The sequence below is a fragment of the Pinus tabuliformis genome, chromosome 9 (genome assembly GCF_031772625.1).
Source record: "Pinus tabuliformis cultivar Carrire ecotype Pingquan chromosome 9, CPIR1, whole genome shotgun sequence".
In the NCBI taxonomy this organism is placed as follows: Eukaryota; Viridiplantae; Streptophyta; class Pinopsida; order Pinales; family Pinaceae; genus Pinus; species Pinus tabuliformis.
Genome location: NC_142307.1, coordinates 350,670,800 through 350,800,268, shown reverse-complemented (window position 1 = coordinate 350,800,268; position 129,469 = coordinate 350,670,800). Strand labels below are relative to the sequence as shown.

Genomic DNA, 129,469 nt, shown 5'->3' with positions numbered 1-129,469 from the left:
TTCAAATTTATCCTGAAATAAATTGACATCTTGTAAACCATCATAATACGGTAAGTTGCGTAACTCAGTGGATATACATCAGAGTGACTTAGTAAGCTTGTTGCATCGCAACGACGATACCTCATGCAACCTATTCTACCAGTGTTCGAGCTCCTCATATGAATCTGAATTGCAGGAGTTGTTCTTCTCCCACGTAATTCGCCCATTTGCCGTATGGTTGATCCAATCTTCATCCCACGCAATAAGCTTATAGATTTGCTCATATCATCCTCCTCATAATAATCGCGGATTGGTTCAGTATAATGCGCACCCTCGGCTGGATCTAGTGGAACAATAAGTTCCTTCTTTTCAAATGTCATACTACGCTTTTTAAGGTTGATGACCACGTTCATATCAAATGCCCGATCAATTCCAAGCAGTGCTGGGTATGGGTTACTGTCGTCCACTATTTCGATCACTTCAAAATCAGCTATGGCGTGCACCTCTTCAATATCCACAGTCACCCCATGTAGGCACCCCATAGGAATAATATTTTGCTGATTCGCCATTCTTAGTTGGATTGGGAACCACTGTAGCGTTGGTCTTCCCATTCTTTCCCAGGTTTGCTTTGGTAGAACATTTGCATTAGATCCCAAATGATTGCCTGGTCCATTTTGAATTCGCCTATCTGGGTAGTCAATCTCATTTCGCGACCAGTCCTTTTCTTACCTTTGTCCACCTTATGTACCACGCGCTGTTCTGGTAGTGGCTTATTCTTGCCAGTGCAGTTATCTATCAACTCTTGTAGTCCCTCTACTGCTTTTTGGTCCCTCAGGAGCTTCATGCAGGTCTGTAAGAAAGATGCCAACACTGATGGATCTGTTTCTTGCATAGTACTGACTCCTTCAGGTTTCTTCGTGCGCGTACTTTGAGTCCTTGATGTGAATGCTTCCGCATTCACGAAGCTCCTTTTTGCCTCCATAAACATTTCCTTTACTTTATTCACATCAAATCCAACCTCCTTGTCAGCAGCCTTGCGAACCCATACATTTTCCTCTAGTTGTTTCCCTTTATCCTCCCCGGTAGCTATGTCGCTTCACATGATGATATTAACACTAGGACTATCTTTGCGTGGCTCGGATCTCATCATCTGGATGTTCTGAGTAGGATGTTGAGTTTGGGTCTTCTTTTCTTGCATCTTCGCAATGAGTACGAGACAATATTCTATGACATGATCAAACTGTTGACAATATTGACATGAGGGTGTGTTGGATTTTGACAATCTCGCGCAAAATGACTTGGTTCTCCACAATTGTAACAAATGATCTGGCCATGACCTCTTCCAGCTCCTCCTCATTCTCTTCCTCGTCTATGAAACCCTTCGCGTGTTGTAGTTGTGCTTTGATCTTGAGGGCGAGCCTCCATTTGTACTGTATATGTTGGTGTTCTGTCCATCATCAACTCATAATTTTGGCAATTGCGCTCGTTATGACCCACAGACTTACAGAAATGACAGAACAACTGCCGGGGAGTCTGCACAAACTTCTGCAGCAAATGATAGTTGTCCATCCTATGTTTTCCTGTAATCTGACAAATAGCTTACCATGGTACCACTCCTGTACTTGGCCCAATGGTGTTTTCTGGCTTCATGGGGACAAGACCTCCCCCAACAAGATAATTTTGATACATCGGGCAATGGTCCTTGTCATGACCATGGCCCTTACATTTCAAACACCATACTGGACTTCTTTTCTGTTTTTGAGGCTCTGCAACTCCATATGTAGGCTAGCCAACTGTGACTGAATATGCTGCACTCCCAGATTCGTATCCTAAATAGGTGAGGCTTCCAATTTCATAGCAATCTCTAGTGCCTTAGCCTGCGTTCCAATCTTCTGCTGCGACAGTGGCAATCTCAAATGTTTTAGTAGCAAAGCAATATACCAGCCCTTGTGTTGGTCATCCATGATCTGCATATTAGGCTGCTGAAGCAGACATTTCACCCTTTGATCAAAGTCCCATGTGGACTCATTCACCTTTTGCTGGAGCTATTTGACCTCTATTAGTGTCTCGGCTTGCAACTTAGGCTTCTTGAATTCATTATTTAGCGCTTCCTTAGTTTCTTCTAGCGTCGCATTTGGATGAAGCAAACAATACTTAATATACCAGCTCAGCGCTCTATCTTGCAATGTTGTGACTAGCTGTGCTTTCTTCATGTCGTCATCTGTAATCTGCTGTGACTTCCACACAACATCTGCTACAAACCAAAATTGTTCAGGGTCTTCTGCCCCAGACCCTTGAATATGGGCATCTTCATATCGTTCGCCATGTTAAATAGTGGAGGTGGAGGCGGAGGTGATGGCGGAGGTGGAGTGGATGGATGTGGTATTCCCACGATACCCTGATTTACCGTCTGCAGTGCACCTTGAGGTGTTTTCAGAATGCTACTTTCTTCGTCACTATGAGATGCTCCCAACAAAGGACTGTACTCAACACCTGTATCTAGATCTCTTCTGAACGTCTTTCCACTTCGTGTAGTTCCCATCAAGTCTCTTCTAAACATTAATTCAATGGCATAACCCTTTTCTCTCACATTAACATTTTAATCCAAGTTTTCAGGGACTTAAGATACTTACCTCTTGGGTCTTTGAAAAACCGGCGTTCAACTTCGCTATAACGGACAGATGTATTGATTGCAAACTCAATTGTGAATCCGCCCAAAATGCTATTGATCCAATAATCGACAACCCTTGCGATCTTGTTTTCTGAAGTTTCTAGGCACCTCACCAACTCTGGAGTCCACATAATAGGGTTATCCAACTTCCATGTACCTTGACACTCAGCCAATTTAGACAACCATTCGTGTAATTTGCACATAAAAGAGTAGAAGAAAATTTCGTGTTCGTCTGTTTATAGGTATCTATTCAACCACTTTTCCTTCGACAAGCGCGGATTCCTATTTTCCTGGGCTGCAAATTTGTGTAGCTTCCGATTTATCCACTTATCGATCTCCTTAGTTGGGAACCATTTATTCGACATCACACATTCCTCAAACAGATCTCGGTCCCAGAAACAGAACCATTCGTTGGCTTGAGGGGGTCTGGATCCAGGTTTATAGTTAGCTGTGCCAACCGACAAAACCCTACACCACCGGTCCTTTTGGCAACAATTCGCGTAGCACAGGCTGTAGACTCACCTGAGGCAGTATTGGGGGATGACAGAATCAGGTTTCTGCATCCAGAGGTCTATGTGATGTGTTTTTGTTACTCCTAGGGCTTTATACCAACCTTTGCGAACCCTAACTCTTGAAACGCGGAATTTATAGTAATTTACAGATAATAGATCTAAACTCTTCGCTAAGTGTTCTAAACATTCATAACATCATGTGATTAACCAGATCTATCACTTTCGTGCATCTATTAAGCATGTTTCATCATAAATTGTAGTAAATAGAGCGATTACATAGTAAATTCAGTAGTAAACATAAACATACAGATGCACAGATATTGCTCCAAATAGTTTTTATTATGTCTATATCTTCTATTACAGACTCCTTCCCTGCGCACAGAGCTGCAGGGGTCCACACACCCAGCTGCGGGCTTACTAAGGTCGCCGCACACACAACTGCCGGGACCTTCCCCTTCGCCTAAGTATAGAAGACAGTCTCTTCTGACTTAGATCACTTGCTCATACAATCTTAGATCTTAGATTACCTATGACTCTCTATGACTCCTTTTTATATCATCTTCTTTTACAATACCATGGTCCACGAGCCATGGGCAGGTCACAAAACTAGTTAACTTCTAACAAACTAAGGGGCTTTGACTTGCCTAAAGCCCCTTTGAATGCTAATGACCTTTGTGCTCTGCTCCTCAAAATGCGGAGACTTTACAAAAACAAAACTATTTGCAAAATTTACCCTAGGGGACCCTGTCCCAACACTCCTGGACTTGTCAGTTTATTTCCTCATTCTCCTGAGGCATCATCCTATATGGTGCCTTATTCGAAAAACTTGAGTCTAGAGTCAAATCCATGCAATGATTGATTTCCCTTATTGGTGGTAGTCCATCTAGCAATTCCTTCTTCATTATCTTTGCATACTCATGGATCAATTCTTGAACCTCTATGAGTAGCTTTTCGTCCTTTTCTGCTGTCATGGTTTGTGCTAGTTGGAAAACCACAACATAACAAATTTGATCTTTCTTTAGATCCTTCAAGAATCTCTTCCTTGAAATCAAACACTCCCTCAAAGTACCCTCTATATCCTCTTCCTTATCTTTCATCGGATTCATAACAAACTCCTGACCATCCTTCTTGATGATGTAGGTGTTTTTTTTTCCATCATGTACAACTTGCAGATCATATTGCTGCGACTTACCTAGCAAGATGTGACATGCATCCATTGGCACTACATCACAAAGTATTTCGTCTTTATAATTACCAATTTGGAAATTGACCAAAAACTGTTTTTTTACCACCATTTGATGCTCCTTATGCAACCAAGATACTTTATATGGGCTGGGGTGTTTTAATCATTTCAATTCCAATTTATTCACCATTTCGTAAGGCACAATATTGTCTGCGCTACCGCTATCTACAATCATCTTGCAACAGTTGCCACCAGGCTTACATCTTGTTCTAAACATATTTCTTCTATGAATTGCTTTAGATTTTGCCTCATTTTCCTTACCTCCACCTTGAATTTGTGGGCATTCAAAAGCTCTATGCACAATTTTTGCACATTGATAACATGTTCCAGTGAAACATTTGCCTCATTCTCTCCCAAAATTGCCTCGTCCTTTGAATGACTCGCCTCTCCCACAAGAATTTCCTCTACCTCCCGCTTCATGAGTCAAAGAACTCGTCTAAGAGGTATCGACTTCATCTTCTTTGGTAGAATTTCCTCTTCCATCATTACTTTGTCATCTACCACATACATTTCTGCCTCTCCCTTTGTTATTAGTCTTTTGCTTCCGATTCAGTTTCTATTCGGCCTTCAAGGCACATTGATAGGCTTACTCTACGCTATGTAATCTGAACAAACTTACTTCATCTTGAATTGGTATATGCAAGCCATTTAAATACCTTGATACTTGCTCTACCCTATCTCTAGTGTGGCCTGCTCATATACTCAATTTATAGACTTCCTCTGTGTATTCCTTAACATCGGTTTTTCTTTGCTTGAAATTCTACAATCTTCGGAACAAGCTTATGTGATGATCGGCTGGCAAAAACTTTGCCTTCAACCTTGTGGCCATTCTATCCCACGATTTTATCTTCTCCTTACCTCTACGCTTTCTGTCAGTTTGCACATGATCCCACCACAGGGACACATGACCTTTCAACTTTGTACATGCATATTTCACTTTTTTGTCTTCTTTTCTATCTTCAAAATCTAAGTATTTCTCTAGCCAGAGATTCAGTCCAACAATTCATCTGGATTCAAGTTACCATTGTAGGTTGGAGGATCAAAGCAAGGTCTGGTATTTACTCTGGTTATGGCTCGAATGAAACTTCTGTCTCCCTGATCTGTTTCAGGTTGGTTTCTTTCTTCTGCTGCTTCAACTTGTTCTTCTTCTTCATCACTAATATCATCAACATGGACGCCTTATGTTGTGCTATCTCAATGCCTACAGGCAAAATTTCCATCATAGTGAGGTCTACTTCTCTCCGTGCCCCTCCTCTTCTACCACATCCACACTAAGCCATTATACACAAGTTCTCTGCAGCTGTAGGTCTTCTCTTCTTTCCTCTTACCCACCACAAAATCTCCCCAGAACTTCGTATCTTCTACCACCCTCAATTTTCAACCTGGATCTGATACTACTTGGAGCAATCGAGCTTAGGGAAAGTCCAAGCACGTAGCGAGTTCACACAAATACTAGCACAATGACCCAATCAACAGAACCAAGGAAATTTTATGAAGCAGATTTCAAGGAGTGATTTACAGTTATAAAAATTTCCAGGCTTACAATATCGAGCACGTGCTCCTTGTCATCCAGGATTTCTAGATTTTCCACGCTCGTTCACCTCTCAAATCTCCCTTCTCGGATCTCCCACAGACTCTCCTATTTTCTTATGCGCGCCAAAGCTTCTTCTTTTGAGGTTGATCAAAATGACCAAACAGTTCCAATTCCCCTTCCATGGCCAACATTTTGACTTCTCCTGTCGGTGTTCTTCCAACACATGTTTAGACTCTTGTTACAACATCCACCAACTCACTCATTCTCCTTTGGGTCGCAGCCACATGATGCCCTAGTGACCAAGCGTGCTCGCTCGAAGTGGGCCACTAAACCGACGGTCACAATCACGATTGAATATCAAATATCAATGACCCTAGGCTCATTAGGTGCCAACGAACCACGATGCCAATCGACTCCCTTTTCACTTGATGTGCGGTGATTGGTTGAGGGGCATGGGTTGGACAGTACTATCAGGTGCGAGCTAAGGGCTCCAACGATCCCACCTTCGGAGCTCGATGACCTATGATTGGTCTTGGCTTGTGGATCCCTCTTGGTTCAACCATCTCAATCTCTTGGTCCTTGCCAACGTGGACCTTTCCAATTGCTGATCAAAGATCAACGGCACTAGTTTCGCCCTCCTGTTTTGAGGTGACCATGTTCGTTGAGGTCATGAACCAAACTGAACCAAATCAACCAAATCAACTTTCATTATCAGACAATTTTGAGGCCTGGAAGGTTGAGAATTTTACTCCATTTATTCCTATCAGAAAATTGTAGTTTGTAAAGATACAATATTCACAATACCAAAACTCGACTCAGAAAGAAAATATGTTCTACTGATGAGGATTGTACATTCACCCAAGATGCTCCTGCATCACATACCCATCACTCGAACAAAATCTGGATTGGCATGTTAAGCCTTTTTATCTTATTTTAATGCTTAGAGGGTGATATTGATGATGAAGATCCCAACATAGTCAATGATTTTGATGATATGTAGCTATTTATTGTAGCATGATTTTCTTGGGCCTTGAGCCTTGTTACTTACTCATTTATTCATGAATTTGAATATGTATTCTAAATTATAATATTAAAACTTAAATGTTTTTTTTTCAAAGTTTTAGTATAATTTTCTGAATACACTCACACAGAGTGGGCCTAATGGTTAAGAGCATGTGTTTCCTTGTAAGAGGTCACAAGTTCAAAGCCAGAGGGGGGTAGAGTATGTATGCCTTTGTAGATTTTAGCAGTTAAATCGCTGCACAGAGGTGGGTCACTTGTCCCACAAACAAGGGGATCTCATACACCAATTTGGTGTCTGACTTGGCCGTGACCTTAAAATTGGATTATTATTATTATCAGGTTTCCCTGTTTCCTGATTTTTGGGGGTGAAGTTTCCAGTGGATCCCATTTTAGATATGCATTTCCATTTCCCCGTGCCATGCAACTTATAGTTAGACTCATTTCTGAATGCTTCACTCTTCTTTCATATATTTAAATACTGGGTTTAAATGTCATGCATCATGGTTATATAAAAAATTGTGGAAGCACTAGCTTCTTTGCTTCTTCTGGGAGGAGCTGAACCTAGAATGATAGGAGAGATTCATCTTCATTTGGAGTAACTTGACTGCTCCCTAGAATTGCACAAGACCCCCCATAGCTGTAAGTACTTCGAGTTATTAGTCAGCTTTTGAGATACTTTATAATGATAGATGGGGAAATTACAGAACTTATTTGTTTAAAGCTTTTTCTATATTCCTTGTAACTTGTAGTTAGCTCAGACATCGTTAAACACTCCTTTCAGGTGATTCGCTTGATAGATTTAGCAGCTCTATTGACTGCATTTCCATCATTATGGACATTAATATCTCCCTTTTTCATGCCAAGTTGAGATGTTTTATGTTTGGCTCAATTCCATCCAGTTGAAGTTCTGTAAGAGTTATGTTGTTCCCTTAAAACTAAGAACATTGTAGTTTGGTTGTGATCATTTTTGTTCTATATGAATGGCTATTTTTTATGGGAGCACTTAATGGATCTGGAAGATGTTATGGCAGATTCTATCCGGGGACTGCAGATGCACTTAGGTTTGCAAGCTCGGAAGTATATATTGTCACAACTAAACAGGTAATCTCTTCCAGATTGTGACAGAAATGTTATAAATTGAAGCTTGTGTGAAGTGTATGGTTTTTTATAATCCAATGTAGACTACTTTTACTTCATGTACGACATTAACAAGGCATGATCTATTTTGTAGATTCTGTCTGAGGTGAATATTTAGAAGGTCAGCCTGCAAATAAGTCCTTGGAAAGTAGTGTCGTCTCAGGTCTGACTCACTGTCATAAGCATGCATGCATGACTTATTGTAGGCTGTACTGTAGGGTAATAGATGTAGTAGTGAAGCTTGTGCGAAGTTTGTAGTTTTTCACAATTCAATGCAAAATCCTTTGACTTACGTATGGCATTCGCAGGGCATGATCTGTTTTTTAGGTTCAGTCTGAGAGATGAATATTTAGGTCAGCTTGCAAATAACTTCTTGGAAGAATATAGTGTCATCTCAGATATGAGTAATTGTCATAAACATGCATGCATGACTTACAGTAGGGTGGTCTGCAGGACAATGGATGTAGCCCAAAGTGAAATTGAAATGCTAGACTCTGATCATTAAATGCTAGATCCTTATAAAGCTAGCTTAGTGAATTTAAAGGATTGTTGTTAACCATATCATTATCAGTATACAAGAGCATTCCCATGTAAGTAAACCATTTGTAAGATACCCGGTTGGAATATCTCAAATTCCCCCCTTAAAATTTCCAAGTTTGCTTGAGTTTTTCACTGAGGTATTTTGTCAAACAGTTTGTATACATGGTTGTAGGTTCATTCTTTATGTGATTTAATTCAAATAAACATACAGTGTGTCAGTGACTAATATATGCCAAGAAGATGCTTCAAAACAACACTGTATGATTTATACTAAGTCTAGAAGCATACAAACTACTGATATACGTCTGCTACAGCAATAAATTTAAGCATAAATAGCCATTTCATTAACTTCACATAAGAGATTACGGTGAGCATTATAATAGAGGAACCTTGTATAGGCTTCAAGAACACAGTCCTTATTACAACAATCACTTCCTTGAGCATCTTTAGCGCTATAGTCTTCAGGTATATGGCCCCCAGAATAACTACGACTTTATCAACAGCTACAGGCTACAGCAGTGAGGAAACAAATGGTAAGGAGCTCGGTTTCTCAACTCGTGGTCTGGTTACCTATGCTACAGCCAACAGTACATTGCTCAACAATTAACTCAGCCGCAGAAATGGAGAGCTAGGACTGTCATGCAACTGTAGGATTCAGCCCCAAATATGTAACAGGACTTGGCCCTTTTGGAGTGAACACAACTCACCAACAGAGAAGATACTTGACCAGCAAAGGGAAGATACTTGACCCCTTCAGAAAGACTGATATCGTCCTTCTTGAAAGCTTCAGGCTTGGCCAACAACAATAAAGATGAACTTGGCCCCCTTTAGAGGTGAAACTCAGCCCCTTTTTATACCAAAACTCGGCCTTCTACAAAATGGCAGAACTCGAACCTCTGGAAGTGATAGAACTTGGCCTCTTGGAATGTGTGAACTCAGCTTGTGAAGATAATATAGTATACCAAAAGTCAGGTTATAAAATCAACTGATAACGCCTCTGAGTTACTCCTTTCTGCTCATGACTTCTTCGTCACCAACAATGTGTAATATCCCCAATTTTGATTTCTCATCCGAGGAGGTCAGCAGAGATCCTTGGGGTGGTGCTAAGCATAGCACAATTTTGCAACCTGGGTGTTGGAGGCAATTTTGTTATGGGAGACATGGGGACTGTTGACCACTACGTGTCAACTACCCATAGCAGTACACCCCCTTTTTCGACAAAAGGGATAGTGCTCGATCGACGTGTCCATGCCATTCAACAGTCATCGTTGACCCGATCATGTTATGTTGTAAACCCATTTTGCATGTGTAAATTGTAAATAATCTTAGCAGATCTGAGTCATGTATATAAATTGCCTAGGTAAACCCAATGTTACTTGGGAGCGGGAGCGGGAGCGGGAGCGACCATTTTCAGAAGCTCCCGGTTTGGGAGCGAATCGGGGAGCGATTTTTTAAAAATATATATATTTTTTATAGTTTTTAATTTTTGATACATATATGTCAACAAAAACATGTAGAATGATGAAATAGACATAAAAAACATAAAAAAACATAAATTGATCATTGAACCATATATCACATCAATCATCTAGAAATTATAATCGTCATCAACCATGTCCACAAGTTAGTAAAATACATATTACAACTGTAACATAACATGAAGTTGATACATTGAAGTTGAAAGCTTTTAGAATTGAAAATTCAATAACATTTATCATCATTGATCACCAAAGTAACAAGTTGTACTTGTAAGCCAAGTTTAACCATTACAAGAAGTAATATCGAAGATATTTCTAAGTCCTAACTTCTAACTGTTAACATGATATGAAATGTTAAAAATTTATAAAATGAAACATGAATAATGAGATGAAATGAAACAACTTTAGTCTTTCACAAAGCATCATATTCATAATTCACAATCATTATCAATGAGTTATAATTGCCAAGGCTCAACTTCAAACTTCAAATTTTCATTGTCACAGTGATATAATGTTTACAAAAAATATCATAATGTCATAATGATATGAAAGAGTCAAGAGTCAAGAGTCAAGGACTCAAAACTCAACAGTTATGAAAACTAAAGTCTAATAGAAACTAAAAAAGACAAGTAAACTGTAAATCTACAAGTGGCCCTTGCCACGAGAGTCCCCAAGAGTATAAGTAGGTCGTGGTGGTCTTCTAGGAGTCTCCCGCACAGACCGACGACCAGAACTAGAGCCTCCACGCGAGGGTGTCGATGGAGGTGGCGACAGCAATGGAACAAGACTCGGGCCCCGAGAACTGCTACTGGATGGTGGAGGTGGAGGTGGCATGGCTGCTGCAGCTGCTTCATGTTCATCCCGTACAAGCTCCTCTTCTAGTTCTTCCATATGTACAATGCCATCCTCCAAATTGTCGTCCTCAGGGTGATTGTCCCAAATTTTGTATGTGGGATCTTCATTAGCCCAATCACAGTAATGGCTCAACAACCTCAAATTGTAGTGCACATAAACCAAGCTTTCTGCTCGGTTTTCGTTGAGCCTGTTTCTTTTCACATTATGTATATAACTGTAGGTGCTCCAACACCTCTCTGCAGAAGAAGAATTTACAACCTGTGAAAGAACTTTTTTTGCCAAATTTGGCAAAAGTCCGTGGCTGCCATATGTTTCCCACCATGTGAGAGAATCAAATTTATCTTTGTCGTCCATTGCATGGAAGTTACCATACAAACCACTGCCACTGAAGTATCTGCCTATTTCAAGGCGCACAGCTGCACATTCCTCCCTGTCAGGCACCAACTTTTCTAATGCTTCCAGATATCCTCTAGTTACCTCTTGATCTAAATGGGGTTTGGTCCTAACACCACCCCCTGCTGCAGGTTTGCCCAACCAAGATTCTGAGTAGTATTTTGGCGTAAGGATATACGCCAAGCAATGTAGTGCAAGGTTAAGCCTATTCCACCGTTCACACACACAATCATGAATCAGTTTGTACAAGTTGGGATCTTTATTATGAACAATGTCTTTTATTTCCCCCAACATGGTATCCATTTGCTCATACACCTCGCCAATCACTGGTTTGTCTGTATCTGCAAACCGAATCATGTTATAAATTGGCTTGGTGAAATCCAATACCTGTCTCACAGTTGTCCAAAACTGCCGATCAAGAGCGGCCTCCTCCACCGTTTCAAAACCTGCCATGTCAGCTACATTTGTAGCCCTTTCCTTTAACACCTGCCAATGTGGACTTGATACCATGCTAGCTAATGCCTCTCTTACCTTCCAAAGGCGCCTGAAGGTGAGGTAATAGCTACCAAATCTAGTCCTCGCAATCTTCAACAACTCCAATCTCGAGTGACTACGGAAAAGGCCATGGGTATTGCTATGATTTGTAATAAATTTTATCATTTTTTTTCCTTTCTTGTACAAATCACCAATCCATTGGTATTGTTCATTTTTGTTTTTGACAATATCATGCAACAGAAGGTTCAATGTGTGAACCAAACATCCAGACCAAAATATGTTCGGGTATTTATCCTCAATAATTTCTCCCGCTGCCTTACAATTAGGAGCATTATCAGTGATGACTTGGATGACATTGTATGGGTCAATATGCACAATTGTTTCAAGCAATGCTTCTGCAATGTTGATAGCGGTCTTGAACTTGTCTGAGTAATCATGTGCAGCTAGAAAGATGGGACCACTTCGGGACACAGCAAGAACACTTATCAATGGCTTGCCTTTTACATTTGTCCATCCATCAGATACAATGGACACCCCATTGTCAGTCCAAGAACTTGTCATTTTATTCAAAGACTGTGATATTTTTGCTTTTTCATGATCAAGGCCAACAGTTCTTGCCTTGTCATACCCAGGGCTCTTGTATCCTTTAGGGGCATCATTTATGGCAGAAACCATTTCGTGCCAATAAGGTGAGCGTAGAACATTGAATGGTATCCCACATGCATAGAGGAACCTGTAAACTTTTGAATCCACATCATTCCTACACTCCTCATCAAGGAAATCTGATATGGTTCTACGCCTTAAAGATGATGACCCTGTGCCTCCATGTCCATATCCACTGCCTTGGGAGGAAGCTGAAGGAGTTCTTTGTGATGGTGAGATTGGTTCAAAGAAACCCCTTGATCTTTTTGTTCTGTATTGGGCGTCCTCCTCTTCCTTTATGTATTTGGCTCTATCTGATGTTGACACCTTGTCACAAGTTTTGATTCCTATTTGTTTCTCTCCATCCCATGGCCTTTTCCCGCAGAGGTGTCTTCTAGCACGGGTGTATGAGCCTGTGTAGTCAGTGTTGCAATGGGGGCAATGAAATTTAGTGGTTCCACCCCCTCTCCTTGTTTCAGCCCTGTGAACATATTTCCACAATGGAGTTTGGTCTTGTTTAGTTTTTTGACCCTCATGTTCACCCTCCTCCACCTCCTCCTCACTGGGGTTTTCACCCATTTGACTTCCTCCGGCTTCTTCATCCACCTCTTCAGTTTGAGGCCCCTCCGTTTCCTACTCTCCACCACCATAATAACCATAAAAGGGACCAGGAAGAGGAAAATGCCAATAAATATCCCCAGGTCCATGGTGTTTGATGTTTGTAGGGTTTGAGTCTTGAATCTGCAAATTAATTTAGTTTATTGGGATTAATTCATTTAATTTATTAATTTAATTTAAATTAATGAGCTTTAAACTCAAACAGGTAAATTAAACTAACCAAATTAACTACCTAACCAGCTAAACTAACTAAATGATTAAGTTACTTACCTCTGCAGGCTTGCTCCTCGCTCCTTGGCACTTGCTCCTCGCTCCTCAGCTCTGGCTCCTTGCTCCTCAGCTCTTGCTCCTTGCTCCTTTGCTCTTGCTCAGCTCTCAATCTCAAGCTCAATGAAGTTGAAATGATTTTTTTTTGGCCCATTGGGCTTATAAACAAAATTTTTTTTTCTAATTTTTTTTTAATTTTCGGGTCCGGCGGATTTTTTTTTTTTTTTTTTTTTTTTTTTTTGTTTTCTTGTTTGTTCTGCCGGACCGCTCCCAGTCCGTTAAAAATCGCTCCCGAGCGGGAGTGATCGCTCCCTCACAGACCAGGGAGCGCAAATTTTTTTACGGGAGCGCGCTCCGAAAATCGCTCCCGTCCGGGAGCGATTTGGGGAGCGCGCTCCCGACCCGCTCCCGCCCGGAGCGCGCTTCGGGAGCGGGTTCGAGGGGGGGGGGCACTCCCCCGCAACACTGGGTAAACCTAATTTTCTAGTGATAATCTACGTTTCAGAAGGTTTTTTGTTTCACCGATCCATGATCGGCAGAGTTTTCCTTCAGCCTAACCCCAAAGCCGGAATGGATTTTGTCATTAGAATCTAAGGGGAATCCTAGTGTGTTTCGAGTCTATGTAAAAGTAATTTGGAAATAATTCTAACTATTTGGTTAGGTTATTACAAATTGCTTGATCTGCTAGATTATATTTGTGTCCCGGGTGGTCTATGATGGTCTATGTCAAATGGATTTTTCCCCTTGAGATGTAAAATTGTAAAAGTCATGATGTAAAGTGTCTTGAAGGTTAGAACATGTTTTAATCCCCTCGTAAGTCGTAAGGCCTAGGTCCTAGGTGATATTTCCAAAGGCTAAGTTTGAGAATCCAAAAAATAAAAAAAATAATAAAATAAAATAAATTTAAAAAAAATAATAAATTAAAAATAAAAATTTGAAAAATAAAATAAAATAATAAAATAATAATAAGTCAAAGTTTTGAGAAACTAATTGCAGAATTTCAATTTTTTAATATCTTAAAATGCATTTAAAAATTCGACAGATGAGATTAAAAGGCATTTTGATCCTCATCGACGGTCGAGATCATTTTGACATGGATCACTCGAACTAACCGTTGGGAATTTTTCCTTTAAATAGGGTGTCAGGGGTCATTTGAGATCAGATTGGATCTTGAGTCTGGTGCTAAAGAAAGCTCTCTTGTAGTCATTTTTTGTGCAATAAAGAAAGACTCTGGAGTAGAAAATCTTGCTGGTGTTACTCTTCTGAAAATGCTGTAAGATGTTTTATTTTTCTGTATAATTTTATTTTCAGAGATTGATAATAGCTTGATGAAGATTGATCTAGGCACAGGTATCTTGTCTGATCTCAGGTGTTTGAATGATAGTTTAGGTTTCTGAAATATAATGGCAGGTATCTCCATTTGATTTGGATTTCACAATTGTTTTCTCCCTCTATGTTAATGGTTGATTTTAAGCTGTGCAGGAAATCCCTTTTTTTTACCAGGCGTTCGGGGAAGTTCTCGGCTGAACCAGCCAACTCCCGAATTGTGTTTTCTGAAAGAGCCCAACTAGTTTTGATCCCGGGCTTATCATTTGAAATTTTTTATGAATGCATGAAGGGTTTTTTGAAGTATCTCACATTAAATTTAAATTCTGAAAATATTACTGTGGATTATTGACAAATCTGGCTGCTTAAGAGTCGAAAATCTGTAAATATTGTAAATTTTTAGCTGGTTTTAGGGTTTTTAGTTTTGTTTCTGGCACATTTTACTTCTCGGTGTTCTGTTTTTGCCATTGCAGGTTGCAAGTATAGATTTTAAAAGTTTTTCAGGGTTTCCATCAGGGAATCTGAAGCGGATTGATTTAAATTTTTTACAATTTTTGAAGAAATTCAAGGGTTTTTTGCTGCTGCCTGGAGGGTTTCTTTTTTGCAGAAGGATTTTGAAATTTTGTTTCATGTGTGCACCGTTCAAACCTCCAGGTCTGCATCCTTCAAGCTACAACACTGCACACCGAAAACCTTCCATTCATGCATTCTCTCCTCATCCCCTGCATCCTCTGCTCTCGTGTCTCCATCTGCTGCTCATTCCTCCTTCACGCAGCTTCATTGTTGTCTCTTCTCCTTTCACCGCAACAGCCTCCTCCACGTCCACTCTGCAAAAAACATAAAAATAAAAACAAAAACTGAAATCCTCAGTTCACCTGCAGCCCCATCTCTACACTGCCATCGAATCCATCCATTGTAGCTCCACGCTGCCCATCTTCATGCAGCCATCTCCACCCATTACCACTGAAACTCCCTTCGCTGCATCCATCCTTCTTTGTAGCTGTTGTGAGTCACTGATCCCGCTGCCATTCACCCTTCAGCTCTCAGCAAATCTACCATCAAAATTTCTCCATGCTGCCGGCTGCTAAACCTGCAAAAAACAATGAAAATCACGTAGTACGCTGCCCTAGTTCAACGCTCTTGCCAGCAAACGCAGCTTCATACTTGCGTCCTTTCACGCTGCTTCAGCACATGCAAAAAAAAAAAAGAAAAGAAAAGAAAAGAAAAGAAAAGAAAAGAAAAGAAACAATGCTGCTCCTCACGCTTTACTGTCCGGCCCTGCATACGCACAATGCAAAAAACAATGAAACGATTCGACGTGGGTAAGACCTAGGGTCACACTCTTAGATTTACGCTTGAATAAGTTTACTTCAATTTCACCATATGATATCACCGTTTTAGCTTAGGCTTAGTGTTTATTTTTCTTTTGATTCCGAATTTCTTTTTAGCTCTAACGTTTGCAGCTAGAGTTAGTTGTATGTATTCATTTGTATGTATAATAAGTTTGATTTTCAGTTAGATTTTAGTTTTATTTAAATTGGGTTCTAGCTTTTATGTCTTCGTTTAGTTTTAGAATTAAGGTTTTGTTTTAGTTTTTTTTATAATTATTTCTTCCTAGTTTTGTTTTATTAAAATTTTGAATTTAGAACTTAAAAAATATAAAAAACTTAAATATGTTTAGATTTATTTCGTTTCATTTTGATTTTCAAAAAATATAAAACAATATAAAAATAAAAAATTCGATTTTTCTACTTTATGTTAGCGTAGTTTGGGTTCAGATTTATTTTTTTCAAGATGCCGGTCCATTTTATGATTATGAGTTAGATTTTAATTTTATATTTAGACTTTATTTTTTGTTGTTGTTAGGTGTTAGCTTTATTTTGATTTCTCTTTTCATTTCTTTATGCATCCACCTGGAAAAACATAATAGGGAGATGGAGATCATGCGAAATCAGCATGCTAAGGAAATTGAGGCCATGAAGACTAATCATGACACATAAATTAGTTTTATGCAAAGCAAGTTATCGGGCTTAGAGGAAAATAGGACAACCATGAAAGCTAATCATGATAGGGAAATTAATTCTATGCAAAACAAGTTATTAACTATGGATGAAGAAATGACTATCATGACATTCGATCATAATAATCAGTTGGCTACCATGCAACCAAATCATAAGAAAGAGATAAAATCTATGCAGCGTCGCTGGATGATCATAAAGGAAAAGAACGATAAAGTAATAAAAGATATGGAAGAAGACCATGCCAGGGAAATGAGTGCTATGAAGGTTGAACACTCTAGTCAGATGGATGCCATTGCAATACAGGTTCAGAACTTTCAACAGCTGTTAGAGGATAAAAGAAACCAGGGAACGTCAATAGATCAGGAACCTCCTTATCTGTTGCAACAAGCTCCATCATTATGAGGTCCTTTGTTCCATTGAAAAGTGGATAATTGAAGGTGACCTGGACAAAAGGGAAATTAATAATCAGATTGATGCTCACACGGTTAATCCACCAGTCATAGAAGATCAAGTTATAACTCATGGCACCTATGAGATTGATCCATCATCCTTGGCAGGGCAGATGCAGAATGAAGAATGACATGTCACGCAAATCTTACATACTTCATTTGAGAGCTTTGAAGCAGAAAGTTCCACGTCATCAGTGATACCGCCTGCCACGAAGAAAAAGCGCTAGAAAGAGAAAATGAGAAAAAGATTTGATGCATCAGACGGCTGCGAGCAGCTTGATTTTCGGATAGGAAAAAGTCCTATCGTATGCAGAATTGGACATGGCACATTCGAGAAGCAGCCGACAGATTTGCCTGAAAGAAGGCAAATGCTCAGTATACACTATATTGAACACATTTGATGCCATGGGGCATCCTTTGTATTTTTAACCTTACTTCTTGTTTTTTCAGCATTTTCATTTCTGTTTTAGGATTAGATTTACTTTTCCAGATAATAAATGAAAAGCTTATATATTTCCTGTGCTTAATGTTATATGATGATTTTTGGATGGACGCTACTTATGTTTTGTTGTGTGTTGAGTGGATGCAAATTTTGGATTCTCACATTCCTACAATGCAGCAACATGTCCCCAAGTAGATCCATATGTTGACCACTACGTGTCAACTACCCATAGCAGTACACCCCCTTTTTTGACAAAAGGGATAACGCTTGATCGACGTGTCCGTGCCATTCGACAGTCATCGTCGACCCGATCATGTTATGTTGTAAACCCAGTTTGCATTTATAAATTGTAAATAATTTGAGCAGATCTGAGTCATGTATGTAAATTGCCTAGGTAAACCTAATTTTATAGTGATAATCTACGTTTCGGAAGGTTTTTTGTCTCATTGATCCATGATCGGCAGAGTTTTCCTTCAGCCTAACCCCAAGCCGGAATGGATTTTGTCATTAGAATCTTAGGGTAACCCTAGTGTGCTTCAAGTCTATGTAAAAGTCATTTGAAAATAATTCTAACTATTTGGTTAGGTTATTACAAATTACTTGATCTGTTAGATTATATTTGTGTCAGAGAACTGGGTGGTCTATGAGGGTCTATGTCAAATGGATTTTTCTCCGTGAGATTTAAAATTGTAAAAGTCATGATGTAAAGTGTTTTGAGGGTTAGAAAATGTTTTAATCCCCTCATAAGTCCTAAGTCCTAGGTCATAGGTGATTTTTCCAAAGGCTAAGTTTGAGGATCCAAAAAAAAAATAATAAAAATAAAAGATATAAATAATAAAAAATAAAATTTAAAAATTTAAAAAAATTAAAAAAAAGTAAAAAATAAAAAAATAAAATAAATTTAAAAACGAATAAATAAAAAATAAAAATTTGAAAAATAAAATAAAATAATAAAATAATAATAAGTCAAAGTTTTGAGAAAATAAACGCAAAATTTCAATTTTTTAATATATTAAAATGCATCTAAAAATTCGACGTATGAGATTAAAAAGGATTTTGATCCTCATCGATGGTCGAGATCATTTTGACATGGATCACTCAAACTCGCCGTTGGGAATTTTTACTTTAAATAGGGTGTCAGGGGTCATTTGAGATCAGATTGGATCTTAGAGTCTGGTGCTAAAGAAAGCTCTCTTGTAGTCATTTTTTGTGCAATAAAGAAAGACTTTAGGGTTGAAAATCTTGTTGGTGTTACTCTTCTGAAAATGCTGTAAGATGTTTTATTTTTCTGCATAATTTTATTTTCAACTATTGATAATAGCTTAATAAAGATCGATCTAGGCACAGGTATCTTGTCTGACTCTGGGGTTTGAATGATAGTTTAGATTTCTGAAATATAATGGCAGGGATCTCCATTTGATTTGGATTTCACTATTGTTTTCTTCCTCTATGTTAATGGTTGATTTTAAGCTGTGCAGGAAATCCCTTTTTTTTACTGGGCGTTCGGGCAGTTTTCGGCTTAACCAACCAACTCCCGGATTGTGTTTTCTGAAAGAGCCCAGCCAGTTTTGATCCCGGGCTTATCATTTGAAATTTTTTATGAATGCATGAAGGGTTTTCTGAAGTATCTCACATTAAATTTAAATTCTGAAAATATTACTGTGGATTATTGACAAATCTAGCTGCTTAAGAGTCGAAAATCTATAAATATTGTAAATTTTTAGCTGGTTTTAGGGTTTTCAGTTTTGTTTCTGGCACATTTTACTTCTCGGTGTTCTGTTTTTGCCATTGTAGGTTGCAGGTATAGATTTTAAAAGTTTTTCAGGGTTTCCATCAGGCAATCTGAAGTGGATTGATTTAAATTTTTCACAATTTCTGAAGAAATTCAAGGTTTTTCTGCTGTTGCCTGGAGGGTTTATTTTTTGCAGAAGGATTTTGAATTTTTTTTCATGTGTGCACTGTTCAAACCTCCAGGTCTGCATTCTTCAAGCTGCAGCACTGCACACCGAAAAACTTCCATTCACGCATTCTCTCCTCATCCCCTGCATCCTCTGCTCCCATGGCTCCATCTGCTGCTCGTTCCTCCGTCACGCAGCTTCATCGTTGTCCCTTCTCCCTTCACTACAACAACCTCCTCCACGTCCACTCTGCAAAAAACATAAAAATAAAAACAAAAACTAAAATCCTCGGTTCACCCGCAGCCCCTTCTCTACACTGCCATCGAACCCATCCATTGTAGCTCCATGCTGCCCATCTTCACGCAGCCATCTCCACCCATTACCACCGAAACTCCCTTAGCTGCATCCATCCTTCTTTGCGGCTGTTGTGAGTCACTCATCCTGCTGCCATTCACCCTTCAGCTCTCAGCGAATCTGCCGTCAAAATTTCTCCACGCTGCCAACTGCTAAACTTGCAAAAAACATTGAAAATCACGCAGTACACTGCCCCAGTCCAGCTCTCTTGCTAGCAAACGCAGCTTCATACTTGCGTCCTTCCACGCTGCTTCAGCACCTGCAAAAAAAAAAAAAAAAAAAAAAAAAAAAACCACGCTGCTCCTCACGCTTTACTGTCCGGACCTGCATACGCACAACGCAAAAAACAGTGAAACGATTCGACGTGGGTAAGACCTGGGGTCACGCTCTCAGATTTATGCTTGGATAAGTTTACTTCGATTTCACCATATGATATCACCGTTTCAGCTTAGGGTTAGCGTTTATTTTTCTTTTGATTTCGAATTTCTTTTTAGCTCTAACGTTTGCAACTAGGGTTAGTTGTATGTATTCATTTGTATGTATAATAAGTTCGTCTTTCAGTTAGATTTTAGTTTTATTTAAATTGTGTTCTAGCTTTTATGTCTTCGTTTAGTTTTAGAATTAAGGTTTTGTTTTAGTTTTTTTTTTAAAATTATTTCTTTCCAGTTTTGTTTTATTAAAATTTTGAATTTAGAACTTAAAAAATATAAAAAACTTAAATATGTTTAGATTTATTTTGTTTCATTTTGATTTTCAAAAAATATAAAACAATATAAAAATAAAAAATTCGATTTTTCTGCTTTATGTTACTTAGCGTAGTTTGGGTTCAGATTTATTTTTTTCAAGATGCTGGTCCATTTTATGATTATGAGTTAGATTTTAATTTTATATTTAGACTTTATTTTTTGTTGTTGTTAAGTGTTAGCTCTTTTTTTATTTTATTTTATTTCTCTTTTCATTTCTTTTAGTTTTAGAATTAGTTTAGTTTAGCTTCATATTCATAAAATCAAAAAATAAAATAAATAAAAAAGAGGCATAAAAAATGTTTTTTTAGAATTTAGATTTTATATATATATATATATATATATATATATATATTTATTTATTTATTTTTTTTTTATTTTATGTACATACGATAAGGTGTTAGATTTAGATTTAGATTTGATTTATTTAGGACTTTAATTTTGTTTATTTTGATTTTTAGCTTAGAATTTTTGTAAAAAAATACAAAAATATGTAAAAATTTTGAAAATTTTGAAAAATTGAAAATGCATTTTTTGGCGTCTTTCGTGGTATCAATGTTCCACTTTTCTATAGTTAAATGCGCTTAATGTTTATTTGAAGTTAGCTATGTGAAAGTGGTAATTGGTTAGCATTTGAATTCTATGATCATTTAAAGCTTTTCATTTTTCTTGAAGTTTAATTGCTGGAACATTGTTAAGCGTTGTGCATTTATTGAACATCTTGCATCGCTTGGGTCATTTGATGATAAATGATTGTTTTACAAGGTTCATATTTCTGCAACATTTAATAAATAATCATTTAATCATTAACTCCATAAGGCATTGGGACATTAATTCCTAAAATCAATCAAGTACTGGTATTGCCTCGCTGTGTTTCCCAACCCAACTGGTCCACAATTGGTCTTCATTCATCCCATAGGGTCCACCCCCCTTAGCCTCGGGAGACTACTTAAACGGAGGGGTTGGGGATTAAGGTGACAGTGCTCGGTTTCGGTGATTAAGGTGAGAGTGCTCGGTCTGAGCGTTGTTGCGGCAATCTGTGCGACAACATTTTTTGGCGCCGTTGGAGGAGACAAAGTTTTTCTGTCCCTATCATTTCAACGACATTCATCTTCTCATTTCTTATCCTTTCATCTCTCATCTCTCATTTGAGCTGGCAGATTCAACATTTTTTGGCATCATTTGGATCTTTTCATCACCTTATCTTTCGTCATATCAGCAACTACTTTTCGATTCGTTTCTTGTTTGGGTGGCGACTCCATTTTATTTCTTTTATTTTTCCCAGACAAAAAGCCTCCCTCATATCAGCTTGTTTGTTGCTTTTTGGATCCTAGAATTAGATTCATTGTTCAAGTGGCGACTCCACTTCTTCATCTATTGATTTTCTTGAGTAGAGATCTCGTTCTATCATCCATTTGGTCCCTCGTTATTCATCATGGATTATTCGTTTAAACCATGTCATTTTACTGATGATCTCCATGATTTTCCGGAAGAGGCCATTTCTAAATTACTTTTGTTCTCAGGTGGTGATTCAATCGCTGTTAGAAAGCATTTAAACAAGTTTACTTGTATAATGATCATATATTGTAGACTTCCTCAATATAATCATGAAGATGTCAAAATGCGTCTATTTGTCCGTTCTTTAGAGGGTGATGCTTTGAATTGGTTTAATAATTGTCCTGAAGATTCTTTCACTTATTTACAAGACATTGTCGATGCTTTTAAAGATAGATATGGTGATCCAGATAGCTCGCCTTGTGCATGAAAGTAATCTTATAAAAGGTCCAGTTGTCGATGAAAGGTTTCAAGACAATTCTTCATATCAGAATGTGCCATCCACCTGTACCATTGCAGATCAAATCCATGATAGTGGAAAAGCAGGGACAAATTATAAAATTAGTGTCGACAATGAAAAGGAAGATCAGAAGCAAATTATACAAGAACTAATGCGGCTGGTAAAAAATATGGAGATCAATCAAGCTAATTACACCAATGATGTGAGAACTTTATGCACCCACCTGGAAAAACGTAATAGGGAGATGGAGATCATGCAAAATCAACATGCTAAGGAAATTGAGGCCATGAAGACTAATCATGACACAAAAATTAGTTTTATGCAAAGCAAGTTATCAGGCTTAGAGGAAAATATGACGACCATGAAAGCTAATCATGATAGGGAAATTAATTCTATGCAAAACAAGTTATTAACTATGGATGAAGAAATGACTATCATGACATTCGATCATAATAATCAGTTGGCTACCATGCAAGCAAATCATAAGAAAGAGATAAACTCTATGCAACATTGCTTGATGATCATAAAGGAAAAGAATGATAAAGTAATAAAATATATGGAAGAAGACCACGCCAGGGAAATTAGTGCTATGAAGGTTAAACACTCTAGTCAGATGGATGCCATTGCAATACAGGGTCAGAACTTTCAACAGCTATTAGAGGATGAAAGAAACCAGGGAACGTCAATAGATCAGGAACATCTTTATCTGTTGCAACAAGCTCCATCTTATTATGAGGTCCTTTGTTCCATTGAAAAGTGGATAATTGAAGGTGACCTGGATAAAAGGGAAATTAATAATCATATTGATGCTCACACGGTTAATCCACCAGTCATAGAAGATCAAGTTATAACTCATGGCACCTATGAGATTGATCCATTATCCTTGGCAGGGCAGATGCAGAATGAAGAAAAACATGTCACGCAGATCTTACATACTTCATCTGAGAGCTTTGAAGCAGAAACTTCCATGTCATCAATGATACAGCCTGCCACGAAGAAAAACGCAAGAAAAAGAAAATGAGAAAAAGATTTGATGGATCAAACGGCTGCGAGCAGCTTGATTTTCGGATAGGAAAAAGTCCTACTGTATGCAAAATTGGACATGGCACATTTGAGAAGTATCCGACAGATTTGCCTGAAAGAAGGCAAATGCTTAGTATACACTATATTGAACACATCTGATGCCATGGGGCATCCTCTGTATTTCTAACCTTACTCCTTGGTTTTTCAACATTTTCATTTCTGTTTTAGGATTAGATTTACTTTTCCAGATAATAAATGAAGAGCTTATATATTTCCTGTGCTTAATGTTATATGATGATTTTTGGATGGACGCTAATTATGTTTTGTTGTGTGTTGAGTGGATGCAGATTCTGGATTCTCACATTCCTATAGTGCAGCAACGTGTCCCCAAGTAGAGCCATATGTTGACCACTACATGTCAACTACACATAGCAGTACACCTCCTTTTTCGACAAAAGGGATAGCGCTTGATCGACGTGTCCGTGCCATTTGACAGTCATCGTCGACCCGATCATGTTATGTTGTAAACCCAGTTTGCATGTGTAAATTGTAAATAATCTGAGCAGATCTGAGTCATTTATGTAAATTGCCTAGGTAAACCTAATTTTCTAGTGATAATCTACGTTTTGGATGGTTTTTTGTCTCATCGATCCATGATCGGCAGAGTTTTCCTTCAGCCTAACCCCAAAGCCGGAATGGATTTTGTCATTAGAATCTTAGGGGAATTCTAGTGTGCTTTGAGTCTATGTAAAAGTAATTTGGAAATAATTCTAACTATTTGGTTAGGTTATTACAAATTGTGTGATCTGCTAGATTATATTTGTGTCGCAGAACTAGGGTCTATGAGGGTCTATGTCAAATGGGTTTTTCCCCTTGATATGTAAAATTGTAAAAGTCATGATGTAAAGTGTTTTGAGGGTTAGAAAATGTTTTAATCCCCTCACAAGTCCTAAGTCCTAGGTGATTTTTTCAAAGGCTAAGTTTGAGGATCCAAAAAAAAAATAAAAAAATAAAAGATATAAATAATAAAAAATAAAATAAAAAAATAAAAAAAAAATAATTAAAAAAATTTAAAAAATTTAAAATAACTAAAAAATAAAAAAATAAAATAAAATTTAAAAAAATAATAAATTAAAAATAAACTTTGAAAAATAAAATAAAATAATAATAAGTCAAAGTTTTGAGAAAATAAATGCACAATTTCAATTTTTTAATATATTAAAATGCATCTAAAAATTTGACGGATGAGATTAAAAGAAATTTTGATCTTCATTGATGGTCGAGATCATTTTGACATGGATCACTCGAACTAGCCGTTGGGAATTTTTCTTTAAATAGGATGTCAGGGGTCATTTGAGATTAGATTGGATCTTAGAGTCTGGTGCTAAAGAAAGCTCTCTTGTAGTCATTTTTTGTGCAATAAAGAAAGACTTTGGTGTTGAAAATCTTGCTGGTGTTACTCTTCTGAAAATGTTGTAAAATGTTTTATTTTTTTCTGCATAATTTTATTTTCAGCCATTGATAATAGCTTGATGAAGATTGATCTAGGCACAAATATCTTGTCCAATGTTGCTTGGGAGTGGGAGCGGGAGCGACCATTTTCAGAAGCTCCCGGTTTGGGAGCGAATCCGGGAGCGATTATTTAAAATATATATATATATTTTATATTTTTTAATTTTTGATACATATATGTCAACAAAAACATGTAGAATGATGAATTAGACATAAAAAACATAAAAAAAACATAGATTGATCATTGAACCATATCACATCAATCATCTAGAAATTATAATCGTCATCGACTATGTCCACAAGTTAGTAAAATACATATTACAACTGCAACATATTGAGTCTTATAAATCACGATTCATCAAATTCAATCTTAAAGTTTCAACTTCAAGCTTTCAGAATTGAAAATTCAATAACATTTATCATCATTGATCACCAAAGTTGTACTTGTAAGCTAAGTTTAACCATTACAAGAAGTAATATCAAAGATATTTCTAAGTCCTAACTTCTAACTGTTAACATGATATGAAATGTTAAAAATTTATAAAATGAAACATGAATAATGAGATGAAATGAAACAACTTTAGTCTTTCACAAAGCATCATATTCATAATTCACAATCATTACCAATGAGTTATAATTGCCAAGGCCCAACTTCAAACTTCAAATTTTCATTGTCACAGTGATATAATGTTTACAAAAAATATTATTATGATATGAAAGAGTCAAGAGTCAAGAGTCAAGAACTCTGTTGTTGCGCAGATTGACACGACAACGCTCAGACCGGGGGCTGTCACTCTGATCCCCGATCCCTCCGTTTAAGCCTGTCTCCCACGGCTAAAGGGGGTAGACCCTTCGAAATGATGAAGAAGACCAACTGTCGATCAGTTGGTTGGGAGACACGATATGAAAAGCACTAAAAGGATTTGATTAATTTAGCAGACCAGTGCCTTAAGATATTGTTGTTAAAAAAGATTACTTGTTAGATGATATAGAAACATAAACCGTGAACAACAATCATTTGTCATCACAAAATATCAGTTAAACTCACAATGCTCTTACAATGACCAACACGATATCCAGCAACTGAAAATTTTGAAAAGATGAATGCTTTAAACCACCACGAGGAATCATAAATCATTAACCAGATATCATATTCGTATCTCGACTTGAAAAATTTTCAACCTCAGCATAAAAGATGAAGCATAGGTAATTCCCGAGCCAAAAAATATTTCCCACAAATTTTTTTTATGCTTTCTTCAAAATTTATTTATTTATTTTTTTTTTTGGCAAAAAATTTAAAACAAAAAAATCTAACTAAAACAAAATTTAAAATTGAAACTTTTTTTTTTTAAAGAAAGTTTTTATAACGAAAAATCAAAATTTAAATCTATTCTAAAACTTAAGCTAAGAAAAATTAAATAAAAATAAAAAGGTTACAAAATCTAATCTAAATCTAAATCTGGGGCTAAAGCTTAAATCTAAAAGTTAAACAAAATATAAAAAAAAACCCTAATTAAAGACTTAATTTTTTTTTTTTTTTTTTTGCTTTTATAATTTTAAAACAAACTTAAAAAAAAATTAAAATTTAAACTAATCTACTCTAAAGTCTAAGACCCTAAATTAAATATGAAATGAAACCTAAATTATATATATATAAAAAGAAAAAAAAAAACTCGATCATATCCCTTTTTTTTTATTATTTCTTTACAAAACCTACGATGTAAAAAAAAAAAAAAAATTTAAATTTCAAACCTAAAAGAAACGTGAGCTAATGATAACAAACGATGACCAAACGCGATGACTGCAAATAAGAAAATGATTTACCTGGCGTGAAGGCCTGCGTAACCCTACCAGCACATTGACGGTGGACGAGTGAAGCTCACGAAGGTTTTCGATAGCCAGAAGGGGCATGCTTTCTTACCTGCGCTATGAAAATGAATCGACTGCTACTCACCATACCACATATCAGATGGATTTCGAGCTCAGAGATACTCGTAATTTCAGTGGAGATCGAAAGTCTAAGACCGTCCTGAAGATTGCGGATGACCCTTCCAGATAACTCGCATACAACCAAGGGAAAACGCTGGGCAAATCGGAAATGCTACACGCTACAGCACTGAGCCACGGACTTTCAAAAAATAATGATGAATGCTACAGTCCTGATAAAATTTCGTGCTACTGTTTGAAAGAATGCAGCCTTCGGTGACCAAAGGGCGATTGAAAGAACGCGTGGGTAGCTTTGAGGCCAGCGCCTGGTGCTCGATGGCGGATGAAGGTCGTTTGAGAGCAGTGTATTTTGCAAGAGACGACAGATCTTTTCCCTTTTATGCACAGGTCGAAGCAGTTGACGTGATGAAAATCAACTGGCCTGCGTGGCAACGATTTCTTTTTAGACGGCAGACAGCGAAATTTCCTGAGTGTTCGCAAAGAGTGGCGTGATCTCTTGCAAGAGACTGAAACCACGCAGATTTGCCTGAAGTGATGAACGGATCTGCTGATTCAGATTTGTTATTCAACGCAAAAACTTGAGACAAGCCTATGTGAGAAAGAGACACGCTCTTGCTATCGGCAGCCCAAAAAATTTTGAAATTTCATGAAGTGCAGGTCGATGAGGAAAACCCCGAAAATTTCTAGACCGACCACATGTACCTGTTATTGCAAAGAGACAAAACCCTAATGAAAACTGCATAAAGCAAAAATATTTGAAACCCTAGATCAGCTTAATTAATTTACAGATTTTGGCCTTTTAACATCCAGATTTAGCAATAAGAACATAAATATTTTAAAAAAAATTTCAGATTTTCACTATGAAGCACTTCAGAAAATCTCTCATGCAAATTAAAGAAAAATAAACTGAATGACAGACCCAGGATGAAATCCAACTGGGCTAAGCAAAAAATGCTTGCGGGAGTTGGTTGGTTTAGCCGAGAACTTCCCCAAACGCCCACCATTTTTCTTCGGTAAGGGTTTTTTGCACAGCTCAGAACAACCATTAGTAAAGAGGGCAAAAATGCTGCTAGATCTCAAAAAGTAATGGAGATACCTGCCATTACTTCAGAAACCCAAACAACACTCAAACCCTAGCAAGTGAACAAGATACCTGTGCTTACAATACTCTACAATAAGCTACTATTAATGGCTGAAAATAAAATATGCAGAAACTAAATCAGCTCACAACACTTCCAGAGAGTAACACCAGCAAGATTTGGACCCCAAAGTCTTCTTTTATTAACCAGAAACAGATTTACAAGAGAGCTTCTTGAGTACCAGACTCACAGATCCCCTCTCTGAAATGACCCCTAGCACCCTATTTAAAGGAAATGATCCCAACGGCTAGTTCGAGTGATCCATGTCGAAATGCTCTCGACCGTCGATGAGGATCAAGACATCCCTTAATCTCATCCGTCGAAATTGTTAACTTATTATTAAAAATAATATTTTGCATGCATTCACTCAAAATATTATTATTTTATTATTTAGGGTTTTTGCTCTATTTTTATAATTTTTTATTATTATTATTTTATTTATTTATTTGATTTTTTAATTTTTTAATTTTTATTTATTTTATTATTTTATTATTTTTATTTATTTTCTCAAATGGATCATCGAACTAGGCCTTAGGAAACATCACCTAGGACCTAGGACTTAGGACTCATGAGGGGATTTAAAACATTTTTCAACCCTCAAGACACATTACATCATGACTTTTACCATTTACATCTTAAGGGGACAAACCCACTTAACATAGACCCTCATAAACCACCCAGTTCTGCGACACAACTATAATCTAACAGATTAACACACTAGGATTCTCCTAAAGTTCTAATAACAAAATCCATCCCGGCTTTGGGGTCAGGCTGAAGGAAAACTCTGCCGATCATAGATCGGTGAGACGAAAAACCTTGCGGGACGTAGATTATCATTAGAAAGTTAGGTCCACCTAGGCAATTTTACATAAACGACTCATATCTGCTAAGATTATTTACAATTTATACATGCAGACTGGGTTTACAATTAAAATGATCAAGCTGCTGATGACTGCAAGATGGCACGGACACGTCGATCAGGTGAAACCCCTTTCTGCCAAGAAAAGAGGGGGTGTACTGCATGGGTAGTTGATCAGTAGTGGTCAACAGACTCAAAACTCAATAGTTATGAAAACTAAAGTCTAATAGAAACTAAAAAAGACAAGTAAACTGTAAATCTACATGTGGCCCTTGCCACGAGAGTCTCCAGGAGTATAAGCAGGTCGTGGTGGTCTTCTAGGAGTCTCCCGCACAGACCGACGACCAGAACTAGAACCTCCATGCGAGGGTGTAGATGGAGGTGGCGACAGCAAAGGAACAAGACTCAGACCTCGAGCACTGCTACTGGATGGTGGAGGTGGAGGTGGAGGTGGCATGGCTGCTGCTTCATTTTCATCCCTTACAAGTTCCTCTTCTAGTTCTTCAATATGTACAATGCTATCCTCCAAAAATTTTATATGTGGGATCCTCATTAGCCCGATCACAGTAATGACTCAACAACCTCAAGTTGTAGTGCACATAAACCAAGCTTTCTACTCGGTTTTCATTGAGTCTGTTTCTTTTCACATTATGTATATAGCTGTAGGTGCTCCAACACCTCTCTGTAGAAGAAGAATTTACAACCTGTGAAAGAACCTTTTTTGCCAATTTTGGCAAAAGTCCGTGGCTGCCATATGTTTCCCACCATTTGAGAGATTCAAATTTATCTTTGTCGTCCATTGCATGGAAGTTACCATACAAACCAGTGCCACTGAAGTATCTGCCTATTTCAAGGTGCACAGCTGCACATTCCTCCCTGTCAGGTACCAACTTTTCTAATGCTTCCAAATATCCTTTAGTTACCTCTGGATCTAAATGGGTTTGGTCCTAACCCCAACCCCTACTGCAGGTTGGCCCAACCAAGATGTAGAGTAGTATTTTGGCGTAAGGATATACACCAAGCAATGTAGTGGAAGGTTAAGCCTATTCCACCGTTCACACACACAATCATGAATCGGTTTGTACAAGTTGGGATCTCTATTATGAACAATTTCTTTTATTTCCCCCAACATGGTATCCATTTGCTCATACACCTCGCCAATCATTGGTTTGTCTGTATCTGCAAACCGAATCATGTGATAAATTGGCTTGGTGAAATCCAATACCTGCCTCACACTTGTCCAAAACTGCCCATCAAGAGCGGCCTCCTCCACCATTTCAAAACCTGCCATGTCAGGTACATTTGTAGCCCTTTCCTTTAACACCTGCCAATGTGGACTTGATACCATGCTAGCTAATGCCTCTCTTACCTTCAAAAGGCGCCTGAAGGTGAGGTAATAGCTACCAAATCTAGTCTTCGCAATCTTCAGCAACTCCAATCTCGAGTGACTGCGGAAAAGGCCATGGGTATTGCTATGATTTGTAATAAATTTTATCATTTGTTTGCCTTTCTTGTACAAATCACCAATCCATTGGTATTGTTTATTTTTGTTTTTGACAATATCATGCAACAGAAGGTTCAATGTGTGAACCAAACATCCAGACCAAAATATGTTGGGGTATTTATCCTCAATAATTGCTCCCGCTGCCTTACAATTAGGAGCATTATCAGTGATGACTTGGGTGACATTGTATGGGCCAATACGCTCAATTGTTTCAAGTAATGCTTCTGCAATGTTGATGGCGGTCTTGAACTTGTCTGAGTAATCATGTGCAGCTAGAAAGATGGGACCACTTCGGGACACAGCAAGAACACTTATCAATGGCTTGCCTTTTACATTTGTCCATCCATTAGATACAATGGACACCCCATGGTCAGTCCAAGAACTTGTCATTTTATTCAAAGAATGTGATATTTTTGCTTTTTCATGATCAAGGCCAACGGTTCTTGCCTTGTCATACCCAGGGCTCTTGTATCCTTTAGGGGCATCATTTATGGCAGAAACCATTTCGTGCCAATAAGGTGAGCGTAGAACATTGAATGGTATCCCACATGCATAGAGAAACCTGTAAACTTTTGAATCCACATCATTCCTACACCCCTCATCAAGGAAATCTGATATGGTTCTACGCCTTAAAGATGATGACCCTGTGCCTCCATGTCCATATCCACTGCCTTGGGAGGATGCTGAAGGAGTTCTTTGTGATTGTGAGCTTGGTTCAAAGAAGCACCTTGATTTTTTTGTTCTGTATTGGGCTTCCTCCTCTTCCCTTATGTATTTGGCTCTATCCGCTGTTGACACCGCTGTACAAGTTTTGATTCCTATTTGTTTCTCTCCATCCCATGGCCTTTTCCCGCAGAGGTGTCTTCTAGCACGGGTGTATGAACCTGTGTAATCAGTGTTGCAATGGGGGCAATGAAATTTAGTGGTTCCACCCCCTCTCCCTGTTTCAGCCCTGTGAACATATTTCCACAATGGAGTTTGGTCTTGTTTAGTTTTTTGAGGGTCATGTTCACCCTCCTCCAGCTCCTCCTCATCGGGGTTTTCACCCATTTGACTTTCTTCGGCTTCTTCATCCCCCTCTTCAGTTTGGGGCCCCCTCCGTTTCCTACTCTCCAGCACCATAATAACCATAAAAGGGACCAGGAAGAGGAAAATGCCAATAAATATAGCCAGGTCCATGGTGTTTGATGTTTGTAGGGTTTTGATTCTTGAATCTGCAAATTAATTTAATTTATTGGGATTAATTAATTTAATTTATTAATTTAATTTAAATACATGATTTTAAACTCAAACAATTAAATTAAATTAACTAAATTACTATCTAACCAGCTAAACTAACTAAATTACTAAGTTACTTACCTCTGCAGGCTTGCTCCTCGCTCCTTGGCACTTGCTCCTCGCTCCTCAGCACTTGCTCCTCGCTCCTTTGCTCTTGCTCCAGCTCCAAACTCAAGCTCAATGAAGTTAGAATGAATTTTTTTTGGCCCATTGGGCTTTTAAAACCCAATTTTTTTTTTAATTTTTATTTTTATTTTTCGGGTCCGCGGATTTTTTTTTTTTCGCCGAACCGCTCCCGGCCCGGCTCGAATCGCTCCCGGAGCGATTTTTAATGCCTGGGAGTGATCCGGGAGCGATCGCTCCCCGATCACTCCCGAGCGTTAAAAATCGCTCCGGGAGCGCCGGAGCGATCGCTCCCTATATCGCTTCCTAACAGACCAGGGAGCGCAATTTTTTTTAAGGGAGCGCGCTCTCGAAAATCGCTCCCATCCGGGAGCGATTTTGGGAGCGCGCTCCCGCCCGGAGCGCGATTCGGGAGCGGGTTCGAGGGGGGGGGGCGCTCCCCCGCAACATAGATCTTGTTTGATCACTGGGGTTTGAATGATAGTTTAGATTTTTGAAATATAATGGAAGGTATCTCCATTTGATCTGGATTTCACTATTGTTTTGTCCCTCTATGTCAATAGTTGATTTTAAGCTGTGCAGGAAATCCCTTTTCTTTATCGAGCGTTCAGGGAAGTTCTCGGCTGAACCAGCCAACTCCTGGATTGTGTTTTCTGAAAGAGCCCAGCCAGTTTTTATCCCGGGCTTATCATTTGAAATTTTTTATGAATGCATGAAGGGTTTTCTGAAGTATCTGTTGGACACAGATTGTCTTTGATGTCAATATGGCAATATTCAAGGAGTAGACAGAGCCAAGAGGAGGAGACAGAGCCACCAGAGGACGCAAACAACCATCGGAGCAACAGAGCAAGTAAAACAGAGCCACCAGAGGAGCAGATGGAGACGAGAGGAGCAGACAGAGCCAAAGAAGAGGAGCACACAGAGCCATAGGAGCAGACAAAGCAACCAAAAGAACTTATATATATATATAAGTTCTTTTGGTTGCTTTGTCTGCTCCTATGGCTCTGTGTGCTCCTCTTCTTTGGCTCTGTATGTATATATATAATATATATATATATATATATATATATATATATATATAGTAGGCGAAATACACCATAACATATGTAGCAAGCGGACAAAATCATATATATGCATGCTTTTACACTATCGAGAGTGGCCTTAACTCTATTGGCGGGCAAACTATGCATCCCCGAAAATACACAATTGGAGGCAGAAAGCGGACGTGAATTCTTATGAGCTGGAGTGTTGAGCTGTGTCGGGTCCGACACACAATATCGCATCAGGACTTCGGGGGGGAAGTCATACAATATGTCAAGTGGACCATTGCGATCGTCGATAGAGATTATCGCATCGGGAATTCGGAGCGGAAGTCATACAGTGGTAAGTGGCCCCTTTGCGATCGCTGATAGCGATGAACGTTGCGGACCCGATGCGACATCACAACTTGGCTTAATATAATATCGCGTCCAGTGGTGAATCGGCCATCGGCCATCGACAATGTCATGAGCTCGACTTATAAAAGACTTCCAGAAGCCGCGATTGCCGATTGTGATAATGTTGTGGAGCTGCGGACCCGACAGGCATATAAAACATGGTTCAATGCATTATCGCTTCCGTCAAAATCGCATATGTTATGAAGCCTTGCCACACCCAAGCGTCGATTGCGATGAACGCTGCGGACCCGATATAGTTTAGATGCATGTGTAATATTGCTTGAAGTCCGCCCCTTCAGTCTTTTCGACTGTTTTTGCTCATATTTCTTGTGTAAATGAATTTTTGGCCTGCGTGGCGTTTAGAGGCAGAAATACACTACGGAATGCTCCCGATAGTTTTAGAAGGCTGAACGTTAGGTAAATGGGGTGATTCATGGCGAAATAGATTGCGATTGGACATGGCTATCCGTTAAATGAAGCTGAACTCTGTGCATGCCCACAATCATTGTTAAAGGAGCGCTATTACAATCGTAACCAGTGAGATGTGCACCCCGTGGATTATTCGGGCCCTCTTCCTCTTGAACGTGTCCCGTGAAGCATTGGTTAATTCGAGTGCAGAGGAAGCTAAAGCGAATGGAGGAGGGAAGCCAGAAGGTCGAGCGAGTGTTGAGGAAGCTGAAGCTCAAGCGAGCGAGGAGGAAGCCAAAGAGCCAGCGAGTAAGCGGGAACGAATGGACAAAGGCATGAGAATGTATAAAACATTAAAAAACAGAGAACGGTTGGTGCTGTTGTTGTGGTGAAGAATCTGAGTGTGAGATAGTGGAAGCAACAGAGGCAAAAGAGGCAGCAGAAAGCAGCAGAGGCGGTAGAGGCAGCAGAGGCAGGAGAGTAGGAGTGAGAGAATCTCAGCTGAATAGAGTGCAGCGGCATACCAGTGTATACCAAGGTTGGGTTGGAGCCTCAGAACTGAACAGGACTAAAGTAATTAGGGGTAGCTGCTCCTAAGTGCAGAACCACTGCTAAACAGAGTTGGTGCTCTGGAGGTTGGAGCCTCACTGGAGTCCAAATTGGAGCTTGGCAACTATTCACAGTCAGATATATATTTATATTTATATTGTATTTATTTCATTGCACTGTCTTGATTTTTAATAAAAGAATTTATTCCAGCTGTTGATTTCTATGTTCTGTGTATACATATACATATCTATATATGCTTTTGGCAATCACTAGAACAATAAAAAAAGGGGTAAGAAACACTGATTCACCCCCCTCCCCCAGTATTTCCAACAGTATCTCACATTAAATTTAAGATCTGAAAATATTACTGTGGATTAATTACAAATCTCGCTGCTTAAGAGTCAAAAATCTGTAAATATTGTAAATTTTTAGCTGGTTTTAGGGTTTTCAGTTTTGTTTCTGGCACACTTTACTTCTCGGTGTTCTGTTTTTGCCATTGCAGGTTGCAGGTATAGATTTTAAAAGTTTTTCAGGGTTTCCATCAAGCAATCTGAAGTGGATTGATATATATTTATATTGTATTTATTTCATTGCACTGTCTTGAGTTTTAATAAAAGCATTTATTCCCGCTGTTGATTTCTGTGTTCTGTGTATACATATACATATCTATATATGCTTTTGGCAATCACTAGAACAATTAAAAAAGGGGTAAGAAATACTGATTCACCCCCCCAGTATTTCCAACAGTATCTCACATTAAATTTGAGATCTGAAAATATTACTGTGGATTAATTACAAATCTGGCTGCTTAAGAGTCAAAAATCTGTAAATATTGTAAATTTTTAGCTGGTTTTAGGGTTTTCAGTTTTGTTTCTGGCACACTTTACTTCTCGATGTTCTGTTTTTGCCATTGCAGGTTGCAGGTATAGATTTTAAAAGTTTTTCAGGGTTTCCATCAAGCAATCCGAAGTGGACGATTTAAATTTTTTACAATTTCTAAAGAAATTCAAGGGTATTCTGCTGCTGCCTGGAGGGTTTCTTTTTGCAGAAGGATTTTGAAATTTTGTTTCATGTGTGCACTGTTCAAACCTCCAGGTCTGCATCCTTCAAGCTGCAGCACTGCACACTGAAAAACTTCCATTCACGCATTCTCTCCTCATCCCCTGAATCCTCTGCTCCCATGGCTCCATCTACTGCTCGTTCCTCCTTCACGCAACTTCATCGTTGTCCCTTCTCGCTTCACTGCAGCAGCCTCCTCCACGTCCATTTTGCAAAAAACATAAATTAAAAACAAAAACTGAAATCCTCGGTTCACCCGCAGCCCCATCTCTACACTGCCATCGAACCCATCCACTGTAGCTCCACGCTGCCCATCTTCACGCAACCATCTCCACCCATTACCACCGAAACTCCCTTCGCTGTATCCATCCTTCTCTGCGGCTGTTGTGAGTCACTCATCCTACTGCCATTCACCCTTAAGCTCTTAGCAAATCTGCCGTCAAAATTTCGCCACGCTGCGAGCTGCTAAACTTGCAAAAAACATTGAAAATCACGCAGTACGCTGCCCCAGTCCAACTCTCTTGCCAGCAAACGCAGCTTCATACTTGCGTCCTTCCACGCTGCTTCAGCACCTGAAAAAAAAAACTACGCTGCTCCTCATGCTTTACTATCCGGACTTGCATACGCACAACGCAAAAAACAGTGAAAACGATTCGACGTGGGTAAGACCTGGGGTCACGCTCTCAGATTTATGCTTGGATAAGTTTACTTCGATATCACCATATGATATCACTGTTTCAGCTTAGGGTTAGCGTTTATTTTTCTTTTGATTTCAAATTTCTTTTTAGCTCTAATGTTTGCAGCTTAGGGTTAGTTGTATGTATTCATTTGTATGTATAATAAGTTCGATTTTCAGTTAGATTTTAGTTTTATTTATATTGGGTTCTAGCTTTTATGTCTTCGTTTAGTTTTAGAATTAAGGTTTAGTTTTAGTTTTTTTTTAGAATTATTTCTTCCCAGTTTTGTTTTATTAAAATTTTGAATTTAGAACTTAAAAAATATAAAAAACTTAAATATGTTTAGATTTATTTTGTTTCATTTTGATTTTCAAAAAATATAAAACAATATAAAAATAAAAAATTCGATTTTTCTGCTTAATGTTAGCGTAGTTTGGGTTCAGATTTATTTTTTTCAAGATGCTGGTCCATTTTATGATTATGAGTTAGATTTTAATTTTATACTTGGACTTTATTTTTTGTTGTTGTTAGGTGTTAGCTTTATTTTGATTTCTTTTAGTTTTAGAATTAGTTTAGTTTAGCTTCATATTCAAAAAACTAAAAAATAAAATAAATAAAAAAGGGGCATAAAAAAGTTTTTTTAGAATTTAGATTTCATAATTTTTTATTTTTTTTATTATGTACATATGATAAGGTGTAAAATTTAGATTTAGATTTTTGTCTTTTTAATTTTAAATAAAAAAAAGTTCCTTTTCATTTTTTGGATCTTAGTTTAAAATTTCATAAAATAAAAAAAGAAAAAGTTAAGGGTTAGTCTTTAGGTTTTATTTAGATTTAGATTTAGATTTATATTTTCCTTGTTTAGGACTTTAATTTTATTTTATTTTGATTAGCTTAGAATTTTTGTAAAAAAATAAAAAAAGATTTAAAAATTTTGAAAATTCATTTTTTGGCGTCTTTCGTGGAATCGATGTTCCACTTTCCTATAGTTAAATGCACTTAATGTTTATATGAAGTTAGCTATGTGAAAGTGGTAACTGGTCAGCATTTAAATTTTATGATCATTTAAAGCATTTGATTTTTCTTGAAGTTTAATTGCTGGAACATTGTTAAGCATTGTGCATTTATTAAACATCTTGCATCGCTTGGGTCATTTGATGATAAATGATTGTTTTACAAGGTTCATATTTCTGCAACATTTAATAAATAATCATTTAATCATTAACTCCATAAGGCATTGGTACATTAATTTCTAAAATCAATCAAGTACTGGTATTGCCTTGCTGTGTCTCCCAACCCAACTAGTCAACAATTGGTCTTCATTTATCCCATAGGATCTACCCCACTTAGCCTCGGGAGACGATTTTAATGGAGGGATCGGGGATCAAGGTGACAACCCTCGGTCTGAGTGTTGTCGCAGCAATCTGTGCGACAACATGGACTTAGGAGAAGAGGAGAAATCACAACCTTGGTGGAATGTGGGGACCACAAAAGGAAGAAATTTGATACCTAGAAATAATTCACACTTGTGGAGAAAGAGAGAGAAAGAAGGGGGGTGCGAGTTAGTGGAAAATGGGGTCTAGCAAGGGAGAGAGGACCAACTTCTATAAATAAGTCAAGGAGGCCTCTATTTGGGAACTTTTGACGATTTTGCTTCTGAACACAAGTTTTCTTGAGCTATTTAGCCAAGTCAACCAATGCTGTTTAGCACAAGAAATTCCATCTCTACCTTCAGTGAACTTTGAGTGTCACCCTAGGAGAGATTTAGAGATTGGTAGGAGACCCTTTTTGAGCCTTTGTGGAGACACGTTGAATCATCTTGCAAATGTAGTGTGCTTCTCCCTGGGTGCAGAGGCAGATCGAACTACTCATTGGGAGGCCAACTACGAAGGGTTCTAGCACTGGAGGATTTACAAGAGATCTTGTCATTTTAACTAGATTTTGTGGTGATTTTGTTGGGCTGTAGAGTTGGGAATTTGAGGAGCCATTTCCCATTCATTTTAGCATTGCGCAGGGGGTCACTGACTGGACCTACGCAAGGGTGGAGGGAAGAGGAGTTTGAAGAAGAAAGGGGGTTGGGAAAGGAGCCATTTTTAGAGGAGATATTTTACAGTGATTGTGGGAGGTTTTTAGTGCCATATTTTGTGCATCCTACAACTGCTCCATTTTGTGTTGCGTTTTTGGCCAAATTGGGCAATTTGCACTTCTTGGGGGTCACTGGAGACAATTAGAACCAACCCAAAACTTTTTTGGGTTTTTGTGGATATGTGGAGAGGAGTCTGTGACTGTGATTTTAGAGCAATTCGGGCTGTATTCAGACCAGAAACCCACTTTCCTTCAGTAGTGCGTTTTACTAGTCAATTGGTAATTCACACAATTTTGTGGGTTTTCGGGAGAGTTGATTTGGAGCCAAAACCTTTTTGGGTTTTGTTGGGAAAATCCACGAGCTAATTTATCAGAATTTTTTGAGCACTCTAGAGGGTTTAAACAACAATTCTTTCCATCCAGCAACAATTAAAAAAACCCAACAGTAGGGCATAGTTTTTGTGGGAGCGATTTGTCAGCATTTGAACCATTTTTGACACCTGAATTTTGCCACCAATTTGCAATAGCAAGCCCAGGTTCCTCTATACTCACTATTGTACTCAGATTCATCACTATTAATACAATGGCTTAGAATTTGTTCATATTTCTTTTTTCTAATATCTATGGTTGTGCTTTTCTGAATTTCATAGCTATAGCTAGTTCATTGCATTCTGTTATTTACTGTATTTTCCTATTAGGAATATTACAGTGGTATCAGAGCATGATCTTGGTCAACTGTGGGAGTAGCGGTAAGATCATGGAGGTGATGGGCATGCATGCATAATAATGGGTGGAATTACCGACAAAATGGCTTAGGGGAGAGTGAGTAGCAGCAGATCAGGGATGGGATCTGTAAAAATGATGAGATGTTGGCCAAGTTGAGAGAGATGATGAACCAATACACTAGGGGTGCGTATGTCACAGGGGTGAAGCCATTTACACTGTGTAGGGAAAGTCGACATAATCAAGGCACCAAAACTCCTCAAAAGGAGTGGACAGGACAGGGGAAATTAGAGGGTGAGACCAGGAGGCGCTTCTGCTAATGGAGACCTGTCTTTAGATAACATGAGCCTGAGGAGGAGGTTGAGCATGAAGTTGAGAGCACACAAGAGCGTGAGTAGCATGTCGATGTACCTAGTGTGACGCAGGAGTCACCCTTGTTGGAGATCCCTTTGCTAGCTCTGGTTGACACCCTAGTGGAGAGAGTAGAGCACACACTCAGAGGGCCATCTGTTGGTGAGGTGCCAGGAGACATGTCCATTAACGAAGTGCCAGCCGGCATAAAGTTATTTAGAGTCGTGACAGAGTTTCCAGAAAATAACCACCTACAGTAGGATGGTGAGGTTGTTATGCATGATGAGCTATTTGTGGAGGGGTAGGGGTAGTTAGTGGCTCATGTTGATCCCATGGTGGAGGAGGATAAGCAACCATCCTTGGAGTTAACCATCGATGAGGAGCATACAGGCGCATCGACAACCAACAGAGCTAATGTACTTTCAGATGGCAACCCTCTTCAGGCATACATCGATGGGGTTTGCATCGTTGTTGGGTTGCCTATGCATAATGGAGAGGGAGAGGTAGAGTTACCTAGACAGATCTTATGCTTTGATCAGGTCAGTGGGACGAGGCAATACGTGTTGTGCAGGGCACAACATCCATGTGATGGAGTTGTTATGTGTATAGGGGTTCTTGAGTTTGATCCCTCTCACGAGGTTGGATGGTGGGAGGTGTTGAGATGGTACCCGATGGAGCGAACTAGGTGTTTGGAGATATCCATGGCCACAGTTCAATAGGGGCTTGGGTTACCAGAGGAGCTCCAAGGCATGACTATTATTGGGATCTAGGTGGGATCCCCCACCACATTAGCTATTTGGTTGGTGATGGATGTAGCTCGGTGTTGGATTCGGCGACTGAGCGTACACTAACCTTCAGATCTCCATCAGAGTTTCGGTCAGCACTAGTGGCAAGTTGGATTGATAGGGGATCAAACAGACTTAGTGAATTGTCCTGGGAGGTTGGTCGTACATGGAGTTGTAGGGTGTTCGATGTACTCATGCAGGAGCTGGTTGGTGGAGTTGGCATTGCCAGGCCACTAGACAAGGCCATGGGTGGGGGTGGTGACTTCTCTCAGACATTTGGGGTACAGGGGTCACTGAGGAGCCAGGATGTAGTGACATCGCCATTGGCATGTAGGGAGATTTGCCTCTTAGTTCTCGCAAGGAGGTTCAGGAGGGGAGGTTCAACCACCCGGGGTTATGGAGTCGTGGTGGTGGAGATGGTGATATTGATGGGAATCTGGGATGTGGGGTGCTGCACATTGACTCAGCCTCAAGTCATGGCATTTTGTGGTGTATAGAGATATGCAGCGACGAGCGCCTCTTGAGTATACCCATAGGGATACTAATCCTCTTAGGCCCCAACCTTTGCAAAACACTTCAAATATAGCTCAACCACTGAAGGTATCTCCAAGAATTGCTTCAAGATGTTGCTCCAAAATCTCTTCAAAGACTGCTCCAAAGGCTCCTCAAGGTCTGCTTCAAAATCACTTCAAAGGCTGCTCCAGAGACTCTTCAAGGTCTGCCCCAAAGTCACTTCAAAGGCTGCTCCAAAGACGCTTAAGATCTGCTTCAACTATAGTCTAAAGACCCTTAAATCTGATTTGATCAAGCTAAAAAGTAATCACTTACCAGGCTGAGATCTGAGTCAATAAGAGGCTGAAAATAAAGGTGAAAGAAGGCCGAAATTTGTGTCAATACAAGTCCAAGTATTGCTCCAAGAACAGGGCTGAATTTTCCCAGGGGGAGGGGGGACGAGTCTTCTCCTTATTACAGGACCGAAATCTGTCACAGGGGAGCCGAGTTCTGCACCTTGCCACAGGCCTGAATTCAGTCACAGTGGGGCCAAGTTCTGCACCTTGCCACAGGCCTGAATTCAGTCACAGAGGGGGCAAGTTCTGTGCCTTGCCATAGGCCCAAATTTAGCCACAGTGGGGCCGAGTTCTGTGCTAAAAAGGTTGAACTCTTGTGCTACAAAGGAGGTCAAAATCTGTGCTACAAGGAGGCTGAAATCTGCTTTAATGATAGGGCAAATTCTGCACCAAAATCTGATCCAAAAGTCCTCCAATAATCCTTACCCATGAACGGAAATAAAAACCAAGAATTTGCTCCTTTAATCTACTTCTAGGTTCACGAGATGTGAAAATTTTCACTCTCTTACACAAGTCTTCTTGCTTGACCGAGTTGATGACTGAATGGAGGAGAAAACTCATGTACTTATACTGGTTGGGTCATCCAAAATAGGACTGACTTGACTGGAGGGCAGATAAGTGGTTTTTTGTCTTAGAAAATTCATTTCTCCTCAATAGAGAGGACTTAGGGGGCATGCTATATCTTGTTGGAAAGGTCTTAAAGTGATCTTTAAGCCTATGTTATTCTCCTCTTTAGCTGGACATCCTTTGACATCAATAACAATTTTTCCTCAACACAACTCCTTTGGGTAACTCCTCCACAAGTTACCATGCCCCCACTTGAAAACCCAGATAACCAGCCAGCAACTGCCCAAGACTGTCTGAACTCCGCATCAGTGAGGAATATGCCCAAGTGACCAGGGCTTGCAGAAAAGTCAGTAAGTTCTGACTCCATCATTCTGCCGAGAAACCTGTAATTTCCTGGACAAACTGCCATCACACCTTTCAATTTTCAGTCTGTTATTGTAGCTTGATAAGAATTTAGATAAATACCTAATGTACTTTCACTGCCCATTTTAATTATTTATACTGATGTATTAATAGGCAGGTATAAAATACACTTTTGGCAGATTCTGATATTATAATCTTTGAAAAACTGCTGTGCAGAGCTTAACAATTTTAGTCATTTCAAATCTCATTGAAAATGAAAAAATGAATTGCTTAATTTCTTATTATATTAGGGGATTCTTCAAGCCTATTTCGTTTTACAATTTCAGAGAATGATTTCCTTTTTATTTTTGTCAGGCCAGGTGGTAACTCCACCAAATCAATTTGTATATTATTCCTTCAGGTTGGTCTTTATTATATACATGAGGGAGAGACTGTTCACTTCATCTCCCGATGACTGTTCATATTCCTTATTATTTATTTACATTAATTACATTCACCCAATCCTGATGATTAGGTGTCAACATTCCCCCCCTTTAATTTGAAGGGATGTTGGTGAGTCCAAGCATCATTCTGAATCGTTCAAGCTTTTCTCTTCCAAGTGCTTTGGTGAAGATGTTTGCAATTTGCTCATTAGTGGAACAATGACGGAGATGGATTGTTTTGGCCTCAACATGATGTCGAATCAGATGATATTTAGTATTGATGTGTTTCGTTCGATCATGGAACTTTGGGTTCTTGGCCAACTTTATTGCAGAGGTATTGTCAATCATGAGTGGAGTTGATTGTACTTGTTTTACCTGCAAATCTTCAAGAATTTTCCTAAGCCGCACAATTTCTTTTGTTGCTTCAGCTGCTGCTACGTATTCTGCTTCTGTTGTGGAATCTACTGGAACTGATTGTTTGTGTGATCTCCAGGAGATAGCTCATGATCCAAGACTCATAGAATACCCTGAAGTAGATCCCCCAGTTTCTTTGTCTCCATCGAAGTCTGAATCAGAGTATCCAATCAAGCTGAAGTCGTCCAATCAACCTGTGTATACTTGATTCCAAAGTCTTGAGTTCCCTTCAAGCACCTTAGAACTCTTTTTGCAGCAGACCAATGTCCCTCACAAGGCTTTTGCATAAACCTAAAGAGGATTCCAGCAACAAACGAAATGTTTGGTTTGGTAGTAGTTAGGTAGTTGAAACTTCCTACAAGCTGTCTATACTTTGTTGCATCCTCAAATTCTTTTCCTTCAATAGATGTGAGCTTTAAGTTTTGTTCCATTGGAGTAGTAAGAGGATTGCATTCTGTCATGCCAAATCTGTTCAACGGATCTCCAATGTACGTCTTTTGAAAAAGAAATATGGACTTTGGATGTTGAGTTACTTCAATGCTAAGATAGTAATGAACATAGCCCAAATCAGTCATTTCAAAACTTTTCCCCAATTCCTTCTTTATGGATGCAATGTAGCTTTCATTGTTCCCTGTCATCAAAATATTATCTACATATACCACAAGATATACAACTGTTTTGCCAACTTTCCTGACAAATAAAGTTGCATCATCAAGATCATAATGTTTGAAATTGAGTTTCAAAAGATGCTCAGTTAGTTTTTCATACCAGGCTCGCGGTGCTTGTTTGGCCATACAAGAACTTCACAAGTTTGCATACTTTATGTTCATGTCCTTTCACAGCAAATCCTTCAGGCTGGGATATAAAAACATTCTCTTTTAGATCTCCATTCAAGAAAGCAGTTTTTACATCCATTTGATGGACTTTTCAATCGTTCTGAGCTGCTAGGGCAAAGAGTGTCCAGATGGTAACCCATTTTGTTGTGGGGGCAAAAGTCTCCTCATAATCGACCCCTTCCTTCTATGCAAAACCTTGTGCCACAAGTCTGGCTTTGTGCTTGTCAAGTGAGCCATCAGCATTATACTTGTTCTTGTAGACCCACTTGTAGCGAATTGGTTTGGTTCCTAATGGAGGATCAACCAGCTTCCAAGTGCCATTCTTTATGAGGGCATCACACTGCTTTTTCATTACTTCTTTCCATTCATCATGAGAAGCAGCTTCTTTGAAGGAAGTTGGTTCAAAATCTATAGACAAATTCAATTCACAATCATAAGAAACATCCATATCAACAGGTGAATTAGAGTCATCTACATCACTTCCATTTTGCCGGTTTGAATTTCTAGTTCCTGTCTTTCCAACCTCATCAGGATGAACACTTTCAAGTGTCTTTGTCAGCCACTTTAAGGGAACTTTCTTAGATGGTCCAGACTGCTCCGTTGATTGAGTTGGGATTGAATCAAGATTGAGTCTCCCAATTCTATCAATCACATCACTTAAAGCATCATCCGTTGTTGGAGTTTCATATGGGGGAGAGAGTTCTTCAGAAGAGGATTCCACATGTTGATCTAGTATAGGAATCCCCCCTTCAAGATGTGGAATCTGATTATCAAATTCTTGAAATGATTTTGCATTTGCGAATTTATCAAATCGATCAAGTTGCCGCTCAACAACATTATTGGTTTTGGATGATTCAAGAAAAATTACATCTGTAGATACAACAAAATTTTTATTGAATTCATCATAGAGACGGTATGCTTTGGAGGTGTTTGAATACCCCAGGAAGATACACTTATGACTTCTTGCACCAAGTTTGTTTCTATGTAACTTTGGTATCAAGACATAACAGGTGGAACCAAAGACCCTGAGATGCTTTACTGAAGGAACATGCCCATACCACATTTCATATGGAGTCTTGTTTCTAATAGCATTTGATTAGGGGCTCATGTCCCAAGTGTCAAAGAATGCTCAAAAATGAAAGTTCTCAAAACTAGTTTGAACCTGAATGACTGGAAAGAGCTCGTCCTCCTGATTCTGACGCCGTGAACGGTTCGGAAAACGGTTTCCATATGAGAAAGTTATGCCAAAAAGAAGAAAAGCCCAATAACACTGAATTTATGAATTTTCAAAAAGAAAAAAATTGAAAAGAAGAATATTCCATAGAATATTCCAAGAATATTCTTGTTTAGAATGGCCAATCACAGGATGCCACGTGGCAAACCCGGAGGCCGCCATGTGGCCCAGAAGACGTCAGCAGACGGGTCGGCAATGGCATGTAAAATTTTGGTTTCATTGAAGTTCGAACACACGACCTCATACATACAATCCCAACGGCTTACCGCTGCACCAGTGCTGCGAGTCTTGTTATAAGGTTGGCAGAAAAGCTTTATTAATTTTGAATTATTATGAGGCGGGGCCCGAAGGGGGCCAGCCCTTAAGGGCTAGCCCCCATACATATGACCACCGCTCGGAACCATGGGCCTAACTCCTAACCGTGTGCCCAAATTCAAACTGTCACTGCTGATGTGTTCACATGTGCAAGAAATCCGAAGGTTAACACTCAGTTTTATTAACCGTTCATTAAAAGGCATGGCGCAGAATCCGATGGAGAACCTAACCACCACCGAACTTCGTTCACATGCATTAAATCAAACGGATCACTGGCGGTTAATGCGCGATTAGACTGGCGGATTTTTGGCGGACCGCCAAATTTGGGTGGTCCTGCCATAATTGGCGGCGCTAATTGAACTTCAACTACAGTTAGCTGGAGTGATTCTAGGCCTAAGTGGGGGAAAACTTCAATGAGCCATAAATTTGGCTAGGGAAGTCCTTTTTGGACGATTTTTTTTTGTTTTGATTTTGACGATTTAGATGATTTTGAAGCCATTGGCATAGGTTAGAGAGCAATCAGAGGTCATTTGCAGGTGTTCTTGCTCTGTGGAAGTTCTAGGAGCCACCAGGGCCCAGTGTTGTGGGAGCTGTATGGGGTTGCAGGTACACATTGGAGGAGAACGAGTAGTCATTCTTAACTGATTTGAGCGTTCTAAATCCACTTTTACAGTCCATTTCACCTGTTAAGGCTTGTATTCAGCTGTAGATTCATTTTGAGCTTTTAATCAAAACGAGGACATTCCCATTTGGGAGCCTTGGAACCAGTAGATGTAGCCCAGGAGGGGTGAACTGCTTCATCAACTTCTTGTGCATATGTGGTTGAGTTGTTTTGCAGAACAAATTCGTTTTAGTGTGTTAAACAGAAAAAGGAAATAATTCTACTATACTTAAATGGGTCATAAACAGCGGAAAATTTTCATTTGTTTTTTTATTGCAAGACAAGTACATCATGTTAACACGTATATCTACTGAATTGAATACCTTGCAAAGCATTTCAAGTAGTTTCATATTCAGATCAAGTTGGTATCAGAGCCAAGTTGTTGTTTCTTTGTATTAAAAGCAGTCAAATAAACTATAGATAGAGCCTGAAACGAGCCAGGAAGCCTTCGAAATTCTCTTGTTATACAATTGCAAAGTAGATAAACGCTCTTTCAGTCAATCTCTGGTGTAGTTGTCTTTTGATTGTTTTTGTGCAAAGATCTTCTAACTGTCTTTGCAAGTATTGATGCTTACCAGGTTGAAACTTAAAAGAGGGGAAGGACAGTTGACTAGAGAACAAGAGAATCCTCAGTCAAGGAAGGCCAGAGAACCATCATCTCCACCTTCAGTTTCACCCTCAAGAGTCTCAGTGGAAGCTTCAAGAATGTCTGAACAGGAAGGAGAAATTCCTGCAGACATGGATCCAAAATAAGAAGAAAGAGTCTTCAGAAAGGCTTTCTTGGACCTCACTGAAATGGTGAGGATATTGTACCAAGAAAGAAATGAGAAACTGGCTGGAGAAGGGTCCAAACATCCACATGAAGGAGAGGGATCTTCAGGAGGTAAGAAGGATGATGATCATTCCAAGAAAGGACATGGAGGAAATGGTGATCCACCACCCCCATCGTCACCTTCTTCCTCTTCATCCTCATCTTCTTCTTCTGTGCATAAGCATAGATCCTCTAGAAAAAGTCCTTTTTTGAAGCTTGATGTAAAATTCGAATTACCCATGTTTAATGGTGAAGTGAATGCAGAAAATCTTGACAACTGGATTAGGCAGTTGGAAGTTTACTTGAGGATCCAGAATATGCATGATGATGCCACAAAGATTCAGTTGGTTTCTTTGAGAATGTATGGAGCAGCATTGGTCTGGTGGGAGGCCAAGACTTAAGAGGAGATCAAGAAATTTGGTAAGGTTACCTTAACATGGATTGAATTTCTGTTAGCCATTAAAAAACAATTTTATCCTCTTGCTCACACGCAGAAAGCCATTATGAACTGGCAAAATTTCAGACAACTTAAGGGTTAGAGTGTCCAAGACTACACCCAATAATTCAGGAGAAGAGCTCTCTTGTTAGGGGTAGATTTACAGACCCAGGAAACCTTGCTGAAATACATTGGTGGCTTGCATAGCTACCTTAGACACACCATCTTGATGTTTAACCCTACTAGCCTAGACGAGGTTTGTGTCCAAGCTACCCATTTAGAAGCAAGCGGAAAAAACACATTTGAAGAGGGTAGAAACAAGCCCCCTAAGGGGAAAAACAAAGAGAAAACCTCCAAGGGAAAGGGCAAAAAGAATGCATTTGTCAAACAGGAGAGTGAGAAAGTGATATGTAAACACTGTTCTAAACCAGGCCATGAGAAAAACTGTCAGAAATTACATTATGAAAAAAGACCTCAATTTAACAAATCCAAAGGGAAACAAAAAACTGCTGCTACTACATCTACACCACAAGATTTAGGGGATGATTCGGGTGATGAAAAAAAATTGCAGCCATGGGTTTGAAAAACTTGAAGGGAAAAAAAATTGAAACTCAAGTCAGCACTAGTACCTCAAACTGTCATGTACAAGCTCCTAATGATGAAGAAAGGATTGAACTGTTTCATGTGAGGGTGATTTCAAAACATACTATGGTTGACACACTTTTTGATGTGGGTCACAAGCAAACCTTATATCAGAAGACTTGGTCAAGCAGCTTAAACTTGAGACCGTTCCACATTTGAAGCCATATCCACTTGGATGGATTTGCAAGGATGCAAATTTACAAGTTTCAAGAAAGTGCACATTGCGCTTTGATGGATTTGCAAGGATGCAAATTTACAAGTTTCAAGAAAGTGCACATTGCGCTTTGCAATTACTGCACATTTTATTGACACAGTTGAACTTGATGTGGCACCTTTTGATATAGCAGGAATTGTTTTGGGAAGTCCTTACTTGTTTGACAGGAAAGCTATCTTTCATCGCCATGAAAACAAATATCATCTTTTCAAAGATGGCAAGGAGTTCATTGTTAGAGCTCATCGCAAGAAGACAAATATAGCGATGGTGAATGCAGGACAGGTAAAAAGGCTGGTCAATTCAAGTAAGAATTTTGTTCTTCTTATGAATTAGCCCAAGGTTGATGTGAATCATGAGTCATTTGACAATTGTGATCCAAAACTTAAATCAGATTTGTATGATGTAGTTGATGCATATCATGAGATGTTTCAGGAGCCAACAGGTTTGCCTCCTAAGAGGGAGATTCAGCATGAAATCCATTTGCATCCAGATTGTCCTCTTCCAAACATAGGCATGTACCGCATGTCTATTATGGAGAATGGTGAAATAAAGAAGCAAATCAAGGACTTGTTGGACAAGGGTTTCATAAGGCCAAGTACTTCGCCATGTGGATCACCAATTGTACTGATTCCAAAGAAAGATGGCACTTGGCGTATGTGTGTTGATTTCAGGGCCTTGAACAAGATAATAGTAAAGAATTGTTACCCACTCCCAAGGATCGATGATTTGCTAGACTAGCTGAAAGATGCTCGATATTTCACTAAGTTAGACTTGCGCAGTGGATATCATCAAGTAAGAATTGAAGAAAGTAACATTTGGAAGACAGCCTTTAAAACCAAACAAGGACTCTTTGAGTGGCTTGTGATGTTGTTTGGTTTGTGCAATGCACCTGCAACTTTCATGCGGGTAATGGATGATGACTTGCGTCCTTTTCATGATGATTTTGTTATTGTCTACTTAGATGACATCTTAATTTTCAGAAAGTCTAGAGAAGATCATGTCATGCATGTTAGGAAAGTACTTAATGTTTTGAAGAAGAATCGGTTATTTCTTAAAATGTCAAAGTGTGAATTTGGAAAGACTTCTTTGGTTTATTTGGGACACATAGTAGGAGGAGGTGCGTTGAGAATTGATCCTGCTAAGATTGAGGCTATTGTGAAGTGGCCTACTCCCAAATCCATTACAGAGGTAAGAAGTTTTTTGGGTGCAACTCAATATTGGAGGATGTTCATCTCTAACTTCTCTTCTATAGCAACTCCTATGCATGCAATGACAAGTGTGAAGTGTGCTTTCCAATGGGGAGGCAAGCAACAAAAAGCTTTCGAATCTTTGAAAGAGAAGATTAGTTCAGCTCTGGTCCTTGCATTACCGGATTTGAGACAACGATTTGAGATACAAACTGATGCTAGTGATTATGCCATGGGTGCAGTTCTTCTACAACATGGTAAGCCTATTGCTTTTCATTCTGAAACTTTTGATGGTGCTGTTGTAAATTATCCTACATATGATAAGGAGTTGTATGCGTTGGTACAAAGCATAAAAAAGTGGAAACACTATTTGATGGGCAAAGAAACTATGATACATACCGACCATCAGTCCTTACAGTACTTGCAATCACAAAGCAAGTTACAACAGTCACGACACTTTAGATGGATGGGCTTCTTGCAACAATTCCATTTGGTAATAAGGTACAAGAAAGGTACTTTGAATAAAGTTGCTGATATGCTTTTAAGGCCTATTATTGGTGTTGTTACTTTACTTAAGAATGATTCCATTGTACATGATAGTTACATAGAACAGTATGCATCTGATGACAACTTTAAATATGTGTATGCTAACTTGAGTAAAGGGAATCATGTAGAGGAAAATGACTATCACATGCATAACAATTTGCTGTTTCATTTGGGCAAGTTGTGTATACCACAGGGGGAGAGAATAAATGTCATAAGAGAAGCTCATTTTTCTCTTATTGCTGGCCATTTTGGTGTAAGCAAAACAGTTGCACATCTACAGAGGTATTGTTATTGGCCTCGCATGGTAGATTCTGTTTCAAGGTTCATAAGAGGTTGTTCATTATGTGCTACAAACAAGCCTAGTAATAGGAAGCTTGGCTTGTATACTCCTTTTCCAGTACCTTCTAGACCATGGGAGAGCATCTCTATGGATTTTGTAGGAGGTTTGCCAAAATCTAGAAAGCAACATGATTATTTATATGTAGTAGTTGATCGTTTCAGCGAAATGTGTATACTCATGCCTTGTAAGAAAACTATAACTGCTGAATTATTTTCTCATCATGTATGGATTCACTTTGGTTTGCCTACTTCCATTATTAGTGACAGGGATTCCAGATTTGTGGGGAATTTTTGGTCCAACCTATGGGAGATGATGGACACAAAGTTGAAGAAAAGCACTGCTTTCCATCCGCAAACGGATGGACAAACTGAAGTTGTGAACAGAACCATTGTGTACCTCTTGAGAGGATATTGTAGCAAGCATCCCAAGCTTTGGGATGAACATTTGCACTACATATAGCATGCTTACAACCGTGCCAAGCACTCTTCCACAAACACCTCACCATTTGAAGCTTGTTTTGGTTATTTGCCAAAGTCACCTCTTGATTTCATTCTTGAGAAGGATGTCGCCATTGAGGGACATAGTGACATTGACAAAGCTCATTCATTCATTGAAAGAATTCAGCTAATACATCAGTAAATTCAAGAATAGCTTGAAAGGAGTCAAGGCAAGGACAAGGAGAAACATGACAAGCATAGAGTCAATCACAAGTTTCAAGAAGGGGATGAGGTATCGCTGTACATTAGTAAGGAAAGGATGCAAGGAGAAGGTAAAAAGTTGAAGCCCATTCATTATGGTCCATTCAAAATCCTCAAGAAGGTTGGAAATAATGCTTTTCAATTAGATTTGCCTTCCTACATGCAAATGTATTCTGTTGTCAATGTGGAGAACTTACGTTTGTATGAACCTCCTTTGATTGCTGATCATGAAAGTGCTGTTCAGCTTCCATCTATAGAAGACTTCTTGCCAAAATTCTTAGATGAGCTGAAAGAAGATACAATCCTTGACAGAAGGACATGCACTTCAAGGAGGGACAATGTAGATTATGTTCGGGTTGGTCTCAAAGGCGGCAAACCGAAGAAGGCAAAGTGGATGAAGGTGGACAGAGTGAGGGAGCTGTACCCTCATCTCTTTAACAGGTAATTGAAGGCTTTTGGGGTCCAAAAGCTTCCCAATGGGGAGGCGTGATCAGGGGCTCATGTCCCACATGTCGAAAAATGCTCAAAAATGAAAGTTCTCAAAACTGGTTTGAACCTGAACGACTGGAAAGAGCTCACCCTCCTGATTCCGTCGCCGCAAATGGTTCAGAAAACGGTCTTCATATGAGAAAGTTATGCCAAAAAGAAGAAAAGCCCAATAACACTAAATTTATGAATTTTCAAAAAGAAAAAAATTGAAAAAAAGAATATTCCATAGAATATTCTTTGGAATATTCTTGTTTGGAATGGCCAATCACAGGATGCCACGTGGCAGACCCAGAGGCCGCCACGTGGCCCAGAAGACGTTAGCAGACGGGTCGGCAATGGCATGTAAAATTTTGGTTTCGTTGAAGTTCGAACACACGACCTCATACATACAATCCCAACGGCTTACCGCTGCACCAGTGCTGCGAGTCTTGTTATAAGGTTGGCGGAAAAGCTTTATTAAGTTTGAATTATTATGAGGCAGGGCCCGAAGGGGGCCAGCCCCCATACATATGAACACCGCCCGGAGCCACGGGCCTAACTCCTAACCGCGCACCCAAATTCAAACGGTCACTGCTGATGTGTTCACATGTGCAAGAAATCCAGAGGTTAACACTCAGTTTTATTAACTGTTCATTAAATTTCTTAGGTATTGTAGGCAAACCAGCAACACCATTTTTTTTCAGCAAGCGGAGGCTGTCATAGTTCAAATGTCCAAATCTAGCATGCCATAATAAACTTGATGGAAGTGTACTTTCTTCCTAATGAGAATTGTATGAGAAATGTTGTGCACGAGCAGAGGTACCTTGCAGCTTGAGAAGCCTTTCTTCTTCTATTCCCCTCATGACAAGTGAGTGGTCAGATGCTTTTCTCACCTCAAGCTTGCCATCAAACATATGAATGGAGTGACCTTGCTGGCAGATGTGGACCAAGGACAACAAGTTTCTCTTGAGCTGTGGGAGATATAGAACGTGATGCAGAAGAAAGTCTGGAAGACCAGGCAATTTAAGCCTGATTGTGCCAAGCCTTGATGGCTTGATTTTTGATTGGTCTGCAAAGTACACTGCTCCATCGACATTGTCAGTAAATTCTTCAAAAAAATCTTTTCTATGAGTCATGTGGCAAGTTGCTTCCGAATCAAGCAACCAATCACTTTTCCAAGAAGCAAGTGAAGCATTAAATACATCTTCATTTACTCCAATATTACATTGTGCCACAACATAGTGACCGGATTCAGATGCTTTACCTTTGTCTGTGTCATTAGTTTTACTTTTTTGTTGGTTTCTTTGCTGCTCAATTTTGTCCCATGGTAACTTGCATGTAGAGGCATCATGTGATCCATTTCTTTTGCAGCGTATGCAGTGCAAATCTGTCTTTTCTCCTTGAGAGTGTCTGTCCCCCATGCCTCTAAAATATCTTCCTCCTCTTCGACCACCTCTTCCTCTGGAAGAATCTTGAGCAGGATTCTTTTCTTTATGAGCAAGGCACACAGCCTCTTCAGAAGATTCAGGGGCTGTCTTCTTTCCAAAAGCTTTCTCTCTTTCAGCAAATTTTTTCACAAGAGAATCAAAGGTAATATCTTTGAGATTTCCATTTGCTTGCAATGACTCAAGATAATTGGAGTAAGTAGGATAAAGTGCCTTGAGAAAAGCGATAAGAGGAATATCCAATTCAACCTTAGTGGATTTGATATCATGCATTATAGATTTTACTTCGGATGCAAGAGCAAGAGGATCATTATTTTGTAATTCAAGAGTGAAGAGTTTAATCATGAGTTGAACAACTTCAAGTGCAGAATGTGAGTCATAGAGTTCTTTCAGCTTTTGTAAGGCTTCGAAAGCAGTTGAAAATGGCGAAATATGGCGACTCACCTCTTCATTTATAGATGCTGCGATTAATGCATAAGATTTGCTGTTCTTATTTTCCCAAATGGCGAGCTCTTTGTCTGAGTTAGGCTGTTCTGGCTCTTTGTCTCCGTCTCCAATGCACACTCCTTTCCACAACTCATTGAAATTGAGGGCATGTTTTATCATCTGGGACCACTCAGGATAGTTCTCCTTGCCAGTGAGAACTATTCCCACAATGGATATGATTGAATGCATACTGTAACAAAAAAAACTTTTGCCTAATATAATTCAGCGTAAATATGTTGTGGAGCAGCTCCAATACACAAAAAAAAAAACTGTACAACGCATTCAACGCTTCATGCCACAATGCTTTGACCCACAACCTTGTTTTAAAAAACACTATTCAACACATGGCATTCAACGATTTTTATATGCCAAAAAAAGTTTCAATGCATACATGAGTGGGGTGGCGTTCAATATATGCTGCGTAGTAAGTCTGATACAAGACTGTGTATTAAGGTAGCGTAAAAGAAACTATCACCGTTCAAGAAACTATTCAAACTTCAATGGAACCAGCGTTCAAGAAACTATCAGCATTCAAGATATATATATATATATATATATATATATATATATATATATATATATATATGGATGGGGCAGCGCATGATACCAGCGTTCAATGGATGGGGCAGTGTATGATACCAGCGTTCAAGAAACTATCAAACTTTGTAGAGTTCAACGACCACATTTCAACGCACAACCATGCACCAGATGCCATGCGCAACATTCCACGCATAGAATGAACTTATGTTTTCTCCAATGACTGAGAGACCGCTTCTGACTGAGCCTTTCTCGAATCGCTTCAAAGACAGGTTAGAATTGAAAGCCAAAGAAGAGAAATCTTCGAAACAGGCATGTAAGGATTCAAAAATGCTCTCGCATAAGCTGCCATCCTCCCTCCACTGCCCAACGAAAATGAATAGTCGAGAGATCAGTCGCTGGTCTCACATTGGAGCAATCCTTCCAATGATGATGGTAGAGAGCCCAGAGAGCCCAGAGGGCGCAGAAAGGAGTGCAGAGGGCGCAGATAATGTCAGAGATTTGCAGCAGTGACTGTGGAGAGGGGGCAGTTGACAGACTCCACAGGGGGCAGTGGATAGACTGCAAGAAACTGGCAGAAGGGAGTTACAAGACTAGAAGGAAATGCCAAAAATGGAACTGGCTCTGATACCATGTCAGGCCAGGCAGGAACTCCACCAAATCAATTCGTATATTATTCCTTCAGGTTGGTCTTTATTATAAACATGAGGGAGAGACTGTCCACTTCATCTCCTGATGACTTTTCATATTCCTTGTTATTTATTTACATTAATTACATTCACCCAATCTTGATGATTAGGTGTCAACAATTTTATCAAATTTTCCCTCAGAGAAATCTGAAGAAACCAATGACATCACTTTTAACTGCATTGTTTAAATGGCAGGGAAATGAGTCAACATAAATGCTTTGTGCTGGGGTGATTTTGAATTCATTGTATTAATTATGAATAAATTACAATAAAAATTCATAAAGAAGAAGCTTACTTTTGCTTTTGTAATAGGGGTTGAGAGCAGACAGTTGAAGACGAAACTCATTTAAATGCATTTGAAAGATTCAACTGTGATTTTTCAGTTACCATTTGATTAGAATTAAACGAAGGGAATGCATTTCAATGAGAGAGGATGGGGTGATTCTCAATGTTTATCTAGTTCGCAGAGCCTTGACTGGTCAAATGTCCCTCAAGATATCGAGAACTAACGTGTTTTGATTGTTTTTGAAATTTAAGTACGACTAAAATGTAACAGTTTTACATTCACAAGGATTTCGTTAATTTCTTACATCTCCATCTTTGTATGACTTCTTTACAGGCTAGGTTCGCAGAGGCCCTTCTGCAGAAACTGGCTGGAGTGAGTATTCTGCCAGAGAGGATCTATGGTCTAGGAACAGGGTGAGTTATTCTTGCACAACATTGCCATGCCCAATGCAATACTTCCTAAGGTTTTTACTTCCTTTAATTTTGCATGGTATTCCTGCAAAAGTGACTTTATTCTGTGAGAAAGAGTTACCACATAAGCCTGAAGTGGTCTATTTTTACAAGTATCAGGCCAAAGGTTGAGGTGCTGAAGCAACTTCAAAGCAAACCTGAACATTCTGGGCTGACACTGCAGTATGATTTTCTATCATCTAATTCTTGTTACCTTGCCTGTTCTGCACCTTTTAGATTATATTTTTAATGGAAGACATTCATCGTACAATACACAAACTATCATTTGTTCGTTAGAGTGAGAAATATGAAAGTTGGCAAATAAGAAAGTCTTAACAAACTAGTTTTTAATGTGGTTGAGATTTCTGTAGTGACGAGTAGTTTTTAACTTACATTGTAATGATTAAGCATGTCAAGCTTCTACTGAAACAGCTTTGTTGAGGATCGGCTTGCAACTCTGAAGAATGTGATTAAGGAACCACAGCTGGATAAATGGAACCTCTATCTTGGTATATATTTTGGATATGCACCATATAGTTTCATTACGTCTTATTTCAAATTGTGCCACTTATACTTCAACGTATAGACTTTAGAGTTGAAGGTTTGCTGAGCTGCTTCGATGATGTCTTTTCTTTTCCATTTCACATGTGCAGGCACTTGGGGTTACAATACTCCAAGTGAACGGGAAGAAGCAAATACATTTTCTCGCATCAATCTTGTTGATCTCCATGATTTCTGTGCAAAACTGAAGTAAAATACGATCACCCAGATTATAAGAAGTTAGAACTACATATTTGTCGGTCTTAAAATCACATGACTTCAAACTATTGAATTATTAAACTCTGTTTAAATAGAAGTCATCTTTAAAATTTTGCTATCTACATATAAATGGCTAGTTCATTACCATGCCTTACTGCTGATCCATTTCCATTTGAGTATCTGTTTATACATTATTTGTAACAATCCTGTTTTGTCCATTTCAAGCTACTGCAAGAAACTGAAGAATGAAATCGAAGGGCAATATTTCAATTATGAGTTGAAACTTTAGAGCGTTCTTTCCCCTCATTAGCCACCAAAGCAATAACAATCACTTGTAGTGCTGCAATTCATTAAAGGACATCAAATACATATATTTTTACCAACCTCATCCTGCTTGTCCATCTGGGTCCATGGCTTATATTGCCTTATGGTGTCATTGTCAGTAGCATTGTGCCTACGCTGCTTCCATTCACATATAAGGAGAGGTTTTTATCATGAGATTTACATAATATTGACATGTTAAAACATTTATTCCTTATGGCTTAGAGAATGCTCCCCGAATTGAGTTTCTGTATGTGCTATGGATACTAGTATAATCACTAACTCTCTGCATAATACCAAGCACATTAACACATTTGTTTTGTTGTTTTGTTTGTTTTCACTTTTGTGCTCTGTCTATTACCATTCATACCTCTCATCCGTGGTACTTATAAAATTACAGGTGCGAACCTCCCAAGTTAGAGGAGAAGAACAGGAGTATTTAATATGGAATAAAATCCCAACATAGGGATATACCAGTGGTAGTAATACTTGCAAGTTGCAATTATTATGGACATCACATAAATAACAACCACATGACAGAGAGAGCTGACAAGGCATGACACCAAAACTATTTGTGATGTTAGTACCAGAGTGAGGGAGATGCTATCACATCAAACCCGGGTCTTGCTTGTCAATGCCAGCTTTTGGACTGGCAATAAGTGTGGAGTTATGTTTGAACTCGGAGTTTCACCAGCTCAAACTTCAGAAAAAAAAGAAAAAAAAAACTGTTTTTTATTATTTACACACCTCTATATAATTTTTTTTATCAGACTGATAGCATATCTTGTTTTACTGAAGGGTGTGTGTTTTTTATTACTTCATACCTCCTACTGCAGTTCAGGTCACGAGTGCCATCTCTCTTTCCTTTGTCAGGCTCCATTTCAAGCTTTTCCTGTGTATCATAAGCTAAGTTTCTGACCTATAAGTTTGAGAGTAAATTTTTAGTACCTTGAGAATCATTGCTTCTCCCTTCGAAGTTGGTGGCTTATTCTTCATCAGCAATGTAGGAGTTTTCTAAGTGTTTCTTTCATTGTTTTTTGTTTAACTAAAATTTTGGAATCTGTACATGCCAGATTATATAGGTGTCAAATACCATGCATATACTTGTGATTTTCTTCCTTTGTCAAGACAAGAACACTTCCGTCAACATCCATGGTGTACATAAAAACATGCTTATGATGGAGAAGAATAATCTCTGCCCGAGGACAATTCTAGCTTTCCTATCGTATGCAAGATTATTCCTTTATATTGGTAAAAGTTCTTCCTTTAGCAGTGAATACTACATATTCTGCCTCTTTTCAAATCAAATATAGACATAAATTACGGTAATTCATATGCTTGAAGCCATGTAGTGTTCTATCAGAATTCAACATGTGGTTTGTAGATGGTAAGCTTTAAACTACATACACCCATTAGTAGTCAGCGATGGTTCTGGGTTGCAATCAAATGCAGTCAAATATCCTAATGTCCTTACTTCCCTTCCTTAGTAGCGGAATTGCAAATATCTTCACTTACTAAACGATGCTTGATTATCTTTGTTGTTCAATGATTAAGATTTTTTCACTTGATAATCATCCTACCAGATATCTGATATATCCATTGTGAAGGAAAAAGTGTCTGTTTTTCTATCACAATCAGCATGCATACGTTAATGGTTACTGTTGTCTTCATTCAGGTGAAAGTTTGATAATCAGGATGAAACTGTTCTTATTTTGGGACTGTTGTTGCAATTGGTGTCTCATACCTGTCATCTCATTAACATTGATGGATACTCCCATCCTATCTCCAAGATATTATTGAAAAATGGTAGCTGCGGTCGGTATTTTCATTGTCAAAATCAAAGGAGAAATTATTTATCTTTCAGCTGTCCAAGTCAGCATAAACTTGACAGGTTGGCTGCACCATTTGAAGGGGCTTGACCCAAGGTCAAAACCCACCTCTTGACACTCATATATATTGGAATTTGTTGGACTCCAATTGGGCATCATTACAACTCATTTATTCAACCAATCACAAGGAGATCTGCTCACACGTGCAAAGAAGAAGAAGAAGATTTATTTCTCGGTTGACTAACTCACTTGACTTTTGCTGACTAACTTTGACTTGATTCGCTTCTCTCTTGTTTGACTGAAATATTGACTGAGATTTGAAGGCTGAATATTCTGTGGTTCATTGACTGTTCTTTGACCGAGTTTCAGCTGCGTTGATTAAAGTTTGACAGCAGGTCAAACTCTGAGGTTTGATCAAACTTTCTGTGAAAATGGCAGGACCAAATTTCGTACCTTTGACTAGTAGCCTCAGGCCAAAATTCGGCCTCTTTGTGCAAACTTTGACTGGGAGCAAACATTGACTTATTCTCTCTCTTTTGACTGGTTTTGACTTCGCATTTATTGAAGTCAAAGGTTGGCATTTTCACTGGAATATTTTGATGTACAATTTGATGAATGGAACTCTCTCATAAGGAAAGATTACCGGGTTCCCCCCCTTGTGGGGTTTTGTCCCAAAAAAATTTGGTGTCTTCTTATTTCATTGTTACTGTGATCTCTATTGTTCTCTTGAGTTAATGGTTGAAATTTTCAAGTATAACTGCTTAATGATTGGAATGCTCTAAAGAAGTCAAATTGTATCATTGGAAGTAGTTATCAGTTTGAAAATTGTTCTAGTTTGCTACAAGAAAATCAACATGGTATCAGAACTTTGGTGAAGGAAAAGAGCATTGAGATCACCTTGAAGAGCATTGATATCACCTTAAAGAGCATTGAGATCCTACGTCTTTTGTCTTGATTAATCATCGTCATCATGAATTCCTTCATGAAGACAAAAAACAAGCTTGAAGGAGCTACAAACTTTAGAGCATGGAAGATTATAATTAACTTTGTTCTTGCCAGACATAAGGTCTTGGGTATTGTGAAAGGAAAGGTTACTAAACCTGTTGATCAAGCAGGAAACGACAAGTTCTAAGAAGATGCCATCATTGCTATGAGCATCATTGTGGAATCTATTGAGATCATCTAATTCCTTATATTGCTGACCTTAAATCTTGCAAGGAAATGTATAATGCTTTCATTGGATTATACACCATCAACAACATTAGTTAATCTACAAGTCTGAGGAATCAACTTCGTGACGTTAAGATGACAAAGAATGATACAGTGGCATCCTACTTTGTAATCAAGAGATCAACTCAGCTATTGATGAAAATGTACCTGATAAGGAACTTGTAGCTACAACATTCAATGGTCTGCTTGACTCCTAGAATTTTTTTGCATCAAGTATTAGTGGTAGAGAAACTACACCTACCTTTGATAAAATATGGGTTGCTTGCACTCAAGAAGAATCTAGGCTCATGTTTAAAGGCAAGATTCCAAATCGAGGTGAAGATACTCAAGCTTTTGCAACCCACACAAAGAATAATAAGGGAAGAAGAAATTTTGGAAGATTTCAAAGAAGTATAGGAAGAAGACCTACTCCAAGACCTGCTCTAGGAAGAGGACTTGCTCCACAAAGAAGACTTCCTCCTCCCTCTCAAGAAAGAAGAGACATGTCGACAATTCACTTTTTTCATTGCCAAGAATATGGTCGCTATCAAAATAGGCGTCCCCAAAGAAATGATGTTCGAAAAAGGAAAGGGAAGCGATATGTTTTTGCAACTGATCTTAATGAACCTTCATTCAGGAGGAGGCTTAGGAAGAAAAATTATGATGATGATGAATATTCCTTCTATTCTGCTTTCATAGGTTCTTTTGTAGGTCATGATGAAATTTGGTTGGTGGACAGTGGTGCCTCTAGCCACATGTCTGGAAGTCATGATAATCTCTCTGAATTAGTTGAAAATAAGATATCTCAAAGGGTAGCTCTTTTGACAATGGCAAGTACGAAGTCAAAGGCATTGGTTCATCATCCTTCCAACTGGAATTAGGTGGTAATGTCTCTATTAATAATATTTTATATGTTGTTGGTTTGAAGAAAAAATTGTTATCCATTTCATCTCTTCAAGACAAAGGATATAAAACTGCGTTTGTTGATGGTCAAGTTCTAGTATGTAAGAAAGACTCCTTTGAATATGCTAAAGTCATTGGTGTACGAATAAGAAGCCTATATCGTCTGATTGGACACTCAATTCAAGCCTTGATACACAACACCTCTGATCTTTGTGAACTATGGCATCGAAGGTACGCTCATGTTCATTATAAAACTTTGACTAGAATGAAGGATTTTGTTAAAGGTGTACCTGGAATCAAGATTGAACTTGGTGGAGTTTGCAAAGGATATGCTCTTGGGAAAAATGTCAAAGGATGATTTACTAGCAATGATGGTAAATCCAAAGGAATCTTGGATCTTGTAGATTCTGATGTTTGTGGACCTATGTCTGACAAATCCTTGGGTGGTCATTTATACTATGTCACTTTCGTTGATGATTACTCTTGTAAAACATGGATTTGTTTCTTAAAGGCCAAATATGAAATGTTTGAAAGGTTTAGGGAATTCAAGGCTCAAGTTGAAAAATGTTATAGGAAGAAGGATCAAAACATTAAGATCTGACAATGGAGGAGACTACATATCCAAGAAACTCATTGCTTTATGCAAGGATGTTGAAAGTAAGAGGGAGTTGATAGTTCCCTACAATCCTCAACAAAATGGAATCACTGAAAGAAAAACAAAACTATTATGGAAGCTTCCAAATCCATGCTTCATGATCAATAACTGCCTATGTTTCTATGGGGAGAAGCTTCAAAGACAACTATTTATGTCCACATTGAATCTTGGAATATAAGACTCCTGAAGAAGTTTTCACAGGTGAGAAGCCCAATGTTGAACATTTGAGAATTTTTGGTTGCCTTGTTTATGTTCATGTGCCCAAGGAGAAAAGAACAAAGTCAGAACCTTTCATGAAGAAGGGGACCTTTGTTGGCTACAATGAAAATTCAAAAGCTTTTAGAATCTATGTTCCGGGACAAATGATCAATTGAAACTTGTAGTGATGCCATTTTTGATGAGGATGTTGCTTTCTGGAAGTCCAAAGGATCACACTTGGACTATGATGATGAGATGTAGGTGGCTGCTAAAAATGTTGAATCAAAACCTAAAGAACCCGAACTTATGAAACAAGATCCTAGGTCAGATGAACCACATGAATTTGTTGATTCACCAAGATTCATTGTACCTAAGAATAAAAAGAGACCAACTTGGCTTGATTTTTTTTAAAAGAAGCAGAAGGACATGCAACGCCTCATGGCACCTTTAAAGAAAGCAAGAGGCCAAAGAAGTATTAAGGTTATGAAACATTGATGTGTGAAATCATTGAGTCTAAGCCATCCGCCTATGAAGAGGCATTTGAACATCAATATTGGAGAGATGCTATGGTTGAAGAGTACCCAACCATATTGAAGAATGATGCATGGGAAATTGTGCCAAGACCTGAAGGAAAAGTTGTTATGTCGTTTAAATGGATATACTAAATCAAACATGTAGTTGATGGAAGCATTGAGAAATACAAAGCAGGGTTTGTGGCTTGTGGATTCATTAGAGAAATTTTGAGGTAAAAAATGGCCTTCAAAACAAAAATGTACAACAAAAATCAACTTTATAAGAATCAACAGGATTCAATATGATGATGTCAACCATGGGGGATGATTCACCATTTTTGGAGTAAAAAGGTAATATATATATATATATATATATATAAGAACTATTTGTTAAACTCGTATTTTCAATTTATCTCCCTACGATTTTACTCAAATTTCGAGTGGGAGCACTTGTTGGATGCTTTACATCCAAGAAGTACCCATGCCACATACTTTCGATGGAACCTACTACACGAAAAATGTGAAATACATGAGAAACATGATATTTGAGTAAAATCATAGGGACATAGTTGAAAATATGAGTTGAAAAAATAAATAAATAAATAAATAAATAAATAAATATATATCTATATATATATATATATATATATATTTTTTTTTTTTTTTCCTTCCAAAAATTGATGAGGTAATATAATCTTATTTTATGATTTCCACTATTATTTTATAATATTTCTTAAGAGGTCCATTTTAGACCTCAAAATTTCTCTAATGCTCCTAGAAAGAGGGAGAAGATTACGAAGTCACATTTTCTCCTGTTGCCAGGTACTCTTCTATTACATCTATTATTTCTCTTGTTTCTATTACAGGTTGGAAACTACATCAAATGGATGTTAAAATTGCTTTTTTTAATGGAGTCATTGAAGAAGAAACATATATTAAACAACCACAAGGCTTTGAGATTCATAATAGAAAGATACATATTTGTAAATTGAAGAAAGCCTTGTATGGGCTTAAGCAGAGTCCTTCTACGTGGTACTCTCGTATTGATGGCTATTTGTTGAGTGTTGATTTCACAAAGAGTGGTGTTGATCCTAATCTATACTTCAAAGTTGAAGGTGAGCCCTTGATTTTGCAATTGTATGTCAATGATCTATATCTGATAGACACCGATAATCTCATTGTCTAGTGTAAGAGGGGGTTGATTTCTGAATTTGAGATGAATGATCTTGGTCTTGTGCATTACTAGTTGGGATTGGAAATTTAGCAAAATTTTGATGGAATGTTAGAGTAATTTCAGATTAATAATGGTTATTTAGGTAGTAGGAATATGCATAAATTCACTTTTATTGTAGATTAGTATAATAGAAAACATAAAGCTAGAGGAATAAGCTAAGTTACTAAGAAACAAATATGTAACAACCCATAAATTAAGCATACGAAAAATAAAACAACCAAGCTATTGACATATCCAATAAAAATGTAAATAGTGCCACGTACCTGAGAATGAATATTTTTTATTGATGTTTACAGTGTTGTGACACTGCTTGAATTCTGTTGGTCTGGGGCCGCTACCTGCAACAAGGTGTTGGGGATGACTCTCCACCCAACCTTAGATAAGCCGCAACTAATCTTTCTTGTAGCTGTCACCTCCAAGCCTTCAACCAACTTACTATTGCCGGTAATCTTCTCCCTCCAAGATTTCCTTCTTCATGATGAGTGACTTAATCCCTCTTCTTCCCCCTTCTTCACCATTAAATAAAACAAACTGTTCTAAAAATCATAAGGAGATTAGAAAGGGATCTGCATGTACACCTTCCATGTGTCCATGCCAACTTTTGTTTTATTTATTTATTATTATATTTTCTTCATTATTTGTTACCTTTATTTATTCATATATTTTTCTTCGTTAATTGTTATTCTATTTACATATATTGATATTATTTTATTTGCATTATTATTATTATTATTATCACGGGCCATTACATACTCCCCCTCTTTAAGGAGCTTTGTCTCAAAGTTAAGTGCATTTATTATTATTATTATTATTTATTGTTACTTATTTATTTATTACCCCAAGATTTCCAAAGGCCCTCTGCTGAACTAGTATATCATTAGGTATTGAAAGTTCCACAACAATGGGAAAGATCCTAAGGAATATCAAGCCTCTTTCCCAACTTTCAGAACCAAACATATAGCGTCATTAGTCTATACCATAGCCCCATGTCTTGCCCCAGGGCTTAGACCTCATTTGCCCCAATGTAGACATCCAGTCCTAGTACTCAATGACTTAGGGCATCTCACAAGGCAAGCCCAACTCCTCCACAACTCACTAAGGTGCATAACCCCAAGCATCGAAATTCTTACGTCCCCTTTGGACTTAGACATCGAAGTCTTTACACTCCCTCTCAACTTCAACATCCCAATCCAAATTAGGCACTCGGTCTCCTCAAGATGGTCCTGTAGCTCTTCAAGAGTTATCAATAAAGAGTTATACAAGGAAATAGATACATCGGCATGTGTAGGGTTGGTTGAGTCTGTCCCCAACCTGTATGATGTTACACATTCTCCCTCATAGGTATTGGCTCCCAAGATATCATCAAATAAACCAATCTTCTCAGCCCATTTGTGGATTCCCTGTCAATCACCACGTCTCAACATGCAACCAATGCATTAGTTGTAACATCATAATATCATAGAAAATAATCCACATGTCAAATCTTGCATGCCATCTTGAGAACATACAACATTCTGAATAATAAAACCACATGCTCGTGCATGTCATAAAATTAGCATGTAATAACCACATGCCTCACATCTTGAAATACCATCATAAGTTGATGTTATTACATGCTTCACATCTTGAAATACCATCATAAGTTACAACATCAACTTATATGTATTGAGGATATATCATGCCACTACATAACCTCATATCATATCATCATAGATATGGGAATTAAATATAGAGCAGTAATATACTATAACAGTAAAAAAGAAATCATAATCAATGAATACCAACAAGATTATTCATCATCCATGTAGGATCTTAGTTATCTCATTAATACTATTAGTGTCATGTCAAGTTACCAATCATTTCATGTTCTTTCTGATAATCATTTCCTCTTATTCAAGAAGTTGCCAATTTATAGGGTAAGTATAGTCCCCTTTTCAATCAAATGCTAAGCCTTCATATATTTCCTCGCTTAAGTACCTTGCTAACTCTCAAGTGGGTCACCATTATCATATATTCTTACCCCATAGTGAAAGTCGGTGAATTTTCTTATTACCATTAAAATTTTATATCCTTAACCTTCAAAGTTTTTGATCATTACCCATGGTTTTTAAATCATTGCTTACCTATTCTAGGACATGTAAACACTTCTTTCAACTAGGAAGTTGACAATTTACATTGTAGGTATAGTCATTTCAAATGAGCCCCATCTTCTTGCTAGTTCCTTGCTATCTTAGGTATATATTCATTACTTCCATGAAACTATACTACTATTTCTTCACATCTTTGCCAAGTAACTCTTGTCTCTTTATTTCCCATATTAATCAAACTAATTTTGCATGTATAACACTTCATGTTTAACAATCTCTTTTCAATGTTCTTATCAAGCTTTTAATTTTGTATTATCAAGCACATAAGATGCATGTTGATTTCTTCATGGACCCATCAATACATGTCCACTATCGTAATTCTAGTATCACCTTTATGAAAATCATCATTCTTTAGGGAGCATATAAAAGGGTGCTAACATCCCATTTTAAACTAATTTAACTTTGCTTCTTTCTTATTACTTTTAGCCCACTGTCCCCTCTCCTCTTTATTTTGGTAATGAACTCTCTTAGTTCGCATATCAATCTTGCTGTCGCCCAAGGAAGATGTAAGCCTGTTAAGATCTATTCGTCCTCGTTCAAGCGGTTCTCTCCCAACTCGCAGTATATTGGGGACATCTTTTCGTCCTCCCTGCCAAAGTCATCAAAATCATGCAGTCAATTGCTGCTAATTTCCTTTGGGGCGGCCATTCTTATCAATCGAAGATTCATCTTGCAAGAATGGACATTATCACTATCTCCAAGAAGAATGGGGGTTGGGGTCTCTTAAATATGAGGCGTTTTGGCAACGCGCTCATCTGCAAGTCCATGCACAGGGGTTTTTTCGGGAACAGCCCATGGTCTGCTCTAATCAAACAGAAGTATTTAAAAGGACGGAACTTAGAACACTGGCTCAGAAGGTCATCTCTCGGGATCTGTCACGGATCTCCCATCTGGTGCAGCTTCCGTAAGAATCAACGGTTCTTCATGAGCAATCTAAAATGGATTTTTTTTACTGGTTCATCAGTTTTTATTGCTCTTGACCCTACCTTATATGACTTAGAATCTCAGATCCCCCCGGCTCTCCTCACCTTCTTTCACTCTAGGGGTATTTTCACCTGGTCCAAGCTCATTGATTCATGGTCCTCTCTGAAGCCCATCTGGAAAACGGACCTTCAACTTCATATCCCTCCTCCCCTCCGTCCCCTTTGGTCTTCCGCCACCCTCTCTTTTTCTCGCCGGAACATCCTTCAACTTGGAACCAAAGACGAACTCATCTGGTCCCCGGACTCTTCCATCCACCCCATCACTGTCCGACGACTTTACTCCGCCCTTTCATCTCACATCCCGCCATCCCCTTCACTTTTTCCTCTCAAATTCTGGAAAGCCATTTGCCCTCTAAAATCCATCCTTTTTGGTTGGCTCCTTTTCTACAACAGGAACCTTGCCTGGGACGTTCTTCAAGCAAAAGGGTGGCACGGTCCGAGTCGATGCTATCTCTGCCGTTCTGAGCAGGAAACGAACATCCACATGTTCTTCCACTGCGCGGTCTCCTCTGCTATCTGGATCGAGCTGTCCTCCTTCTATGGATTTCCCATCCTTTTTTTCTCCACGGTTCAGGAAGCTTTTAACTGGTGGTCCTCTCAACGACCATCGTGGCACGCCTTATTCCTCCTTACCGTCTGGCATATCTGGAAGTGGCGATGCTGCCGAGTTTTTCAGGACTCCCATCTTCCGCTGGAGTCCATCATCTCACTGATCACAGGATCCATGCCTCCTGTCTAAGGTTTTCTTCATCTGGTGATGGTCACTATTACTGCTCATGCTTATCTTCCTTGTCTATTTTTGCTTCTGGCAGCTCATCTCTGCCCCTTTTCTTTTTGCACATGCCGGCTATATGTTTATATAGGTTCTCATTTCTGCTGAACCATCGCCCACTTGCTCTTTTTGAACAATTCTACTATTTTATGGCTCCTCGCTGGAAGATCCTATTAGAAGAGTCGTTTTGATCGACTGATTTTTCGATCCATGTATCTATCAGAAGTTTTATATGATCTCAATATAATCTATACAGATTTTTTTCCTCTGAAAAAAAATATTATGAATGTGAGTATATTTATGTTCTCTTTCTATGCCTACATAAATTATGTATCATTTAATTAGTTGAACAACCATGTCCTTTAGTTTCTTAACTTTTCCTTCAAACTTTCAATCATATCAAACAATATTTCATAACAAAGATTAACCTTGTTTCACTTCTTTGAATATGGGCTAGTGTTTGAGACTAAGTGTCTCCATGTCAATGACCTAAAAACAATTCACATAAAAAAAGTAACCTATAGAAAGCCCTGTAAGCTATTATAATCTAAAGCAATGATAGAGTAAAGTTATCCTATCAATTATCTTAAGAGTGTCCCTTATGGTGGGGATGGCCCCAAAGTCTTCCCACAATGCTATCAACTTTATCCATTACCCAAGGTCTTCCGACAATGCTATCAACTTTATCCATTACCCAAGGTCTTCCGACAATGCTATCAACTTTATCCACCATCATAATTCCCTTATAGTGTTACCTAACTTCTCTATCAACACAAAAGAAGTAAACATGTCGTCTTACCATCACTTAAAATGTTTATCTACTCACTTTCCTAGTAGAACCCACTTGCGACTTTCTATGAGTAAATAAAACCTTAAATTTTTATCAAAGCACCTTCCTTCATCACGGGGACCTCCTTTGTCCATTAACACCCTTTTAAATGTAATAAACTTAAACCACGTTAAAAAAATCAAGTTAAGATTGAGATATTAAATATGTAGATTTGCACATAAAAACTTATATATAACAATAACCATGCCATACAAAAGGTGAGCAACTACACACTGCTATTAATGTTAATTCAATATTTAGTATATCATACTAACGATGAGGTTGTGTTATTAGGTTATGCTCAACTCTATTCACACTAAAACCCAAACAAATCACGTTGATATGTACATAATGCTAATACTCCTTTTATTTTTATTATTATTATAATGTTAATATTCTTTTATTTTAGATTTATATTTAATTATTTTAATTTTTGTGAGTGGTTTTGAGATTTTGAAAGAAATAATTTTTTTCCAAAGGATTCTTCAACATAATATTTTTATTAAATTTGAAACAAATTTTGAGCATATCCAAATTGGTATTAAAGGAAGTATGTCGCTAACCAATTGGTATGTCATTACATTTATGGTGCTTTTTTTGTCTAGTATTATTGGTAGGTATCAATCTCTCTGTTATCTATGGTCTCACCCGTGGAAGAACAATCAAGTGATTGCCCCCTTAGATAATAATTAATGACAATTGCTCTAATTTCATTTGCCTCTTTTCACTCCCGTACATAAGTAAAAGTTTTTCATACCTTATGTCATTCGATCCTAAAACCGATGGAGATCCCAAGTCGTTTTTAAAAATGTTAAAACCTAGAACTCCAACTCCATTTACTATATATGGCATTCCAATTCAGCGAAAGTTTTTTTTTTTTTTAAACTAGTGTCATCGTGCTTCTATTGCAATGGATTTTTTCTTTCTTCAATTTTCTCAATGTCTATGTGGAAAAAGATAAAACATATTTTCACTTTAAAAAATAAAATTGACGTCCATGTTTGTGTCAAAATTAGTGCTCATTTTGTGATTTTCAGACCTTTTCTGATTTTCCCTGTCTGTGGTGATTGTCGTGAATTTGTAAGATTATGATTTCGCATAAGTTTTATCTTTCACTTGAGCTATGTTATGCCATTACACAACCAGAGCTTCCTCTAGAAGAATGGATATCTCATTTAATATATATTTCAATATTAAATTTGCCTCCAGATAAACATAAGTTTTGTAATGTTATAATGGTCAAGAAAATAAATGCATTGGAACCATCGTAAAACAAATGATTCGATTAAAAAATTTGTTTCCCCAACTTAGCACTGTTGATTTTTTCTTCACATGAAAATACAAGAAAGGCAAAAATGATGAAGCCGGTGAAAAATAATTTCTCATATTTCAGAGTTTCAAATTGATGGAATCAAATATTTTGAAATAATCTTAAAAATAAAAATACACTTACTGGAATTTCACAAGCTCTAATCATATCAAAAGTTTCATAAACTGCCACTTTAATTATTTTTATTCGCCAGAAATTGGTATTCGAAATTACCTTGTAATTCGCTAGTAAATACTAGTATCAAGTATTCCAATCGCTCTAGCAACTATACCACTTGTGGATTGTCTCTCAATCACTTTTGCATATTATCAAGTTTTTTTCCTGCAACAATCATTTGGATCTTGCGCTACCAAAGCTCATGGCTCAACGTAATTCCGTAAAATACTTTCCCTCTACTCGAATGCTTCCAAATATTCGGTAAATATCCTCTTTTAAAATTCATGTTGTGATGGAACTAAAACCTACTTATTTGTTATTTGTTTTCCCTGTAAGTAGTAATTGTCCCATAAGAACTTAAGAAAGGTAAATTAGAGAAATCCCAAGCTTCCCATTTTTTTTGACAAGACAGTCCAAATTGTAGATGGAGGCCAATGTAAATATCATCACTAAAATATATAGATTACAAACATATATATCTATTGTCAAAGTACTAACACCTAGATAATAGATTTTTCTCCCAACCAAGAAACTACAATGAAGAAGGTATACATAGGTGGGCCCTTTCTTTTCTCTTGAACAACAAAAAATTCAATGATTCTTTGCAATTGCATTAACATTCACTAATGAAAAGGAATTTCATCATTTCCTCCATTATTTGATCGCTCTTGACTATTAGAATTATCAGACATTCTCAATGGTGTGCAAAGTCTTTACTACTACATCTACAATACATATCTATGAAAGCATTTGCCACAAAATCATTCTGCTACATTTTATAGATTATTTTTAGGCAAAATATATAAAACTTAAAATCCGAATTCATAGAAAAGAACTAGTTCAAGTGCTCAAAATAATAAAAATTTCAAAACTCAGCATTGGATATCCAAAACTCTAAAAAAAATAAAATCCCAACTACAAAAAATCACCATTGATTTCCACTTAAAGATTGTTAGAAATCCGATTTCATTTTTTTGGAGGTTTGAATGATTTAATAGAATAAAGGATATCAATGTCAGCGCGTGGCCAAAGTTGGTTGGCCAGTGGAATGGAAGGATATACAATGAAATGTGAACATTTGGGATGATGAATACATCTCTATGAAAATTTAACAAAAATACAAAATAAGAGGATACAAAAAGAGTTTTGAGATCTCCAAGAAACTAGGTGGAAAGAGAGCTTGTAAAGGATGCATTTCAATATGATGATCATGAAACGTTGTGTTTAAATTTTTGTGAAAGTTCTGTAAAGAAAACCATGACAAGGCTACCTCTAACAATTGGCAGAGGAAATCAAACAATATTTTCAACAAAGATCAAAACTATTTAAATGTGAGAGACATTGTTTAGATTTAATAAAACTTCATTTCATAAAGTATTTCTTTGATTATTTTAAATCAATTATATTGATAAACTTAGATCTACACTATGATTGCAACGTGATCAAAATTTACTATTGCGTAAACATAAATCTAAGTAATTGATTATTCATTTTTTTTTTTCACTCCTAAATTTTAAAATATATTTTCTAAAACTTGTGAAATAATAATGAAGATCTTACATTTAGAATGATAATTCAAAATTTAACAATGTTTTCCAATAATCAACATACCTCTCATATCTACAATATTAGATCTAAACTATATCTACCGAGATTTACTTATCATCATATACCTTATAGGTCAAAGAGTTGGAACCTATGCTCTAATACCATATGTAACATCCCATAAATTAAGCATATGACAAAATGCAACAACCAATCTATTGATATATCTAATAAAAATTTAAATAGTGCCACATAACTAAGGAAAGAAGATTTCTTACTGACGTTTGCAGTGTTGGGACGCTGCTTGAATTCCACTGATCTAAGACCACTACCTGCAACAAGGTGTCGGGGATGACTCTCCACCCAACCTTAGATGAGCTACAACAAATATTTCTTATAGCTTTCACCCACAAGTCCTTGACCAACTTACTATTCCCTGTAATGTCCCCCCTCTAGCATTTTCTTCTTCAAGAATGAGTGAATGAATCTCTCTTCTTCTCCCGTCTCCACATTAAATAGAACAAATTGTTCTAAAATTGTAAGAGGATTGGAAATGCATGTACACCGTCCATGTGTCCATGCCAACTTTTGTTTTATTTATTTATTTATTAGTATATTTTCTTCGTTATTTGTTACTTTATTTATTCATATCTTTTTCTTTGTTAATTGTTTTTTTTTTCTTTTTCGTTAATTGTTATTCTATTTACATATATTAATTTCTATTCATGGGGCATAACAAAATACAGATTCAGATATAGATACAAAACCACAATTTTTTTGAAAAGCTAAGATCCAAATATGGTGGGGAAACACCACGCATACAAAAATGCGATTATATATATATATATATATATATATATATATATATATATATATATATAATCAAAACCATTCATGAATGACAACATTAGAACTGAAATTATTAATTAATTCATAAATTTGAATATTGAAATCATGATGCATAATTCTTTATATAAAAACAAAGTTACCGATCAAACGAGAATTGTGACCTAAAAATGAGAATTATAGCCAAAAGATTTCAAAAAAACATGAAAGCAACAAAAAAATGAAAAGTGTATATGTTGGAATGACATTTTTTTAGGGTATATTTTCAACATTATTTAAAAATGACAGTAAAAACCAAATTTTAAAAGGTCAAAAAACACCGTGAAAATGAAAACTGTTGATGTTGGAACAAAAAAAAAATTCCAAGGTACATATTCAACGCTTTTTAGCAATGATGTTAAAGATAAAATATTAACACACCGAAAACCTTAAAATTCCAACAATTTTTAGGCATGATATTAAAGATAAAATATCACGCCTCTGAAAAGTCCTGAAATTCCACCACTCGGAGTATTATATAATTTGTCTGAATGTGATATTTTATATTTAAACAAATTATATGATTAAAAAAACTTTAAAAATGAACACTTGAATGAAAGAGTTATTATTTCAAGAACAATTTTTATTTAGAGGCTAAAATTATAACTATTTTCAAATCTTAGCATAAGACAACTTTGTAACAAAAGCTTAAAAATCAACCATCAAAATGAAATATCCTCTTTTAATGGGGCATTACAATTGCAACATTTTTTTTGTTTTTTTTTTAACCTTTGGTCCAACAATAACAATAAATAATATCATGACAATATCACTATATAATTTAAAAATTCAACATTAATTCCTATTTTATTTTTTATTTCTTTAATTTTAATCAAAATATCAATATTGGTAGATTGAATGAAACATAAATTATTTCTCAAAGTTATTTTTGCATTGTGGATATTCTAAACAAATAAATTCTTCATAATTAAAAGATATAATCCAACAAACATAGAAATGACTTATAACTTCATGTAAGATCATATGGAAGTTAAATATTTATTTCAAGTTACCATGCAAACATCATTTACATAAAATTTCTTAGACAATGATTCAAAATTACTCAGTTTCTGGTACACTATCAAAATTTACAACATCTTCAGATGAATGACTAGATGCAGATGAAAATGTCCCATATTCTTTTCTTTCATCAACTAGTGCTCCATCTGAGTCAACACGTGTAGAAATTTTGAATAATTTAACACATATTCACAGAGATTATCCTGATCATACAATTATAAGCGGAACATGTATAATACATAATCTCCTCTACGTTGATCATCAATTTACAGAAGCAGAAACATTCACAGGCACACATAGAAGCATCAATCAAACTCATTAACACAGTATGTATCCCGGGGAAAGCATCTCGCTAAAAACCCCAAACTATCTGTATATTATATTGATTGAATCATGTAACATTACACAACATAATACTTCTCACAAGTATCTCCACCTGTTACACACAATACAGCTCAGATTTGATCTCCAAATCTCCCCCGCTGCTTGCCTGCCTCCACTGCTCAATACCTGCTCAAGAACTGATGAGAATAGCTTCCCAAACTCGTTTTTCACCTGCAAAATAGTCACTCACTCTTTGTGGACGTGAGCAAAGGCTAAAATGTGGGCCAAATACGTGAGCAAACTCATTGGCATACTCAATCCCTTGATTGTGCAAGATCTGATGCACAACTATAGTCACAACTGATAACAATATGATTCTCTACCACTTGTCCCTGTTGAACTGAACATGCACTGACATGCAACTGAGTTAACTGATGTATTTTTTAGTTGTATTATGAGTTAATAATTAGTTTAACAACTCATCATTAGTCTATCTGCAGTTAGACTAACTACAACTAGTTTAACTAAGTCAAACTGAACACAACTCCATCAACTGTACCTCCAGTCCACTAAACTCAACTCACTTGAGTTCTAACTGAAGTCATGCATGCAACAACTCAACTGGCTCATAAGAAAAGCGTATTTCCTTCTGACAGCTGCATGTGCCACCTCTGTAGCTCAAACTGAAGTGCTCCAAGAGAATAAGATCAAGTTTATAGTCCAAATATTATTGTGAGATAATAATATTTGACTTTTCTATTTTTGACAGCCAGTCTAAAAATAGACTTTGATCACTCACACTGTGATCACTCACACTTTCATAAAAAATAGAAGTCCATCTATTTTTCCCAACTCAATCAATCATCCATAAACATAGACATGATCCATATGTCTAAAAATAGACATAGTCTAAAAATAGACTTGCGCCAAAAATAGCTTGCGGGCCCACTTAGTGAAGGCGACTCTTTTCACTAAGCTCCATCATCTTGTTGCAATCTCAACAAGAATTTCTTGTTGCACACTTTTCAACACTCCCTCTCAACAAGAAAGGCTTCCTCTCAAACCCGATCCTGTAACTCTGGAATGTTCTCCATGCAACACATCTGGCCGGTCCACTTGCTCTGTCATCAAAGTCTCTGACTGCTATTGCCTCTGTCGACTGAAACTCTACATCTCTGTGCTCTTCAGTATCTGACTGCTCTAGCCTCTGTCACTTTGATCTCTGACTGCATCCGTGCTGCTGCTGGTTCTATCTCCCAACATTGCATCCGCACTGCACCTCCCAACTGACCTCCCTGTTGGGATAGAAACATCCTCTGATGCTGAAGCTCTACCTGCTGCTGACAAGTGCTCCCTCTCTGACATCTGCGCTACTGCAACATCTCCATGCATCTCGCACCATTGCACACCTCTCTGTGCCACTTAGCACTGTGCAAAACACTTGTGCCTCTCGCATTGCTACAGCCTGCTAGCTATGCGTTGTCCTGGGATTCCCTGCACTGTCGCTCTCTCTGCCGCTCCATCCGCATCTGTCTCTACCCAATCAGTCAGTTCCTGCTACTACACATCGGGGCTCCCGTAGCAAGGTCTCATCCAAGAGGTTGGGTACCTCAAGGATCTTGCCCCTCCTCCTTGGGATGATCAATCCATATCACCCCACCTCCTACCTGGAGGTATGGATGCATGCGATCCCTCAGCCCACCTGGCTTGAAGTTTCCCCCTACTGGAGGTCTCTGGATGAGTAGATGTCTCTACTCGATCTCCTCTCAGCTTCCCCTGTTGTGGCTCCTCCACAATCTCCTGAAGCTGCTGCACCAATCGTGGCTCCTCCACAATCGTCTGAGACTTCTTCTGGCTCTGCATGTTGAGAGGTAATATACGCTCCCTCTCAACCACCAAGTCTCCATCAGTTGCTTCACTGCTCAAGGCTTTCCATGCATCTTGAACCTCAAGAGCATACAGGTTCCTGACCCGTGAACCAAGCTCATGACAACGAAAGCATCTCACCTTCGACTTGTCAACCTTCTTCCCATCATTGGAAGAACAAGATTTGGAAAGAGAAACCTTCTCCTTCCCCTTCTTCGCCTTACTCGCTAAGGCACAGTTCTCCTCATCATGCATAGATGAAGAACTGTCTCTGGTGCACCGTCTAATCTCCTCCTGCACAAGATCCGACCAAAGTCTCTCCCATCCTGGCAGTTTCTCCCTTCCATTCACCGAGTCTTGGTAGCTATGCCAACTCTTAGGAAGGTCAAGGAGTGCTAGACTCACCATCCTCATCCGACAGTCACCCCCACACTTCCCAGTTCATCCCGGCATTGGGTGAACTTCGTGAGATACTGGGGCATACTGTCTCCATTCTCACACTGAATGTTTCTGAGTTTTATCTCTTGCTTTGGAATTAAATTCGAATTCCACCAGCACAAAACTCAACTGCTTCCGATCTAGAATTCGTGAGAACAAATTATTTCTTGTACAGAGATCGACTGTATGGGCATTCACCGGATATCTCACCTTCCAAAAGAAGGATGAATCCAGAGGCTACCTGGCCCGATTACAGACTCTCCCTGAAGAAATAAAATGTAAACACTTCCTGAATAATAGACCCGATGATCAATCCTCGCTTGATTTCCTGTAAAAATCTCTTCTACAAATCAAGCAACTCCGATACCATGTAGAAATTTTGAATAATTTAACACATATTCACAGAGATTATCCTGATCATACAATTATAAGCGGAACATGTATAATACATAATCTCCTCTACGTTGATCATCAATTTACAGAAGCAGAAACATTCACAGGCACACATAGAAGCATCGATCAAACTCATTAACACAGTATGTATCCCGGGGAAAGCATCTCGCTAAAAACCCCACACTATCTGTATATTATATTGATTGAATCATGTAACATTACACAACATAATACTTCTCACAAGTATCTCCACCTGTTACACACAATACAGCTCAGATTTGATCTCCAAATCTCCCCCGTTGCTTGCCTGCCTCCACTGCTCAATACCTGCTCAAGAACTGATGAGAATAGCTTCCCAAACTCGTTTTTCACCTGCAAAATAGTCACTCACTCTTTGTGGACGTGAGAAAAGGCTAAAATGTGGGCCAAATACGTGAGCAAACTCATTGGCATACTCAATCCCTTGATTGTACAAGATCTGATGCACAACTATAGTCACAACTGATAGCAATCTGATTCTCTACCACTTGTCCCTGTTGAACTGAACATGCACTGACATGCAACTGAGTTAATTGATGTATTCTTTAGTTGTATTATGAGTTAATAATTAGTTTAACAACTCATCATTAGTCTATCTGCAGTTAGACTAACTACAACTAGTTTAACTAAGTCAAACTGAACACAACTCCATCAACTGTACCTCCAGTCCACTAAACTCAACTCACTTGAGTTCTAACTGAAGTCATGCATGCAACAACTCAACTGGCTCATAAGAAAAGCGTATTTCCTTTTGACAGCTGCATGTGCCACCTCTGTAGCTCAAACTGAAGTGCTCGAAGAGAATAAGATCAAGTTTATAGTCCAAATATTATTGTGAGATAATAATATTTGACTTTTCTATTTTTGACAGCCAGTCTAAAAATAGACTTTGATCACTTACACTGTGATCACTCACACTTTCATCAAAAATAGAAGTCCATCTATTTTTCCCAACTTGATCAATCATCCATAAACATAGACATGATCCATATGTCTAAAATAGACATAGCCTAAAAATCGACTTGCGCCAAAAATAGCCTTCGGGCCCACTTAGTGAAGGCGACTCTTTTCACTAAGCTCCATCATCTTGTTGCAATCTCAACAAGAATTTCTTGTTGCACACTTTTCAACAACACGCATGCCCACCATTTCTGATTTCAAAAGTCTTCTAGATCTACAACTGAGTTCAATAGGATCCTATCTTAACACTACCTCTTCTGGTAGCAACCTTTTCAAAATATCTATGGTCCTGAAGTGAATAGTTCCTCTCTATGTTAAATTCAAGTCATAAATAAGTATGTCAACTTCATCCAATTTTAAGAGGGCTATGAGGCGACGATTTATATTTGTACCCTTTCGTTTTCTCTTTCTGCCAATTTGTTTATCAACTACCATCTCTGGTTTGTACACACCATTGAATGTGTGTATTTGTGACATACCAATGTACTTCAACTGCTGTAACATCTTCATTTTCTTTAATGACCTCTATAACCTTGACAACCCAAAATAGATAACCATGTGGATCTCCATCCACTAACATTGCAATCATGCAACCCTTCTTAACATCCTGCACAAAAGGACCATCACGATCAATCATGTCTCCTTCCTTTCCCCATTATGCGCTCCGTGATCCCGGGCTGCTCCTCCTAGTGGTAATGAGTGCTGTTCTCTTCTCCTTCAGAGGGCTGTTGCTTACTCCACCCAGTAATCCAGTAGTTGTGCTTCCTATTGGTATTGGTGAAAAAAGGCAATGGACTTGGATCTACCCCTGTAAAGGTCTTCCATGGCTTCATGTTGTGCATGTGATTTTTTAGAACCAATATACATTTCTCTTTCCTCTACATGTGAAGAATTAATAATACCTTGAGATTGTTGTTGTTCAACAATGTTTCTTTCCTCATGTTCATTTGCCATATTTTATGGTCAAATAAATGGAGTCTTCAAAAATACATCTTCATTTCTTGATCTTGAAATGATATCACTTTGATTATTGAAAAACAATCCCACCAAATTGAATCAATAACATCAAAGTACTCATATGTATCTCTAATAGATTTTTTAATTTCTTCCAAGCATTCAGAATAATTTATATTTCTCTTGTGCCTTTGTGCATTATGGATTTCAACAACTGATTGTGATAACAATATATTTGATGCAAATATTGGATGATCTAAAATGAACTTCAAAATGCTAAACCTGATGATGACCTCCATTTAGCAACACTTGAATATTTCTTGCCCCATATAAGTGTTTTCCCATTAATTTTTTTTGATACGAAATTGATGTTGGAAGCTATTGTCATTAAGTTGTTCAATTCATTTCTCATCACCGTGTGATGCCAAAGTAAACCTTCACATGTCAATAGTTTCTTCCAACACATGACCACAGATTCCCAACATCCTTCCTCCTCAATGTTACTGAAAAACGAATGAACATCCGATCAATATGGTCATGACTGTGCACAACAATAAAGAAACCAAACTTTACATTTTGAAAATTTCCCAATTCAACAAACATGTTTAGATATCCAAAAACAATTTGATTTTTGTTTTCATGATTAGTGTTGTCTAATTGTAGATACAAAACTTCAGGAAGATTACCAGACCAATGAAAAATCACGACATGAATTATTGCTATGGTCATATTTACATAATTATGAATATTTGGCGCTGTGAAGTAAACCATTGGCCATATTTTCTCATTAAAAAGCAAACAACTGACCAAGTTTACCTGAATAAAATTTTCCTCCTCTAAATTTTTTGGTGTGCAAACAAAATGTGGTAGAAGTGTTTTCTTCTGGTCTATGCCATCACTTATCAAAGCCAAATATTTATTTGGATGATCAAAACACTTCTTTCGATGCTTATACAACTTTTTCCTTTCACTTGTTTACTAATTGTGAGGCTCTTGAAGTGCTTTGACAATGGTGTTGAAGAATATAGGGTAATTAGGTTTAGTATGATTCTTCTTGTCTAGATAAAAATTTGTGGAGTCTTTTCACTTTTATTGTTTGCTTAATCTTCTTCTTCTTATTAATGCATGTTTGTGTACTTCATCAAACTGTTATAAAAAAACATAAGAACAAGAACACAAGATGTTGGCTCTCTGCCAAGGCCAAAATCTCTCCTCTTGAGAGGAAAACCCTTCGACAAGTTTTCTCTTATTGAAGCTTCTTATTGATCAATGGAAAACCCTAAACCCTTGACTAGGATTTCCTCAAAGCACAAGTCAAGTCCTTCCTCTTTTTTGCACTTGGTTCCCCGGCGCATAGACTTCCTCCTGGCACTTTGCTCCCCAGCACTTTGTCCTCCCTCTTTGTTTCTAGTCTAGAGATAGACCTTCCTTGAGTGAGCCTTCTAGATAAGATGTTCCTCTTCTATCCTTTGCTTAAGTAGACTTCTTATTTTTTTGACCAAACGAGATCCTTCTTGAGATATGGGTGTATGACTGTATTTTTGTTCTGGTGCACTAGTTTTCCCATGTGTGGAGGCTACCCTTAATGAATTAGGGTCCTTTCACCTTCGCTAGAGAGAGAGACTTCTTCGCTTGAATTTGGAGGCCTTGTAGGCCTAATATCTAGCCCTAACACCAACAAATCTTTCACTGAAATTCTACTGCTATTATATCCGCAATTTGTCCTCCTCTTCACATGTGTGACTATTTCTAGCCCTAGAAACGGTCCCCTACACTTTAGTCTTCTTCTTCCTTTCTTCGCTTGTCTTGGAGACCCTTAGACTTGGATTTTACTTTCACTTTCTTGACTTTTTCCTTGGCAGATTTCAGAGTTTCATTGATGGATATTTAGAGGGAGTGGGAAACCTCTATATATAGAGGATTGTCCCTCCTTTAGGCCGACTTGAGGCAGACTTACTGTCCTTAGGTCGACTTGTCTATATCTTCATTATTCCTTAGTTTTTCTTCATTTGGATGATGTTGCTGCATGGAGAGGACGTGGAATTTGCTTGGAGGTATTCGTTTGACCTTAATACATAAACATACAAGGTGTAACATGCCCTTAAGGTCTTCAACCTTTTATTTTGACTCCTTGACTCACCTGTAACACTTAAACATGTGTTAGACCTATTTCAATGAGCAAGAAACTCATTGACATATATTATAAAATTAATATTTATTTTCTTGAATAAGTACAAGTATCAAAAGTACATTTATGAAGACCGAACCTAGTTACATTTCTTTCAACAAATGGAATATGCTCGTAACATAAAATAAACTTATTAATAAATTCATTTTCATAGTTGATAACTATCCAATTTTTAAAAATAATGTTATGAATGAATACCTCTTTATTCCCTTTGACATTTATCCTTTTTTGATTTAAGAGAAGCACACATACCGCAAACCCCCATCCTTGTCTTCTTAGGAATACAAACATCGTTGAATTCTTTCCTCCATATCCTCATAAAATATGAATATGTAATAAAATTACCATTTTCTTCAGCACCTTCTACATATTTTTTGTATAAGTTCTAGATTTCTCATCTTGAGAAATTATTTGGAATATGCATTGTGTCCTTATTTGACATATACTCTCAATGCTTTGAAAATAAGTCTTGCATCCATGACACTGTAGTATTTTCTAATGGCCCAATCTCTTGTCTATAACGTAATTTTGAATAAAATGTGGTATTTTTTTTTTTTAATCTTGCTTGGATTCTTGACAAATGAAAAATTACCAATTGAATGAAACATTTTGAAAGCCTTTCTACAGAGCAATAAATTCCCAATGTGCTAATCATAATAATGCCAATGTAGATTGCATGCAACCCACTAAATATGATTTTTCCATGCTTTTATTCATTGACAAATATCTCTTCCTTTTCTCTAATGAAAACTTGAAATCCATATGTTTCAAATGGTCCTTGTGGAAACATTCACTGGAAATCCGATCACTAATAAAAATTATTCTTTTGAGATATTTTGTCCTATAACTTGTATAATTGAAATATATTGGATTGATATGAAAAGGTCTAGGCCTACTCCTAGATACAAGATTGCTTGCAACGTCTCCATCATTTCATTATCCTCTCTATAAGAATTTTCATCATCATTAGGAGGAATATTATCCTCACTATGATCATTGTGAACATAGTTAGGAAATTTGACACCATCATTGCTTGGAAAAATTCATTATCATCCTCACTTGTAGGATATTCTTCACTATTATCATCTGTGGTTTTGAAATCCTCACTTGGAGGAAAATCTTCACCATCCTCATCTCTTCCATTGGAATCCTCACTCGGAGGAAATCCTTCACCATTATATTTTTAAATTTTGTGGAAAAACCTGTGAACAGTTTTGAAACTAACGTTTCAGACTAGCTTAGTGAGTCCATCATCAGGGAAATGGGATTTGTATTTTGAGAAGAGAGAGTGCGAAATTATGGAGCTTATAAATAATTAATTGATTCTAGCTCTGGAAATTCTCATCTTCTCAAAATTTAGAGCATTGTTCATTATGTCCCTTCCATGGTGGGACTTAATGGTGTTAAAGAGAGAGTCCATACAGGTTGCTATAATTTTTAAATTTTGTGGAAAAACCCGTGAATAGTTTTGAAACCAACGTTTCGGACTAGCTTAGTGAGTCCATCATCAGGGCAATGGGATTTGTATTTTGAGAAGAGAGAGCGTGAAATTATGGAGCTTATTAATAGTTAATTGATTCTAGCTCTGGAAATTCTCATCTTCTCAAAATTTAGAGCATTGTTCATTATGTCCCTTCCATGGTGGGACTTAATGGTGTTAAAGAGAGAGTCCATACAGGTTGCTAGAATTTTTAAATTTTGTGGAAAAACCTGTGAACAATTTTGAAACCAACGTTTTGGACTAGCTTAGTGTTGACACCTAATCCGAAACGGATGAGGTGAAGTTGGACAGTCATCTAGAAGATGAACTGATCCGTTTTGTATATGTATAAATAATAATAGTCTAATGAATAATATCAATCAGTTGTTTCTTGCGCTCATTAATTGCTGGAGTTACCCTGGTCTGACATGGTATCAGAGCCCAGGTCCCAGTCCCTAAAATAGTAGTAACTCCTGTCTTGAGAGCTGCTCTAGCTTGATTCCCTGGCTCTGGCTCTGCCTTTGCCTGAATTCGCTGCGCTCTCTGACTGCCAGAGACTGCGCCCTCAGACCTTGAGTACTGCGCCCTCAGACCTTGAGTAATGCGCCTTGAGTTGATGTGTTCATTCCCTGGAACACTGCGTTGAGCTCCGTTACCTATGCGTTGATGGTGTTGAACTGAGAGCTGAGCTGCGTTATATTGTTCTCTTGAAGACTGCGTAATATTGAAGTATCGCTGCCTTTTTGTAAAGAACTGTGGTTACGCTGCGTGGAATTGCCTTTTTGATCCGAATGCTTCATCCTATGTCGCTGCCACTGAACCCAGAATCGCAGCCATGACAATAACAGAAAGAACAGTAGCTGATGGAGCCATGGCGATTCGATCTCAAGGCGTATTGGTAGAAGGGCTGTTGCTCTGCTCTAGATAGTGCAGTTGGCACCAGTTCTTGGAATTGTTGAAGCTCTGCTTTACTATAAATAGGAAGGTTGGCACCGCTTCTGGGATGGTTGAATATTCATCCAGCTTTTACATGTGATCGTCCCTGACGGTGCAGTGTCTGCTTTGTCAAAGTATTTAGATGTGATCGTCGCAGAGAGTGCAGCATTGGTTTTTTCAAAGTATTATTCTTAATTTACTGGACTTTCTGTATTTAGTTTCAATGAGCCCTCTTAAACTCAAATCGAATCCCGCGGGGTCCTCCGTGTTATATAATTACAAGCACCATTAAAAAGGGTGTTTAGCACCTAATTGCCACATTCAGAGATTGAAATGTGTTGCTTATGATGCTTAACCGAATTTGGAATGCAGTGCTTTCCTGGAAGTTTAGCACCAAGATTCTTATCATTCCTTTCTTGTAATTTCCTTTGTTGAGGAGATCCGTGTTTTGTCGGTGGATTTGAGCTTTGTTGATATAACAAATGCAGTTGGTTTTGATCCGAATGCTTCCACATTGGCGCAGCGGAAACGTGGTATCGGAGTGGCGCAGCGGAAACGTGGTATTGGTGTGAGGTTTCATAAGAGTATTTTGCAGTCTTTGCTGTGTGAGGAGCCGAATCCATCATCGCTGGATAAACTGCCATTTCTTTTGTCGTTGTTACCTTTAATCTTTTGTCCACTGCATTATAGAGCTTTGTATTGATAAACTGTATTGAAGATGCCAAGGTTTTGTATTACTGTATTGAAGATGCCGAGGTCTTGTATTGATAAATTGTATTGAAATCGATGCTGAGCCATAGAATTGTGTATTGAGACCAAAGCCTGAGGTTTATATAAACTGTATTGAAAACCGAAATTATAAAGGTAGATACATAGAATACTGCATAGAATTACTCTATAGCATGTGACAGTCTTTGGCTATAAAGGAACGAGTGTCTCAAACATCTAAAGATTGATATTTTTTTTGGAAATCTGTGGCATAAGATTTTTTTTCCAGCAGAAGTCTTTTATCAACAGAAGTTTTTTTTTAGCAGAGATATTTTGTTACAGTATGCATTCAAGAGAAAGAAGAAGATATTTTAGAGGCAGGGGGGGCAGACACCCTCAAGAAGAAAAGGCAAACTTACATTGCATTCGCTGCAAACAAAAAGGATCTCATGATGCTTCTACATGCAAGCTACCATAGGAAAAGATTGAGCAGAGAAGAAATCAACAGAAAGGTAAAACTGATGACTTAGACAAAGGTAAAGCACCTGAATCCGCTCACTATATTGAGGCACAATGTAACATTGGAGTAAATGAAGATCTGTTTAATGCTTCACTTACTTCTTCGAAAAATGACTGGTTGCTTGATTCAGGAGCAACCTGTCATATGACTCATAGGAAATATTTTTTTGAAGATTTCACTGATAATGTTGATGGAGCAGTATACTTTGCAGATCAGTCAAAAATCAAGCCATCAGGGCTTGGCACAGTCAGGCTTAAACTGCCTGGTCTTCCAGACTTTCTTCTGGATCATGTTCTATATCTCCCACAGCTCAAGAGAAACTTGCTGTCCCTGGTCCACATCCGCCAACAAGGTCACTCCATTCATATGTTTGATGGAAAGCTTGAGGTAAGAAAGGCATCTGACCATTCACTTGTCATGAGGGGTATAGAAGAAGAAAGACTTCTTAAACTGCAAGGAACCTCTGCTCACGCACAACATTTTTCATATATTTCTCATCATGATGAAGGTACACTTCCATCAAGTTTATTATGGCATGCTAGATTTGGACATTTAAACTATGATAGTCTCCGCTTGTTGAAGAAAAATGGTGTTGCTGGTTTGCCTACAATTCCTAGAAAACATAAACAATGTGATGCTTGCATTCTAGGAAAGCATAGCAAACAGTCTTTTCATGATTCACATTCAAGAGCACATAGGAAGCTTGAACTTATTCATTCAGATTTATGTGGTCCAATGCCTGTTCCTTCTACAAATGGAAATAAGTATATCATGACATTTATTGATGATTACACCAGAATGTGTTGGGTTTATTTATTGAAGAACAAATCTGATGCTTTTCAAACATTCAAGAATTTTCATAAGTGGATTGAAAATGATGCACAATCTCATATTGGGTCTATTCGCACTGATAATGGAAAAGAATATACATCAAATGAATTTGAACACTATCTTCGCCAACATGGGATTAAACATGAAACAACTGTGCCTTATAATCCTCAACAGAATGGTGTAGCTGAAAGAATGAACAGAACAATTTTGAATATGGTACGATCCATTCTTTTCTTAAAAAATGTAAAGACAATGTTTTGGGCTGATGCTGTTCTATGTGCTGCATATATAAAGAATAGATGTCCATCTAGTGCTATAAGAAACAAGACTCCTTATGAATTGTGGTATGGACATGTTCCTTCGGTAAAACATCTCAGGATATTTGGTTCCACCTGTTATGCTTTAATACCAAAGGTACATAGAAACAAACTTTGTGCTAGAAGTCGTAAGTGTATCTTCCTAGGGTATTCAAACACATCTAAAGCATACCGCCTTTATGATGAAGTAAATAAAAAGTTTGTTTTATCTAGAGATGTCATTTTTCTTGAATCATCCAAATCTGACAGTGTTGTTGAGCGGCAACTTGATCGCTTGGATAGATTCACAAAACCAAAATCATTTCAAGAGTTTGATAATCAGATTCCACATCTTGAAGGGGGGATTCCTATACTAGATCAACATGTGGAATCTTCTTCTGAAGAACAATCTCCCCTGCATGACACTCCAACAACGGATGATGCTTTAAGTGATGTAATTGATAGAATTGGGAGATTCAATCTTGATTCAGACCCAACTCAATCAACAGAACAGCCTGGACCATCTCAGAAAGGTCCCCCAAAGTGGCTGACAAAGACACTTGAAAGTGTTCATCCTGATGAAATTGGAAAAACAGGAACCAGAAATTCAAACCGACAAGATGGAAGTGATGTAGATAACTCTAATTCACCTGTTGATATGGATGTTACTTATGATTGTGAATTGAACTTGTCTACAGATTTTGAACCAACTTCCTTCAAAGAAGCTGCTTCTCATGATGAATGGGAAGAAGCGATGCAGGAGTATGATGCCCTCATAAAGAATGGCACTTGGAAGCTGGTTGATCCTACATTTGGAACCAAACCAATTGGTTGCAAGTGGGTCTACAAGAACAAGTACAAAGCTGATGGCTCACTTGACAAGCACAAAGCTAGGCTTGTGGCAAAAGGTTTTGCACAGAAGGAAGGGGTCGATTATGAGGAAACTTTTGCTCCCACAACAAAATGGGCCACCATCCGGACACTCTTTGCACTAGCTACTCAGAACGGTTGGAAAGTCCATCAAATGGATGTAAAAACTGCATTCTTGAATGGAGATCTAAAAGAGAATGTTTTTATGTCCCAGCCTGAAGGATTTGCTGTGAAAGGACATGAACACAAAGTATGCAAACTTGTGAAGTCCTTGTATGGCCTCAAACAAGCACCACGAGCCTGGTATGAAAAACTAACTGAGCATCTTCTGAAACTCAACTTCAAACATTTTGATCTTGATGATGCAACTTTATTTGTCAAGAAAGTTGGCAAAACAGTTGTATATCTTGTGGTATATGTAGATGATCTTTTAATGACAGGGAACAATGAAGGCTATATTGCATCCATAAAGAAAGAATTAGGAATTTTTTTTGAAATGACTGATTTGAGCTATGTTCATTACTATCTTGGCATTGAAGTAACCCAACATCCAAAGTCCATATTTCTTTCTCAAAAGAAATACATTGGAGATTTGTTAAACAGATTTGGCATGACAGAGTGCAATCCCCTTTCTACTCCAATGGAACAAAACTTGAAGCTCACATCTATTGAAGGAAAGGAATTTGAGGATGCAACAAAGTATAGACAACTTGTAGGAAGTTTCATCTACCTCACTACTACCAGACCAGACATTTCATTTGCTGTTGGAATTCTCTCCAGGTTTATGCAAAAGCCTTGTGAGGGACATTGGTTTGCTGCAAAAAGAGTTCTAAGGTACTTGAAGGGAACTCAAGACCTTGGAATCAAGTATACACAGGTGGACACTTCAACTTGATTGGATACTCTGATTCAGACTTCGATGGAGACAAAGAAACTGGGGTATCTACTTCAGGATATGCTATGAGTCTTGGATCGGGAGCTGTCTCCTGGAGATCACGCAAACAATCAGTGCCAGCAGATTCCACAACAGAAGCAGAATACGTGGCAGCAGCTGAAGCAACGAAAGAAATTGTGTGGCTCAAGAAAATTCTTGAAGATTTGCAAGTAAAACAAATACAATCTACTCCACTCATGATTGATAACACCTCTGCAATAAAGTTGGCCAAGAACCCAAAGTTCCATGATCGTACTAAGCACATCAATACTAAATATCATCTGATCCGACATCATGTTGAGGCAAAAACAATCCATCTCCGTCATTGTTCCACAAACGAGCAAATTGCAGACATCTTCACCAAAGCGCTTGGAAGAGAAAAGCTTGAAAGATTTAGAACGATGCTTGGACTCACCAACATCCCTTCAGATTAAGGGGGGAATGTTGACACCTAATCCGAAACGGATGAGGTGAAGTTGGACAGTCATCTAGAAGATGAACTGATCCGTTTTGTATATGTATAAATAATAATAGTCTAATGAATAATATCAATAAGGTGTTTCTTGCGCTCATTAATTGCTGGAGTTACCCTGGTCTGACACTTAGTGAGTCCATCATCAGGGCAATGGGATTTGTATTTTGAGAAGAGAGAGCGCGAAATTATGGAGCTTATAAATAGTTAATTGATTCTATCTTCACCATTATCGTTTGTACTTTTATAATCTTCGCTAGGAGGAAATCCATCATCATCATCGGTGCTTTTCAAATTTTCGCTTGGAGGAAATTCTTCACCATCCTCATTTCTTCTATTGAAATCCTCAATTGGAGGAAATCCTTTACCATCATCATCTATGCTTTTTTAATCCTTGTTCAGAGGAAATCCATCATTATCATGATTAGTGCTTTTGAAATCCTTGCTCGGGGGAAATTCTTTACCATCCTCATTTCTTCCATTGAAATCCTTGCTCAAAGGAAATCCTTCACCATCATTGTCTGTGATTTTGAAATCCTCACTTGGAGGAAATTCATCATCATCGTTTGTGCATTTGAAATCCTTGTTTGGAGGAAATCCTTCACAATCCTCATATGTGCTTTTGAAACCCTCACTTGGAGGAAGTCCATCATCATCATTGGTACTTTTGAAATCTTTGCTCGAAGGAAATTATTCACCATCCTCATTTGTTTTGTTAAAACACTCACTCAAAGGAAATCCTTTAGCATCAGCATCCGTGCTTTTATAATCCTCGGTCGGAGGAAATCCACCATCATCATCACTTCTTTTTAAATCCTCGCTTGGTGGAAATTCATCATTATCATTTATGCCTTTCAAATCATTGCTTGGAGGAAATCCTTCACCATCATCATCTGTGTTTCTGAAATCCTTGCTCGGAGGAAATTCATCATCATTGTTTTCTCCTTTCAAATCATTGATTGGAGGAAATCGTTCACCATCACCATCTATGCTTCTGAAATCCTCACTTGGAGGAAATTCATCATTATCATTTCTTCCTTTCAAATCATTGCTTGGAGGAAATTGTTCACCATCATCAATTGTGTTTTTGAAATCCTTGCTTGGAGGAAATTCATCATCATTGTTTCGACCTTTCAAATCATTGTTTAGAGGAAATCCTTCACCATCATCATCTATGCTTCTAAACTCCTTGCCTCGAGGAAATTCATCATCATTGTTTCTGCCTTTCAAATCATTTCTTGGAGGAAATCTTTCACCATCGTCATGTGTGCTTTTGAAATTTTCACTTGGAGGAAATTCATCATCATTCTTTGTGCCTTTAAAATCATTGCTTGAAGGAAATCCTTCACCATCCTCATCTCTGCTTTTGAAATCCTCGCTTGGAAGAAATTCATCATCACCACGAGCGCCTTTGAAATACTGGCTTGGAGAAAATGCATTATCCTCATATGTGCCTCTAAAATTATCATTTAGAGGCAATTTCTTCATCCTCCCCTTCGGTAGTGGTGCTCTCATAATCCTCAGGATTAGGACTAAGTCGAAAATTTGACTCTCTACTCATAGTGAAAGAATTCCCGTTATATTCATCAATATGAATAGAGTTGTTACATGAGGAAGATGTTGATGCTGCAGAAAGAGAAAATTCACTGTCAAAAGAATCCATGACATTTCATAGAAGATGTTGAATGATACAAATGCATTCTCTCCCAATGAAAATTTATAAATTAAAGAATGAAATTTTCCTTCTAAAGCCCCCCCTGAAAATTTTACTCGAAAAAAATCACTCCAAATTTCCCCCAATTTTTTTTGGCGGAACAAGTTCCCTTCCCTCCAAAAATTTTGTTTGCAATATTTTTCTCCAAATTTCTTTGAAAATATTCTACTAGAATTATGTCTTGAAAAATTTGACCCTTCTTTCTATTCACATTTTCCACACAAATTTTCTTTTAATGTTTTCCTTCAAAAATAAAATAAATATTTTACTTAAATTATCCAACATTAATTAGGTGATTAATTTAAATTTTATTTTTTTCCCACATTTAACAAAAGTTAATCTAAATCTATAATATGAACTATATGTTAATTTTTCTTAATTTTAATTTTAATTCTACATTTAAGAAATGTTAAAGTAATCTCACAATATTAGTTATATAATAACTTTCATTGTTTTTATTTCTCACATCACATCAAATCTTCTAGAGCATTGTTAAAAATCTTGGAGAAGCTACATTAAACATTATCATTGACAAAACATTCAATGAGAGATTTTCACATTTCAAAGGTTAGTTTTCCTTCTATTTTGACCATTTAAAGAGGAATATGGGGAAAATATGTTGTTTTATTATTTTTATGCTAAAAAAGTTAATTTTTTTTAATATATTTTTTTTAAATATCGTATTTTTGGGGAAAAACCACATAAAAATACCACATTTTTGGTTTTTTATAGGGAAAAATACGAAAAAAACCCCACATTCATAAGATTTTTAGAATGAAAAATAAGAAAAATCATCTTTTTTAGGGCTTTGAAATGGAAGGTTAGTTTTCAATTATTTTTATTTATTTTTTCAAATTTTTTATTCATTCTGGTGGGGCAGCTCATTTTGTTAATTCAAAATTTGTGAAATTGTTGAAATGTTATATTAAAATATTTAAAAAAAAAGTTGAAAAAACCAGCAACATAATGCCCACTTGATGGGCTCAGTGGCCCTATGACCCCCTGGCAGGTGGGGGTCAATTCCTAGAATTGACCCGCCACCTACAGGTGGCTTTAGGGCTAAGGGCACCTAGCAAGTGGACATGGAGGGCAGATTCCTGGAATTGGTCCTCAATTTTTTATTTATTTTTATTTAATTAAAATATAATTGATATATTTAAATTTTTATTTTTTTTGATATATTTAATTATTAAAATATTTTGGCTCGTTTTTTTCTTAATTTATAAACTTATCTTATAATTTTGTATTTTAATTTTTTTTGTTGCTTTTAATATTTATTTATATTGCTGTTGCTTTCTTTGAGTATAGTTTTATGTTTTTGTATTTCAAGTTTTTGTTTTTTGTTTTTATTTTAAACTTATTTATTTAGTTTAATTTATGTTGTATTTTTTTTTTCATTTTTTTGGACATTATAATGTTTACTTGTTAACTTTACTTCAAAAAAAATTACTAAAATAATTAACTCTTTTTAATTTCGTGGTGTAAATAATTTTTATTTATCTTTTAATATAACAATAGTAGATTTTCCTATGATAATAAAATAAAAACTTATATTTTTCTTTTTCTTTTTTTTTTTATTAGAAAAATGACATCAATGAAGGTATCTATGAATATTTCTGGATCAAGGCCAACAATTACAACATCTAAAGTTGCAATTAGACCGTCTATGAATATGGTTGAATGAAACCAAACTGAGACACATAGTAAAAGTCAAGCAATTGTTCCCTCAAATTCATCGAAGATTGTTTCAGAATGGAAGATGACACGAGAAATAAATAAGACGAAATTTACATGGTATGTTAAAGATAGACAAAGCAATGAAGGTCTACAAATAGATCTATATGGTGAAAATTGTTAGGTTATGGGAAAAGTACGAGACATATGTTTGGTGTTGAATACATATATTGTTTATGTTCTTGTAAAACTACTCAAGACAAGTGATAAACTTAGATATCGTTTCTTAAAGATCAAATATGACACATTAGAATATTCCAGAGAGATGTTTAATGCAATCACAATCGAAATTGCAAGTAACATTGTAAGTTTATTATTATTATTTATATTTGTGTTATGCATTATTGTATATATCATTATAATTTTTATAATGATATTATTATTGACATATTATATTTTGTTTGATAGGATTTTGCTAAGAGTCTTTTAATTATGTTGAAGGGAATATATTATACAGAGCCAAATATTATGAATGTGATCAACAATTTCCAGACAGAGATAGCAAAAGGAATTTGGAAAAAGAAGCATAAACAATAGTTCCTAAAACTACAAGAGTACATATAGGGATTAAAAAAGAATAGCTAAAATGCATCAATCTAGTAAATCTAGACATGTTACTTTTGAAGATGTCGAAGGTGAAGAATATGTTGCTATCAATGACAATGAGATTAGAACTACCTTTGAAAAGGAGAAAATGCTATCAAAGACAAAAAAAATAATTCCCACGGATGTCTATCTTCCAGTTGATGATGAAGAGATTGTTTATTTGGAATAAAATATATTAAGTGATAGGAGGAAGAAATCAAAAGTTGGTCATTTTGAAAAATCGTGGGTATCAATGAAGATCATAGTGAAAGATCTAAAGGCAATAGAAAAAATATAACATTAGGTGCTGATTTAGAGGGTGACACTATTAAAACAAAACCATTAGGGGAAATTTGAGGTCTAAAATGGGCCTCCTAAAGAAATTATAAAATAATAGTGGAAATAATAAAATAAGATTAGATTACATCATCAAATTTTAGAGGAAAAAAAGAAAACAAAACTATTTTTTCAATTCATATTTTAAACTTATCTCTTTATGGATTTAATCAAATTTCGAGAAAGAACACTCATTGGATGCAAAATTTTATTCATCTTCCAAGGAGTACCCATGTTGCATACTTTCAATGGACCCTGTTACACGGAAATGAGAAATATATGAAAAATGTGATTGCAATCACATTTTTTCATGTATTTCTCATTTTTCGTGTAGCAGGGTCCATCGAAAGTGTGCAACATGAATACTCTTTGGATGAGGAATTAAATTTTTTCATCCAACTATTACTCCCACTTGAAATTTACATAAACATTAGGGAGATAAGTTGAAAATATGAGTTGAAAAAATAGTTTGATTATTTTTTAATCTTTTTATTTTTTGACTCCAAAAATGGTGAATCACCCCATGGTTGACATCATCATCATCATCATGGTTGACAACATGTGGGAGAATATTCGCATAAAAAATCAGAAGGTTCAAAAATATCAACCCTTAATATGTACTAACAGTAAGACATGTCCTGAAATTAAAAATCTTTTAGATGATATGACTATCACACCTTGGTGAGAAATGCAAGGAGTGAAGGATGTTAGACTTATTAAATTGATATTATATCGTGTGAAGTCAAGTAAATTATAATTGGACAAAATGTGCAAGGAATTTCGAAAGTAGGTTGTTTTTTTTTTACTTATTTTTGGATTATAAATTTGTTTTAGATATAATATATTGTTGTTGGTAATATTTGTTATACATTTCACTATATTAAATTTTATAAATTTATTTATTCAGTTATAAGATATATATGAAAATATAAGAACATACGGTTAAAATGTTGAAAGAAAAGAGTTATGATGATGTTGTATGCAACTACCGAAATTCAAGTTCTACAACAACACTAAAATATTTTTATATTACATTAAAAAAGGTATGTTAATTTACACATTCATATATATATATATATATATATATATATATATATATATATATATATATATATATATATATATATATATATAGTGTGTGTGTGTGTGTGTGTGTGTGTGGTTCACAAACACCCTGTTCAGTGAGTGGTCACTACGTCCACAGAAAAATCTGGGCTAATCGCTTCTCGGCCTACCAGCAAGACCTAACCCCAAGGGCTTCGGGCAGATTCGACCCTGTGACCTCCCGATGGCGAGGCACGATTTTTGACCAACTGAGCTGACCCTTGGGGTTATATATATATATATATATTTCATTAAAGATGTCAAAGAATGATGCAGATGTAGTACCAAATAGTTTCAAAACCTTTATTGAGAAAATTAAGTTGGAAAGACAAAGAAAGCAATGCCTTCAGAATGTTGAACTTGATCCTTGTCTTAATCATTACATTTGGAATGGGATTGACACTGTCCAGTATCAAATAATACTAGTTGACTGTGAAGACATTGCAAATATGATATCTAAAAGGAAATATTCCCTAGTTATTGCAAATATTCCTCATGGTTTCAATTTCCCAAACATTGGATATGATAGTGAGCCTTATTGTTATCAAGATTTTAATAAAGTGGTTAAGAGATTTCAAGAAGTCAACATCATAACTTCGGAGATTTGTGACATTTCATTTGGACACAAAATTTGCAATGATATTATCAAGATTAAAGGGAAAAACAAATTCAAGGATGCAACTTACATGTTAAAAGATTCAAATTGTATGTTTGATTAATGTTAAAAAATATATATTTATGTATAAGCTAATGTAATGTTTAATTGAATTGTTACTATTTCATGTTATAGACAAAAGTAAAATCTTAGTAGTTGCGGAGATCAACCAACTATAAGTGATTGTGAGTTCATTCATGTTGAATTTTGGATAAAATATGAAAGCTATAAGTCTTTTCTTCTGAATCTAGTAGATAGAAAGAGTCATAGCCAAGTACTCGCTCATGATATTGTTGTAAGAAAACTAACATATGAGCATAAAGATGCAAATGGAGAGATAGTTAAAATTTATAAAAAACCACGGACATTGATTAACTATCTTATAGATTTATGTTCAAATGGAGATTGGGTTTTGGATTTGTTCTCTGGTTCAAGTAAGTTTTATTATATAAAATTGAATTTCAATATTTTTATTTTTTATGTGTTTATACTAATTTACTTAATTATTTCTTTTGTACTTGATGATTAGGTAAAACACTAGCATGTTGCCTACAAAAAGAAAGGAATTGCGTAGCCATTGAAAAAGTCTCACTACAATGCAGTTTTATTCAATAAAGAGTTAATGCTATTCAATTTCTTCCAGATACAATGCAAGAAGTTGGTTTGAGGAAACAAGATTTTAATGAATCACATGTGGAAAAAAAGGAAAAGGAACCTCAACCACCATTAGATGGAATGCTTGGAAAGGGATACTTTGAGAGATTTGTAGACATCAAAGATCCATTAATAGCGGAAAATAACCAAACTGAAATACAAAATACGATGGAAGAAAACAATAATGAAGCTCTAGAAGATGATGAACATGGATTATATGATATTGTTGATTAAATTTAAGTTATGTTTGCAAATGTAGTTCAATTTTTGAGAATTATTCATTAGTTATACTTGTAATGTTTTAACTTTGAGATTTATGACAATAATAGGTATTGAATTATTGTAGTTATATGTTTAATATTTGCATTATCTGATTTTCATTTTAATTGTTATGTGAACCATTATTTTTTGAAAAAAATTGAGAATATTATTATTTTTTGACAAAAAATTCATAAAAAATGCCATTTTTTATTCTTTTTGCTAAAATTTTCCCATTAAAAACATTTATTTGACATGTCATTTTTAACAAAAAAGTTTCAATGTGTATTTTTCTATTATATCTATATTCAAATTGTGTATTTTTTTGTCAAATGTTTAAATTTATTTCTTTTTAGTGACAATTATTTGATGTATATTGAAATATTAATTAATGATACATAAATATATTCAAAATCCTAACATTAAACTGTTGACATTTTTTTTAAACCATGCATAAAAAACCAAAGATTTCATTACATTTTTTTTTTTGAAAAGAAACACAAAACAACATAAACATGAAAAACACTTAAAAAAACATCTCAGGGAAGATGAAGAAAAAGAAGACAACTACTTAAAAAATTGTTAAATTTAAAATATAATAATCCATACTTAATACATTAGAAAATTTCAAGTGTCAAAAATAAGCCCCCCCCAAAAAAGGGTTGATGTTGTGTCAACACTTTTCAAAATAAACATAAAAAGCACTAACAAAGGACAAGAATGTGAGAAATTGGTCAAGTTACCATTTGATTGGTAATTGTGTTTAAAATGGACAATTGTTAATACAAAACCTAATGTCTCATCAATGATCACTCTATTGACATGATGATGTATTGTAGGTCTAATTACATGTCAACAAATGGATTTATATGCTCATCAATTGAATATTTCAACTCTACATCTTGATCAACCTGTCACCTTTCTTGACATTTTCCTTAAAATCTAAAAATTCCTATCGAGTTATAGTGGTAAATGAATATTGTCCATTATTTTAAAACATGCTATAGTCTATGTATCATACTGTTATAAGAGGACTCTTTACTTAGAATTAGGTGGGATTGATCTAATTAAATTATTAATGACACAACCATCTTTTGTACACTATATATTATTACCTATGTATTTTCTTAATGCTTTATTGTTAACATTATCAAAAATTGAAAATTAAAATTTTGATGTGTCAAACCTTTCTTAGTAGAATTATCATGTTCTATATAGATTATAGGTAATTAATAACTTGTAAAACTATTCAACCTCCATATTATTAATAAGTCATCTAACTAAAAATATAAATAGAATATTTTCTTTTTAGGGTTTCAAATAGGGGGAAAACATTGTTAAAAATAAAAAAAATAAACCAAAATTTTTGTTCATATTTGCTTTGGATATGACGTGTAAGAGCTAGTTGCTATATGATATTTTTTTGGGTTTGAAGGATCCTTGTTTACATGGTAGATCCTACATGGATCAAGGTGTATTTGTATTCATATCCATATCTGTAAGATCCCTCCTTGAAAATTTTCCTAAAAACCCCTATCAATTTCTGAGCCTTTGTGGTTATATTCAATCAGTACTTTCATCAAACAATTTGTATATCAACTGCTGTTGGTGTAGATAAATGACATGTATAATGAATATTGCAACCATGAAAAATGCTTCATATAGCAGAACAAATACAACTTATAAACTTAGAAATAAACTTATCACTGCTGATACAAATTTGGATGAACATAATCTGAATATGGAGAATCATATATTTAACTGGGCAAAAATTTATACAGAGAATGAAAGGTAAATGAAGCATGGTACATCAACTCTAGCAAAAAGGCCAATAATTGTCAGTATTCTTCAAATGAATGTTGCCCTAATTATCAGTCCTCCTTAAGGAATGACTTCAACAATGTGTTCCGCTTAATATATCAGTCCCATAACATCATCAAGTCAACTCCATCATTGAAATATTAATCCATTTCTCCTTTGGAAATGTATGGACATAAGTATTTATCTTGGTTCAAATTTAAATCAACAATACAATATGACTACCAACAGTTAGGAAAACATACATATGCCACTTCCAAACATGCATACATACTCAGAAATTATTATATTAGGTACACTAATGCTCTTTTTGTATAAAAAACACAACCAACATAATAAATATGTGAGGTCCCCACTATAGGTCCTCAACCTATTTTTTTTTTCTAAGTAAAGGCTAATTCTATTAATAAAGAGAAAATATGTACATGGAGGTCAATACCTCAGAGGAAGCCAAAGCCATCCAACAACACTGACCCATAGAACATGAGACCAAATAACTGGATGACTAGATAACCAGATAACCCAATTCCCGGATTGAGATGACCAAATACAAAAATCCCAGAATCCGTACATACAAAAATACTGGCCAAGATGGTAAACAACAGTACAGGGCATATGAGAACTGTAGCCATGGTTGCTGCCCTGATAACCATAAGCAAAACTGAACAAAAACAAAGGCCTGATAAACTTGCCGAGGCAAGACCTGATAAAAAGCATATGACCATGATAGCTGATATCTATGCCGAGCCAAGACCTGATACAAAACATGTTAACAACTGATAATACCTGTTCCAATAACTGATAATACCTGTTCCAATAACTTAGTAGGCATCATGCATTTTGTAGAGGGTCCCGAGCATCCTTCTCCACCTGACAAGGAATGCCAATCCACGTATCATCGACATTGTCCCCGGCGCCTGTGTCGCTGCCACCTGGAGGAGCTGCCAAGTACATATTGCAATTTGATGGGTTCGCCGGATCGACCACAGCCAAACTATCCTGAGCAATATCTTCTGGAGGCTTGGGGACATCAGGAATGTTCCCCTCAGCCTGCAAGTCACCACGATCAAACACAATTCCTACATCTTCTCCCTGGAGCATGCTATCATCCTGAGACTGCAAGGGTGAGGTATGGACAGAGACACTGGGCCTGTCTTCTTCCTCAACCAAAGTGACAGTAATGATAGCTGAGAGAATTGGTCTGTTGAGACACTGTGGAATTTAAAGTGGGTGGTTTGGAATGAATTATGCGGGAAGGGCTTACCATGATCAGAGGATGGGGAGGCCGAAGCCAAAGGTATGATGTTTTGGGGAGCAGGCTGAGAACGTCCGCAGTTTCCACCGCTGCCTCCATGACGAGAGCAGCCACGACGACGCACCATCATCAGGGGAACAAAGAGGCCCGCTGGAAAAGATGAACAGGGCTAGTCAGAGGAAGATCGAAGGTGGGAAAGCCAGGTAAGGAGCTTACACTGGAAAAGCCACAAAGCTACCAGAACAACACAGGGATGCAGGAATAGGGACATGATGATGAAGAGAGACCCGATAAGAATGACAACAGAAACCACCGACGAAGCCATGGATATAACAACCTGCGAAGAGTCTCGAACAGGGAGTGCATTCAATACCGAATGCTTGAAGAACTGCCGGTACTAAGAGTGATTCATATCATCCGTGGGAGGGGATTGAAGGCCGTGTAGGATTTCTAGGTGCAATTCCAGATGTCGGCTTGACATGAGCCCGCATTTATTAAGCTTTGAAAGCACCTGCATCCGAGTTTAGGTCCTCTAACTATTACTATACTCATTCAAATAAATTTCTCTAATTTTTATAAGAAGGAAAATTTCAGGTTTATAATATATCATAAGCATGAACATAAATTAATTTAATTTACAACATGTATAACAATTTATCTGCAACATGTATAACTTGTAATAATTTACATAACTAAAATAAATAACTGATAATACCTGTTCCAATAACTTAGTTGAGATGCTCCTAAGCTCCATGCTCCTCTTAACAACCCGACTGGATTTGCCTCCCAGCCAACTAAGAAGTAATTCCTAGCCTAGGAAACCTCCACAGGTTCCCTAGTCCTCCAAGCCCAAGTCCAACCAGATGTAATGTGTCCAAATTTTTGCAAATACTCTTTAGATCCAAGTTTGATCTCCCTCCTCTTTCTCCACATCCCTCCTCAAAAAAAAAATTCCTCCCAAATAGAACCAAACCAAAACTAAGACCGAAGACCCCCCTCTCCTCGCATCATCCTTTCCCTTTTATGCCTCTTCCTCCCATCCACCTCAACCACCTATCATTAATGTCATAACTACCCCCTCATCCTTTCATTTGACTTGTCTTACCATATCTTCTCCCAAGTAAATTTGAGAGGACATTTTGGGGATAAGATATGAATATTTAATTTGGTAATTAATTGGGGGGACCATATCTTCTTCCAAGTAAATTTGAGAGGACAATTTGGGGATAAGATATGGATATTTAAGTTGGTAATTAATTGGGGAGGAACATATCTTCTCCCAAGTAAATTTGAGAGGACAAGTTGGGAATTGAATAATAACAATAATAAATTTTATATCAGTAAATAAAAATTACAGTTTCCGAAATGAAGGTATTTACCAATTTTCTTGATAATTATAAGTCAATATTTTCAGGTAATTTAAACATTAATAAAGTTTGCATGATAAGATTAAGTGGGGCATTACATACACCCCTCCTTCAAAAAACTTCATCCTGAAGTTAGAGTGAAAGGATACAAGGAGTTCGAAGGCGTAACAAAATAGAATGAGTGTTATAGTAGTAAAATTTAATAAGTCAGGAAATGATACCACTTCCCATCAAGAGTCTCAAACTAATCTCTATCCTCCTATCCTTCCTAACCTACTTCCGTTCCCACCCTATCCATCCTCTGCTGTTATATACTATGGCATTGGCTATACTAATCTAAACACTGATAAAACCAATATGGCAGAAGCATCGACTATATCAACCTAACTTCCCCAGCAGGAAACTGGAAATCGTTATGACACGTCTAGGGGAGCGTGTCCATCACTACCCTCCCACTATTCCATGTATGGAGGTTACACGGCGGGAAATACCTCCACCCCTCCTTACAACTAGGGTCAACACCCTAATATGGACCACACTATTGTACTGGTTGGATACTTGTCATCGAATAATCCAGTTAGGTAGTCTTGTCACCTGCCATTTAAATTTTACCCATGTCATAAGAGTGCATATCCAGTAGATACAAAATGTAATAGAACAATGTACATTGTACATTTCCTCATTAGATGTCTTGACCTTCCCCAATGGAAGAGTAGATCTTGGATATCATATATTTATTTCCAATCTGCAAGTTAGTTCTCATTCATGCATATATATATATATATATATATATATATATATATATATATATATATATATATATATATATATATATATATATATATATATATATATCTATATAGCAAAAAATATATATAGATGAGTGATCTTAAACATCATGTTATTAAGTCTAGTATCCACGTGTCAATTTTGTAGTTCATACTGGAAATAAATCATAATTTCACTAAGTCATTCATTAGATAAATCATATCCACTTAAGCCATACATGAAACAACAATAGCTTTGATAAGTCATGCCCTAGATAAATCATCACCAAGTAAATTATACATCAGGTTATAGACGATATGTAGTGCTAAGGTTTAATTAAGTCCCCAACACTAATTGCAAACTTGTCCAAAATGTATATGTAAAGCGAGAGTCCCTATCAAAATGATCTTTGTGGGTAACCCATGTAGTTAGATAACTTCACCTATAAATACTTAAGCTAAAATGGGAGCAGTCTCTTAGACAAGGTAGTTATCCACCTAGAGATACCAAATACATGGCCAAAATAGAATATGTTAAGGTTTTTTCTCCAAGAAAAGAGCAACTCATCTTTCAAGAGTAATCCAAAAAAATATTTTTGCAATTAATGGTCATGACCACCTTTACAAGTGGAGCGACTTCAAAGAATATGCCAAGGTAACTAGAGTCTTGTAGACAAACAACATAACTCCTCCAAATGGAAATAGTATAAATATGTTAGGGAATTATCTATTAGGATCAACCAAATTGGCCATAAATAGTAATCCCATAGAACATGTGCCATAGTTGTCTATAAAGTTGTTATAACCTCCTCAAGGAAGTGGGGCGTCCTCAATCAATATGCCAAAGTGGTTAAATGTACATGTACCAACACCTCTCCTCCAAGGAATATGATAAATAGTTTACCCTAAGAGATTGTGTAATGAGGCTAGGATACTTCTCCAATATAGTAATAAAGGATCTTCCCAAACCAAGAGAAACTATATGATACAATGTGAAATAACATACCAAGTGACCAAAACCATGGGTGTTAATGTAGAAGACAACCCAAGCAAGGTCTGAATGCCTCCAAATTCATGAGAAGATGCCAAATAAGGGGAGTGATTTCCTAAAATAACTACTCAAAACATGCCACATCATAGCCAAACTATAAATATCCATTGGCGTTCTTCTAACAAACCACAACCACTTTTCCATGTCAACAAGACATCCACCAAAAGGGACATCAATTATGCAACAAAGGGTGGGCATACTACTTCAAGGTTCACCAATCAAAATCATGAAACAATAATCCAGTGAAACCCTATGAACACTTGCAAACATGCCCAATAACTAATTCACTATGTCAAGGAGCAATATTTAACCAACAATATTTAAGGAAACTCTTAGATGATGGATATCCCTCATCATAATTGTGCTAAGGGTAAATCAAATGTTTGAGCAATGTTATGCAAGGCTCTCAATCGCATTTCAAACACCATATGTGCTAGATGCAAGCCTCCAAACAAGAAATGATGATGCCAACCATGAACATAATGTGCATTATCTAACATGGGATATCCATAATAAGTCATAGTAACAAACCCCCATGGTTATGTGATTTCAAGCAAAACAACATTAGATAAGTGCGCATAAGAACAACTTTCCATAAGACACCTCAACACTCACCCGAGGTGATCAACAATGTCATGAGGGAAGTGTCAAGGAGGATGTAAGCACAAACCATGACTTCCCTCAATAAAATCATTAATCTCCATCGAATAATCCTTCAATTGCAAGCTTAGTATAAAGAAGATGTTAATTGATAGTCACTTATATAAGCGCCTTGGGTAACAAGATATGAAGAAAAAAAATCAATAATCCATGTGCAACATGCTTGGTTAGGGCTAACAAACACCATCTAACACTCAACCTTGATTTAAAAAGGAATGACTCTTTATTCAATATTGTGAAAAAATGATATGGATTAGACTAATAAAGAAACTAATGTAATAGCATATGCCAAAAGGCTAGGGAGATGAATTCCATTCACAAGCTTTATATCCTTTTTATATATAAATCCTTCATCAAGTGTGACTTATAGAACTCATGAAGATTTTTTTTTTTTTTTTTAACATTGAAGGGGCTAGGTCAATTGATAGTTACCAATTGATACCAAGGAAATACATAATGTTTTCCTTGCAAGAAACAAGTGCAAATATGCATTTGATAATGAGTACACATCAACCTGCAAGTCAATGAAGGGTGTTCGAGTGGTTAATGGATTGGAGTATAAGATAACATGCAACACATATAAGGTTTCTTATGTTTTAGACACAGAAGACTTCTTATTTCGTAGGAATAAGAAGAAGAAGAGAATCACACCACAAAGAAACCTTGGTGATTATGATATGGATTCTCATATTCATAGTGATAAGAAGGCCATCTGTTTTCATAGATGGGTTGAGGACTCTTAGTTGGGTAGTAATGGGGAAAGGCATGTTTCTAGCTTTTTCTTTTTCGTTTTTTTTTTTGGTATTTTAAAAACAATTGAAACAATTGGTAAAAGAGGAAATGGATGCTTATTGTTATTGGCAAGACATGTATAGTCGGTGACTCTGTAGACTGGCTTATTGAGAAGCTATAAAAGCTTAGTAAGAACAAAACAGAACCACAACCATAACACTCCACATTTTGACAAATATGCAAAAACAATTATAGAAGAGGTATGATTCCAATCATGAGGATAGGACTCAGAGGTATTATAGAAGAGATTCTCATTGAAAATCCCATGAACTGAAAAGATCACTTCCTGGTGACACATCATTCAATGCCATTGGAATATTTGATGAGAAAGTGATATGCATCTGATGAATCTATAAACAGTCCTCAATCCCCTGGGATAGCCATGGAAGAAAATAGCATACAGTACTCCACACGGCCAAACAAGGAAAATAGCATATAATACTCCACATGGCCAAACCACCTAGAGCTTCAGGGAAGGCTGTGGCCTATACTGAAAGCTAGGTATGATGAAGCTCACAACAAAATCCCATAAGAAGGGGTAGAGTAGAAAGTAGAAAAACGAGGGAAAAGACAAGAAATGTATGTCTTCTTTTCTCCAGCTAAACACATATGTGACACAGGAAAATAGGCTATCCCTAAGTAAGACAAATTATTGGTACAACTAAAAGAAAATCACTAACGTGCTACTTTTGTAGGGAACTTGGGTATTTTTCTTGAATAAATGGATTTATGCTGTATGAATGTCTATGTTATTATGCGAACTCTGTTGCATATGAATTGATATGACTAAACCAATTGCATTGTACATCATAGGAACTGCATATGCATAAGATTTCTGTATATGCCTAAATATTCCACATTTAGTTTTTGCATATAAATTGTGAGGGTAGCTGTAGAAGCTCTGGACATAACTACAACATTTATAAAGAAAATACTCTAAGAGTGGGTGCCCTACTAGTAAAGCAAAGTAGCCTGGTATGTTACGATAACCTTGGATGGTTGAGGGTGAATGGATCAACCAATCAAGGTAGATATAATTTTCAATGTAACTTTCCCATCGAATATTTTACGACATTGTAGATTGTGACAATGTGACATGATTCCTATAGACTCTACTGGCCTCTTACTTGGCCAACCTAGCAACATGATTGTAGAGATAACTATGGTGCATACCAAAACACCTTCCAATTTCACAATGAGAAAAAGACATATCAACTTAAGTATACCACCCTTATTTTAGGGAGGATTTTTTTTTTGTTTGTTTTTGTTTTTGTTTTCTTTGTTTTTTGTTTTTTGTTTTTTTTTGTTTTGTTTTGTTTTGTTTTATTGTTGTTTTGTTTTGTTGTTGTTTTGTTGTTTGTTTGTTTGTTTGTTTGTTTGTTTGTTTTTGTTTGATTGTTTTGTTTGCTTGTTTGTTTTTTTTTGTGTCTGAATGCCAATTTTGATAATTTTAAGATAAGGCAAGTTTATACTAGAAGCCATGTAATTTCTTGTAGTTGCTCTCACAGTCTTATTGAATGTACTGCTGCCAATAAACTTTCCATATTAAGAAGAAAAAGTACACAAAAGGTCAATATCTTTGTGTTTTTGTTTATGCATATTCAAAGTTAATGTGAAAAGAGATATATGAATGAAGGAAAAACAAAAGTGAGGAGAAAGTATACACAAGGAAAATTGGCACAATCATGTGAGTTAGAGGGTCATGAAACATACAAGTTTATGGCTGGGTGTCAATTCAGATTGTAAAAGTGTTAGGTTACCTTACAATATGAATACTATCTACACAACCATTTACTACCCTAAATCCATTGTAGTTCGTACCCCTAGCAGCAGATCCGATAGAGTGGGCTTGGAGGTTTCAAACAAACCAACTTTTGATCCGAATTGGTTGTTTAATCCTATAGTAACATTTGCAACCTAGAACTTCAATGAAGCAATGCAGATGCCGTTACAAGAAAGAGATTCTTCTAATTTGTCGGAAGCCTTTTTAGGGATTATCCAGAGCGGCTAGGTGTTTCTAACCGCACATTTTATAACCATACAGGCAGTTGTGCATTTGGTTTGAATTGCCACTTCAACCATCCTCTCAATTGGAAATAGGTTCCTCAAACCTGTGAGCCACCTGAGAAGGTTGGACAATTTGAATGCCAATTTTACTTGAAAGGAACCTGTAAGTTTGGGACATCATGCAAATTCAAATATTGCAATGATAAAGAGGGATCTATAGGATAGGCACAGTTTAACTTTTTGGGCCTTCCCATTCGTCAGGGGGAGAAAGAGTGTCCATTTTATATGCATATAGGTTCTTGAAAATATGGGGTTGCATGAAAATTCAATCATCTAGAGCCTATAGAGGAAGGAATGGCTTCTTGTACGGTTATTCCACACAAAGTTTCCATCCGTGATTGAGACAGATAGGATACTTTCTTTATGAAATAGGAGTTTTTGTAGTGCTTGGTTCTATGAAGAATGACAAGTTAATGCGTATGGATGGCCTTCCTCATGAGTTTTCTCAATCAAAGCTTGATTGGAGTTTTGTTGATTGGTAGTTGAATTCCTTTCACGTGGTAGGTTTTTATTTTTTTTCAATTTCTCAACCAAGGTTTAATCAAGCTCATTTCCAAGAATGTGGCTAATGACACTATTGGGGCTGGAGGCCCACTACCTTGCTTAGTGCTGCATACTAGATCACAAAAAATGTTAAAGGTAGTGGTTTTGAGGATTCATTCAGTTGCATGGAAGATAGTTCAACAGAAACACATAAGTTTTGTGCAGGAGAAGTTTATTATTCTAGATAATATCATTTCATGTGGGAGGCCTTGGAGTGGGCTTATGAGACTAGCCAACAGTCTCATAACATTGATTTTGAGAAACCCTATGATTAATGTGGAGATAAGTTGTGGGTGTGGCAGGTGGCATATGGAGGGAACACTGCAGGTTGGGATTTGCAGGTTGGGATTTGGGGAGATACCCCATTTGGTACAATGCCCTTGTGTTGCAGGGTTGCTTTGTTTTTAGGCTCTGGTTCTATTGATAGGTTTGATAAATTGCACAAAGAGTTGAGTAAGATATTAGTAGGCAAGTATTGTGATAATAAGCTCATCTTTTTTGGATCATAGGTTAAATTTAATGGTGATTATCATGCTGGTCATATTTATAACATTGAAGGGCCCCAAAATGTGAGTGGGCCTATTAGATATGGAAGATAACTCATTCTGAAATGTTCACATCCAAAGGAGATAATGAGGGCCACGCTACTGCAATTCAATGACGAAGAAACATCTAAAGCTTCATTTTCTTATTCAGGTGAGAAGATAAAATTGAGTAATAAAGGTACTAAAGGGCCACACTATTGAAATTCAATGAAGGAACACCTGTGGCGTCATTTTCATTTTTAGGTTACCGAGTAAAATTGAGTACTAACGCTTTTAAAGGGAGCATAGAGAGAACCTTTGAAGTTGTCATTGATAGTTCCATCGTTATTCAAAATTGGGTGAAGTCTCTGATTCCTAAGAAATTGCAATGTTTGGGTAGAAAAATAGATTTTGTAGCATTCCTGGTTACCAAAGAAGTTAGTGATGAACATATGCCTTCAGTTGAAAAGTCGCTCATTGAAAATATTTTGACAACAAAGAATTTAAAGGGTGTTGATCACGAACTACCAGATGGTATTTGCAAGCTTTTCAAACAATTCGAGTCAACAGTTGGAGCTCCTCTTGACCAAGCGGTGTGGGTCACACTCATATCTCATAAACAGCCGGAGCACTAATTTCACATCTTTATAAGACATCTAGATAAGAATTTGTAAAAAATACATTGAAGCCATGGTTTGGAAAGAGTTGCAGAGTACTCTTCAAAAGAAGTTTGAATTTGAAGGCAAAGAAACTGTAAATCTGCTACAGGGAAACTTGCATAGAGAGGAAGACACATTCCTTTCAGTAATGAAGCGGGACATGTCAGTGATCAAGGAAAACCTGTTTGTAGGTCCATCGAGGCTTGAGAAGTTTAGAATATTTGGTATACTTACTATGAATAGGTTGTTATGAAGGTTTCAATTGAAATACTTGAGAAACCGAGCATTGCATGGAATATTTCTGAGCTGATGCCAAGGAAAATTTTTTGGAGGATTTAAGCCAAAATTCCAAGTATCGGATCACTCCTACATGAACTAATAAATTTGAGTTAGTTACCCTTGACCCTGAGATAGAACGAATACTGCAATTGGTGGCCCTCAAGTCCGGGCACTTGTTGGCATTCATTCAGAATTTGGCTGATCCATGCCTGTATGTTTATAGTTGCTTGCACATGTGTTTAAGGTTAGATGGCATAAATCCTATTCGAAGATTCAGGAGGGGTTACAATTTATTATATTTTGATGAAGGTACTCGATTTGTAGCCCTATATGATAAGCTAACCTCTAAGGTTGCAGTACACAAGTTTGATGATTCTTTCTGCAAATTAGATTGGACAGGGGTAGATGTGGATCTCCATAAATTTTCAGGCATGGGAATCTTAACCCAGATGCATTTGGTACCTGGTAAAAGGGAATTGATCCTAAATGATGATACAAACAGGGTGAGGGTGGTGGAACTCCTTTAGCAACTAATGATGAAACCTAGGCTACTAATTCTTCCTTCACCTGTTTTAGTAGCTCTTGTTTCTGTGGATGGATCATTTTTATTTGTCTTTGGCAAGTTAGACAACAATGACGAAGTAGTAGAAGCTATTGACTTTTCTGTCATGGTGGAGATATATGTCTTGGCTAATGTCATGAGTTACTTGAGGACCATTCTCCTAAAAAAAAGAGTCAGAGATTTGGGAGAGCTTCAAGTGAAGATTGTGAATTTTGGATCATAGAATCATCTTGTTTTCTTCAGTGCATTAGTTCCTCATAGCATTTCTTCCCACATATTGAAAACTATTTCAGCAAACGAAGTTATCCAATTTCAAGCAATACAAAGTACAGAAAACAAGGTTGTTCAAGTGCCCGATGAAGGAGAATTTTTGGATCTTTTCCCCAATTAGAGTATATATACCATATTTTTGATAAGTTTTCAACCAGTCCCACACACTTCTGTGAAGATAAGAAGACTGTTTTTATCAATCTAATGTTAAGCACCAAAGGAATTGATACAAGAAGTAATGAGGATGCCTGTAAGAATTCCTTGAGAACTCTTCTTCAAAAACTGGAGAAGGAAAAAGGTAAAGATTTCTCAAATACAAAGATTGAAATTGATGTGAAAAGATTTGAACCATGGATATTTGGGGATACAGTTCATCTAATGGGCTTGGTAACCAAGGCTATGGGAACATTGATTCACAGGTTTGCGTGCCTTGTTCCTATCCAAATAGCTCGAGCATAAAATAATGGATTGGTTGCTCTCAAGGATGGGTTTTAGATGCCACCATAACTGAGTTATACAGACAATTTATCTCTGAAAAATTTGATAACTTTTGGCATTTATGACACAATTATTAGTAACTGGGAGGGAAAGATTATGGTCATATCATCCATGGGTAAACAAAGCAGTGGGAAATCTTATTTGTTAAACCACTTGTCAGGGTATCTTTTGGATGTGGCAGAAGGAAGGTGTACCTATGGAGTTTGGATGACTGTGAGAGCAGCAGAGAAACACATTTATGTCATGCTGGACTTTAAAGGGCTGGGTAGTTTTGAGCAGACAAAACAAGAAGATATGCTACTATCTGTTCTTAATGTAGCCATAAGAAATTTAAAAATCTTCAACAAGAAGGACTTCCATTTGGACAAAGAGACATAAGTAGTCTTTGACTGCTTCCAGAATGGGATCAGCCTGGTTAAGCAAGACAAGGAGAAAAATATCTTCAAGGGAATTTTCTATATTTCCATCAAGGACGTGGATAGTTCGGATGTATACTATTTTGATAAACGACATTTGGGGATCACACTGTTATGCTTTGAGACCACTGTGAGGAGTTCCACGTCGGTTGTTTAAGAAAATGGGGCATGGAAGATTTAAAAGAATTGCGGAGGGTGAATGGTTCTGCTCCAATGATTGTACAAAAATTCATTTTTCACTACAAGAATTGGTTTCACATGGACCAAAAAGCCTACCTTCTTTTATAATTGAAGAGTTGATGAAGAAGCGATGTGATAAGGGTCTGGAAGAAGTTTCTAGTGCCAATATATCCTAGTAGCTTCTTCATGGCAAGACAAGTGACCCTGACAATAGGGTGCTACTTTCAGAGGCTGCTACTATCTTTGTTGAATGCTTTGATCCCATAACTGACACTGTGACGAACTAAGATTTAATCCCTTCAATGGTCTACAGTAAAAGCATGAAGGCTCAGGAATTTTGAGGGATGTATTGTGCAGTTTTGACAACAACAAATTTAAAAGCAAGGAAAGGTCAAGTGAAGATCATAGAGAAGCTATGAGAATGGTTTTGGATGGACATTTCAGAGCTCTTGGAAAAATAGATACCCCCTACTCACGACTTCTTAGATAAAGGACAACCACTATTGGGCCTTAGATTTTGAAACTCGCTCTGATACTACTTGTGAAGTCCCCACTATAGGTCCTCTAACTACTACTATACTCATTCAAATAAATTTCGCTAATTTTTATAACAAGGAAAATTTTAGGTTTATAATACATCATAAGCATGAACATAAATTAATTTAATCTACAACATGTAGAACAATTTATCTGCAACATGCATAACTTGTAATATATTACATAACTAAAATAAATGACTAATAATACCTATTCCAATAGATTAGTTAAGATGATCCTAAGCTCCATGCTCCTCTTGACAACCCGACTGGATATTTGCCTCCCAGCCAACTAGGAAGTAATTCCTAGCCCAGGAAACCTCCACAGGTTCCCTAGCCCTCTGAGCCCAAGTCCAACTAGATGTTGTGTTTCCAAGTTTTTGCAAACACTCCCTAGATCAAAGTTTGATCTCTCTCCTCTTTCTCCACATCCCTCCTCCAAAACAAAATCCTCTCAAACAGAGCCAAACCAAAACCAAGACCAAGGATCCCCCTCTCCTCTCATCATCCTTCCCCTTTTATGTCTCTTCCTCCCATCCACCTCAACCACCTATCATTAATGTCAGAACTACCCATTCATCCTTTCATTTGACATTTCTTACCATATCTTCTCCCAAGTAAATTTGAGAGGACATTTTGGGGATAAGATATGGATATTTAATTTAGTAATTAATTGGAGGGGACCATATCTTCTTCCAAGTAAATTTTAGAGGACATTTTGGGGATAAGATATGGATATTTAATTTGGTAATTAATTGGGGAGGACCATATCTTCTCCCAAGTAAATTTGAGAGGACAAGTTGGGAATTGAATAATAACAATAATAAATTTTATATCAGTAAATAAAAATTACAGTTTCCCAAATGAAGGTATTTACCAATATTTCTTGATAATTATAAGTCAATATTTTCAGGTAATTTAAACACTAATAAAATTTGCATGATAACATTAAGTGGAGCATTACAAAATATCAGTCCATGCAAAAAAAAAAGGTACAAACATGAACTTTTCTCATATTTAGATAGGTATTAATGCCCATAATTAATATTCAGCTGGTAATGGGAGGGTTTAGATCTTTGTTCAGTCCATACCAACAAAGAGGAAGGCATCCAAATCTAAGGAATATACAGATATGACTCACAGAACTTGTGTCTTCCCACAAATAATACATCCAACCATTAATATACAAACTCATCCCATAAAATTTTGCTACAACTACTATATAATTAAATTAGTTTCCCTTGAAGTAGAACTCGTCCAACACCAAGAAACACACCCATAAATTAAATATGGAACCCTCGATACGAAGAACAACAGGAACTCAACTTCTTGGAAAGAATAAACACGTTCAATTTGAACAATAAATATTTGGGATCTCTCTTAGCTAACTCGACCCACTGAAAAAAAGAAGGTTGCCTTGGCTCTCAGGAAATATTTGGAAATTTAGTCCTTACTTCATGAAACTTGAATCATAGTAGTTTGATAGATTAGCTTGTCAATTTATACAAAAAAATCAAAGTTGGAAGATAAAATCAACTGATAGCACTATTACCTCCCTTTATCTTATTCAAATATCTTATTCAATGAAGCACCATGGAGAAATATGAGTGATTATGCTCTCCGAAATAGCTAGGATGTATGGTATCAACATTGAAACAAACAATTTGAAAGTATGGTTTCCTATTAGTTTTGTAGCATTAAGCATGTGTTCTAGCATTGACTTTGGTTAGAAAGGCTAAGAAACACAATAGCTCCAAAATACAAAAAAGTTTAAGGAAAAAACAACTAGAGATAACTCAATTAACTTAATTGATCAATAATTAAATATTTCCTAAGTATAACTTAGGAAAAGTGATTAATTAATAGGAATTAGTTAAGAAAGGTGATATTTCTCTAGAAAATCACATGGATCAACTTAGAGATGATCTTAGCCATTGATGGGGATCAAATCATGGTTGTTGGTTCACCAACAAGAGATTATAAGAGAAGGTCGATGTGGTTGGAGAAAGACAAATTTGGTGAGTGAGTCCCTTGGAAAAATCGAGCTATCTTGTTGTCGTGTTCAATATAGGAAGAAGAGTTCAAGCTAGAGAAGGGATGAAGAGGTAGAGGAGCATCAACAGTGTGATTAGGTGCAGGTTTCTAGTGCCGGAAGAGACAACAAAGAGAGGTCAAATTGTTCCACAGGGAGGCTGTGTAGGGGCTTGTGCAGAGCCTCAAGGAGGAAATTCAACTCAACTAGAGAGGAAATAGTTTCAGTTGCTAGAGGCCGATATTTTGACCAAGAGGGCAAGAGAATAATTTACAGAGGCAAAAAAAGGAAGGATGTCACCTTTAGAGGCAAATTCTAGGTATTGCGAGTTGACCTGTGTAAGGGTTTTTCGAAGCCAGTTTTGAGGCTCATTTTGTTACAAGATTGTGTGTGGAGGAAGGAAAAATTCCCTCAATAATTTTTCCAATATTTATCTGTAACAACCTCTGGGGTAAATGTGCATATAAAAAAACACAATATGAACATAAATACAATAAACATATCAACCATAAAAATCCATATATATATCAGTACATATGAAAATCAATGGAATTATTTTTTCTTTAATAAATGCAATGAACCAACCGGAGATGGGACTACCACATTCCACCCGACCATAGATTGGCTGAGCCAAGTCTCTCTTCAGCCAATCACCCCCGTGCCATATTCCAAGAATTAATGTGGTATCTCATAGAACCAATCAATCAAAACTCATCCAGGGCTTCGAGAGGCCACCCACCTCAACCCATAAAATAGTGATTCCACCTCACGGTTGGACATCACCAAAAACCATCATCAGATTGGTCTCCATCCAAGAATTCCAGGGCTTCCAGAGTGTTTGTCCAACCAAGGATTCCAAAACTAGTAACTCAACCCATAGCTTATATAGGTCTTCCAGAGCGTTTGTCCAACCAAGGCTTCTAGAACTAGTAACTCAACCCACAACTTATATAGGGCTTCCAGAGCATTTGTCCAACCAAGGCTTCTAAGGCTGGTAACTCAACCCACCAAGGGCTTCTAGAGCATTTGTCTAACTAGGGCTTCGAGGACTAGTAACTCAACCTAAGCTGTTATAGGGCTTCCAGAGTGTTTGTTCAACCAGGGCTTCCAGGACTAATAACTCAACCCAAGCTGTTACAGGACTTCCAGATAATTTTTCAACCATGGATTCCAAGACTAATAACTCAACCCAACCTAAGGAAACATGAGAACCAACAAAAACAAAGCAATGAAAGTAAACCCAAAATCACCATGTCTATCCAGGAAATGACAAGGCTAGGTAATCCACTGTCGATCCAGGGAATCCTCCATGCCAATGATAGATCACAACCAAGAAACCACATGCATGTTCCATGCATGCCAAAACTAGTGAATGATCATACATGCAACTTGATACCTACAAGAAAATCTGATGTAGTTTTTGATGCCGATTCCTTCTTTCTCTTTCCTGTTCTTCCTTTGCCTTCTTGCTCCAGGAATCCAAGTATGCTACACCCTTCAAGAGTGTTCCAAGAAAACTCTAAGTCTCCAAAAGCATGAGAGAGAGAGAGAGAATAATGAGAGAGATCCAAAGCTAAATTGACCAAGTCTTGCCCACTGATCCTCATAAGCCCTTTTATTAATGATGCCTATATTTTCTTCATTTTCCATTATTTTCCTTCAGTTTCCTCCTCACATGCAAAATGTGACATTTCACCTTCCTTTTCTCCTAATTTCCATTATTTTTCATAAATAAATGTGCCAAAACACCTTTTTCCTCTTTAATGACTTAGCCATTGCCTTTTCCAATTTCCTCAACCATAAACAACCAAAAGAACACCCACTAGGATGTCTTGCCCACCATTTAGCTTGGAATATGTGTTCCATCATCCATGGTATTTATATATTTTTACATTGAATTTTCATCAGGGATGTTACAGAACCCTCCCCCTTGGGGGAACATTGTCCTTGGTGTTAAATGACACCTATAACCAACATGAATGCTGAAAACAAAACATACTGCCCATGGAGCTTTATAACAAAACTCGTTGCAGTATTTACAATGAATGACCCGCTCAAAAGAAAAACTTCATGACATCACAACCCGATAAAAACCATACCACATATTGGAGCTTTATAAAACATCTCATTACAATATTTCAATGATATACACATATACACATTTTCTTAACCAACAAATAAAGGATATGATGCCCGTATCAATCAACAAGGGAACCCAGAGGCTCACTCCTCCACCCTCAAAGTAATACCAGGATTCACCTCCTTCCCAGGAAGTCCAGAATCCACTGCATATTCAAATCTATATCCAATGTCCAATGCTATAATCCTGTGCCACTTGTCCTCTCAGTGAATAGTTACTGGCTCATTGTTCCAAGGCACACTCCAAATGTGCATTGGATTCCATATGGAAATGCTAATGAAAAAAAAAAATCTATCTGTGACCTTTCCGTCTTTGCAACATAGTCCCCTGAGAATCTGGGCACCCCTTCTGCGCAGTTGCTCATCTTCCAAGTTCCGCTGGCACCCCCATCCTAGGAAGTCCATCCCTTGGCAAGGATTCCTCGCATCCGAAGATACAAAAACCAAGGCATACACCTGCCTCAACACATCATACCAATCAAAGCATGCTCATGGAAATCAATGGACACTTTTGGGTACTAGTGTCCCACAATGGCCCTGTTCCTGAAGTGCTTTACCAAGTTACTGCTGCCTGTTTCAATTCATTTGTTGTTGTTGCTAATTCTTGCAGTCACTTTTGGCCACTCAACTGGGCATGTTCATGCATTCCTGTACCAAGAACATAACTTCTATTAGATTTAAAATAAATTGAAATAAATTCACATCATACCTCATTGGTAGCTCGTCAATAAGGTACATTTGCAATCCTGTTTGATTCCTGTCACAACAAGTCAAACTAGCATACTTAACCAAATAAATATATATATATAGATATCACATCAGGTTAGCTCAAACACAACCATCATAGATCAAAATCATAAATCACATGTAACCATCATAAACCAAAATCATAAATCATAAATGTTGGGTTGTGTTATATTCTTTCCACGGAGTTAACAGGGGGTTTGAAGGGCACCCGTAACCCCACTTTATGGGGTCTGGGGCAGCGCCTCAGAAAATTTTGGTTTTGGACCCTATGTTAGGTTGGACGGACCCACCTATGGTTTTGTGCATGATTTTCGCATATGTTTCTTTGGACGCGATGGTTTTCGGTCCATGGTATTGGACGCGATGGTTTTTGGTCCATGGTATTGGATGCTTCAGCATGTATAAATATGTATTGTAACATTGAAAGGAATGTAATGAAAAATCAAGATGGTAGTCCCAGTTTTGGGATCCAGGGGAAATCTCTGTGTATATGTGTTTTATGTGTTATGATCTCGCATTGTTTATTTTTTGTGTTTTAGAATTTGTATGCAGATAATTTCTGTACGGGGTTAAAACCTACATTTGGTATCAGAGCTGTTTTGGCTTCAAGGGGATGCCTTTGTTACTGAGGGGTTTCGCTCAGGCCTGTGGAAGACCCTGTTCAATGGGAGATCTGCGAGATCGATTCTGGTGGTGAAAGAAGATGGCAAGCAGTGGAAAGATAGAGATCGAGAAATTTAATGGTCAGAGTTTTGAGTTGTGGAAACTCAAGATGGAGGATCTGTTGGTGGATAAAGACCAGTGGATTGTGGTAGATCCAGGTACTAAACCAATGGGAGTGTCCGATGAAGAATGGGAGAAGTTGGATTGGAAGGCAAAGAGCACATTACGGTTATGTGTCTCAGATTCAGTATAGTTGAATGTATAAGGGGAAGCAATGATGAAGGCTTTGTGGGACAAGTTAGGGACTTTGTACCAATCTAAGTCTCTGGTGAATAAACTGTTCCTGCGAAAAAAGCAGTATAACCTGAGGATGAAAGATGGAGACTCGGTGACAAAGCATCTGAATGCATTTAATACTGTGGTAAGTCAGTTAGCATCTGTTGATATTAAAATTTCAGATGAAGATAAGTGCATCAGTTTGTTGTGTTCTCTACCAGATTCGTGGGATAGTCTGGTTATTGCAATAGGTAGCAATGCAACTACCTTGCATTTTGATGAAATAGTCTCATGCTTGTTGACAGAGGAGATGAGATAGAAAAATATGTAGAGCCAAAATGGTGATGCCTTGTCTATACAAGGGCGGACCCAGAACATAAACAAAAATAAGTCATTGAGTGGGAGATCTAAATCTAAAGGGAGATCTAAATCTCCAGGAAAACTTGTAAAGGTGGTGTACTGGAAATGTGGAAAGGAAGGGCACTACAAAAGGGACTGTAAATCTAAAGCTCCTAATAAAGGAAAGGGATTTGATGAGGCTCCTTCTGTAGAGGCGAAAACCACCTCAAATGAAGGTGGGGATGTGTACTTGGCTTCTTCAAGTACACATGTAGATCATGAGACATGGTTGATTGACTCAAGTGCATCCTTTCACTTCACTCCCCATAGAGAGTGGTTCTACGAGTATGAGAAATATGATGACGGTGATGTCTTCTTGGGGGATGATAGGAAGGCTAGAACCATTGGTCATGGAAAAGTAAAGTTGAAGTTGCAAGGTGGAAGGGTTAGAACACTTCCGAGTGTTCTACATATTCCTGCATTAGCCAAAAATCTCATTTCTGTTAGCAAGCTGGATGATGCAGGTGTAAAAAAAGTGTTCGAGAAGGATACCTCCAAGATGGTTCGGGGAGCACTAGTATTGATGCAGGGAGTTTGGATTGGACCTCTTTACAAGATGCAAGGTAGCACTATTATTGATGGGTGCAATAGTTCTGTGGTTCCTGAAAGTGGAGCAAAAAATCTAGTGGTCTTTGGAGAGAAGACCATGCTATGGCATCAAAGGCTTGGACATATTGGAGAAAATGGCCTTCGAATACTTCATGGTAAAGGTATGATAGAAGGTATGAGTAATAGCTCTCTGGATTTTGATTTCTATGAAAATTGTGTATATGGGAAGCAAAATCGGGTAAGTTTCCCCTCTGGTAGTAAGAGGGCGAAACAAATATTAGAACTTGTGCACAATGATGTTTTTGGACCTGTGAAGGTTCCATCACTGGGTAAGTCTGTGTACTATGTATCATTTATAGATGAATTCTTAAGGAATACATGGATATATTTCCTTAAGAAGGAATCTGAAGTCTTTGACATGTTTAAAGAATTTAAGGCTCTGGTGGAAAACCAGACAGAGAAGAAGATAAAGGTGCTGAGAACAGATAACGACGGAGAGTTTTGCAGTAAAGAATTTGAAGAATTATTTAAGAAGTGTGGTATAGCACGACAGAAGACTACTCCAAATACACCTCAGCAAAATGGAGTTGCAGAAAGAATGAAGAAGACATTGATGGAAAGGGCAAGAAGCATGCTCAGTGGTGCTAGGTTAGGACAAGAATTCTGGGTAGAGGCGGTGGATACTGCATGTTACCTGGTCAATAGGTCACCTTCATCAGCATTGGAGGATAACACTCCACAAGAGGTATGGATTGGTAAGAAACCCTTTCTTTCACATCTGAGGGTATTTGGATGTGATGCATATGTACATGTTCCAAAGGAGAAACAAACCAATTTGGATAGTAAATTTGAAAAGTGCATCTTTATTGGGTATAAGGATGGTTTAAAGGGTTATAAGCTTTGGAACCCAGTCACACGGAATGTTGTGTATAGACGGGATGTGGTGTTCCGAGAGGTGAAAGATGTTATTAAACATGAAGTCCAATGAAAGGAACTTGAGAAGATAGAGTTTGAGCTAAAGGAGGAAGAATCAAACTCTATAGCAGAGGAGGAATCAGAAGATGAAGAGCCACAAACTATAGCTGTGAGAAGATCAGTTCAAGAAAGAAGGCAGCCTGAAAGGTATAGTCCATCTGTTTTCTGTTCAAAATTTGATTTATCTATTACTGATGATGATCCCAGCACTGTGAAGGAAGTAGTAGATTCAGAGGATGGAAAACTATGGAAATAGGCCATGGTTGATGAAATGGCATCTTTGCACAAAAATGAGGCTTGGGATCTAGTGGAGTCGCCGACTGGAAGGAAACCCATTGGTAGCAAATGGGTGTTCAAAAAGAAGACAAATGCAGAAGGAAAAGTGGAGAAATACAAAGCTCGGTTGGTAGCAAAAGGTTATTCCCAGGTGCCAGGAATTGATTTTGGTGATATTTTTTCTCTTATTGCCAAGCTAACTTCTATTAGATTACTTTTATCTGTTGCTACTACTTTTGATTTTGAGGTAGAACAGATGGATGTGAAGGCAACAGTTCTTCACAGCGATCTGGAAGAGGAAATCTACATGAAGCAACCTAAAGGCTTTGTAGCGAAGGGTAAGAAAGAACTTCTATGCAAGTTAAAGAAGTCTCTGTATGGGTTAAAATAGTCACCAAGGATGTGGTTTAGAAATTTGATACATTTATACAGGGACTTGGATTCACTAGAAGCAAAGCAGATCAATGTGTGTATTTTAAATTAATTGGTGGCCGTGTTATTTATCTGGTCTTGTATGTGGATGATATGTCACTGTTGGAAATGACAAAGAAATTATCGAGGATTTGAAGACCCAATTTTCCTTCAAATTCGACATGAAAGATCTTGGTGCTGCAAACTATATTTTGGGCATGGAAATTAAAAGAGATCGAGCAAAGAGGAAATTTTGGTTAAACCAGAGGAAGGATGTCGAGCCAATACTGCAGAGGTTTAATATGCAAGATAGTAAACCTGTGAAGGTTCCTATTCCTGTATGTGTGAGGTTATCTGCTGAACAATGTCCCAAGACACAAGAAGAGGAAGAGGACATGTCTCGTGTTCCATATTCAAGTGCAGTCAGTATCCTGATGTATGAAATGGTCTATACTAGACCAGACATTGCACATGTAGTGGGAGTATTGAGCAGGTTTATGTCAAAACCAGAAAAGGAGCATTGTACAGTAGTGAAGTGGGTTTTCAGGTATTTGCATGGCACTAGTGATTATGGTCTATGTTACCAAGGAAGACCAGGATTGGACAGAGTGTTGGATATTTGTGGCTTTGTTGATGCAGATTGGGCTGGAGATCTTGATAAGAGAATATCTACAAGTGGGTATGTGTTTAACCTATTTGGAGGTGCAGTCAGTTGGATGAGTAAGAAACAATCTGTAGTGGCACTATCAACTACAGAGGCAGAATACATGGCGGCCACTCATGCAAGCAAGGAAGCAGTTTGGTTGTAGAGATTGTGTTCAAGTATGGGGTTAGTACAGGAAGCTATAAGGATAGATTGTGACAACCAAAGTGAAATTTTCTTGGAAAAGAACCCTGCATATCATTCAAAGACAAAGCACATTGATGTTCAATATGACTTTGTGAGGGATATGATAGAAGACAAAAAGGTGTTGCTGGTAAAGGTGGACACTTTGAAGAATACTGTAGATGCATTGACAAAATTTGTGACCTTTGAGAATTTCTCTTGGTGTAGAGAGACAATGGGCATTTCAGGGCTAGGAAAATGACTAAGCTCTCTTGTGGCCCCCTGTGGAAAGAAAACAACAAGTGGGAGAATGTTGGGTTGTGTTATATTCTTTCCACATAGTTAACAGGGGTTTGAAGTGCACCCATAAACCCATTTTATGGGGTTCAGGGTAGTGCCCTGGAAAATTTTGGTTTTGGACCCTATGTTAGGTTGGGCAGACCCACCTATGGTTTTGTGCATGATTTTCTCACATGTTTTTTTGGACGCGATGGTTTTCAGTCCATGGTATTAGACGCGATGGTTTTCGGTCCATGGTGTTGGATGCTTCGGCATGTATAAAAATCTATTGCAACATTGAAAGGAACATAATAAAAAATCAAGCTGGTAGTCCTGGTTTTGGGATCCACGGGAAAATCTATGTGTATATGTGTTATGATCTCGCATTGTTTATTTTCTGTGTTTTAGAATTCGTATGCAGGTAATTTATGTATGGGGTTAAAACCTACAATAAACCAGAATCATAGATCATAAATCAGAATCATAGATCATAAACCAGAATCATAATTCACATGTAATCATAATATACTAGAATCATAAGTCACATGCATAATAAAACTTAAATAGAATACCGAAACCTATCCTTCATCGATCCTTACTTATGCCTTTTTTATTTTGTATAGACATCGGATCGGTTGCCACACCTAACAAACACCCAGTGCCTTCTCCTCTACCAGGTGCACATATGCATAGTGTATATCAAACACATACAACCACACATGAAACCCAACACCATGAGATACATGCACCTACACCTAACGTTGCACATATGCATAGTGTGCATCACACACATATAACCACACATGAAACACAACACCATGCGATACAGGCACCTACACCTAACGTACAATGCATACACCTACAACTAGTGTACAACACAGTGCATCCATATATACCCGATGTGCAATACCACCCAATACATGTACCTACACAGAGTACAACAAAACGAGTACACACACCGCAATACCACAACTACATGATGCACTACATAATAATGGATGCCCATAACACAACATGGATGACGTGCACACAATACCACACGTACACCAGTACCATATGTACAACATGTACAAAGTACCACCGATACACTGCACCACGTGAAAAAATGTGTGCACAACATCACATGTACATGGAACCACCTTCACAACGTGTACACAACGCCACATGTACACTACACCACTATACAATGTGTACACAATACCACATGTACGACATGTACACGACACCACATGTACACAATGACATATGCATGACATGTACATAGCACCACATGCACACAATGCTACTTGTACAATGTGTACACAACACCACACGCAGACGACACCACTTGTACAATCATGCGCACCACACCATATGTACATAGTACCAATGTACCACATGCACACAACACCACTTGTACATAACATTGCATATCCAACATGTACATAGCATCATCCATACACAACACTGCATATCCAATATGCATAGAGCACCATATGCACACATGCCACATATACATCATGAAGACAGTACAATACGTATACAACACCCAATATGCAATATACACACAACCCTATTTGTACCATGTTGTATATAACAAATAACATGTACACATGCTATGTATACACCACACCACAGGTGCACACATCATAGATGTAACTTGTAAACCATATACAACATATGCATAATAGTAGCACCACACATCCAGAACCACATCGAATCTACCAAGAAACCCTGCTTCTAGTATCTTATCCATTCTTGTCTTAGCATGTCGTGGACCACACTGCTTTCATTTTATTGGTGTATGATTTTGTATAACATGTCTACAACATAGTCATAATACAATCACATAATATGAACTCATTGTTATATACATTTTTGGGCACTACAACCCCAAGCATAAAATGTCCATAAACCAAGGGCTCCTAAGTCCCTAAAAGTGTTGTTCCAACCCCTAAAGGAACAAGGTCAACTGACAACTTCTCCCAGAAGTTCTCCATGAAAAACTACTCAGAACTGGTCAAAACTGGATCATTTCACCTGTTCCATAGGCAAAGTGCGTTGCATCTCACCTAAATACACATAGTGGGTGCACTACATTTCAAAAAGCCCTTCTATGGGGTGCGATGGGTGAGAAAGGACAAATGGCAGTGTCAATCTGTGAGGTGGAGAAGCATGGAATCTTCCAGAAACTTCTCCTATGACACTTGTCTCTCTGAATTCCACCAAGGATGAGTAAGAGATCATCAATCTCCAAGTGGAAGCAAGAACTATCAGAGGGAAGACACTAATAAAATCACAAGCTGACTCATCTCCCTTGCAGACATCTATATATGGATCCCTCATCCCAGAGATCCAGGGGGCTAGAATTTTGCATCTTGTAAGCAATTGCTGTTGGTTTCTTGAGGTAACATCATAGTGTTGGGTTATCTAAGCTTTTCATGAGGTAAAAAAGGGCTTACTTGCTGAGAGGATGATGATGGGTCAGAACAACTAGTTGTAACTCTCTTGGCTCTTTCTTGATTATCAATAAAACTATTCAAGTTTTCCTCCATACTCTTGTGTGATTTATGTTTATGCATTTGTATGGTCAATCTACATCTGATCCTAGATTGTTTATGATAATAGATCTATGTTCTCGTATAGTGTTATGCTGCTTTGATTCTGCAGGTATTTTGTGAAGCTGGGTATACAAGAAGCAAGTAGCAAAGGACTATCAGAAGAGAGAGGAATCGAGCAAGGAACCAAGCGCAAGACAAAGGTTGGTCTCATTTATTATTCTCTCATCTATCTTTCATAAAGGAAAATGAAAGTAGTTTTACTTTGTTTGTTTCTAAGGTAGCTACCAGCCTTAGTGGGATTAGCAGTTCTGCATAGACACTTTTCCTTGTAACAAAATGGCGACTCCACTGGGGACCAACTAGGTTGTTCGTTTATCTACATTTGTTTACTTTATAAACTTACAGACGGAGCTTGAAGTTGAGCTAGGTAGCCTTCGAACTGCATTTGCTATGCAAATGCAAAGTAGATAAATGCCCCTTCAGTCAATCTCCGGGTTTTGTTTATGAATTAAACAATTGATTTACAAACTCTCTAATTTCCCTCGTGGTGGCTCTAGTAACCTCCTTAGATCTACCCCTGTGATTGATTTACTGATTACCACTTGCTCGACCAAAATCCCTGAACTGAACTACAAACGGTGACCCGGAACCCAATCAAAGTCTCGTCCCTGGTCCAACGAACTGTCTGTTCTATGAATCTCAAATTCAGCGCACTTCTTGAGTGTAGTAGGTGAGCTGCATTTCAAATTCACTGTGTTACAGGTGCGCTGATCAGACTAGGCATTGTTCCTAAATTTTGGTTTCTGTGTTCATTCTTTTCAGATCTATTCAAGAGTTTTGCTGCCTGTAGTCAGTACACCGCTGTTTGAAACCCCTTTCCTTGCTGTTGTCCGCCTCCATTGTGCAAAGAACTGTAAATTTTTTTATGTATTTGTTGAGTCATTTTGAGTTCTCTTTTACAAAGAAGTAACGTAATTGTACTGTCGTTTCTTGATTTGAAAGTGTTGCAGTGTCGTTTTCAGTCATAGAAGAGGACCTATTTGTTCTTGATAGTCAATTATCCTGCTACTGTTGTATTCGATCTGAATTAGTAGTTTTTCTAGTGTCAAAAGCAAGTTTTCATTTCCAAATCGCAAAGTGTTGTCATTGTCTTCATTTTTATTTTGAAAAGAAACTTGTTAGTAATTGTCGCTTTGGAAAATAATTCAGATTTGCGCATTAGCTTTCTTTTTATCATTCACATATTAAGAAGGCTGAAAACAAATACATGCATGTGCATTTGCATTTAGACTGTTTGATTGGTTTTATTTAGGACGATGCATATAGTGTGTGATCTTTTCTCTTTGTTGAAAGAATAATGTCTCTCTTTCCTTAGTAGCTAGGATTTTCATTGCACAAAGAAGATAAAACGACTGTTTATCATCTTAGATTGCATTTTAGGAATTGTACATCTACATCACGCGGTGAACCTGAAAGGAAAATTTCTTAAGCAAGATCAACTATAAAATAAATTTAATGAATCTAACAATGCTTTGGAACTTAACGCACAACATCTAGAAGTCTAGGCTAGAGACGTATTCCGGTGTCGTAAAGCCTGGTAACTGTTGTTCTCACTGTTGGTTGGGTGATTCCTCTACTTTGAGATGATAATTTCCAGTACAAACTTTTTCTCCCATGTACCGTCGAGTATATTTTGGGAGACCACAATAGGCTTAATCCTTTATCCATAGGAAGCCGTGTCTGCTTCCCTATCGATCGCAATGCACTGAACACAACATTCGGGAAGATTGACTGCCATACCGTAAAAAGTATTATGCAGTTTTGCGATTGGTTTGGTAATACCTTTTCCTAGATTTCTAGGGCAGTCCCTTTCGTTCCTTTTTAGACTCCTTAACGGAAAAGGTCCATCTGAGCACTTGTCACTTCAGGCTCATTAAAAATCGAAGGCGACTAGAGTCATCTTTTGTTTTTTCTCGACTCTTTAAAATTGAAAAAACAAGTTGTGTCAAAGCGTCTAAAATTTATTTTAAATGGAATAATCATCACCTTTCCTACGTTGGTCTTAGGTTGAGAAAATGGATTCCACCAACCAAGGAGTTCCCCTTGGAGGAAATCCTAGTCCTTTCTCCTCTTGGGGAGATGTTGGTGCACCCCATATGGCCACATTATCGCTTCCAGGATTGAAAATCGGCTTTCCGTATGGCTTTTCTCGACCTCCGTCGTTCAGAACACTGCGATTCCTGAACAATCGAGTTAGCAACTAGACAATTCCAGAGTTACCCCCCAACCCTCTACTTCGTCCAATTCTTCCTCTCCTCCTTCCTCTTCGCTTGATGAGGCTGGTAAAGCCAAAAATCAAGTACTTAAGAAGAAGAAGGAAAAGAAGAAGAAAGAGAAGAAGAAGAAGGAGCCAAAGGCGAAAAGGGGCAACCAAGTGTCGTCTAGCGAAAATCCACACACTGCACCGACCATGCCTAAATCGCCATGTGTCATTTGCAAAGGAGACCACTATCATAGAGATTGTCCCTGCATCCCTCGGATCTTAAGGGACTGGTCTCCTCGTTTGCACAACCCGGTGTCGTCAACCTCTGATGATCATGTTGAAAACACACCATCGACTAGTGAAAGTGAAGTCCCTGGACAAAAAGGAAAGTGAAAATTTCCTTGTAAACTGTGTGAAGGTGATCACGCCATCCACCGTTGTCCCTTCTTAGACGAGGCTAAAAGAGTTTTGGACGATCATCCGGTTTCACCATTACGACTCCCTCCTGGATATAAGAAACTCTTGCCGAGTCCGTCACTAGTTGAAAATCTAGCTGACCCATCCAGGTGGTCGGTCGAAGCGTCTATCCTGAAAGATAAACCATCTGAACCCATACCAGACGAAAGTCAAAAGGTCGAGGCGGCAGTTGACCCGGTCTTGCCTTTAGAGGTTCCATCTTCAGATGATACAGTCAATGAAGAGAGAAAGGATGCCACCGTCCAAATTCTTTTCGTAAACACTGACTCCGATGAACGTGGGGGAAATTTACCCATTCCCTTACCTCAGGAAGGAAGTTCGTCAGATTCGTACCCGGCCATCTATTCGGTCCCACCTCCAAGCAACCTAGTTGTTTCCTTTGACTGGAATCTACTAGGCAGACACCGTTTACCGGCTAGTGTACCATTCCGAATCATTGCTCAAATATATAGGATGGTTATGGCAGGTACCATCATAGATGAAGGGGCTTCTGTGAGTATCCTTTCCTCGACTGCTTGGAAAGTGCTTGGTTCACCATCGTTTTTGCCTGAGATGAGAAATCTAACAGGCTTTGACAAAGGAACCAGTCGACCGTTAGGGATCCTTCCCAATGTGCCCATAACATTGAGAGGGAAAACCGTTCAAATGAATGTAATGGTAGTCCAAGGACCCCTGGATTATAATCTACTCCTTGGACGAGACTATATTTATTGCATGGGAGCCATTGTCTCATCACTCTTTAGAGTAATGTGTTTTCCGCACGAAGGAAGAGTGGTCAAGCTCGTAGACCAGATTTCGTTTCCCGGTTCACACATGGAAAATAGTCATATACCATCCCTGAATGGTATTTTCACGCAAGGATTGTCTCATCAATCCCCAGTCCGTCCACCTGATGAGCGCGAGTGATTCGGAGGACATGACTGAAACCCGGGGGCATGCACCCTGGTCTGCTTCGGCAGGAAAACTTCAGGTATAGGATAGGTTTTCGCGAGAGATATATGACTACTCTAACACTCCCATCCGTAATTGGAAAAGGGGGTTAGACTGGAATAAGATTCCCTTGTCAAAGTTATGTGGGTGGAGGCATCTGCGCCACTCACCTTTGTCTATTTCGGTAGGCATCGCCGAAGAAGTGTTTTGATTGCCGTGCAGATAAAACAATCTTTGGTAACCTGAAAGAGGTTAGCCTTTCTCGATAAAACAAATGTTTTGTCGGTAGATTGAGAGGTGACCTTGAAACTCCATTTTATACTTGGGGGCATGCAAACCTTTTGGCGTGCAAGCGAAGAGCGACCATTTATTTTTTTAAATTTGTAGGTCCTCTAACCATTTAAACTTGTAGGATTGGTCGTTTCTTAACTTGCATAAAGAAAGGATGTGGGGCAAAGCTTTGGAAAATTGCCATTTTTATATATGAGACATCCTTATTATGCGACTAGATTAATCAAGCAGTTTTAACGCGGACTTCATGCTCGTTAAAAAATAAATATAAGAAATGAGCAAATGTTTCCCCCAGTGTTTAAGCTCAATAAAAAATGAACCAATTTCTGGTAAATAACCGTCGTGAATGTAGTACTTCAGCCTTTAAAGCCTTGGTCGTGTTCTCATCATCACCTCCACTCTGTATTGGCCAATCATTCACCTCCATTTGATTGTTTACCCCTTTTGAGGAACAGCTGCGAAGAGTGACCCTGTTAGCCATCCTTGTAACACTGCCGTGATTGGGAAATTCCAAACCTTACCTGGAATCAACTGCTACCCAAATTTACCACTCATTCCTCAAAGACGAGTCTCCTTTAAGCTCTTTTCAATTGACTCGTAAACCATGAAAAGATTGCCGAGCCATTGGCCTCTCCAGCTCGTTAAAGGGACCGGAAGTGCCATCCCTCCTTTAGATTTTAATCTTTTTGGACCTGAGGGATTATTACACAAAAAGATCGAGCGCTTGTTTTGTTCAGCTCGTTAAAGGTATCGAAAATTCATCCCTTCTGTATTTTTTTATACTTTTTCGGACTTAAGGGATTAGATGACGAAAAGGATTTTTGGAGTTTCCTTTATGTCCCTTTTCAGACTCTCTAAAATTGAAAAGGACCGAGTTATCTTTGTCGTTAAACTCGTTAAAACCTAATAGCGACAAACTTGTCCATAGCAGACAAGAACGAGTTTCACTATCGCTAGGCTCGTTAAAACATAGCGATGGGTTTGCCCGAAGGGAAAATTATAGAACAAGCATATGTTATCCTCCTCAAGCTTGACAAAAATAAAGAGGTACTGGTCAGCAATGACTGGGGAAAATTGGGAAGAAAACTTGAAGAAACGTTGTTGGTAGCAAGTCGCTCTTGAACATGACACTTTTACTCCGCATCCAAGTTGGGTTGGGTTGTTTCATTCACCGGCCACATCACCATGGTCACATCACACCATCCACATTTGGGGTTAATGCTACCAATTCATCATGTCAGTGTCGCCGATATGTTCAAGAGAAGTCACTCAGAGAATTCACCTGTGTCTCACCCGCTGCAATAAATTTATGCTCCATTCTTTCATGACCGCCACCCTGAACCTTATATCACCAGACCGTTTTCACCTCCATTAAAATCATTTGCTCCGTTCCGTGTCATTGATGTGGGATTCTTTAAGGCCCTCCTATGAAGGATCACTTCTTGTCGACATCAGCTCATTATCCAAGAAGTCGATCTAGGAACACCCATTTCAGTACTTTGAAGCTTGCATGCCTCAATGGCAAGTTTCCAACTTCCGGTGACAGGTTTACATCAATGGCCTTCGACCGAAAGATTTTGCGTGGTGTTCGACGCAAAGTCCCTTATTCACACCACGTGAATTCTACTGCAGTATCTTGAGGATCATTATCATTATCGGTGATTCCTCTCGTGCTTGTTAACAACTTACATCATTGGCTAGCAATCAGGCGATGTCTTTCCATGTTCGACTCTAGAACATCTCTCACATGGATCGGCTTGTACTTTGAGTGAAGATCGAACGAGATTGAAGACCCCGGATCTAGTTTCATCCATCCAGGTTGCGATATATATTCAGGAAAATAAAGACATCAAATGTACATCATTGCTGCACAGATAATCATCCAATCAAAGGGATGATGGCTCTACCAGAATCGTCAGTCTACACTCAGACGATTGTCTGTCCTATGTACATGAAAATGAATTTATAAAGCTGAGCATGGGAATTCCCGACTCAGATAGATCATGAAAATATTATGAAGATAATGTATTGTATTGTATCTTATTACAGGTCTCCTTCCAGCTTGAAAGAACTTCGGATCCTCATGATAAAGCATTTCACCCGACATCAAAAAGATTATACGACCTCATGCTTTAGGGGGCAACTGTTATAGACATTTTTGGGCACTGCAACCCCAAGCATAAAATGTACATAAAACAAGGGCTCCTAAGTCCCTAAAAGTGTTGTTCCAATCCCTAAAGGAACAAGGTCAACTGATTACAGCTTCTCCCAGAAGTTCTCCATGAAAAACTACTCAGAACTGGCCAAAATTGGATCATTTCACCTGCTCCATAGGCAAAGTACGTTGAATCTTACCTAAATACACACAGTGGGTGCGTTGCATTTCAAAAATCCCTTCTATGGGGTGCAATGGGTGAGAAAGGACAAATGGCAGTGTCAATCCGTGAGGTGGAGAAGCATGGAATCTTCCAGAAGCTTCTCCTGTGACACTTGCCTCTCTGAATTCCACCAAGGATGAGTAAGAGATCATCAATCTCCAAGTGGAAGAAAGAACTATCAGAGGGAAGACACTAATAAAATCACAAGCTGACTCATCTCCCTTGCAGACATCTATATATGGATCCCTCATCCCAGAGATCCAGGGGGCTGGAATTTTGCATCTTGTAAGGAATTGTTGTTGGTTTCTTGAGGTAACATCATAGTGTTGGGTGATCTAAGCTTTTCATGAGGTGAAGAAGGGCTTACTTGCTGAGAGGATGATGCTGGGTCAGAACAACTGGTTGTAACTCTCTTGGCTCTTTCTTGATTATCAGTAAAACTATTCAAGTTTTCCTCCATACTCTTGTGTGATTTATGTTTATGCATTTGTATGGTCAATCTACATCTGATCCTAGATTGTTTATGATAATAGATCTATGTTCTCGTATAGTGTTATGCTGCTTTTATTCTGCAGGTATTTTGTGAAGCTGGGTATACAAGAAAGCAAGTAGCAAAGGACTATCAGAAGAGAGAGGAATCGAGCAAGGAACCAAGCGCAAGAGAGAGGTTGGTCTCCTTTATTCTTCTCTAATCTATCTTTCATAAAGGAAAATGAAAGTAGTTTTACTTTGTTTGTTTCTAAGGTAGCTACTAGCCTTAGTGGGATTAGCAGTTCTGCATAGACACTTTTCCCTGTAACACTCATAACCACATGATACTGACCTCGTATATTTGTTGTGACTAGTCTTCCCAGTTGATTCCTCGTAAGACCAGGAACCTCTTCATGTCGTTCTCCTACATAAGCAATCATTCCTCCACAAGAATGATCCCTGACAACCTTGTCTAACAGTAACATACATACATACATACATACATACATACATACATACATACATACATACATACATACATACATACATATATATATATATATATAAATGTTAGAATAAAACAATTATGATCCTGTTAGACAACGACATACATACATACATACATGTATACATATATAAACTTCCACATAATCATGATCATAAAATAATTACTAGATAACATAAGGTCTAGGTTAAGTGAACTTCCTTATTTATGCACAGGCATTGAGAGTAATAGTTCCCAACATAGCCAAAGCATATTACGCCTCAAATCCATTTATTTTACCTTTTCCTATTACCTTTCTCATGACTATACTGCTACCGTCCATTTACCACAATGGATCCAACCAATCCAACTGACTGTCATAGCCTTACCTTCCATTGCGCTTACTCATGAACAAAGCTTCATCTGGCTCTTATATCATCGGTTGGGTACCACATATCTCTCCCGATTTCCATCAACTTTCCTCTTTCCCAACCAATTCCCAAGACTCAAAATATAAAAGGGAAGACAAGAAACAAACAAGAAGAAGACCATAAAAACCAAGCAACATGATTCTGCAAACAAAGTGGTATGGCCATACACTAGACATAAAAAAAGCCGCAAATCAAGCTCATCAATTCATAAAATACCAAAAGCACAAGATTGAAACCATGACTCAATACCCATGGCTCCCAAGGAAAGCTCAACTTGAGCCATCTTCAAGATTTCATGGCAACCTGTCTTGCCATGCAACTCCCTGCATCATTCTGCCATAAACACATATCTGCCAATGTATAATTAAGCATAATAATACACCAGTTACCTCATCTAATTGTGCCAAGCACGCTGCTTGCAACTGAACACATCCACACCATCTCTTAAGGGACTCCAATCCTTTAACATATCCACATGTAGCTAAATACTAGCTAATATACCTTTCAAGTGCATGTTCATGAATATAGCACATATCCACATAATGTTAGACAAAACTAAGGTTAAGAAGAATTCCTATGTGAAAATCACTCATTCATTTGAAATTAGGGTTCCCAAACATAGCCAAAGGATTTCTTGCCCAATTCCTTTCTTTTACCTTTCTACCTTGTTGGAATCAAGGCTTACTATATGTTGTCACACCACCCAAATGTTAGCTATATAGACATATCAACTATTACCTTGTCATGCTAATACCAAGCATGTTACCTTGCAACTTCTCACACATGTCAACCACATGTTCCAAATATCAAGACAATCATATCTATTAATTTGAAATCAATCGTTACCAAGACTAACAATCATGTTATAATCCATAGTCAACTTGTTATCACCCAGTAATTTCCCAAGGTTAAGGAAAGATATCACCAGGGTAACCATAAACCAACTTTTAGGCTTAGGCTCTAGCCAACCTAGGTCCAAAGAGGGCTCTCTATATATGATTTAGCTTCGTTTGTTTGGATATTAGGTTAGTTATGAAAGTTCAAGGGGGGTTTTGAATGAAGGTTGTGTTAGCGCTTGAAATTTCACCTCAGGCTGAGAAAGGTAAACCTCAAGGCAACATCAAACCACTCAGCCTCGTAGCTAGCCCTACGGGGCAGGAGAGGGCTCTCTCTGGTCTATCTCGGTAAAGATCTTCAATTGGTGAGATGACCAATAGGGTAACGCTGATTTTAGGCTAGTAAATTGTTCAAAAAGGGTTGATTTTGGGTTTTTAGGGTTTTTGGTGGCAAATTGAGGAAATGGCAATTTTGGGTGTGGGGATTGGACACAGTTTCTGCAGGGGGTTCTTTGGGGTGAGGTAAGAGACAATATTGATGCCTTTGATTGAGGTGGATGATTAAGAATGACAGATGAGGAGTTAAGGAGAGCAAACAATAACTTTGAATTCTCCTTAAACAGTAGAAAACATTGAAATTAAACAAACTTAAAAGCAGAGCATGACAGTCATGAGTTCTACTTTAACACTTCATTTGCTTAATGAGCAGAAGGAAAAGAAAGGAAATGATTCACATAACACACTTACAAGTACATAGAGAAACACACCATCAATACATGTAACCACAAGAATCCCAAAAAGGACTGCAAAACCCTAGTCTTCCTTTGCCAAAAATTGCAGAGATACAGTGAATAATACAATGATAGCTTCTCCCTCAAGAGTCCAACCATGAAAATGAGCAAGAAAGTACATAATATAGATCATCTAACATCTTTCCCTGCCTCTAGGGGTCGATCTCACTATCCTAGGAGCTGTTTCAACCACTTCTAAACTAAGCATTGAAAACTAGGCAGTCAAAACAACTTGCCTCTATAAGCTAGGAAACCAATTCATTCATTTAATTTTCACCTATTTCATGAATGAATCTTCTAGAAGAGATACATAAGTGTAAAAGTGTCAAAAAATTACATTATTTACATCAAGGAGGATAACAATCCACTCCAAAAAGTCAAACATGGTCAAATCTGCGTTTTTCTGAGCTGTACAGTGAAATTTTGAGAAAATTGCCTGATAGGTCGCATGCCTCTGC

The 129,469-nt window shown here is 37.5% G+C and overlaps 1 protein-coding gene across 1 annotated transcript; it reads left to right on the top strand.

Moving 5' to 3' along the window:
* The first annotated feature begins 7,911 nt into the window (after positions 1 to 7,911).
* On the top strand, positions 7,912 to 56,666 carry LOC149148655 (uncharacterized). The gene is made up of 6 exons (XM_089440577.1): positions 7,912 to 8,063; positions 54,652 to 54,731; positions 54,888 to 54,950; positions 55,200 to 55,276; positions 55,421 to 55,517; positions 56,248 to 56,666. Exons 1-6 carry the CDS (start codon positions 7,956 to 7,958, stop codon positions 56,288 to 56,290), a joined length of 468 nt encoding a protein of 155 aa, XP_089296703.1. The 5' UTR covers positions 7,912 to 7,955; the 3' UTR covers positions 56,291 to 56,666.
* The last annotated feature ends 72,803 nt before the right edge of the window (positions 56,667 to 129,469 follow it).

Excerpts from the sequence above, each read along its gene's own strand:
- LOC149148655 (XM_089440577.1), top strand. The coding sequence starts at position 7,956 with ATGGGAGCACTTAATGGATCTGGAAGATGTTATGGCAGATTCTATCCG. Across the intron at positions 8,064-54,651 it reads ATATTGTCACAACTAAACAG|GCTAGGTTCGCAGAGGCCCT; the intron begins GTAATCTCTTCC and ends ACTTCTTTACAG. Across the intron at positions 55,277-55,420 it reads TAAATGGAACCTCTATCTTG|GCACTTGGGGTTACAATACT; the intron begins GTATATATTTTG and ends TCACATGTGCAG.